A 121,896-nucleotide genomic window follows, 5' to 3' on the forward strand; every position below is an offset into this window, starting at 1 on the left:
ATATTGTTCGGTTTGTTTAAAAATAAAGTCCCTCGGGCAGACGGGTGGCTGTTTGTTAGAGCGCGAGCTCTGAGCAACAGGGCTGCTGTTTCGATTCCCAAATGGGCCAGCAAGCTACGCCCTCCACAAGTAGAATGAAGTCAATGAGCTGCTGCTGAGCTTCCGGGTGGTCAGATGGCTCAGTTGGTTGGAGCTCAGGCTCTCAACCACAAGGTTACTGGTTTGACTCCCGCAAGGGATGGTGGGTTGCACCCCTAGCAACTAACAATGGTGACTGGACCTGGAGCTGAGCTGCGCCCCCCCACAACTAAGATTAAAAGGACAACAACTTGACTTGGATGGAGCTGATGAGTCCTAGGAAAAACACACTACTGTTCATTCCCCAATAAAAAGTCCTGGAAATACACACAGTTTCCCAATAAAGGTCTGTTCTCCTAAAAAAGAATTATAATAAATAAATAAAATAAAGTCCCTCTACTTACCTAACTGGAATAATGAAACTAACCCCCCAACTTCCCTAATACCACCTATAATAGGGACTGAGGAGAAAAGGCCTCTGGTCTAAGAATTTATTAGTCCCAATAAGCCTTCGCATAGATTTTATGAAGCAAAAGGAACAGTGATTGATAAGCATATGGCGCAGTAATGGAGTGGTTCTTATCGCCGGAAGGCCCAAGAAAGATCTAGAATGATCACTAGAGCTGTGTGGGGATAAAGAAAAGGCACTGACACTGCTCTACATATTGACTTGAAATCATATCTTTATTGTGATATACAATGAACTATGGAGCAGCTAAGAAAATGTTTCTTCTCTTTAATATAAAATATGAAATGATGGCACTGGCCTTTAGTCATGTGGGGAAGGACCTCATGTCATTGTTTTGTTTTGAAACAGAGTCAATAGGATATCTATATATAGATATATAAGAATATATCAATATATATATCTAGAAGATATAGATATAGATATAGATGATATAGATATAGAGATAGATAGAGATAGAGATAGAAATATATAGAGAAAGAGGTGGGGGAAACTGCTCACACAATTATGGAGAAAAGCTAGAGACCCCAGAAAGCTAATGATGTAGTTCCAGTCCAAGTTCAAAGGCTTAAGAAACAGCTGATGGTGTAAGTTCCATTCTGAAAGTCAGAAGGCTTGAGTCCCAAGCAGAGTCAAATTTTCAATTTGAATCCAAAGGCTTGAAAAAAATCAATGCCCTAGCTCAACCAGTCAAGCAGGAAAAATTTCCTCTTACTCAGTACTTTTGTTCTATTCAATTCTTTAATCAGTTGAATGAGGCCCACCCACACTAGAAAGGGCAATCTGCTTTATTCAATCTACTGATTCAAATGCTTTCTCACTCATAAACATCTCACATGAACACCCAGAATAATGTTTGACCACCCTGTCTGGGCACCCTATGGCCCAGTCAAGTTGACACATAAAATTAACCATCACAAAAATGTATTTATTTATATTTTTAAAATGTGGATTTTTAGCTTCTCTGGGCGTAATTCAAATTGTATGGCAACACTGGAGACTCCTTCCCATGTAGTAACAAAATATGAAGACAAACAGAGGTTGTCACAATCCACATGTATCTCCCTATGATACTGTGACCCCAAACTCACTTGATTTTCCTGGCTGGCCTTAGCACACATTTGAATTTGAGATCCCCAAGTTTAAGCTGTATTGTTTATAAAAGTCTATGTTGTGTGTCTAAGACGTGTGTGTGTGTGTGTGTGTGTGTGTGTGTGTGTGTGTGTGTTCCTGTAGCTGTTATTTTGACAATGAGAAAAACTAAGAGACATACACACAACTTATATTTATGGACAGACCTCAAAGGAGAACTGAAATTGGCGAGCACATGGTCACTCTAATGAGTTCTAAAAGATTTGAAATACCAAGATCTTTTCTCTCATCCCCTGACTAGACTGAGGTGCAAAGAGTAACAAAAGCCACCCTAGACTGCCTTACTGGAACTAATTATGCAGACACAAGATCATGTTATGTTTGGGGGAAAAATAGATATTGAGAAGGAACAATAAGTCCTAGATCTTTTTCATTGACTGAAATAGAAATGATTCTGAAAATGAGTAAATACCCTAGGAGATTGATTACTATGTACTTTTTTAAAACATTGATTTCTCAGTCTTTAATTTCAAATAAATATTGGCTGTTTCTTAGTGCTGAGAAGCATAAGTAAAAATTAAACACTGAGCCAGAAAGCAGCTTTGAGCCAAAAGGAAAGAAATTCAAACTCCATTTCAAAGTAGTGATCCCAAATACTGAATCAATTCATGAGTGGTTTTCACCTACCTAGGTGCCTGGGTACATCCTACAACTCCTTCCATTATTCACTAGTAACCCTCCAGGGGAATGTATATAACTTCATTTTAAACTCTGATGGTCTCTAAGTTCCCTGAAGGGAAAAAGCATATCATATTTTATTCCCATAACTCTTAAAATGGGATTTTCACAAAATAATAGCTCAATAAATATATATTAAATAAATGGATTTAATTTCCTTCAATATATTCCTCATAGTTGAGTACAACACTTAAGTTAGCAAAAGAGCTGCTGACTAAAGGAAATGAAATTGTGATAGGTAATCTCACACACACACACATACACACACACACACAGAGAGAGTTAAAACACCTTCCCTTGTTGTTATTTAATCAGCATGGTAAATGTAGGAAGAGAGAGTCAATTCTCAAATTTATAAATTTGTTCTCAGTCACATGTTCATAATCCTTTTGTAATACATACTAATTGAATTTTCCAAATATTTATAGATTCATAAATTAACATGTTCCCCCACACACAACTAATATGTTCATCCAATTCATAGGTGAGGGCAATGATACACATGGAATCTCTGATTACTCCATGTGCAGAAAATAGTAAAGAAATTAGAAAATCAGGCACAGAAGATCCACATTGAAAAAATAGGAAATTAAGGATAAAGAGAACAGAGCTAGATTGCAAAGCACTCTAATGATATGTTTTTTGGGGTTGGAATTGTGAGGACTTCAGTAGTTTTGATAAAAAGGTACTAACATGATGAATTGGTTTTCTCAGGAAGAAATAATCTGGCAGCTCTTTCAGACTGTCGCCTTCTGAGGCAGAGAGGAGAGTAACCCAGTGATCCAGGGGGGAAGACATGAGTTTGCATTAGGGTATTGCTGGTGAGAATAGAAAGGCAGTCACACATACAAGAGATGGTTTGAAGGGACATTTGACAAGGGTTCATGCCTGAGAAAGTGAATGAGAGAAAAAAAGGATCGAGTATAATATCAAAGTTTCTACCCTGTGGGGTTGAGATTATGAGAATCCTATTGATATAATAAGACTGATAGAAATAATAAAATTGGTCCTGGATCTGCCAAATCTGAGATGACAATAGGACATAGCTTCTCTCTGCTCCAGTTTCCTCCTCTATAAAGTGGAGAAAATAGCATCTGTTTTTAAGATTTTAATGAAAATCAAATGAGATAATGTACAGCATTTACAACAGTGTCTGATACACAGCAAGTACAATCTAAGTCTTTGTTCAACATATAAATGTATATCTATAAAAACTTTCAGATATAAGAAGAATATTTAAATATGAGGTCTTCTACTTAGATATAGATTTAAGTATCACCAACTTCTATCCTGCCTTAGGCCCTTGGTATTTGGTGATTTTTTTCTCCTGTCCTTCAAATGGCTAGCTTCTAACCATTGATGTCTTAATTCATTTGTTACCCTCACAGGAAACTATATCCATATCTAAATTAGCTCACCGTCCAATCCTCACATCTGTCTGTCCTTTATACCATCCTATTGCTATTCTAAATCTCACCACAAATGGTAGTTGTTGTTTTTACTGTTAGTTTACAGGCTTATTGACTATGCCCACACACTAGGATGTAAGCTCCACAAAGACAAAAACATTATCTGTTTTGTTCACCACTAAATCTCTAACACTTAACATGATGGCTGGTACTCAGTGAGAAGTTGCCTCTGTCAGGATCCAAAGTGTAGGCAGGATTAAGGGACTCAAAGGGACAGAGTTGGGGCAGCCAATTGGCTCAGTTGGTTAGAGCGAGAGCTCTGAACAATGGGGTTGCTGGTTCGATTCCCACATGGGCCAGTGAGCTGCGCCCTCCACAACTACAATGAAGACACCGAGCTGCCTCTGAGCTTCCAGAGGGGCGGCCGGATGGCTCAGTTCGTTAGAGTGTGAGCTCTTAACAAGATTGCTGGTTCAGTTCCCGCATGCGTTGGTGGGCTGCGCCCCCTGCAACTAAGATTAAAACTGCCAGCTGGACTTGGAGCAGGGCTGTGCCCTCCACAACTAGATTGAAGGACAATAACTTGGAGCTGATGGGCCCTGGAGATGCACACCATTCCCCAATATTCCCCAATAAAAAATAATAATAATAATTTTTAAAAAAAAGGACAGTCACACAAACCAGCAACAGAAGGAAGCTGCCGTTAGTTAACTCCAGATGCAAAGGAGCAGGAGGAGGAGATGATGTTACCTGAGCCAGAGGTCTGTGGTGGTAGAGAAAGAGCCAGCCTACAAGAGCCGAAAGAAGAGAAATAATTACCCCAACTCACTTTCCTCCCATCCTTCCATTGTCTAAACCCAACCAAAGCAAGGCAAACAGCCAGGGTGATGCAGCTTATGGAAACCAGTCTCCTATGGCACAAAGCAGGGCAGAGAAGAACCTGAGGGCAGGCAGAGACTAACCAGCACAGTATTCAAAGAATACACCTACTTGTGAAATCCACATAGTGATGATATTTCAAGCCAAAATGGTGGACCAGAACTTTAGCGGAAGTGTATTTAGAAATGAACAGAGAATGCACAAACAAATCTTAAGAAATGTCAAGTTTTAGGGAAAAAGAAAAGAAAAAAGAGTTTGAAAGAAAAAACATGACATTTGCTGAGGGCCAACCCATTTTTTTCTTGCTATTTTTCATGTTCTGGTTCTATAATTTTATTAGTGAACATTTTCAATAACCAACTTTTTTATCCCACATTTTAATTGAGACAAATTTTGCATCTGTTTTGATATTTATGCTGTTCATTTGACTTTATTAGGAGGTAGAGATCTTCCTGTGAGTCCATTGGTTAAAAAATAAATAAATAAATAAATAAATAAATAAATAAATAAATAAAATAAAAAGGGGAAAATTTGTTCATAATCACTGTATGGCTAAGCAAATTACTCTCACTACTTTTAAAGGCAAACTTGGAAAAAGGTGAAGTAATTAAATATCAAAATATACTGCTTTATCAGAGAAATCAGAAAAGCAAGAGAGTGAAAAATCACGAAAAACTTTTAAGTATACAAAAGACGGAGGTCAATTTTCAACCTGAAGATTTTAAAGAGAAACTTCCCTAGTTTGAAATGGAGCAGTACACTGAGTAATTCTAGGGGAATCATACCTATAGAGCACAATTGCTATCTAGAGCATAATCCTTACACAGAGTTAATTAGAAGTCCACAAAGTGTTGGAGATTCACAATCCAAGATAAGCTCTAAATTTCTTAGCAACGAGATCTCATAAGGCCCTTCTCAGCTTTGGTCTACTAATCAGACGTTTAAAAGATCACAGAGATTTGTTGTGGTTGTTGTTGTTGTTGTTAGAGCCACAGAAATACTGCAATTGGTAAATCTCAGATCCTCCCAATAGAACTGACTGAAAAGCTTGACTAGACATCAGGAGGGTTGGTATTTTCAGTTTCTCTTTAAAAAGACCTAATTGCCAGCAGTGCCCTAGTAGCTCCCTTAATGTAAACTATGATAACCTCAACTTTAAAACATTACATTTTTTGCAAAACTATTAAACATAGGCATTTAGATCATTTCATATGAGCTCTTTTTAAAATGTTTCTAGAAATTTTCTAAGATGAGAAAAGAAATCTGGTAATCTTTATTTAACCAAAAGATGGAATTGTCAAGTCTCTGTTTTCCAGGCATAGGGATGTTGAGACTGACTTTAAACAATCATCAAGCCCTTGAAATTTGGTTTGAGAAAAAGTTCACCCATATGGCAGTGTGAGTAGACAGAGTCTTTTAGAACTTAGAAGATTGACTACATAATTAGAAGCATTTTAGCTCCATTTCACCTTTATATACTCGCAATATTGCCCTTATGCTTACAGAAAGTACAGGATTCAGGCATGAATAGTGGGTCAGAGTAAGGTTAACGTATAAATCACCTTTGGAATATGGGGGCGAGACTTTGTTTTGTTTGCCCCATTATCCTCAGGGCCTAGAAAACACCTAGCACATAATAAGTACTTAATAAATAGTTCCTGATTGAAAAATGAATTAATGAATGATCACTTTAAGTTTCTCTAAAACATCCATCTCCAAAATTGGGAAGCACTAAGAGTGAATCATCCTGGGACCTTGAGTGAAGATTTAGCCTGAGGGTAGCTGAATTAGATTATAATGATAAATTTATTTGACCTGAAATTTTACTTTATGATTCAGGAAGTACTGCTTATAAAATCAGCCTATAGTGTGGAAACATCTCAGTCTAAGATTTGACAGAGTATTTCCTATCCTGACTTTTAAGTCTCCTTAAATTATCAAATCACAAACCTGACAAGATGATATCAACAATAACAGGCACCACGTGTACTTAATTTTTGTTCTTAGCATGAATGAAAATTGAGACAACAAATTTCTTCTTTTGTCTAGTTTATATAAGTGACATGATCCATCTTCACACTAAATTCTTTCTCTATTGATTCCAAGAACAGGTAACTTCTTTGATTTCACATTGAGAGAAGGGAATGGAGATAAAGAATCCTTGAAATATTCAGCCCTGAAAAAAAATGAATTTAATCCATTTGTTTTTATTTATCATGGAGGCCTATATTCAGATGAATGAGTCAGGAACTCTATCCTGTCTTTTCCTGTAGAAAGCTTTCAAGGAAAGATTCAGTACCACCAGATTATTTGTAGAAAACAGTTGCGAGTAGATGACTAGTGGAGATTATTTTTTGGTTTGGTTTTCAGGCTACATTCTTCACATTTACTCTATGGTACTAAATACATGATGTCTTGAGGCACAAAGTTACACCACTTGGCCACCAGACAACAATTGATCTGGGAATAAGCAAATTACACTGCCTTCAGAATTCCCTTGGGGAAATGTTTAACTGGCCATCTGCTGAGAAGCCAGAAGCTGTAATTTTAACTGTGAAACTTTTTCAGTTGTCTCACTCCTTCATTTATTCATACAAATAGTATGTATTGGTTGCCTACTGTGTACCCGTATTATGCTAAAATTTGATCCACCTGTGATGTGTGGCTAGCTCCCTCTAAGACAAGGAAATTGCTGCAAACAGCAAGGGGGTTCTGTTCAGGAGCAAGAACTAGATTCAGCTTAATGTTGTTCATAACCTTCTGTGTGCTGGCCATTTCCATATTCACTGTTCCATGTTATACCCCCATTTTAGGAAATGTTAAAATATGATTAGGGTGATCAATTAGTCAGCTTTATAACAGTTAGAGAACAGGCCTCCTCGTCCTCCACATACTAAGTTCTCTCTACCAAACCTCATTCTGCTGCATTTATTGCCCTAGAGCCCGCCTCCCTGCATCAGCACTTTCTCTGCCACATTATTTGCCAGACTTGAAGAAAATGTGAGGCAAATAAACATATATTTTGAGGGTCAAAAAAATTCCAAAAATCTGGAAAGAAAGGTTAAATTTTAAAATAAGAATAAAAAATTTTAAATAAGAATCAGAAAATAAGTATAATAATTTGAGAAATATGGCAAATAAAGGTAGATAAAAATAAACATAAAACTATTTTTTAAGATTTTGACGAGATAAAGGGATCCTTAAGAACTAAACCAAACCTTTAATAGACTGAAAGAGTTAAAAGCTAAAGATGTAAAACTAAATTCTTTCATGTCTAAAGAGGGGTCACAGGTTGAAAACCATAATTAGAATTTCTGGGACAAAGATCTTCGGAGCTTGCACTCAGATTAGAACCTTATACAGAGTATACCAATATTTTTTTCAGACTAGAATATAGCTCTTTGGCTTAGCATGCAATTCCTTTCAAAAGATGGTGTTAACCTTCTTTTCCAACTTGGATCAACCCTCCAATTTTATTTCAGTATGTCTCCAGAGCCCTCTAAAGGCCCATGCATGTCTGGTCACAGTACTTGCTACACTTTGTTATAGTCATTGGTTATTTATATATATTCCCCACAGACAAATGACCACCTTAGAGGACAAAGACTGGATCTTCACAGCTAATATGTGTTGAGTGCATATAGATCCCCATTTTTCAGATAAGAAAACAGGTAAGAAGTAAAAGAGATTAAGTAATATGCTCATGGCTAACAACTAGTAACTAGAATCTAGAATTCAAAACCAGTAAGTCTAGCTCCAAAGCTTTACCATGTAACCACACAGGGCTTTTTCTATAATTCATATTCTTATTCCCAAGCCCTAGCCTGGTTCCTACATGGAGCAGGTGCTGAATAAGTGTTAGACTGATGACTGAGTGAAAGCCCAAAGCAGTTCCTCCTCTACCACTCCCCTACTGCGTTATATCTCAACTTTCATAGCAGGAGATTTACTGCCAAGACTAAAATTAAATTAGATTGCTTTCCTTAACTACACCCTGACTAACTTGTGAAGGGAGACAGCTCAGAAATATATGATGTGGCAAGGGGATAGCAGTCCAGAACTAAGTTCTCCACACATAATCCACCGAGTGGTATGTGAGAGTCGGCTGTCCTTGATAACATATACTTAGATCTAAATATCTCAAGATCTTCATGAAATATTCATGGATTTATGTTTATGAAACCTTCATTGCAATTCATAAATACTAACAATAATATTTTACCAAGAGCAAAAGAAGACTTATAGAATTAAGTGATTTGATTTGGCAAAGATCTGTCAGTAAATCTCTGGCTAAGACTGAAATAGAGACTATAAATCTTACTATGTAGTCTCAAAAGGGAAGAACTTGTTTTCTCCCACTAGCTCACCATCTTGCTGCCTAACTACATTTTTCTTCTTCCTGGTTCCATTTTTCTATTTTTCTTTGATCTCACTCTACCCTCTGCCAAACATAGGGAATATGAAGTAGGAAAAATAAGACAACTCCTATAGGGTCCATAAAGAAGAAAATTCCTAAATTCCTCAGAGAACATCCAACCTTTTCCTTTCTACTACCCTTGTCTTCCCTAAAACTACTTAGTAGTTATAATGGTGTTATTGAAAACTATAGGGTAAATAAAGTAGTCTCTTAATGGGTCCAAAGGCAAATTTTCTCTTAGCACAGCAGAACTATGCTGGGATTCTAACATTCTCTATCTTCTCACCCATCTTACACCAGAAACAATAAGACCAATAAGGTGTAAAGCCAACCTTCTATTGGTGTTTTTCCAATATTAACCAAGTAGTACTTTCCTTTCTTAAAAACCTTCTCACTCGGTAAGAGACTGACAGAATGTAACCAAGTAATGTCAAAAATGAAAATATATATAATTCTGTTATTGATGCAGGAAAAGTGCATGAATCTTTCCAAGTTTTCTTCGCAGTATTAGAGAACTGATTATCATAATAAAATGAAACTTCTGGTCATAAGTCTTCTTTAGTCAACAAATTAACTTAAAATCACAATATTGAGCAGATAATAAAGTACAAATCAACTAGTTTTCAGATCCACCAAAAAGAATCAATGTGATTTAGATAGCCTTAAAATGTTAACACAAAATCAATATTTAACATATTAATATATTTAAATTTTATGCTGAAAATGCATTAAAGATTTAATGAAAGAAAATAAAATCATTTTAAGGTTCCAAACCGAAGTAATACCACAAACAACATATCATTATCACTGTTTTCTGAACTAAAAGTTCTAAAGCACAATAGGAAAAAAATTGCACAATTTTTCTCTGGTATAATAATAATTTAACTTTCCTATGATTGAAAAAATGAACTATAATTAGTTGTCAGTTTTGTGAGTTAATATTGAAAATATTTTACATTTTCTATTAATAATCAAAATACGTGTATTTTTTAAAAATTAATTACACAGAAGTCTACTCATACTTCTTTGTCAAAAGAGTGAATAAGCAAAGAAAACCAGTAAAGATATATAAAAAGTATTTCAATGTGTTTGAAATATAATTGGGCATATAGGAAGATATTCAGTGTGCATTGTAAAAATACATATGAAAATAACAGCTAATATTAGAATATTAAAATCTGTATATTAAAAAAGGAACATTCATGAGAGCGCTGTGCCATTAACTCTACTTCAGTGAGGAGCCCTCAAAGTTACTTTCATAATTAGAGTTGGAAGTAGGAGTTGGAAGTAGTAGAGTAGAAGGAGTTTCATAATTAGAGTAGATTTCTCTAAAACTGGAGCACTGCATTGTAATCTACAATCAATGCTTCACTACAGGTTTGAACATAGGCATTTAAGATCAAGTGAGCTTACTCCCAGTATTTTTTTTTACACAAACTGAATATTTATATGAGAATTATAGATTATTTTTAAGGTCCTTTCCTTTTTTTCTTTTAATCATAAGCTCTTTGGCAGCAATCTGGGCCCCCATCAGCTAGTCAGCTTGAGAACTCATGAAATTAATTTATTCTGTTGCTTTGATTTTTGATTTTATACCATGTTTCCCCAAAAATAAGACCTACCTGGACCATCAGTTCTAATGCTTTTTTTGGAGCAGAAATTAATATAAGGTCTTATTTTAATATAAGACCGGGTCTTATATAATATAACATAATATAATGCAATACAATATAACAATATAATATAATATAAGACTGGGTCTTGAATAGAATAGAAGAGAAGAGAAGAGAAGAATAAAATACAGGGTCTTATATTAATTTTTGCTCCAAAAGACGCATTAGAGCTGATGGTCCAACTAGGTCTTATTTTCGGGGGAAACACAGTGGTAGCCTCCCATTATTTGTGGTTTCATTTTCCGCAGTTTCAGTTACCAACAGCTAACCTCAGCCCTAAAATATTAAATGGAAAATTCTAGAAATAAATAATTCATAAGTTTTAAATTGCATGCCATTCTGAGTCATGTGATGAAATCTCAAGCCATCCAGCTCCATCTTGCCCAGTTCGTGAATCATCCCTTCGTCCAGCATATCCATGCTGTATGTACTCCTAGCAGTTAGTCATTTAGTAGCCAACATAGCCCCCGTGAATAAGGGGGGAACCACTGTTTGATGTTGGCAACTATTACTATTTGCACATCGCACATCTTGCATGTTTTAAAATATTTTTAATGTGCAGCCACAATATCAAATCTTGAGTTTCATCTTTGCTATTTTCTCAATTAAGTGTCATAAGTTTCTCTAAAATACAGGGAAAGACAACTTGAGACAACCTTATTTATGTCAAGTCTTTTCTTAAAGATTTGCAAATAATTCTGCAAGGATTTAGAGTCTATGAAACAGTTTTATTTGGAAAAAAAATCTCTCAAATGACTAAACACCCCTTGCTTTTTTTATCATTTTTGCTTCTGAGTTTTGTTCCAAAAGAAGGGGGAGAACTCCTAAGAGACTGACTATATGGTCTCCAAGGTTCCTACCAGCTCAAAAATTCTGTGGTTCTATGAAAATAAATTGATGAAGATAAAGCCCAAGAAAGATCTTATTGCAAAATCTCTTCCATCTGACTCAAGTCTTAAAACCTAGGGTTTGAAGGAAGGATATTTTAAAGCCAAATAAGAATGTTTGTGCATTATTCATAAACCAATTAACCAGATAAATGAAGAAACATTCCTCCTCAGACTTTCGCAAAATAACTTTGTCTTTTTTGTTGTTTTATTTTTCTTTCTTTTTCCATTTTATTCTTTCTTATAATTTTATTTTTGGGTTGGTTCAAATGTCTTCCCCCTGAAATATTAAAACTCCAGCTTCTTATCACCTTCTTGACACTATTTTAATGTGCTCTTAAATGAATTTCATAATTCATCTGCAATGAGCCATATTATTTCATTTTTGAACAATTAGACCTGACGTCTATATCCTAGGAAAATGAATAGATATTTTACTTGGAATTACTTGATTTTTTTTCTTTTTATTTCTGCTTCCCTAATCTAGATAAAACTTACATTTCTAAAGAAAAGCTACCTATCTACTCATAGAATATTAGCAAACTAGATCAATCTTGGTAAGAAAATTTCACCATGAAGAAAGTAGATGGTCCTAGAATAAGAGATGTATTAGTTCAAAATATCTTTTTGCTACATTCCAGGTTTTAGTTCCCCTAAGGCAGAGATATTTAGTTTAACAACTAAATATCCATATTATATAATACATACAAATTCAATGAGCAAGACAGAAGTTATTCAGATTTATTTGAGTCATAAAATGTTCCTGTATTATGCACTCCACTTCTGCTGAAATAACTTCCAACGACCATACTAACAGCATTCAAACAAGACCTAGTCTCTCTGATTCCCACATTCCCTCTGAATCCCACATTCACTGTTAGCTGCTGCTTGTCTCCTCTTACATTCACCACCACATACTGGAAAAGCTGTCAGTGCCATAGATGTTGTCCCCACTCATCTCTTGCTTGTGCCCAGCCCACTACAGTCTCACTTTTGATCCCACTTCTCCAGTTAAAATACACTTCTTAAGGACCACCACGTTGCTAAAAGCTAATGGAAAACTTTCACTCTCCTGATTTCCCACCCACTTTTCTGCCTTCTTCTCCACCCAACTTGAAACGTCCCATCTCTTCACAAACTAGTTTCACATTATCGGCTCTCTCCCTCACTGGTCCTCTTTGCTTATGTAGTTTTCTTATGCCAACTCCTAAATTTACATTAGGCTTTGTATGTCACTTCTTAGCTCTGGGTACGAACATTCATCTCCTTAATTATCATGGATGATTCATAACAACTGATCAGTTCATTAGCTCCTATGATCATCATCCTTCTATTGTTCCATATCTAGTTGCTCCTAGAGAACACACGACGTCATACTTCATACCTAATTATTCCTTGCCCACAGAGCCAAACAGTTATTAAATGCTACTTATTCTGCCTCTAAAAGTCTCACAAGTTCATTGTGTTCTGTATCTTCTGCCATCCACTCATATAACCCACTATTATCTCTCCCTCAGACAACAGGTCCTTCTAAATTGTCTCCCCATATCCATTCTCCATAGGTTAGTGAAAATAATGTTTCAAAAAATCCAAATTAGGTCAATTGAAAAGCTTTAAATGTTTGCCTATTAGAATTATGAATAAGATTACTAACCTGAACTACACACCCCCCATGATTGGGACAGGACTTACCTGGCCAGCCCTAACTTGTGCCTTTTCCCCTCACTCCACACACTTCAGGCAAACTGAGGATACCTTTCAGCTCCTCAGTTGTGCCATGCTCTTTGTCTATACAGAGTGTTTGTCTTTGCTGTGCCTACCGTCTCCCTGGAGATAGTGAACCCCTTCTCATCCTTCAGACCACAGTCAAACATTAGTTTCTCCATTTCTCCCAACCACCTGTACCTGGTTATGGGTACTTGTTATTCACTCCCACAGCACCACATATTTCTTTTACAAAATACTCAGCACAACCATAGTTATTATTTGTATAATTTTTGTTGAATTTCCATGTGTAGCAGGATACTATTTTAAGATATTAATTGATGTTTTTCCCAGGTATTTTCCATTATGCTTTGGTCCTCCTACATCAGCCTACTAGATCATGAGGCATCTGTTATCTAAAGGGGGGGATTATTATAGTATAAAATAAAGAAACAAGAGTCAAATTCTTGTCTTTAGAGTTTTAAAATCCAAATCTTTTGCAATGCAGTCATCAGTCTTCTGGTTTAACCCACCCACCCTACCACCCTAAAAGACTAACAATTCTAAGGACGGGGAAGAATGGAGCCAAAGGGATTCACTTTATGTTGGCAGGGCCCTAATCTGAGATGTGAGGAGAATGGGAGGACTGCTAGCTGGTTTGAGGAATCTGAGAGCAGTATTCCCAAGTAGATCCAGGAAAGGAGGAAAGCTTCAGAGTACTTCCTGACATATGGCAGGGTGCAGGGGAGAGCAGCTCTTGGACAAGGGAGCATCTAGGCAGAGGGGATAATGCTTCTTGCAGAATGCAGAAATAGATGAGAAAAAGCTGAGACCAGATGGGAGAAAATATATCTCAGTGGATGGTCACATGGACAGGTGATGACCCAAGAACACCAGCCAATTTGCCCTTCCCCAAAGCCTTAACATATCATAAGCACCTAGTACTTAGGGAGGTAAAATACCATAAATAACTGAAACTTATTATTCAGTAGTTGGTGGAATTGATGTTTTACTATTCAGAAATATGTACTATTCAGAAATTGAGTGTTCCAATCTTTAGAGGTAAGAGACTGGAAATGACAGTTGCTTAAATAGCATAATGGTTTTTTTTTTTTCTCCTATAGTACAATTTCTGAGGTCAGCCATCCAAGGCAGGCATGGCAGCTTCCCTCTCATCAAGAACCCAGATCCTACTGAAAAGTGACTTCCATCTATAAGGTTTCTTCATTATCTAATATGGCTACTGAGTTCCAGGCCTAAAATAAAACATGTAGCTTACTTTTCCATGGGGTAGATATTTTTCCATGAGGACAAAGAATGGTATTACAATGAAGTCTGTTGCTTTAGATGACCAGTGGATAAACCCAGGCAAGAAGAGTAACTGGAAACAAGTGGGTTTCTCTTTCCTTATAACCTAATCTTATAAAACCTACGTAAGTAGTTCCATCTGAGTGCAGATTGAAGCTAAACTAGTTAAAGGCTCTGAAATTCAGTGTTTCCATACTACTTCTATCCTCCAGTTTATTTATAAATGTAATAAATAACTTAAGAGGTTTACTATCACTTCTTTAATATAAAAAAGGAAAAATCTGAAGGAGTCTAGTCGGACAACACAGGCAGTGAAAAGATGACACTGTGGGGAGAAGGATCCAATAGCAGAGTAGGTAAACGCTCTGCATGCCTTCTCCCATGGTCACATTAAAATTACAAATAAATTATAAAACAACCAACCTGAACAGGCATCTGAAGTCTAGCTAAACAGAAGTTTAATAAATAAGGATATAAAGAAGAAGCCATGTCGAGACTAGTAGGAGCTGAGATGCGAAAAAGGCCAGTCCACACTTGTCCACACCTGTGTGTGATAGTTAAGAATCAGGAGGGATATCTTGGCTGTGGATGTTCCCCCTGGAGGAGTGAGAGACCCCAGCACCACACCAGTCTCCCCAGCCCAGAGTACTGGTGCCGGGAAGAGAATGCCCCATGACATCTTGTTGTGAAAAACAATGAGGATTCCAACCATCCGAGTGGGATGAAAAGCTGCAGGAAACCCAGACGTCCTCTTAAACAGACCGCACACAGACTCACTTGCTCACAGCCACTTACCTTGGGCTCCAGTGGAGGGACAGTGACACGGGAAGTGTTGGAGACATGGAGGGATGGGGCGGACTGAGGTATGTGCCTTCGGGGGAGAACTGAAGGATAGCCGGCATTTTCCTGTGTGATATCCTCCTCCTGTGCAGCCTGCAGGCAGGCACCATCTTTCCTCTGTTGATCCCACCCCCACAATGGCCAAATCTGAATCTGATTGGTCTGGTGAGCTCTGCTGATCCATCCTGCTGACTCACTGGGACCCTGCCCCACCCAACTCTCCCAATACCGAAGGCACTTTTTCCTTGAGCACCCAACGCCACCTACATTGCACTCTTTCTTGGAAAACTATCAGAGTCTGCAGATCTCAGGTGGGCAGAAACTGGCCTCTGTGTGCTCTGACATTTTTGCTGAGTATATCCAGGTTAGTACTGGAACCAAACCAGAATCTGCATTAACTTGGCAAACAAAACTCTTCCCACTCTAGTGATTCCCTGAGGCTCTGCCTCACCCAACTGGTGTACTGCATGAGGCTTTATTAGTGGCTGAACCTTAAGGGAGCCAGCAGGTGGCAGCAGGCCTCAGGATGTTCTGGCTTTTTGTGGAGCTACCTCAGGCCTGTAACTGGTGACAGCCATCCTTGGTTTGCAGAATGGACTTTCCCACACATGCCTCCAGATTTAGCACAAGTAGTGAACAACCATGGACCTCTTTGTAGCTCCTCCCAGGTAGTTCCAGAACACTCACAGGCAAGGAGTGACCTTCGCCTGCACCAGAGCACATCCCAAGAGGCCTCAGAACCAACATCTTGGAGGATGGTTTCAGACCACAGCACAGCACTGCCGAAATAGCCCCACAAGCTGCACACACATAAAAGGCAATCTCAACAGGCACTAGATCCCCCTGGGGCAAATCCCACTCAGTGGGGTAAACCCCCCGAACAGCAGCCCATAAGCTGTGGATGTGGACAAACACCACAGCCAATCAGCCTGAGAGTCAATCCCACCCACTGAAGTGCCAATAGCAATCAAGGCTCAACTATAACAAGAAGACACAAACAACCCACACAAGGGACACTCCTGGAGCACCCAGAGCAGGTGACCAGGGAAACTATGCCAGGGCTCCACAGGCCACCTGGCCAAGACTGGAAAATGTAACAGATCTACCTAATCCATAGAAATAAACACAGAGAGACAACCAAAATAAGGAAATAAAGTACAGGAGAAAACTCCAGAAAAAGAACTAAATGAAATGGATGCAAGCAACCTACCAGATACACTGTTCAAAACAATGGTTATAAGGATGCTCAAGAAACTCAGTGAGAACTTCAACAAGAGATAGCAAGGATAAAAAAGGACAAATAAAACATAAAAAATAACCAGTCAGAAGTGAAGAATACAGCAACTGAAATGAAGAATGCACTAGAAGGAATCACCAACAGACTAGATGGGACAGACGATCAAATCAGTGATTTAGAAGACAAGTGTGGGGACAGAGCCCCAAAAAGCAGTTTCCAGGCTCTCAGCCTCACATAGAAAGGTGCTGGCTCAGGTAGTAAATGGCCATCGACTGTGATCAAATGGCCATCAGCTGTGGCTAGTTGGCCGTCAGCTGTAACCAGTGAGCCATTAGCCATGAATATAACTGTCGTGGCTAGGCTAGCAAAAAATGGGGGCTAGCAAGCAGCACAGTGAGGGTTGAGAATTGTGTGGCTCCTGTTTCTTGTTTCTACAACCCAGCCACCAGTGAGAGTATAGTGGTATGACTCCCCTAACTATGGCTCCATGGGTGTTCTTTTTTGGCCTAGCCATATCCTGCGTTCTTATGTGGGGAGCGGGAGCTGAGACCCCGCCTGACACCCTGCATGACAACAAGGTAGCATAAAACACCCAATCAGAATAGCAAAAATAAAAAGAATCCAAAAAAATGAGGGTAATTTTAAAGACCCCTGGGACAACATCAAGCATAACAACATTCACATCATGAGCTACCAGAAGGAGGAGAGAGAAAGCAGGGGATTGAGAACCTATTTGAAGAAATAACGACTGAAAACTTCCCTAACCTGGTGAAGGAAATAGATATACAAGTCCAGGAAGTGCAGAGAGTCCCAAACAAGATGAACCCAAACAGACCCATACTAAGACACATTACAATTAAAATAGCAAAGGTTAAAGACAAAGAGAGAATCCAAAAAGCAGCAAGAGAAAGGCAACTAGTAACTTATAAGGGAGCCTCCATAAGATTGTCAGCTGATTTCTCATCAGAAACTTTGCAGGCCAGAAAGAATTGGCACAAAATATTCAACATAATGAAAAGTAAGGACCTACAACCAATGGTACTTTACCCAGCAAGGTTATCATTTAAAATCAAAGGGCAGGTAAAAAGCTTCCCTTTGTATAGGTGGGTACTAGACAAGAAAAAGCTAAAGGAATTCATCACCACCACACCAATATTACATGGCATGTTAGAGGGACTTCTTTAACATGGGAAAAAAATAAACAGCAAAAGCTACATATCTATCAAGAATTACTTTCAATGTAAGTGGATTAAATGCTACAATCAAAAGACACAGGAAGATAAGAGTGGATAACAATGGACTGGATAGATAAGAATGGATAATGAATGGACTTTTACATACTGCCTACAAGAGACTCAATTAAGATTATAAGACACACATAGACCAAAAGTAAAGGGATGGAAATTGATATTTCATGAAAATGGAAACAAACAAAAAATCTGTAGTAGCAATACTTATACCAGACAAAATAGACTTTAAAAGAAAGGCTATAACAACAGACAAAGAAGAACCCAGCAATCCCACTTCTGAGTATTTATCTGAAGAAACCCAAAATGCTACTTTGAAGGGACGTGTGTATCCATATGATCATTGCAGCATTATTTACAGTGGCAAAGTTGAGGAGGCAGCCAGAGTGTCCACTGATGGATAAATGAATAAAGAGTAGGTGGTACATATACAAAATGGAATATTGCTCAGCCAGGGAAGAGAATGGGTTCTTGCCACCTGTGACAGCATAGATGGACCTGGAGGGTATTGTGCTGAGTAAGCATGTCAGACAGAGAAAGACAGATGCAATGTGACTTTGCTTATATGTGGAATCTAAAGAACAAAATAAACCAATAAACAAAACAGAAACAAACTCATTGATACAGAGAACATTGTGATGGCTTCCAGATGGGAGGGGGCTTTTGGGAATGGATAAAAAATGGGGAGGAATTAATAGTACAAATTGGTTGTTACAAAGTAGTTATGGGGATGTAGGGTATAGCATAAGGGACATAGTTAATAATATAATAATAATTATGTATGGTGTCAGATGGGTACTAGATTTATCGGGGTGATAGATGGGAGGGGATTGGGGGGTAGGGTGAAAAAGTTTAGGGGATTAAAAAGTACAAAGTGGTAATTACAAAATAGTCCTGGGATATAAAGTAAAGCATAGTCAATATAGTCAATAATATGGTAATAAGTATGTATAGGTGTCGGGAGGATCACTTCTTAAATTATATAAATGTCTAACCACTATGCTGTACACCTGAAATTAATGTAAAATAATAATAATAATAATAGACACTGTGAAAATTAAATTATTGAATTATTGTTGGGGTCATAGATTTAAAAGATTTGTAAGTATTCACCAAACCATCCACCTTTTTTATCCTACGACACTGAATTTTTGGATCATGTTTAAGGTTATAGACCAAAATTTCTCCATAATGTTGCTAGGAAATACAATAAACAAATATTTCCAGATGAGCCCACAGGCAATTCCAATACCCATGTTTACAAAACTCATCTACATTTTTTAAGAGTGGCTTTTCTTTATGGAAGAACACAATGACACAATGTTAATAAATTCCCAAATCACCACCATTCTAGTTCATATAATGTGTATGTGCAGAGTCCTGAAAAGGCAGCACACACACACTACCCACAAAGCTGTATGGTCCAAAAACCATATGCTCAGTTAGACCATGAAAAGCATTATTGCATGTAGGGCATATCTTTGGCAAAGCCATGGATCACCACCTGGGCCCTGCCTTTTCCAGGAAGCTCCAGCTGGGTGACAGTACGTCATCTTTCCAAGACAATTGATCCCGTTAGGCCATCAGAGAATCGAAAGAGTTTGGGCCTCTTTTGGTTCAGTCAATCCATGTAGTCACCATGCAGACACATGTTGTAAGCAAATGGTGTGAACGGGCCCAGCCTAATATTTCCCCATGGCACGTTTTTTGGTGTCCTTTAAGCGTCCCCATTGCTATAGCGCAGTTTGCAGATTGCTGGTCACTTTGACTTTACCTGTTTCTGATGACACAATGTTCAGGTTCCACAACTATTAAAAGTCCATCCTGCACCTCCTTTGATCTTAGGTAATGTAAACTTACTTCCTTCCTAACCTGAAAAGAGGCTTAATGGAATTTTGAATTTTTCCTGTTACAAAAATTCTTAGGTTTTGTCAAAAGAGATTTGAAATACCACTTGAAATCATGTACTCACATCCCTCACTACCACTTCCAAATAACTGAATTACATAAATAAAACATTACACAGAAAGTGCTTTGCTACAATTTATGGGTGGTAAATTTAACAAGAGCTGGCTCATTGTAGGGAAATTCAACTTATCTTTTCTGGATCCTTTTATTCTATACATGGAAAGAAATTCATGTCAGTTAAAAAAATCTATTACTGCTTCTCATAACTGAATCCATTGTTTTTCACCATGATCCATCAGGTAAAAAACAAGAATAATAGATTGCTTTGACAGAACCTTGAACATAAACATCTCCAAGAATCAAGCATAGAAAGTTAAATGGGTTTCAGGTGGTATTAAAAAAAACAACGATCATCTTTATACATTTGAAAAATCGGATCTTACTAAAAATGTGTTATTATTATCTGCTACAAAAAGATAAATTATATAGAAGTTGAACTTTCACGATTAGACTCGATGACTTTTAACTAAATAATTGAAGTCCTATACATAGTCAACTGATTACAAACATTAGTGTTTACCTATTTTACAAATATTTTCTGTGCATAAAGTAATCAAGGGACTCTATAATCATTAGTTCTACATGACCCATTTTAGTTTCAGAAAAGTTTGAGTGAATGTGCATACACCTATTTTACACACACACACACACACACACACACACACCTACCACATCTCAGGTGATTTTTCTCCTTACCTGACACCTATCCAGCATCTAATCTTTTCTAATTTTATTTAGATAATCCAACCTCCCAAATTGCCTCCAGGAAAGATGACTACATTGCCAAGTACAGTGGCAGAACTCACCCTAAGTCAATCAGCACGTAATATTCACGTTAAGTCTATTATTGGCACAGAGCTGGGCATATGACCCCAATTTGTCCAAACAGAAAATAGAATGATTTTTATGCAAGATGAAAATGCAGAGAGCTCGGCTTCCCATTTTCTCTTATCAGATGAAGAGGAGAGAACAGGGAGCTCCAGTTGCTAATGACAGTCTGTGACCCCGAGAATGAGGACAACGCTGGTGGCAGAGGCTCCGGTCAAAAGGATTTGAATCTTAGTTGACATTATTGAACTACTAATGGCATTGTGCCTGGAGCCCTTCCTACCTCCTGCCTGCCAGTTAGAGAATTTACAAATTGACTTAGTGTTTAATCCACTTTGAATGAGGTTCTGTAGCTGCTTATATATGTTCTTCTTTCCCTTTAAAAAGAAATGACAGAATATACTCAAAATATTCTGCTTTCTCTTGGCTAGTTTCATTCATATTGCTTTACATCAGAAGATCATTGAATATGTATTTGATTTTGAAACTACCTTTGAGAACTCTCCCTAATCATCTAATGAGGCACAAAATTTGATACATCCACTGCTTAAAAAGACGGTAATATTCTTACAAACGCTAATGCAAATTTAAAATGAGTAAAAACCCTCTTGACCAAAAGTACAGTTTCACAATCAAGGTCAAACATTATTCCCAGCCTCAAGACCTGAAACAGCTTGACCTGTTTTGTAGTCAATTTTAAACTCTGGCCTATAATGCCAAAGGTACATTATTTTTTTAATTATTCAGAATTATTTGTAGGCCATAGCAATCCTACTGCTCCCTTCTCATTTTCCTAAACTATTTTGATACTTACTTCTCAGATCTTGCTGGGTATTAGATGTTTCTTGCATATGTCCACAGATAATAACTCATCAGCTTTGCAATCTGATTCTTAACATTAAGAGATTAAAACTAATGTAGATGATTCTCGGATGACACATACTGAGGTAGAGAAAAATTCCATCATTTCCTTCCACAAAATGAGAGAAATTTTAATTCTTTTTCTCAACAGCTGCTTCATATTTTTATGCATAGGAAAAAAATATGTGCAATTACTCCAAGTACAATCAAGTCATTTAACATGGCTTTACTATCATTGTAGTTGCAGGATATTTTAAAAGAGAAAAAAGAATCTCAAAGCACAGGTCCTGCTGTGCAGCAAAGCAATCAAATTCCTTCATAATAACAGCCTGATGGGATTCAGCGATCTGAGGAATAATGAATAACCACTTTAATCAGTAAACAGGAAAGTGCTATAACAGTCACTGAGTAAAAATTGACTATCATTTGTTGATCCTCTTGATGAGCATTTCAAACAATAAATAGAATTGTAAGTATCTTTTAAAAAGAAAAATAACTTTGGTTAGTGCGGTTGATTTTGCCAGGCAATGAGAAAATGATAGACCATCTTAGATTGTCCTGCAGTGTAGCCGTATCAGTAAAATGCACACATAATTTTTCTAAAATTACCTGGCCAAACTGACCCTATCACTTGAATATGTCAAGATGAAGTCATTTTGCAGTTGGTTAATAAGGTTGTATTTCTGGACTGATTACTGAACTTCATTCTATTTCATTAATTAATTTTCTTCTTCACTGTTCATCTTATGAATACGCAACTGAATATGAAGAGTCTGTTTCAAAATAGTCTTCAAGTTTACAATGCAGTCTCTCAAATGTTGGCCTTTCCTTAGGCTCTGCATTCCAGCATTCCAGCATGATGTTATAGAATTGCAGTGGGCAATTAGATGGTTGAGGGAGTCTGTAGTTTTGACCCAACTTCTGGATTACCTGAGCACCAGTCATACCTAAAAATATAGAATGAAATCAACAAAAAACAAGTTGAAAAAAACAGAGTATTAAATCCAGAGACACTTACACTATAGGAAATTGATTTTCTTGGTGAAGTTATGAGGTCTTCCATCCCCTTCCCAGGCTGCAGAGATTAAACTAAATCCTGCATCAAGTAATGTCTATAAGACTGAAATTCAAGAGCAAAGGAGGAGGCAATAAACCACCTCATTAATGCAAATCATCATCATCAAATTTTATTTCTTATGCTCCCAAAGGCACATGGTGTGGTCAGCCTCATAACTCTGCCCTCTAAGTCTGGGCAAAGCAGTTAAAGTCACACCTAAGTAAGTGACCTGCAGCAGAAAAGCCCACTTCAGAATTAATTACTCACCACTATAAGGCATTTTGCCATAAGTAATGATTTCATAAAGAAGGATTCCAAATGACCACACATCGGACTTAATGCTGAATTTTTTAGTACGAATAGCTTCAGGCGCAGTCCACTTCACTGGCAGCTTTATCTCGTGTTTAGATTCATAGATGTCTTCATTATCTACCTGCTAAAGCATTAAGAAATCAAACCAATTTAAAGTGATATATATATATATATACACACACACATATATGTATTTTTTTGCCACCCTCATTCATCTGTTACGTGCTTCACATTAAAATTTAGAGGAAAAAGATTCAAGGTGAGCTCAGTTCAATGGATAGTTACAGTAGCAAATTCCAAATATACAAGACTGACATACAAGACTGAAAAATCTATGAGAAGTCATTAATAAAACATTATTTGAGAGCCTACTATGTGCTAAAAATAGCACTGTTAGTGAATTCTACTGCATATGGAAAAATTCATGTGCGATCATACTGGCTTTTGATGTGGTCTTTAGTACATTAAAAAAAAAATAATAAAATGAAAGCAAAGCCCTGTCTGTTTTCTGATTTCCTGCTGGTATTGAAGAGCCACTGACTTTGATAATTATCATGTAACCACTTTCTAATACTGAAAAGTAGGATCCAAATGATATTAATATATCAATCACTGGAGTTCTAATTAATCTACAGAAAGAAAAGATGATGAATTCATGAAATTCAAAACAGAATCATTTATTTGTTCTGTTTCATGCCCCACACCTACAATTTTGGGATATAATGTAGAAGTTAAATTTAGAAAAACAACAATGAATATTATGTCTCCTATATCAGTGTCTGTTGACATAATATCATGAAACAGGAGGTGGGACAGGAAGGGGCAGGAATTAAAACTTCCATGATTGCTGAAGAATTCTGGCAGCATGCATGTTAGCCTGGCATAAAGTGAGCAAATGCTGGTAGGGTAAATGTGTACAAAGTGTGGCTACTTTTTGTAAAAGAAATAGAGGCAGACAGAGGCTACTGGTACTGAAAAGTAGATCATTAATTCAACCACAAACTTAATTTCGTACTTTTCCATCTGGTTGGTCATCATTTTCTCAGTTTCTTTCTCCTTAGTGAAGAAACAGAAATGGGAGGTAGTTTGTCTGTAAGGCCTTGGGCTATTGAAGTGTTCTATGGGCCACAGAACTTGGAGAAACATTGTTTTGAAGAATAACAGTAAATCTATTAGTCTACTGGTGTGTTAGGATTTTGACCCATTACAAAAACTAATTAAAACAAACAAATTCACCTTAAAAACTCTTGCAAGTCCAAAATCTGCCACTTTGTAGATATTATGTTCACCAACAAGGACATTTCTGGCAGCCAGATCTCTATGTATATAGTTCTGGGACTCCAAATAGGCCATTCCAGAGGCAACTTGTGCCGCCATGTCTACCTGCTGAGTCAGATGGATTTTTGATCCAGCGTCATCTAGGCAACAAGAAAAAATAAGAGATTTACTTTGGGGAATATTTCAACTATTGAAGTGAATTCTGAGAATCTTGATAAATGAGCTATCAGTGGGATTAAGTGCCACAGCACTGATCTGTTAAGCAAAAAAATGTAACCATACAAATGATTTCACTTCCTGTGAAGGGTCAACGAGGCAATGATTTTCAGAGTCCAAACATTTCAATGCCCTTCCCTGAATAAGCATTACACAGAGAAAGAAGCAACAGTATCACATGATCCAAACACAGCTATCGCCATCTGAAAGAGTTGGGCATCGCCTTTGTCCATAACACACATCACCAAGTTCAGCTCTTCATGAAAATTGTTACTTGCTCAAGTCTGGATTTCTTTCAAACATTTACAAATTTCTTTTAGTCTTTGATCTTAAAAACAATGCTAATTTGCATGGCTGAGCCAATGAAAGTTCTCATTATTTCATTATACTGTTCTTCAAAACTAGCTTACCAACAAAAATGAAGAGTCAACCAGTAGTTATAAAATGTGTATATAATATTTGTACTCCATTAAGCTTGATACATTTTTTTATTTCCCGTTCTTAGCCTATTATTCTTAGAATAGGTTGTTCATCTCTGCAGGCATGGACATACTTTTAATAAACATAGTTTCTCCTACTGCTCATCCTGTATAACTAAATATAGGAAATTCACATAGTAGGGTCAGTGTGATCATTAGGAGAGAGGTTAGTTATTTTGTGATGACTTGTGAAATGGAGTCAGCCATCCCTGGATAGTGTTTAGCTACCACATTCTCAGTCGTTGTCTTCAGATTTCTGAAGAATTAAAAAGGTTTCATATAAATTCAAACTATGATTATTCCTGACTAAGCCAAATATTACAAAAAGTGTTTTGGACTCATGGTCAAGAGTCTTAGGCACAACTTTTGCCTTGAGAGGCAACTATACAGTACGGAGGTTAGGAAGACTGGTTTGAAACTAGAGTGCCAGAATTTGGATCAGGGCTCTCTCTGCCTCAAATTTCTTTCCTGACTTTGGGCAAGCTTCTAAACACTCCTATGCCATAGTTTCCGCATGTCTATACCAATAATTGTAATTATGGTATTAATTGTTAAAATGAGAATTAAAATGAGTTAATACATGTAAAGCACTTAGGACAGTGCCTAGCACCTAGAAAGAACTCAGTAAACCCTACCTGTTATTGTTATTATTGCTGCTGCCTAATCAGAATTAAACAGTTTAGGACTTGTTAAGCTAGAGATGCCTGTGGATTACCCAAATGGAAATGTCTAACAGAAAAAAAGTATATGGGTCTGGAGCTCCGGAGAGAGGATGCAGCTAGAGGTATTGATTTAATAGTGATAGTTTATGAGTGGGAGTTAAACATTAAAAGTGTCTGGGGTTGCTAGAAAGTGATAGAATCATGAAAAACCCCTACATTTAGGGAGGGCAAAGGAAGATAAACCTGTAAGAAAACTGATAAAGATGAGAGGAGAATCAGAAAAGAACATCATTATAGCTAAAGGTTTTGAGAAAGAGAAAGTCACCACCATTGTCAAACTCCACAAAAAAGTCCACCAAGATAAGGGCTAAATGGCATCTGTTAAATATAATAAGTAGGTACTCATTGGTCGCGTTGGTGGCAGGAAGAGCAGTTTCACTGGAGATGGAATATAAGGGGCTGGAGGCTAGACAGGAGCTGAAAACATGGAGACAGTAAGAGGAGATGTCAATTCCCAAAACTCTAGTGAAGAAGGGAAGACCAAAAAAAGGGGGGCTCAGGGGGGTGTGGTAGAGGAAAATGTAAGTCAAGGGAAGCAATTATGAAATTTATGATAGTGAAGTTTTGTCACTGACAACATACTCAGGAGGTTTTTGGAGTGCTGGTCATGTTCTCAAGTCTTGCTTTATACAGTGGCTGCACAGCTGTTCACTTGCTCATTTCATAATTAATAATAAATTACACTATATGATATATGTACTTTCTACAAATATGCTAGCTTTTTAAATTTTAAAAAAATTGAAATAAATAGAGTCAAGGACATTTTTGAAATGGTAAGGACCTAAGCACAGTGTATGTGTGTGTATATGAATATATATTTATGATTTTAATGCAAGCAGCATATTTAAATAGGATGTGAGGTGAAACTAACTAAATGCTCACTGATCCATTTGTCCTTTTATTCCTGGGCACACACAGAAAACTATATTCTCCATTTTCCTTTGCATTTAAATTGGACCATGTCACTAGTTCTGTGGACTGCAGTGTGTGCAGAGATAATCATCGTTTACAGGCCTGATTCTTAAAATCTCCCATGTCTTTGTAGCTAGGAGAGATGAATTTTGAAATGGCAGAGACGTGATGAAGGGAGCCTAAATTTCTGTGTCCTAATTTAAAGCCACCCAGAAGAGGTGGCTGGTGTATATCAACAATGCCTATTTTTATTATGTCACTGAGATTTTTGAATTGTATGTTATAGCAGATAACGTTAATTATTCCATCTAAAATGACAAACTATAAGCAAAAAGACAAACTCTAACTTAGTATGCAGCGTAAGGGTAAATCATTGTAGCACTGAGCTCTGATGGACAAAATAGCCAAGCTTTTTGATATCAAAGTCACTCGATAAAAAAATAAACATTAAAAAGTTTAAGAAAAGCTGGTGGTTAGTCCTAGGCTACGTGGTAGGCAGCCTCAAAAATAGCATCCAATATTGTGTGCTTCCTGGTATTCACACCATTGTGAAATCCCCTTCTATTAAGCATGGTCTGAACCAAGTAACTCATTTTTAATACATACTCTATGACAAAAGTGATGGATGTCACTTCCAAGAGAAGTTACAAAAGACTGTGACTTCATCTTGCTGGAAGTTTTATCTCCTTTGTTCTCTCGCTTGCTCACTCTGCCATGATAAAGCCAACTGCCATGTTGTAGAGGTCCATGTAACAAGGAACTTAAGGCTGCTTCCAGCCAACACCAGCAAGGAAATGAGTTCTTCAGTCCAACAGCCCCAGAGGAACCAACTTCATGCCAATAATCACATGCATAAAACTGAAAGTAAATCAACCTCCTGTAGAAGACTTCAGGTTACTGGAGCAGCTGGCAATGCCTTCACCGCAGACTTGTGAGAAACCCTGAGCGGGAAGGCCCAGCTCAACTCCACCTGTGGATTCCTGACCACAGAAACTGTGAGAAAATAAATGTTTGCTGCTTTAAGCCACCAAGTTTTGGAGTAAATTGTTGTGCATGCAGTAATAGATAATAAATACAGGTTGGTGTTAGGAAAATAACATCAGTCTTATGCATTTCATTAAAAGCTTGGACTATGAAGCCAGACTTCCTGGGTCTGAATTTTAACTCAAGCACCTTGGATAAGTTACTTATCCTCTCCATCCCCTAGTTTCTTCAACTATAAGCTAGGGGTGATAATAATAATAATTCATGAGGTTGTTAGAATAATGAACTACATTAATATTTGTAGAGGACTTAGAAAAATGCCTGGCACATAGGAAGTGCTATCTAGTACTTTTTACAGAAAAAAATTAAAATGTGTATGCTCCTCTCTCACCACTATCCCATGTGGTGGAATTCTAGTAAATCACCTCACTTAATAACTCATAACAATTATATGAAGTAACTATTATTTGCCCCATTTCACGGGGGTTCCTGCTACTCTGAGGAACAGGTAATATGTTGTAGAGTGGAGATTGAAATCCAGGTATGTTTTAGGTCGAAATCATATTCTCTCAAGAACTATTCTATACTGCCTGCCGAAAACACCTTACACATCACTCCTGAGCACCCTAATGTCAGGAACAATGAGGAGACTTCCATTCACACAAATGGCAACTCGTTATGGAGTTGTATTCAGTTAAAGGGTATCCCAATGGAAACATCCCTGTCCACATCAGTCCACTTAAGTGAACTGTCAATGAGAATGACGAACAATGAGAATGATGCTAGAACTTGATTTATATATTTTTTAAAGGAAATATCCTGACATGTGTCAGATGCTCTATAGGTATTTATTGGAAAGACAACAAGCCCAACTAAACTGAAAAAAAAAAAAAAAGCAGATATTTATCCTCTTTAAAGTTCAGTAAGAATTACCTGTATCAATTACCCTCAACGCTAACATTTTTTGACAAGCTTCTCCCATTTTGGAGAACTGTATTGCAAAAAAATATTCAGCCAAGCTTAGAGATTACAAAGAAGGTTCTATAGGAAAATATGTATGTTATTTCAACTATCAAATACAATATCTAATCCTATTACAGTGGATATAAAAAGGTTTTCACTGACAGGCACAATAGAGAAGGAAATTGACTAATAACACATTTCTTACCCTGAAAGAGTGCAGTAGCTTAGGAACTGCTTAAGTTGACCTCAGAGCACACTTCTAATAAAATAGCCAGATGTCAAAACTGATATAAAGGTTGTTCACAGACCTGTGACAATTTACATCTGCAGCAAGAAAATATTTTCAATTATGTCCCATTACTCAAGAGTCTTTCAGCTTAATATTTATCATGATAGGCTGTTTAAGAGTGGCAGATTCATTATAAGATCACTTCGTTGAATTTAAACCGTCTTGATTGGGAAGGGATTGTCTATAGTGAGCATATTTTCATTACTCCTCCTTGCTGCTAAGTATCCTGGAAAATGGTAGCTTTGGTAAATTGACCTTCATGTCCCTACCTAGAAGATGACAGGATTCGTGCTTGACCCTGAGTAAAACATATCAACAAGCCACAGAAATCCTCAGAAGAGTTTGCAGTGTAATAAGGGATCTTTTCAAGCTGATACCAAAAGCCTCAAAACAAGCTTGACTCCAAGTCCCAATCTTACTAGGTTCAGGAGAGCCCCGACTTAATCTCTCTTTTAATTTATTCATTCAGTCAGTCAATGCATAATTAGTTCACACCTCCTATGTGCCAGACACTCTTCTAGCACTAAAACAAAGAAAAATCTCTGCCCTCGTGGAGTTGTACTTTACAAGATACTAAAAATAAGCTATATAAATGTCGTGCATTATAAGATGATCAACAGATAAAAGAGAAAACAAAAACCAGAAAAGAAGAATATGAAGAGTCAGAGGGAGATTAAATTTTAGAATTTAGAGGGTGATCAGCAAAAGACTCACCATGATGAGGATGTCTGAAGATATTTCCAGAAGACTTTCAGGAAGTGAGGAAGCACACTATGTGGGTAAGTAATGGGAAACAATTCAGATCTAAAAATCAGCAAGTGTGAAGCACCTGAAGCCAAGCACATCTGGAAGATATGAAGAGCAGAAAAAAAGAAGAAGAAGAAGAAAAAAAGCAGTGTAGTTGACACAGAATGAACAGGGGACAGTTGTAAGAGATGTGGTCAATGGAGAGGCAGATCCTGGGGACTTTATGGGTCCCCAGAGAGAAGAACAAATAGGAGTCATTAAAAGTTTTGAGCTAAGGAGGGACAAGATCTGATTCACATTTTAACAGGATCTCTCTAGCTACTATATTAAGAAGAGACTGAAGGAGACAAGCACTAAAAGAGGGAGACCAATTAGGAGGCTATTGCAGAATCCAGGTGAGAGTTGATTGACAGCTTGGACCAGAATGGGAGGGTTGAGAAGCAGAAAATTCCAGGATATATTTGGAAAGCAAGATAATGGGATTTGCTGGCGGCTTAAAGATAGGATGTGAGAAGTAGAAATGACTCCAAGATATTAGGCCTGATTGTTGATATTGTCAAAGAAATAAGGACCACAAGAGGAGCAGATTACTGGAAATAATACTAGAAGACCAGTTTGGGTCATGTTGTTTTAAAATGTCTAATAGACATATGTAGTAGAAATTAGGGCTGTTCTCAAACATTTATTTTTGTCTCCTTTCAAGCACTTTAGAGAATTGTGCTCCCCTACTCCTTTTGACTTGATTAGGCTGGATGAAAAGGGCACAAAAGTCACCTCTGTCACTTGTGGTCAGAAAATTTAAGAGTCAGAATAAGGTTAGTTACATCTCGTGCCCCTGCCAAGGTGATCAAAAGAGCTGAGCCACCAGTCAATCTATTTTTGTACGTGTACCATGAGCAATATAAATACTTGAGTTAAGTCTCTGGGACTTCAAGGCTGTTCCTTACTGCAGCATACCTACATTATCCAAACTGGCATAACATTTAAGTAAAGAAGTTAAAAAGGTGGTTGGATATATGATTCTGAAGTAATAGAAGGATATAAATTGGGGGAGTTGTTGATACATAAGTGTTAGTGAACAACGCAACTGGTTGAGATTAGCAAGGGAACTAGCGATGTTGCAAAGGAGTCCTGGAAAATTGCAAGATACTGAGAGGTCTGGGAAATGAGGGAAATCACATAAATTGAGAACCAGCGAGAAAGATAGGAGGAAAAGCCATGGAGTGAAGTGTCCTGGAAGCTAAATGAAGGAACTGTTACCAGAAGGAGATAGTGTCCATCAAATAAAATACTGCTGATAGGTCTGAGAATTAAAAATTGACTATTGACTTTAAAACTGTGAATGCTATAAGTGACCTTGACAAAGTACTTTTATTAGAGATGACCTAAGATGGCTCCTGTACTTTTGTCCCTGGGAATAAGGACCCAGGGGTCAATGGTTAAGGTTGTTATTTCTATGATGGATAACATATTCTGCTGCTGTTAGATTTCATATCTTTTTGGAAGGGAGCTAGGTATATTTTTGTGGGTTTTCTGTTTTTAAAAGCATTTGACAGGCTTTATGTTCTTGGTTCTTCTAATCTAGTTGTACAACTTAATATCACCAGTTTCACAAGTTACCCTGAAATAAGAGAATACTCTTATCTTTCTGATATTTTTGTTATATTATTCTCACCTACCTTTACCTCCATACACTATAACACTCCCACTCTGACATTTCAAGAAAAGATAGAAAAATCTCTTTTTTAAGTATGAATTACAGTTGACCTTTGGATAGCATGGGTTTGAACTGCACAAGTCCACTTATATATGGATTTTTTTTTTCAATAAATACCTGTACTGTTTCTGATCTGCAGTTGGGGGTCAGTCCACAGATACAGAGGGCCAACTAGATGCACTGATCTATGCCATTTTATATAGGTACTTGGGCATCCGTGGATTTTCATATCTGCAGGGGGTCCTAGAACAAATCCCCCACTGATACCAAGGGACAACAGCAATAGTTAAGTTGGGGGGGGGGGTCAAAAGTTATATGCACATTTTCAACAGCCCGGGGGGTGAGCACCCCTCACCCCATACTGTTCAAGGCTCAACAACTGTATTTTCTCAGTACTTGATCTCAACTACTTTTAACATTTCATTTTAATGCTTATTACATCATTGCTTATGAAATTATTTATTAATAAACACCAAAATTTTACAATGCACTTAAGTCTTATCTGACTAGAGTAAGCAGATGTAGAAATAAAGCAATAGTACATTTCTGCTTTTTAGTCTGAAAATCCTAATATTGCCTAACAGTGGAAGTATTTTAAACACCAACAAGTACAATGTTGTCAAACACTGGCAAAGAAAAAAATGATGGTACCTCTCCCTCTCTTTTCCCAAAAGTATTTTATGTCCCCTAATTCTCAGCCATAGAAAATATTGGTCCATGACTGAAATTATTCAATTAGTTATTGTAGGAAACAAAGCATCACGCAAAACATTTATTCTTCAATCTTCCACATTACGTTTAAGTACTCCAATATGTCCATTGTGAACAATTTGTTCTTCCACTACATAAATATTTTTCCTCCCTTTGAGTACACAGTATATATCCTATAAAAGAGTAGTTAAGCAATTTAATGTTAAAACATTCATTCTCAGAGATATACACATAGTAAATATCCTTTGGGTTATAGAAAGCTTGCTAAATTGACATTTATAGGACTTACTAAACTAAATGACTCTTTTTTCCTCCCTTTTATTAAGTCTTTAGCTTACTTTGGAGATATTCTTGCAGACTTCCATGTCTCATCAACTCTGTAATAATATAAATTGGATCTTCTAAAGTGCAAACAGCATAAAGCTGGATGAGCTTTGGATGTCTTAGGTTCTTCATTATCTGTGCCTCCCTCAGGAAGTCATTTGGATCCATTGAACCTGAAACAAGAAGAGGGGGAAATCACTTCATGTTATTGAGACATTCCTATCCTCGCAGCAGCCTGGTGGGAATCACCAAGATTGCTTCCTGCCTCTCAGTAAAGTGAGAACATCAATGTTGCAAATCTTCAGATTTATCAAAGAGGAGAATCAGTTCAGGCAGGGCAACCTAATAACTGATGTGCTGGTGCATCACGGTGTGCACTTTATGTGTTATGACCTGTAGGTGAAGAAAGGTTGATTCAGGTTCACATGAAAAATGAAGAAAAAAGGAAAGACTGACAGTCTAATTGAAAAAACAAGGCAGGCATCTTAAGAACACAAAGAGAAGACATTCTATTAACATGAATGCTGGAAGACACTGAATGTTTAATTACTGCAGCCAGAGCTTTGTGGTCCAGGATCCAGGGAAGACTGACAGCTGCCCTGTCCTTAGTACCCATTGTGGTAACAGCTGGATAACAATCCTTAAGTAATGACATTCGGCCATATTTATGTCCTTAATTCTGTAGGGACATACAGTATAAACTAAGGAGAAAATAATCAAAACTTAGTGTTTTTCCCACCAGTCTTTTGTGTCTAACTTGAAATTGATTTTCAACATTTTTCTCCTGTATTAATACTTCTGCAGTCAGAGTCTTAATAGATTGACCAAATGATAAGGGAGACAGTACTGGGACCTATTCTGAAAACTCATCGACAATTAAATTGTATTTAAATGGCTCATCTCAGACTCACCATGCAAAGTGGTTAACAGCAAATCAAATCTAAGAGGAGGAAGGATATCTGGAGTTTACATTTCATCGGTAATTTTTAAATCTTTCATTTCTTTTAGGGTATGATGTTTTAGAGATATTATTGTAATTTCACATTTCAGTATTCACTATGAATAGTGCAAATATTTCCATTGATGCCCAAAGAGAGTGTTCCATTTCATTCATCATGTTCTCTCATGTTGAAGACTTCACAATTGATATTTGAACCCAGGCGTGGTCAACCTTTGACATTCTAAGGTAACATTCTGACTTATTTACTAATGTGAAGAAGAGTTATATGTTACCTGCAGATCATTTCACATAAAACATTTAGGCAGCCTATCCTTCTGTATACGCTTTACAGTCTAGAAGTCTAGAACCTAGGCTCAATCAAACTCCAGATTCTGAACAAACCCTGGCTCACTGCGTGATCTTTAGCAAGTTACCAAACATCTCTGTACTTCAGTTTCTCCATCTGCAAAGTGTGGCTAATAACTTACTGACATCATAAAATCATTATCAGGATAATAACAATGCCTGACACATATGTATTCAATGACTGTTGACCATTATTTGTATTATTATTAATATTCATACTCTGGACTAAGCCAAATAGATCGACTGTATGTATTTTTTCACAGGCTGAAGAGGGGAATAGGTGATGACTTGAAGAGAGAAGATAAAGGGAAATGTCCTAGTCTCTTTTTCATCACTTTTTGCTGAGCTCCCTCAATTTCATCTCTACGATTGGTTTGCTCCACATAATCAAATAGGATTGAAATCTTGAATCATAATCGCAAAATAGATCTGAATACAAATGAGGCACCCAAACCATAATAAAGGATTTTGTACTTGGTTGGTACAACTAGTTTGGCATATGGTCAAATATGGATATATTGGGATCCTCCCAACTCCCCACCCCCCAAAAAAAATAATCTGACTCATAAAACTTCAGTGATGGCAGAAATTATAACCACCATTCAGACAATTTATATTCTCTGTTGATACTTTGGGTGGGCATCAGATTCATGAAATGCAGGACACTCAAATCACTGCCAAATCAGACTATGCACAATAGCTGGAACCACAATACGTTCGGAGCCTCTGCAAGTGAAGGCTTGCTACGCTGGTTACAGCTGACCAGCTGCACAGCAGAGGAGACCCAATCTCAACTCAGCTTGTAATGCAACATTAAATATTAATTTTTGTCTGTCAAAGCTACTGTGGGAGTTGATTTCAGGCTCATCTTTATTGCATGGTAGTCTGCTAAGCAATAAATAGCTGCTAAGATTGATTAATGGCCCCAGTGAAGTGAAGACATTTAACCAATCACCAAAGCTGTTTGCTGCTATCACACTGTAAATCAATAATAACCATTTCTGTTGGAGAGAAAACTATCATGGCATTTCTTTTTTTAATATAAGAAATCTGATTTTTTTTTTGTTCTCTTTTGACCTCCAGAAGGCCTTCCTTAGAGAGCAATGTTAGGATAGATAGCTAGCTGCTTCTTTTTGGAAAAGAATAATTAGGTTGAACAATAAAGTTGAGTCTCAATTGTCAACAAGATTAGGATTGAAAATCACATACACATAGTGACTGTGAAAATCTCAGGTGTTGGAATAGATTGTCCTCACCTGAAGTATTCACATGGCATCTGGGCACTTAAAAGTGCTGCTCCCTTGTTTCATGTGGCAGGTGTAAATGCCCTGGGCTCCTGCTCTAGCAAATTTGCACATCAGTGGGCATCTGTCAGGAACTTATTAACGTTTCTAAAGAATGCACTATTTACATTTTATGTACATTGAATCCTTATAAAACCCTATGAAGTAGGAATTAATATAGTTCCCATTTCCAGGTGAAGAGATTCAAAAGGTGAAAAAAGTCAAAGAGGGCAGGGCCAAGTTTGGACTCAGGTTTACCTTATACCAAACTTTATGCTCTTAACTATTATACGAAAAAGGTCCCAAACTTTGTCAGTTCATGGCATACTCACTGTCTCAATAACTTTTTTCACAATGCCCCTAAGCTAAAATGAATACCCAACAATTCTACTGATTACTTGGCTAAATCCAAACAACTGAAGCAGTACTTGTGTCCTAATGACTTAATACCCCTTTTTGAAAAGTACTACAGATCAATTGAAAGAAAATAATAATTGTTTATTTCATTCTTCATCACAATTACTTACTAAAGAGATATACGCATTAACTGGGCATTGTACAATTTCTCAAGTCTTGGAAGCAGATAGAACACTGCTACCCAGAATTCCTGTTACACACTGATTTTTAGATGGAACTTGTACTTGATCACAGTAACCACCAAAAACCCAACTTCACAAAGATACGATGTCAATAACATGATCTAATGCTGAAACTTCCAATTCCCTTACTGTATAGCAGTTTGTGCAGTGTTTGGGGTGTTTACCTCAAAACTTCAAAATAACTGAGACAAAATAACTGGATTCACTGTGGTGCCCCAATGTGCCTTGGCATACAGTTTGGGAACCATGGTGTTACACTAGCCTGCAAGTCAGCAGTACCCAGGTGTTCAAGTGCTGCTACTAGGTGGCTTTATAAACCTCTAAGAATTCTGGACGCGGTCAATAATGGAGCCCCTCCTTCCCTAGAGAACTATATTCTAGTCTCTGATTATTATTCTTACCTATGTTATTAGAAATAGATACGAAGCTATTCCAGTAACATTACACTTTCATAGAATGTCACTTCCTTGGGGTGTGATGCTACAGTAGCAGACGTGAGTTCAAATTCCAGCTCTGCCTCTTACTGATTTTGTATTAGTAATAATAATGGTTAGTATAATAATTGTTTTTATTTGTCACGTACAATGATCCTGATGTAATGGAAAGCATTTCCACTAATGACCTAATTTAATTTTCATAACAACCTTGCTAGGTTGGCTTTAGTATGAACTCTATTTTGCAAGTGATAAAAGTGAGGCATAGCATGATTTGCCTCAAGATTATATGAGTAGTAAGTCTTAGGAAAGTTACTTAATCTCTCTAAATTTTCCTATCCTGCCTTTAAAATTGAGGAAATAATGTCTGGCAGAATAAATATCGATTTTAGTATACTTTCAATTTTCAGTACAGAGAAAGGAAGATGAAAAAAAAAAAGTTCCTACATTTTCAAATATGAGGTCTTTTAGGTGGACCATTTTACCTTCTGATCACAGACAATTAATATATAATAAAATTGTTGTCCCCTTAATAACTCCAAGGTTCCACTGACTTTTTTTAAAATGTTTTCCGTACGTGAGTATTTTTTAGCCAAATCTAGGGGAGAAAGGGAGAGAAGGACACTGGAGGATTGAATATTTATTCCAGAGAAGAAATTCCGTATTGAAATGTTGCTTTGGGGATACCTTAAGACTTAGCTAATCCAGGAAACATGCTCTTGCCTTTATATTCCAAAGCCTTGGCTACAGGTTATGGTTACGTGGGTCAGACAGAGTGATGACATTTGCTTGGTTCCCACATTGGCTGTCCTGTGACCTCTTGGACATGTACAGTTGGACGCTGAGCTGATGAAAATTAACATATGCCATTTAACTTTTGACAGTCTCATTTTTGTACCTGGTTTTAACGTTTTCACTGCTACTGAAGTGGTATTGTTCCAGAGGCCTTCCCACACGTCGCCAAACTGACCGGATCCTAATCGCTTCAGGAGCTGTACAGAGTGGCGGTCTATCTCCCACTGGTCCACAGTTTTGTAAGACAAATCAAAAGGGGCTGGTACTTGTCTCTGTTGCACCGAATAATTAAAATACATGTGAGAAAAAAGATTTCACAATGTTTCACTAAAAATATAGTCTACATACCTTTAAAAAGGTATTGTTTACAAAAACCAAAAGATTGTATATTTTATTCTAATTACTTTCAAATGGAAAGTTGTGGCAAAATCTGTATCATTACCTCTTCAAGCTGATCTCTCCCCCAAATCCTGCTAACCGAGGTACCTTGTTGTCCATCTGGCCCACCCCACACCCAGTGCCTTCCTTGTACAAACAGGTTTGACGTGATTTCTTTCTGCCTCTTTGCCTAGCCAAATCCTCCCAATTTCAAGGCCAAATTGAAGTTCCCACCTCACCCACAATTACTTCCCAAACTCTCTGGCCTACAGCATTTACCATTATGCATCATATATTTTTGCATAATTAATCTTTTCATATTTTTTGAAATTCATTTATTTGTTCATTCATTCATTTGCTTGTCCATTCAATAAATAAATATTTTTCAAGCACCAACTAGGTTCCATTCTGTAAACAACACAGGCAAGGCCTCTGCTCTCCTAGAGCTCATAGTCTAGTTTACGATTTACCGTTGGATATTTATCTTATCTCCTCCACCAAGTCATCAGCATCTTGAGTGCATATAAGGCTGCTTTTGCTTTTTTTTAATTTATTAGTTTCAGGTGTAGAAAACAACATAGTGATTAGACATTCACATACGTCACAAAGTGAGAACCCAATAAGTCTATTACCCATCTGACACTGTACATAGTTATTACACTATTGTTGACTATATCCCCTATGCCGTACTTTATATCCCTGTGACAATTTTTTTATTATAGTTGACATTCAATATTATTTTATATTAGTTTCAGATGTACAGTGTCATGGTTAGATATTTATATAATTTATGAAGTGATTTCCTCCCCATAAGTCTAGTACCCATCTGACACTATACATAGTTTTTACAATATTATTGACTATATTCCCCACACTGTACTTTACATCCCCGTGACTACTTTGTAACTACCAATTTGTACTTCTTAATCCCTTCACCTTTCTCACCCAACCCTCCAACCCCCCTCCCATGTAGTAACCATCAGTTTGTTCTCTGTATCTATGAGTTTGTTTCTGTTTTGTTTGTTCATTTATTTTGTTCTTTGCTTCTTTGTAAATCCTTTTCCTCACCAGAATTCAACAATACTTGTTAAACACAGTATGTATTTTGTAAGCTGTATCTTTGTATATAAGCTTTGAATATAAACTATTATCTTTGAAGCTATTTTTTAGAATGAGCTTAGATACTCTTGTGGGGTCATTCCTGCACCATCTAAGATGTATATACTTATACCAAAATTGCCTAGTAATTTGGCAGGATTTAACTCAATAAAGTCTGCACATACTGGACAAAATTCTTCAGCTTCTACTTGTCCATATATTTCTGATCAGGCATCACCATGACACTTTCACCAATCATCCAGCCACAGGGCGGGCTGTCCCACTGACAGTATATGAAACCTGAGCTCTGTCTGAGGAGGAGCTGAGGGCTTGCCCCACTACAGTATATAACTACTACATAATTTTAAGTACATTTAGGTAAAACATGCAAATAAATAATGACAGATGTGCATAAATTATATGAATGATATCTCCTCCCACCAAATAGGCCAGGCCAAAAAATCAAACTGTTAGAAAATTTGTTAAAGGATACCTATATGCAGAGAACTAAACCTGGAAATTTTGTATTAATATTCTTTAATACAGATCTAAGAAAGAATTATATTCTGGCACTTATTTTTCCTCCAGCCATATCATTAAGTCCTCCAATGGCAGGATACCAGATTAATTTCTTAGTGCAAAGGATGAATATTTTCTGTCTTTAGGGATTGCCTTAGGTCAGGAATTGGCAAATATTTTTCTGAAAAGAATGAGGTAGTAAGTATTTTAGGCTTTGTGGGCAATACAGTCTCTGTTGCAACTACTAAACTCTGCTATTAAAGTGAAAAAGCAAAGCCAATTTGTAAATAAATGAGTATGTCTATTTTCCAAAAACTTACTTATAAAAATAAGTGTTAGACAACATTGGCTCATGGGCCTATACATGCTTTAGGTAATCAAATGACTTTTTCTTTTTCTTTCTGAACTGACATATCACATGAAAAATACTCTGATATCTGAAGGAAGAAAACTTAACTTTAAAAATAAATGAACACAGCTTGAAAACATTTCACCTTTAAGCATGGTTTTCCCAGCTTGACACATAGGCCATCACTTGTCTTGGTGTAGTGGCTCACAAACTCATTCAGTGTTGAAAAGATTCTTCTCCGAACAAGGAAAAAGCCCCCTTCATCCAGTCTTCTGATTCTGTAGTGTTTCACAACCCTTTCATCTAAAACTGGAACACAAGATAAATCCTGTTAAACTTCTTGCAAAACCAAGCAGATTTACTTATTTTGTGGTGATACTTTCAGCGCATGGAATAATATGTGCATTTATATGCATTCAACATTGTTTCAGAAAAGACTGCAGAACAACAGCAGAGTAAAAAAGAAAGTGTTGGGAAATCATATTTGAAAGAAAATATAAGATAAAAATAAAGGAGTGAGGTTAGCACTAAAAAAAAAAAAAAAAAAAAAAAAAAAACCTATGCTTTGAAGCCTACTATACTTGACTAACACAAGCCATAAAATTGACTCTATCATTCTATCAATGCAAAGAAGGAAACATTATCAGTTTTAGAAATCACAGTGTTCATCAGATGAAATCACAAAAGTTGTTTAGAAACAGTTCAACTCCCGTTACAGAGACCAAGGAGAATTTTCTCCCATGAAATCCTATAATGTTGACACTGAAATAGAATAAACAGTGTCCTCAGTACTATCCTACAATAATATAAGAAATTCTTCAAGGCCATTCATTATACTGTCTCTCAATGCAGGCTGATAACAGAATGTTCCAGCACAGTTCAATAAAAACAACTCCACAGGGCCTAACATGATGCAGTCCATATATACAATTTTCCAGCAGTTTTGCTTAACCCAAGGGTAAGTCCTATGGCATCTACAGGAACAGACTGCCTGCGCTTTTGTAAGTTGCCTGACTTGTAGTGGATATTTTGTTTCTTTTGCCTCACACTAACCATTGTCCCTTCTTCTGGTAATGGCACCTCAATATGAAGAATCATGCTTCTCTAAGAGCACGTGGCCCAGAAGGACTTAGTACCAACCCTGAGCCAAGGAAGGCACAATCAAAGCCAAGAAGACTGAATTCCAGGACTTCTTAGAGAGCTCTAGAAAGACAGGAAGAATTTTGTTGTTACTGCTGTTGTTTTGTTTTTGTTTGTGTTTAACTGCTGGAAGTTTGGAGCTAACCCGCCTACCCCCTCCTCCCCACCCCACAAAATTCTTGCCCCTAGGCAAAGAGAGAGATTGAGAAGAATGACTGCTCCTTAGAATAGCAGAGTCTTGATAAGAAAAGTGAAGCTTAAACCATGGAGCCAGCCAAGCCTTACTTGTCAGCTACAAGAGTCAATTAATGTTTTGGTTTTGTTTGGGGTTTTTTTTTACTTAAACTAGTTTGAACCAGCTATTCTGTATTTGTATTCAAAATATTGACTGAAGCACTTCATAGCTACTCCTTCACTGCAAAATTATGGGTAAGTACTGAGCAGAATTTACCAGGAGTACAGATATTCTGAATTCCTTGCTAAACATAGAAATGTATGCTTCAATAATCAGTAGAGCCAGAGCAATGCTTCATGAAAGTAAGAAGACTGAAAAGAAGACATCTCAGTCCCATACTACAGGTTTACTAAGGGCACGCCAATGGCAACGACAATATTTTCTCAAAAAATAACTGACACACACCAGAATAACTATAAAGAAAAAAGACAATATCAAGTATTGGCAAGAAAGTGGAGTACCTGGAATTCTCTCTTTCTACATGGTTGATGAAAGTATAATTTTTACAACCACTTTGGAAACCGTTTGTCATGATCTACTAAAGTTAACCATAATCAGACCTATAACATAGGCAGTAATTCCACTCCAAAGGGGAATTCAACAAAAATGCACAATATATTCACCAAAACACACGTAAAAAATGGTTTTAGTGGCATTGTTTGAAAGAACTTAAACCGAGAGACGTCATCAAAATGGCAGCATTAGGTGAGCCTCTGTAAAGCTCCCCTGGAATTTACAACTAATCGAACAACAATAACTCCACAAAGGACTCCCTGCCACAGCAGACAGGCAAGACGAAGAGGCTCACTACTGAATTCACTTAAAGGTGGGCGAATCACGTGAGCAGGGGAGGAGGGAAGGGAGAAGTGTGGAGACGGAGCCACGGGGGGAGCCATACAGGCGCAGGACGCAGACCTAGCTCAGTGCTCCGAGCTCGCTGCATCCCGGAACTACCGCAGCTGCGGGAGAGGGAAGAACTCGGACTGCTAGGGCTCCGTTTATGGCCCACAGGGCTGAGGGGACAGCATATAACATGGCTGAACCCAACGCTCATGGCAGAGACCTCGGAGCAAAGACTGAGGGAAGAAGCCTGAAAACAGTGGTTTAAGTCTTCACTGCCGAGCAGAGAACGGAAGCCTTAGGCACTGAGATTAGCCGACCCCTCCCTACCCTCCCAGAGCTCGCCCTGCCCCCACCTGCCTGGTGCTAGAAGCAGAACAATAGCAGTGTCAGATGAAAAGAACAGAATATTTGCTGTTCTGAGAACTGTGGACCGCAGACACAGATTCTCAGCCTAACTAGTTCCGGCAAAGGGGAGGGAGCTGTGGAAGCAAGACCGGCTGTGGTGGTGGTCGCCGCCATTGCTCTGGGCCACCTCTCACAACTCACCCTGTCCCTGTCCTCACCTATCTGGGCGGATCCCTGCAGGAGTAAACAGAACTGCTGAAACATACAGGCTCTGAATCTGGTGCAGGAAGAGCTGTGGAACTTAAAAAGCTCTCCGCATACCCACACAGACACTGCACCCCGTGACCCAGGTGAACTATTAACAGAGGAGAAGCCCGTCTTCCAGGGAATCCCCCCATTGTGTGAGAAGCTGGAATAGTGCAGAGAAAACATAGCACTACCGTGTGAGAGAGAAAATAAAGGCTGCAGTCGGAGAGAAAATAAAACATTCTACCAACAAGTACTGGAAAACAAAAGAAAGACCTCTTCCTATCAACCTGTTGCAGAAGCCACTCCTGTAGATGTCTAGGAAGAGAAATAATAAATCAGTAATTGCCATGAATACCAAGGAAACAAGACAGCTCAGAAAGAAAGTGAAAAGTCTCCAGAAAAGGAACTTAAAAATATGGAAATATGTGACTTAAATGACAGAGAATTCAAGATTGCCGTTCTGAAAAAACTCAATGAGATGCAAGAAAATACAGAAAGGCAGTTTAAACAGAAAGAAACACAACCAAAGAACAACATGAGCATTTTATGAAAGAGATTGAAATTTAAAAAAAGAACAAAATAGAATTTCTGGAGATTAAGAACTCAATAGAAGAAATTAAGAATGAAATAACCAGCTTAGGTAGTAGAGTTGATGTGATGGAGGAAAGAATCAGTGACATCGAAGATAAAAACCTGGAAATTACACAGATGGAAGAAGAAAGAGACTTGAGACTTAAAAGAAATGAAAGAACTCTACAAGAACTTTCTGACTCCATCAGAAAGAGCAATATAAGAATAATGGGCATACCAGAAGGAGAAGAAAGAGAGAAGGGAACAGAGAATATATTCAAACAAATTGTTGATGAGAACTTCCCAAACTTGTGGACAGAACTGGATCCTCGAATCCAAGAAGCAACTAGAACACCTAATTACCTCAATCCCAACAGGCCTTCTCCAAGGCACATTGTATTGAAGCTGTCTAAAATCAACGACAAAGAAAGAATCCTCAAGGCAGCCAGGGAAAAGAAGACAGTAACCTACAAAGGAAAGCCCATTAGATTATCATCAGATTTTTCAGCAGAAACTCTACAAGCTAGGAGGGAGTGGAACCAAATATTCAAATTATTGAAGGAGAGAAATTATGAGCCAAGAATAATATATCCAGCAAAGATATCCTTTAGATATGAAGGAGGAATAAAGACCTTTCCAGACATACAGAAGCTGAGGGAATTTTCTAATACACGATCTGCACTACAAGAAATACTAAAGGAGGCTATTCGACCAGCATCAACAGGGACAATTTGTGGCAACCGAAAAATAAAAAGGGGGAGAGTAAAGGCCTGAACCGGAATATGGGAATGGAGAAAGTAAGCGTGCTGAAGAAAATGGAATATTCTAAATATCAAACTTTCTTTTATGTAAACTTAAGGGTAACCACTCAAAAAAAAAAATCCAGAACTGAAATATATACTGTAATAAAAGAAGAAACAGAGGGAAACATCATAGAATACCACCACACAGAAATAATAGACAACAACAAAAAGGCAAAGAAAGAATGGAGACACAGCCTTACCAGAAAACTAAAGATAGAATGACAGGAAATCTTCACATATCAATAATCACCCTAAATGTAAATGGACTGAACTCAACAATAAAAAGGCACAGAGTAGCAGATTGGATCAAAAAACTAAAGCCAACCATACGCTGTCTCCAAGAGACACATCTCAGCTACAAGGACAAGCATAGACTCAAAGTAAAAGGGTGGAAATTGATACTCCAAGCAAATGGTACCCAGAGAAAATCAGGTGTAGCCATAATGATATCAGATGACACAGACTTCAGGGTACAAAAGATAACAAGAGACAAAGATGGACATTTCATAATGGTAAAGGGGACTATACAACAAGAAGACATGATAGTCATCAATGTTTATGCCCCCAATCAGGGAGCACCAAAATATACCAAGCAACTACTAACAGAACTAAAGGGAGAAATTGACCAAAACACAATTATACTAGGGGACTTAAATACATCATTGACAGCTATGGATAGATCATCCAAACAGAAAATAAATAACGAAATAGCAGCCCTAAATGACACGTTAGATGAAATGGACATAATTGACATATATAGAGCACTTCATCCTAAAATATCAGACTATACATTTTTTTTTCCTAGTGTACATGGAACATTCTCAAGGATAGACCATATATTGGGACATAAAATCAGCCTCAGTAAATTTAAGAATATTGAAATCATACCAAGCATATTCTCTGATCACAAGGCTTTGAAATTGGATATCAACTGCAAAAAGAAAGCAGGAAAAAACACAAATACATAGAGATTAAACAACATACTTTTAAAGAACGACTGGGTCAAAGAAGAAATTAGAGGAGAGATCAAAAGATACATAGAAACAAATGACAATGAAAATACATCCTACCAAAATTTTTGGAATGCAGCGAAAGCAGTTTTAAGAGGGAAATTTATATAATTACAGGCCTATCTCAAGAAACAAGAAAAATCCCAAATAAATAACCTCATGTTACACCTTAAAGAACTAGAAAAAGAAGAACAAGTGAAACCCAAGGTCAGCAGAAGAAAGGAAATAACAAAAATCAGAGCAGAACTATATGAAATAGAGAACAAAAAGACAATAGAAAAAATTAATGTGACAAAGAGCTGGTTCTTTGAAAAGATTAACAAAACTGACAAACCCTTGGCTAGACTCACAAGGATAAAACGAGAGAAGACACTAATTAACAAAATCAGAAATGAAAAAGGGGAAGTTATGACGGACACCACAGAAATACAAAGGATCATCCAAGAATACTCTGAAGGACTATATGCCACCAAATTCAATAACCTAGAAGAAATGGACAAGTTCTTAGAAACATATAGCCTTCCAAGGCTGAATCATAAAGAACTGGAAAATCTAAAAGGACCAATCACCAGTAACGAAATTGAATCAGTCATCCAAAACCTTCCCAAAAGCAAAAGCCCGGGACCAGATGGCTTCACTAGTGAATTCTACCAAACCTTCAAAGAGGATCTAATAACAATCCTGCTCAAACTCTTCCAAAAAAATTGAAGAAGAGAGTACTCCCTAACTCATTTTATGAGGCCAACATTACCCTGATACCAAAACCTGGTAAGGACAACACAAAAAAAGAAAAGTACAGACCAATATCTCTGATGAATACAGATGCAAAAATCCTAAACAAAATTCTAGCAAATCGAATACAACAATGCATTAAAAAGATCATTCATCACAACCAAGTGGGGTTCATCCCCGGGGCACAAGGATTGTTCAACATCTGCAAATCCATCAATGTGATACATCACATAAACAAAATAAAGGACAAAAATCATATGATTATATCAATTGATGCAGAAAAAGCACTTGACAAGATACAACATCCATTTATGATTAAAACACTTAAAAAAATAGGTATAGAAGGAAAATACCTTAACATAATAAAGGCCATATATGACAAGCCCTCAGCTAATCTCATAATTAATGGTGAAAAACTGAAGCCCTTTGCTCTACGTTCAGGAACACGACAGGGCTGTCCACTATCACCTCTGTTTTTCAACATAGTGTTGGAAGTCCTTGCCAGAGCAATCAGGCAAGAGAAAGAAATAAAAGGCATCCAAATTGGGAATGAAAAAGTTAAATTATCACTCTTTGCAGATGACATGATGCTATATATAGAAAACCCTAAAGACTCCACCAAAAAGCTATTAGAAACAATCAACGAATACAGTAAAGTTGCTGGTTACAAAATCAACGTACAAAAGTCCATTGCATTCCTATATACTAACAATGAAATCTCAGAAAAAGAAATACAAAAAACAATTCCTTTTGCAATTGCAGCAAAAAGAATAAAATACCTAGGAATAAACTTAACCAAGGATGTGAAGGACCTATATGCTGAAAACTATAAGACATTTTTGAAAGAAATTGAAGAAGACACAAAGAAATGGAAAGACATTCCGTAGTCATGGATTGGAAGAATCTACATAGTTAAAATGGCCATATTACCCAAAGCAATATACAGATTTAATGCAATCCCCATCAAAATCCCAATGGCATTTTTTAAAGAAATAGAACAAAAAAATCATCAGATTTGTTTGGAACCACAAAAGACCCTGAATAGCCAAAGCAATCTTAAGAAAAAATAACAAGACTGGAGGTATCACACTCCTTGACTTTAGCTTGTACTACAGGGCTACAATAATCAAAACAGCATGGTATTGGCAGAAAAACAGACACATACACCAAAGGAATAGAATTGAGAACCCAGAAATAAAACCACATAAATATGGACAGATAATTTTTGTCAAAGAAGCAAAAAACATACAATGAAGGAAAGACAGCCTCTTCAATAAATGTTGCTGGGAGAATTGGATAGCCACATGCAAAAGAATGAAACTGGACTGCTGTCTGTCACCATGTACCAAAATTAATTCAAAATGGATCAAAGACTTAAGCATAAGACCTGACACAATAAACTGCATAGAAGAAAACATAGGTACTAAACTTATGGATCTTGGGTTCAAAGAGCATTTTATGAATTTGACTCCAAAGGCAATGGAAGTAAAAGCTAAAATAAACAAATGGCACTATATGAAACTTAAAAGCTTCTGCACAGCAAAAGAAACCATCGACAAAATAAAGAAGCAACCAACTGAATGGGAGAAGATTTTTGCAAACAGTGCCTCTGATAAGGGGCTAATATCCAAAATATACAAGGAACTCATGAAACTCAACAACAAAAAAACAAACAACCCAATTGAAAAATGGGCAGAGGACCTGAAGAGACATTTCTCCAAAGAGGACATACAAATGACAAATAGACATATGAAAAAATGTTCAACATCACTAATCATCAGAGAAATGCAAATAAAAACCGCAATGAGATAGCACCTCACCCCAATCAGAATGGCTATCATCAATAAGACAAATAGTAACAAGTGTTGGAGAGACTGGAGAAAAAGGAACCCTCATACACTGTTGGTGGGAATACAGACTGGTGCAGTTGTTATGGAAGGCAGTGTGGAGGTTCCTCAAAAATTATGAATAGAATTACCGTATGACCCAGCAATCCCTCTCCTGGGTATCTACCCAGAAAATCTGAAAACATTTATACATAAAGACAAATGTGCTCCAATGTTCATTGCAGCTTTATTTACGGTGGCCAAGACATGGAAACAACCAAAATGTCCTTCGATAGATGAATGGATAAAGAAGTTGTGGTATATATACACAATGGAATACTATTTGACGGTAAGAAAAGATGATATAGGAACATTTGTGACAACATGGATGGATCTTGAGAGTATAATGCTAAGCGAAATAAGTCAGACAGAAAAAGCAGAGAACCATATGATTTCACTGATATGTGGTATATAAACCAAAAACAACAAAAGAACAAGACAAACAAATGAGAAACAAAAACTCATAGACGCAGACAATAGTTTATTGGTTACCAGAGGGTAAGGGGGGTGCGGGGTGGGAGATAAGAGTAAGGGGGATCAAATATATGGTGATGGAAGGAGAACTGACTCTGGGTGGTGAACACACAATGGGATTTATAGATGATGTAATACAGAATTGTACACCTGAAATCTATGTAATTTTACTAACAATTGTCACCCCAATAAATTAAAAAAAAAAAAAGAATTTAAACCTGGAAAAAATTTTTATGTCCATCAGTTGTATAATGGACTAATAAATTGTTATAGATTTATTAGTCCAGTACAATACTATAAATATTTATAAATAAACAAACTATACACACAATAACATGAATGAATCTCGTGAATACATTATTTAAAGACATATAAACAAGAAAAACTATTGATATTAAGAGTCAGACTGGGGTGTTGGTAACATTCTATTTCTTGACTGGATGCTGGTTACAGGGGTATGTTCACTTTATGAGTGTATAACAAACTAAACTCTTATAAATTATGCACTTTTATTATATGTGTCATAAATCAGCTGTTGTTTTTTTAAATATGGGGGGAGGGGAAGTTTATTTGTTCTAGTTCATTGACAAATGGAAGATCAAGTGTCCAAAGTGCTACATCATGGTGCATGCTGAATTATTTCAGTGTGGCAAGTCATTAAGGTAAATGTTATATGTTTATATAATGAAATGGTACTCAGCCTTAAAAAAGAAGGAAATTCTGTCATTTGCAACAAATAACATGAATGAAAAAGGAGGGCATTGCACTAAGTGAAATAAGCCAGACAGAGAAAGACAACTACTATAAGGTATCATTTATATGTAGATTATTTAAAAAAAAAAAAAAAACAACATTGAACTTCTACAAACAGTGAGTAGAAAAGTCATTGCCAGGGGCTGGGGAGTGGGGAGAATAGGGAATGGTTGGTAAAAGGGTACAAGCTATCAGCAGCTATAAGATGAATAAGGTCTGTGGAACCAACATATAAGATGTACAGTTGATAATATTGTATTTTATAACTGAAATTTCCTAAAAGATTTGAACTTAAATAGTCTCATCAAAACAAAAAGATAAATATAATGGATATGATGGATATGTTACTTAACTCAATAGGGGAAATTCATAATGTATACATATATTAAATCATGTTGTACACTTTAAATGTCTTACAATTGTATTTGTCAATTATACCTCAAAAAAACAGGAAAAAAATCATGATTTCCGCATACAGGACAATGCTTTCAGTTCTTTATATTAAAATACATTTAGCTCCTCCAAAAGCCACGTAAGTTTCTTAAGTTACAATTTTTTAAGAATCTGGAATACATCCTTGTACTCCCTGATTTGTCGAGTTACCATTCCCATTGACTATGAATTTGGGGCAAGGTTAATTGCCTTGTACAATCATCACTATGTAGAGGGGTTTTATTAAGATATAGAGGTAAGTTCAGAACAGATTCTTGTATATGGGTTAAAAGGCTAATAAAAAAATCAAAGAGAGCTATAAATAATATTAGCCCCAATTCATTTCTCCACAAAGTAATAAAAATATTGGAAGTAGAATGTAGCTAAATACAAGTGTAAAGTACACCTGCAGTTTATATAAATTATTGGCCTGAAAATTCAATCCTCGCCATTTATCAAAAAGAAAAGTGGGTAAATTATAACTGAAATGTCTAGCAAGCCAATAGGTCTATAATTGAAAATGATTAAAAGCAATTTTTAAAATTCCCCCTTTTGAAACAAGATGGACTGTATCTGGTTCTAAATTGAAGTGGACTACATGGGAATTAAACATAAATTTAAAAATTCCTTTTTAGTGCACCACTAAATACCTAATAAGTTTCAAGGTAGAGACTAAAGTCAATAGATGACGGAAGGGTTAAAATATTCCTTGTGATTTTTCTTAATAAGGGATGCAAATCACAATGATTAATATTGATTATAAAGAAAGACTAAATAAATGTTTGCCAACTATTTGTAGATAAAGGTTTAAACTCTCAATTTTAAAAATCAATACTTTGCAATACATTTAGAGTTGTCAAGCACAATAAAAGTAATTTTGTTTAATTGGAAAGGCTATAGATGGCGAAATGGGTGACCCAGGTTACAATTTAACTAGTATATGACCAAAACATGTGAATTTCACTGGGCCTTGGTTTCTTCATTATTAAAATAAAAGAGCAGACTTTAAGAAATCTCCAAATTTCCAAATGTTTCCACCTTAGTGTTCAAACATTTCTAATGGCTGTTGTTTGCTCTCTCTGAGTTCTCATTTCTATTTTAGTCCTTTTCACAAAACTTAATTCTCACCTCAGAGCCTTCAACACCACTTGAATGCTTTTCCTTAAATCTTCTAGTAGCCAATCCCTTCCTTCAGGTCTCAATTTAAATCCTCACTTCCCCACCCACCCTATGAAATATACCTCTCCCTAGCTCCTTTGTATCACATCACCCTATTTAATGGTATTTATGTATTTATAATACCTTGTGATAGTATATTTATCTCAGCAGAGGTAGCTTTGTGAAAGGCAGGGGCTATGCTGCCTTAATCCAATACCTACTCAGACCTTGGCACAGAGTAACAACTAACTTAACCATCTGCTCCCGTGTTTCCCCGAAAATAAGACCCAGCCGGACCATCAGCTCTAATGCACCTTTTGGAGCAAAAATTAATATAAGACAAGGTCTTATCTTACTATAATGTAAGACTTGGTCTTTAATATAACAATATAAAATAAAATAATATAATAATATAATATAATATATTACTGGGTCTTATATAATACAATAAGACCCAGTCTTATATTACTTTTTGCTCCAAATGATGCATTAGAGCTGATTGTCCGGCTAGGTCTTACTTTCAGGGAAACACAGTAGATGAATGAATAATGTTTCCCCGAAAATAAGACCCAGCCGGACAATCAGCTCTAATGCAACTTTTGGAGCAAAAATTAATATAAGACCCAGTCTTATCTTACAATAATGTAAGACTCGATCTTTACTACAACATTATAATATAATATAATATAATATAATATAATATAATATAATATAATATAATATAATATAATATAATATAATATAATATAATATAATATAATATAATATAATACTGGGTCTTATTATATCATATAAGACCCGGTTTTATATTACTTTTTGCTCCAAATGACGCATTAGAGCTGATTGTCCGGCTGGGTCTTATTTTCAGGGAAACACAGTAGATGAATGAATGATGTCATTAAGTCTTGGATTTGAAGTGCAATATAAGCTTCTGAAATGTCTGCTGCAAAATCAAATAGGTAATTCTACAAATACTTTCAAGACAAGACTTCCCTGGAATTTTATTTTTAAAGGGAGGAAAGCAAACTTAGCCCCAGGATATAAATACTATTCGAGTAGTCGTTCATATTTATATCTAATTTCTTGATTGTTTTGCTCTATAACACAGAAATAACTACTCCATCTCTTACTGACATCAAGGATATTTATATGTGGTTCATTCAAGGTTTCAATCTCAACAAGACTGAAAGGTATACATAATTTAAAAATTAGACCACAGACGCTACATCAGGGAAATTCAATACATTATAGTCAGGATGAAGGTACTTTTAATATCGTATTCCTGAGTAATCAAATCTAAAATATATGAAAATATATGATTGCTTTCTAAAGGTGGTTTTAATTTTTTAGTAGTGAGTCCACACATTTTCATTGACATTTCTAATAAAGATTGAATTCAGGAGGTCTCAGAACTAGGGAGAAATAAATTTTCTATTTCTTTTCTGGTTCACTATAATCTTTCTAAACCTATTCCAAATTCTATAGACTGTAAATGAATGATAATGCTTGTGTCATTCTTATTGTGAATTATTATGAGTTCAAATTAGTTAAGCAGTTTAGTAGTTCAACGGCAAAAAAATATATATAAGGCTAACTATAAAATATAATAAAATCATCCATCAAAAAACTTAGCAGTACCATGATTGAATGAACTGAGTTAAAAGGCCAGGTATCCTGAGTTTACATCTTGACTCTCGTTTATACTGCTTGACCTAGGGGACAATGTTTCACCTGTCAACTGATTAATCTACCAGAACATGTCCAAGAATTAGGATATATTGCAGAGATATAGGTAAGCATGTATGAGGAGTACAACAAAGGTTGGTTCAACTATTTCTTCCCATAAACTTCTATAACAACCTCAACACAAGTTTCCTAATTATTTGGACACCGCTATATCCAGAGTAACTGATTTGGGGCGAATTTATGTGATATCAATGGAGTCTTATGATTTCAGTCCTATTTGTCAGGCCTAAATGCTTTTTTTAGTTGTTGATGGCAGATATAGAAACCCAGCTTTCTCCTAACGGAGAGATCTTATTTTACATTGTCTTTCCTGGTAGGAAAGGGTTTGTCTGCCACTGTACAGACGAATGCTATCAGATCTCATCAAAAACCAATTTCAAAGAGTTCTGTCTCCACTCTACCACACTACTAACATATTATTCAGAACGTTAAGTTGTTGTTGTGAAATCCAAGCTATTCCAAAATTATGTTTTTAAAAGACAGAACTTCCAGAAATTAACTTTTTAATGCAATATAAACATAGAGTTTGTGCCTGCCTGTGCCTGGGACACACAAAGACAACCCATGATGCTCTGTGAAAAATATCAGTGTAACAAGGATTTTGGCATTTTAGAGATAAACAAATGGTTGATTGAACAGGTTTTCATTTTTCATCTGGTCTTTTGGCATCATTTGGGCACAGCCTTATTTCTACTGACTGATAATAATCTATTCCCGTACTGAGTAAAACAATATGACTCAGATGATTGAACAAAGGATTGAAAATCAAGAACTCACTTCCCTAATCTTATTCTGCCAGTGATTTGTTCTTTGACCTTAGGCAAGGAATTCCATTTCAGTTTCCTTATCTAGAGAATGAGAATAATGATCTTATCTATATACCCCCACAGGGATAGTTTGAGTGTCATTATTCACAAAGGATGATAGATACATCTAAATGTGCAATGTGTAAATACTATATTAGAATATCAGTATTATCAAATAACGCTGTCAACAAAAGAGAGCTACTTCCAAAGTAAAAATCTCCACTCTTTGAACAGTAATGGCTACATAACATAGCGGTAACCAAATGTATAAAGTAAAGAACTGGCTTTTTTAATGCTCTGTGAAAGAACTCCTGCACTTGTAAATTTGTTTATTTTGTTTCTCTGTGGAAGGTTTGTTTGTACTTTTTAAAACTGTTACAAAGATAATCATGATAACTCCTCTCATACCATTGCCTCAGAAATCATGTTAAGATGGGTCTACACCAATAAGTAAATAACACTTAATTGAGGTATTATATTTATCCCCCATCAAACCAGAATTCAAGACACACACATTTTACACTGCATTTTGTTCTGAAGCAAATGGTAGGATTCCGATATGAGTAGTTTTAAAAGAAGAAAGTACATCTATCTTAAAATGTTAAAGTGTGTCAGGTAGAAGAGTTGTTCTCTCCTTTTCTGGGGAAAAAAAATAATCCACTGAAACAGAAATGAATAAACAGAACTCTTTTTATGCATACAACTCAAATATGGGGTCCCTAAGGGCAACTGCCTGCCTTCCAGGCATACTCAACGTGCTCTGGATACCAGTCAGGAAGTCTGACTATTAAACTGGCAGGCCAAGTTAAGTGAAGACCCATTAAGAGAATGTTTACAGTAGGTGAGTCAAAAAACTTACTAAAAAAGCTCTTTGAGGAAACATCTGATAGTTCTCTTGTCCTGAGGTCTTCAGGATTGTTACTGATCCAGGATACCAACCGAGATAGCTTTATAGTAAAAGACTGACTAATCAAACCCTTACACACAAAAAGCAACTATCTCTTTCACATTATATAGCACAGAAATCATGAGCCTTAACCATATATCTGTCCAAATAATACTGATATTTTTCAGAAAAATGTTGGTCTTATTCTCAAGATCCTCATGGTCTAACTTCTTACAAAAATAGACCAACTCCTATCAAAGCTAATTCTTAAATTTTCAGAACAGAATTTCAATTTTATTGTTTATGCATATGATATCTTAAGATGAGTAGCTCTTTAATTAACAATACTTAATTATAACATTCAATATTTTATCAGATAATTTAATTGAAAGCATTTATCACAGTTTCACATGAAAATAGCATTTGTACTATCTGATATTACATAGAAAGTCTCTGGGAAACAACTTGACTCTTCATTCCTCTCAGGAATCTTACTTCTCACTCAATATTATATCTGCAATAAATCACCAGGAATTTACATACTTGGCTTATATTATCTCGGTTTCCTACAGAAAATCCTTCACTGAGTGAAGATTTAATGTGATATGAAGGCCAATACTTCTACTCTTCAAAACTTACCCTAAGGAAATAGTCCAAATGTTTACATACATTTATTTGGTTATATGCCTGCTTTGTTCCAGAAAGATTCAAAGGCTTGCATAAGTTATCAATATAAAAAAAATTTAATATGTGGATGAAGGAAACAGTACAAAAAGGAAAGGAGAAGACGATGACTCTCAGAGCCATGCTGGTACGCTTTATGCACGATATTCTTTAGATTCCAATCCATGTTTGCTAAATGAGGGCCGAAGATTCGGCTGTCTGCATTTCTGGCAGCTCACAGCCATGAGGGAAAGATATCAGATACCAAACTCCCTGAAGAAAAATAGTAATAAACTGTTACCAAAAAAAAAAAAAAAAAAAAACAAAAAACCCCCCCCACACACACACACATACACACAACTATTGCTGTTACTGAAATGAGAAACAAATTTCTCACATAGGTCCTCCTAAAGAAAACACAGAAAATGCAATGAGCAGTATCATCAACATTTTTAATAGTAACCACACCAACACATTGCAAAGGGCTGGTCCTTATAATGTCCATTAATGTGGGCTCCTTTCCAACATAAAAGTCAATGAAAGCATTTGTATGGGAAACTAAACATAGTTCATCATCCAAAATAGGAAAAGCAATATGTATGAGGATGTTCACTGCAGCATTTTCATAGCATTAAATGACTGTTAAGTTGTAGTAAATCTGAAAATTGAGAGTTAAAAACATAATCATAAAAATAATGTAGTAACAAGAAAAAACATATATGTTAAGTGATATAAGTGGAATTCCCAGCTAAACTGACTGCTAAACTGATAAGTATCTCCCATTAGAGGCTTAGCAAGATCTATTGCTCTGTTCTTTTTCATTGATTTTATCTTTTTTATGTTTACTTTTATACTGTTCCAGTAATGTAACCTAACCAGAAACATTTTGCAAAAGTAAATAAACACAATCACAAATGAAACAATAAATAATCAAGTGAAATGACACATCTACTAAACGTAAGAATTTCTAATGAAATGACCTGCCCAAGAATGGAACAGGCTGGTTCTCTTGGGTTTCTCTTCCTCAGAGGTATGGCACTAGTCTTAGGAGCTTCAAACTTGAAAAAATTCTTCAGAAAGAGCACTATTAGGCTAAGCAATCTTTGCAAGTCCTACTATTTTGTCAATGAAAAGACAGAGAAAAGATAATATAATGTGTAAATGATCCGTAATTTTAAAGACAATTTTGTCTAAACCTCTCTCTCTCTCTCTGTCTCTCTCTCTATCTCTTTAATTCAAGTGTATTGGGGTGACAACAGTTAGTAAAGTTACATAGGTTTCAAGTATACAATTCTATAATACATCATCTATAGCTCACATTGTGTGTTCACCATCCAGTCGGTTCTCTCTGGGTGGTAAATTCCTCTTTTACTGAGGAGAAAAACAAAGCCTAGGGGTCTGAAATAAAGTGCTAGTTGTTTGCAGGGGGCATCCATGTCTAGCCATCTAGGCTAGGAATAGTAGAAACATTTAACCACTTATTTCCTTTTCTTAAAGAAAGTAATTCTTTACTAATTTCTCAGTAGAATGTCTTAGATCTCAAAGCTTACGAAATGCCATTTTTCCCCTCCCTCTCAAAAATCCCGAAACCCACATGAAGCCCTCTCTAAATTCCTCTTTTCCTTCCCCCGACCCAGTTTCAGTAATTAGCAGACAAGTTAAACAGAGCGAACAAGAAAATCATTGAGAAATGTAATGAATGATCATTAAAATACTGTGAAATCAATTTTTCTTGTGAAAAATACAATGGACTTTTCGTGCATTAGCTAATTTATTTTCATAGCTAAATATTGTCTCCTTCCATTTCTTCACTGTTTTTACATATGCAAGACAATATTGGTAATTTGCTCATTATTCATTTGCATTTCCAAAAGCAGATATCTCTCATTCTTGGAAATGTCTTCATATTGAATTGAGGACCCATGATATAAGATATGTTCCTGCTTTTTATTTCAGAAAAGTACTAGATGAAGCTTACGTAAGGCAGGCTCTGTCTGTTTAGAATCAGTTTGGTTTGTCATGGCTCAGTGCAAACATAGTTCAGGTCATGTTCAGGTAAACATTTCAATAAAGACAGACCATCTCCTAATCACAGCCTGCACTTGAAAGGCTAGCCAACCATCTTCCTAGTGTCTCTTACTAGTTCAGGGGTGAACTAGGTGAGCAACCAAATACTCAGCCTGATCCATCACTACTCCCAGAAAAATAATTCAAAGCACATGTTTTAATGCAAGGTAGACCAACGCCTGTATCTTTCTCTGCTAAAGGTAATGCTCTTTATGCAATAATAATAAAAACAATTGGATTTTTGTTGAGCACCTACCTTAAGGAAGCACTGTGCTAAGTGCTTTTTTTTATGTAATATTTTCTTTAATCTTCGTAACTATGCTGTGGAATATGGGTATTATTTTCATCATTTTACAGAGGAGAAACTAAAATAGATAGAGAGAGTAAGTCATTTGCCCCTGGATACAAAGCAGGTAAATATTAGTGCTATGATTCAAAACCAGGCAATGAGATACTGAATCCCACATTCTGAGTCCCTATTCCAAATGGCTCCCTCTATTGCCAAACAGCCAGTATTTTTAGGCAGCTCTCACAAGGCACTGACTGATTACAGCTGTGGAAGCAAGTAAATGTATTGCTACCATTTAATAATAAGATGATGATAACACGGCAGATAAGGTTTTATTTCCGCAACTGACACCTTTTAAAGGGAAACCATAGGTTTAGTGTGCCCTCCTTGAAACATTTGAATCCTTCTAATACTATGACTCTACTTTTCTTACTGTTTCTCGGGTTCTCCACCTCCATCTGCTTCTTCCATATCGGTTCTGACCTGGGACATCATATAACCTCTTACAACCTGTTCTTGGTAGTGTGCAGACATTCAGCTTCCGATGACTGTAACGAATATGTGATGACTCCCCAGTATCTCTCTGCAATGTGGCCCTCACTCTTGCCTTCGACATCCCTGCAGGCACCTCAAATGGACCAAGTCAAAATTTTAATTCACATTCTCTATTCCCCAAGTTTCCTCCCCAGCTTTTATCTGTCTCAGTGAATGGCACGTCCATCTTGATTCCCAGACAGTAAAGCTAGAGATTTGGGGGTCACTCTCAATTACTCTCTCTTCCTGACATCTCATCTCTGAGCATTATGTCCTACACTATGTAGTCTCTATTCTCCCCCTTGTGGAGGGCCACCTTAGTTTCTCTCTCCTGGATTATTGCACTAAGCTCATATGCTGCTTTTCCTGTCTCTAGCATCATGTCCACCTTCCAGAGCCATCAGAATAGTCTCTTAAAATGTAAATCTAAACTTGCTATTTTCCTTTTTAAAGTTCTTCAAGTGTTTGCCGTTGGCTAGAGTTCAGATGCCTTAACAGAATTCTTTGCGGCATCCTACCCTCAAGACTTACACGCAAGACTTATCTGTAGTTTCCTGACTGCATCATGCTTTTCCTGTTTCTGAGATTTGCACAAAGTATTAACTTCAACTAGAATGCCATTCTGTTTATGTATTACTTGCAGATTCAATTTTCAAGGGCCAGCTCCAGTACCTCTCCTCCATTAAACCTCCTGGCCTAAGCAAGCAGAGCAGCTCACGGGGGCCTTTGTATTCCACTGTACAACTTCTACTATTGAATTCATTCCATAGTATTGTTCCTATATATTTACACTGTACCTCTCCTACTGGATTTTGAGCCCTTTGATTGCATTTATTTATATGAGACATAAGGTCAATAAATCATTTCCTCTTGGCCTCGGCCATGGCTTCCAATAGATGGAACATCCTTCCCCATCCCACTGACTTAGGACGTGGCTATGTGACTTGCTTTGAAGTGGGATTGAACATAACATTTGGCACATCCTAGCAGAGCTTTAAATAGTTTGATCTTCCCCCAGGCCTTATCTTCTGCTGTCCAACATGAGAGTGCCATACCCCGGACAGTGGCTGCTCCTTTGGCTTGAGTCCTAGAATGGAAGATTCATGGAGATAAAACGATGCCTGCTATCCCAGACAGATCCCAGCAGAGCACAACCAACTCACAGCCCTCAGGTAACATAAGTATACCACTGAGGTTTAGGGGCAAAAACTGACTAATAGAGGACATTTTAAAGAAAGCAGCATGACTTCTGAATAATATTTGAAAGGTGTCAAAGGATCCAATTTTGAAGCTAGCTATGCTCACACCTAATTGCATTACCTTGAACAAGTAACTTAATCTTATCTGGCCTCCAATTCACACAATTATAAAATGAGTGTTTTGACGAGATGATCTGAAAATCCTTTCCAGTTCAAATTCTCTAATTCTACTATTCTAGCAAGGAGCTTTACAGAAATAAATATAGTCATCCTAACATTCGAATGTAGTAGAGAAAAATTCTGATTTCTACTTTGTGAAAGAGAAAACTAAGACACAAACATTTAACTGAAAGCTGCAAATTCTGGAGACTCATCACTATGACAAAGGAACATCCAGAGAAACAAACATGGTGGGTTATAAGTGGAGTAAAGTGCTTGACACTTGGGATTCTGTTCTGTTCATTGGGCATTCTTTCTATCCCTGAGAGCAGCTTCATTAATGTACCTAATCCTTGTTTTTTGAGACCTAAATGACCAAAACAAGCAAAACAAAATGCTGAAGCTACAACAGAAATTTCAGAGAAAAGACCAAACCAGTTTCTTCTTTCTTCCATCACACACAGCAATTACCATAGTTTCATAAAGTCCCTTCGTTATGCCATGACCCCAAGCTAGGATCATAGGACAAGCTCTCTAAAGGCTCATTACTGCTCAGGTTTTAATACTAATGACAATCACTTATTTTGTTTCCAGCAGTGTTCTAAGTCAAGCAAGTCCTTGAATAATGTGGTTTCATTAAATGTCGTTTCATCATAACATTGATGAGATGCTGTAGCAATTTAACTCTTGTTTATATCAAGTACTCTGTGGTAAAATTGTTTTCATTACATGTCGTTTTGCTTGAAGTCGCAGAGCCTACCCATGATAAGTGAGGACTCCCTATACTTTTTGTGTATTCATTCATCTAATCCAAACACCACCACCAAGAGGTAGACACTATTTTTAATGATCATTTCGTGGAAGGAGAAACTGAGGCACGTGGAGGCTAAGTGCTTCATCCAAAGCCACACTGCTAGTAAAAGGAAGAACCCAGACCCCAGCAACCAGGCTTGGGAGTTCACTATTGTAAACTGCAGTACCACTAATGGGAGAATCCAACTGAAGCTCTGAAGACCTCGTCTTCCCAAACTAGATAATCTTAGCATAAAATTCTACTTCTAGATTTCTTTCAAATTCCAATGTAAGAAAGCAGCTCTCGTTTCTACTTTAACTCATCATTATTCTGTATAGAAAAACAAAGTGTTTTCCTTGATTTCAATTATTTGCTTACTCTTGTGAAAACTAAAGTAATACAATACATAGATATGTCTCCTATATGAGTGTGTCTTTTCTAATTAGTGGACATCAATCCTCCACTGCCACTTAGAATGTGCATTTCATGAGGATAGAAACAGTCTTGTTTGCCAAGGTACCCCAGCCCTCTCAATGCTAACTGTACATGGTAGGTATTAAATAAGTATGTGAGAATGAATGAATGAATGAATGAATGAAGTTCTTTAAGGCCTGGGTCATCATTTTGTTCATGATTATACACATAAAAGATATAAAGAAAATGATGCTTACTAAAATTGCATGAAAACAAGAATATAATTTTTGCTTTTTTCGTTCTTTTATGCTTTTGCCTCCTCTATATTTTACTTCAAGCAAAACACTTTTAAAAGTATCTGCAGGTGATAAGGAGATAACTCTGCAGAGAGAGGGAATTTAAAGAAGTCCCTACCTTGCTGAAACAAATATGAAAATAAATTTAGTCCCTGCCACGCATAGGCTTTTAAGACAACAGAATATTTTCTCAGATTGTAGTTCCTGTGCCAAGTGTCTAATAACTTAATGCAAAGCACGTTTCTGAAGTGTATTAGAAATGACTTCATGATTGATGCGATGCTGAAAAATAGTTATAAAGTAGCTAATATGCATATATCGGTTTAAATACATAGTTTAAAATTAGAGCTACTAATTTATTAAATTGAAATGTATTTATTTCATTCACTTTTTATATCATGAATACATTTTGTGTAACAAACAGCACATAGAAACTAGATACTTAAATCATTAATAATATTTAAATCCTGGTCAATTTTTTGACATTAATAAAGTTACTGCTGAGTGTGTTTTCATTTATAGCACAACTTTCTAGAGCTATTTTAAAATCATAAATTTGTTTTCAACTAAAATCAGATATTCGTCCTCTTCCTATAAATTAATAAATTGATCATGAAACCAAAACAAAGACCTGCATTGTTTCCATAATGGCATGTTGTTTCCTGAGGAACCACAAGAGGGAGCACATGTTTGATTGAAGCCCTCCAGTGACCAGCAGTTGTAAAGAGGGGAGCGGAAAGTTAAAACCAGCATGGTGTTTTGGTTTTAAAATAAAGGTACACAGATAGTATTCAGCGCTGCAGACAATGTCTTTGTTTATATAAATACCATATGAAATACTGGTTAGCTTAATTTTACAGTATTTTTTTAAATAACACATTTTTGCCACTTAGAGTAACAAAAAGAAATTGTTTAGATAATTTATTTGATTTAAGAATCAGGCAGCCTTGAGATGCAAACATTTATTTACTTATTATTTCCCTGAAGTATAAACTGGACTAAATTGCTCAAGGCCAGTGGAAAGGATGAGGAATTGGAAGGCCTATGGGCCACTGACTTTTCATTTCCAGGGCCAAGATGTTTTAATTTTCTGTTCAATCCAAAACTTGGCACCAAGCCGTCTCAAATGTTCTTCTTTCTTCCTTTGTCTCCCTCTGTCTTCCACCGCTCAACTCTTATTTTAATCCTTTCCGTTTTTCCCAGTTTGAAATTGTTAAACTTATATGTTATCTGAATCCAAGACACAGAAAAACATGGGTTCAAATCTCAGCTCTGTCAGTGTATTGCTATCCAAAAATATACCCCATATTAAATTTATTATATTTATAGTATGTACAACGCAGTATTTTCTTGGTTATTCAAATATATTGGTGGTAATAGATAAACAATTTACAGATCTCCATTTTATTTGTTAAAGCGTTCCAACATGCATCACAGAAAAATAAATCCTCATTTTTAATCTAAGGAGCATCATTCGCTTTTTTGAAGTAAGAAATGTTCTTAAGAGTAGACATTATCTGAACAGAAAAATAAATTTTGTGCACACTATTTTCCATTTACTTTTATTCAATACTAAGTATGGTATTAACCGTTGTCTCATTTCCCTGTAATGATTCTCTTATTAATCTCTTCCAGAAAATAGCTGTTTTCTTTCTGAGTTTTTAAAGCACTTTGCATATATGTGCTTTACATGCACTATAAGCAATTGCTTATCATAGTGTAAACTAGTTAGTTGTCCGTACAATTATGCCACAACAAATAAAAGCTCTGTGATGAATGGGTGAATGAGTGAATAAGTGAAGAGTGAATAAATGAATGGTTAAAAAATAGTTCAAAATATTCCTTCCAACATTTTTGAAAATCATCTTTCTATATAAAGAGAAGGAGAAGCGAGGGGGGGGGAAATCAGTAGCATACTATTAAAACAATTTAACCTTCAGTAAACAAATATTTATTTAAAAAAAAAATTCTGCATGCCAGATACTGTGCTAAGTTCTGAGTACCTTGCTCAAAGAAAGTAAAAACGAAGGTTAGGAAGACAGGAGGTACAAGGCATGATCATGTAATAGCTGGTGTTCAACTTGCAGGAAGCACAGTTTGACTTAAGGGAGAAGGAAAGATTAAGCTGGAAAATGAGTTTCAGCAGGACTATGAAGGGCTGAAATGTCAAGATAGATAAGAATATATGTGGTTTGCAAAGGAAAGTTATTAAAGAACTTTGACTCTTCTAGATAAGAGACTAATGAGATACAATAACCAAATGCAATGCACAATCCTTTATTATATCAAAAAGCAAATAAATAAAGAGTTAGCAAGGACATTTGGAGAGATTTGAGTAGGTACTCTATGTAGATAGTATTATTGTATCGGTGTGAGATTTCTTGGATGTAATAATGGCATGTGGTAATGTCGGAGAGTGTCCTTATTCCTGGGACTTACATACTAATCCTAAATTTTTAAGGTGAAGTGATATATGTGCAACTCTAACATATACGTATATGTATGTCTATATAGAGAGGTACATACAGACATATAAATGATGGAGAGAGAAAGTAAATGTCACAAAGTGTTAACAATTGGTGAATTTAGGTGAGGGTACAAAGTTATCTTTTCAATTTTAACAATAAAGTTAGGGGAGAAAAGAAGAAAGATACTCAAAATGTTTATATTGAGTTTGAGTATTTAATCATGTGGAGAAGAATTCTGAGACTACCTCACTTTTCATTCTTTTGTAATTTTTTTTTCCTGGATGCTCACAGACTTTTCCATTTATCCTTGATATTAAAGTATTTTGAAAAGATACCTTAGGTCTGCATCTTATTTTTTCCTACAAAACCATGTATGATCAAGCAGTTTGGGAAACTCTGGGTTGAAAAGCTGAATTTCTTTGCTCTGGGACTTCTGAGACTTTAATGTGCTTTGTCAAATCAGGGTAGAGAGAATGTAATATGAGGTCTTCAAATGCATTTAACTCCTGAAATCTCTGTTCTATGAAACACTTTGGCTTATCCAAAAATTTATGTTATAGAACATAAGTCAGGAAATTTTGTTATACAGTATCTAGAATCTCATGACTTCTTTTTCTTTCATTATATTCATCATTAAATGAAAAGAAACTTGGCATCTAGGAAGAAACATATGCACTGTCCTCTCCATCCACTTTGATGAGTGTCCATTTTCCTCTCTTAGCACACACACCACAGGGCTGCTGACACACCAAACCTCTAAACACACTGCCAGTGTCTAGCCAATGTTCAGCCTCCACCCCTGGCTTTGCTGGAGGAAGATGGGGGTCACCTCCTACACCCCTGGCATGCCTGCTTACAGTAAGGAAAATAAATTCTGTCCTTTGTAATTGCTATGGACTGAATGCTTGTTTCTCCCTTAAATTTGTTTGTTGAAGCCCTAATCCCCAATGTGATAGAATTAGAAGGTGGGCCTTTGGGAGGTTATTAGGTTTATGTGAGGTCATGAGGGTGGAATCCTCGTAATGAGATTAGTGCCGTTGTCTAAGAGAGGAAGAGACCAGAGTGACACTTCAGTTTCTCTCTATCTCTCTCTCTCTCTTTCTCTCCCCTCCCCCGCGCCCCCCCCCCAAAAAAAAAAAACACAAGGCAGCCATCTGCAAACCAGGAAGAAAGCCTTCATCAGACATCGGGTCTGTTGGCACCTTGATCTTGGACTTCCCAGCCTCCAGAACTGTGAGAAATACATGTTTGCTCTTTGAAGCCATCCAGCCTTTGGTATTTTGTCATAGCAACCCAAACTGACAAGGACAGTGATGCTAAATTGTTTGTTTAACCAGAAGAATGTGTGAAAAACACAATCACAAGTTCTTATTTACTTCTTTCTATACGGTTAACTTCACCCAGTTTGCAACACACTATCATCACCTGTCATCTTCTACCCTTACAACATTTACTGCGCTGCAAGCTGCTGTCCCACATGGATACAGAAAAGGAATGGGTTACACATGGATGCCCAGGGAGGCTCAAACCACTGAGCCAGTGCCACACAGGAGACAGCGGCTGCCTGGCTTCCTGGTAGCTGCATACTCTGCCTCACTGAGACAGCGGCACGCTCCGGTCACAGGTCCAAGCACCCGCCCACCTTCTTCCTGACTAGCTCCGATCTCATATGAAAGTCAAAGTCAGCTCCAGCCACTTACTTAGTCCTATTCAGTTCACCTACATTTGCTCTGAAAGTAGGGGAATATTTACCCAGAGTCTAAAAAATACTCTGGTTCTCTATCTCTATGTATGTTCTTGAATAGAAAGTAGGGAGATGCTAACTCAAATAAGTGTTACTTAGCACTATCTTCATCTAGAAGGACAACATGGGATAAAAGTAAATAAAGATCAATTTAATTCAGCAGCCAATAAAAAGAAAAAGAAAAAAATAACAGAATGGAATATGTCATAAATTCCAAAAAGGTAGCAATTTCACCAACCTCCACATGACTTATCAACTTCCCACTTATTTGTTTAATATCTGGAATTGATTATTATAAAGTTACATTCAAAGGGCAATAATATGCATCATTTATTTGTTGTGCTGTCCTCCAAATAGCACAAAATACTCATACAGAAAAAAAAAATTAATAAACTAAACAAGGTAAGCAAAACCAGGAAAGAAAATTTAGATGAGTCAATTTGTGGTGTTCACAGACAAGTGAGAAAACAAACAAACAAACAAAAATCAGAATACAACCCCCTAAAGAGTACTATGGCTTCTAGAAATGCTAGTCATGGATTTTCAATAAGATAGTAGATTTCTCCATGAGCCAGTGACTAAAGGAAAAGGTTTTTTTTGCCTGTGGATCTGTGTGAATACAGACACAAACACAGAAATAGGTACTATATAATAAAAGGTTAATTTAACTTTATGGGATATTTAAAATGTATGAAATATAACTTATCAGTAGTTATGTTAAGAAAAGGCAGTATATACCGTAACTCATGAAAAAAGCCACTTGCAATGATATTCGCAATTCATAGGCAATGATATTTGCAATTAAGCTGAACACAACTAAATTATGACTTTAATTAAAAGGCATTTTGTAAGATGGCACCAACATGTTTAAAATTTAATACATTTTATATGAGATACTGGAGTTATTAACATAAAAATTTCTTTCTGCAGCATGTGCATTTTTTTAAAAGCAAAATATTTTTAACCAACATAAAAATGCTTCCAGATTCCACAGAAGTTCATTGTCTAATAAATTCAAGGAGCAGTTTTTTTCAGCCATTCAATACTTGCCCCCACTTGGGGTATACAATCGTGTTTAAACTCATGATTAATAGTAATAGAGCTACTGACACACTCTTGTGGCCACTATGTCCACATTCATTTTAAATGAAGAATGAATGGATGGCTTGGGGACTGATAATGAGACATACATCCTTTTGCCATTGGGCCAGTATCAGATTAGAATGAGTCAACAGATCTCAAAAAACTGGAGGGCAATAATGGTATCTCAGTCATCGGTGGAGAGTGAGTTTGGGTCTGGACCCTGTGCCAAGAAGACAGATAGAGGGCCACACTGCGAGTGGTGCCCTTCTCCAATGTTGTCTACTCTACAAAAGTTTTATTACCTGGACGCAACTAACCTGTCAAGGTGAGAAATTCTCTTTCTAAAACAAGTTTGAAACACAGAAAATCAGAGAACTGCATGGTCCAGACTTCAGAGGTTTAAGAAAGTGATGATGGCCTTGCTTATCTTTGCTCCTGCTGGAATACAGGGTAAAGAGATGAGTGTTTGAGCATCTATTTTCTTTAAAACTATACTGGAAACTATGGAGATAGAGAAGAAGCATGAAACAGAAGCAATAAAAGTATGTTTCTTCTGCTGAAGGAGTATATAATCTAGTTTGAGAAGTACAATTTACCTATGGTGAGAGAGTTACTCATAAATATAAATGAATCTTTGAATAGGTAAGTTCACCATGAAGGATACACACAAGGTCTACATGAACAGTCACACATCTTCCCTAAATAAGCTGCTGTTGTTCTTATTACTTTTTTCATTGCTTTCAGAAGTAATTCATAAGACATGCAGAAATGTTTATCAAGTTATAAAGTCCATGATATTGCTCAGGTTAATTGTCCAGGTTATTCAGAAGTTGCTTCAGATAATTCTGGCCATTTTCAAATATCAAAGCTGCTCTTAATAAACACATAATTGCCCCAGCTAAGGTCCTTTAACATAAAGTGATATCTTTTCTATAAAGACAGTCCTACCATTTGTGTACTACTTTGAGCAATGGCAATCTATTACTTTAAAGGATAAACATTTATTTGGTTTGAAAAATTCTAGTATGTTTATTTAAAAATTAAATTATGCTACTACAGAGGCATATCTTATTTTCTCAAGAAGGGACTTCATAGCAATCACAAAGTATTATTATAAAAGTCCTGCATATTCTATGGGACCTACATGTTCACTGTAATGGTCATTTATCATAGTAAATACTCTGCTCAAAATCAACAGAAACAAGTCAAAAACAAATTTCTCATTCCTTCTCCACACTGCTATGAAAGGTCACACCAGATCACTTTCTGCCTAAGACTTTCCTCTATAGATAAAATAAGGTCCAAATTCCTCCGTGTGATACGCAAGGCCCTGAACAGTCTAACTCTCACTTTCCTTTCCAGGCTCATTTTCTGCTATTCCTCCCCTCTTTCACCCCTGCTACACGCACGCACGCACACCCCTGCGCTACCCTCCACTCTAGAAAACACCAGACATAGTCACAGCTCGGTGCACTTATCTTAACAGAAATAATCGTTCCCACACTGCTACCTCGTAACACAAATTGGTACAGAACCCAGGTGCTCTCTGCTCTGTGAAACTTTCCTGACTTCCTCTCAGAGACCTGGCCTCTGCCCTCTCCTGTCTCACAGCAAGACAGCTGTATTATAATCCTCCTGCCAACTGAGGTCAGGGACTGGGCCTGGCTGACTTGGCTGCTCTTCACCTAGCAAAGGCCGGGTGCATAGTAGGCACCTTGAACATTTGTTGAAGAAAGAAACAAAGGCATAAATAAATGGTGTCGACTCCTAGGTGTATCACCCTGAATATTGCTGATGAGCATTTTTGCCTCATGTCCTCAATGCACTGATTTTTCAACTATCTTCAATGTATTATCACTTTCTCTTGAGAGAATTTCACTGAGGATGAATCCAGAATTCCCTCTACTACTCTGGAGGTTTTTAAATGCAGAGGTGTCTAAAGTAAACTGATAATCTGCAATGCAGAATCTCTTCTGAAAAATTCAACTGCAGCTCAGTTCCAGTCCTGAGTACTTTTTCCTTAAAGTGTACTTTAAACAACAGTGCAAATGCTTATAGGACACCAAACAATTAATATTAATGGTAACAACAATAATAATTTCCTTTAAAGTAATTGATTGAAGTCAAGAAATAGCTAAACCAGTTGACATGCTGTGGGGACAGAGCCCCAAAAAGCAGTTTCCAGGCTCTCGGCCTCACATAGAAAGGTGCTGGCTCAGGTAGTAAATGGCCATCGACTGTGATCAAATGGCCAGCAGCTGTGGCTAGTTGGCCGTCAGCTGTAACCAGTGAGCCATTAGCCATGCATATAACTGCCGTGGCTACGCTAGCAGAAAAATGGGGGGCTAGCAAGAAGATGGGAGCTGAGTCTGCAAGCGGCACAGTGAGGGTTGAGAATTGTGTTGCTCCTGGTTCCTGTGTCTCCAACCCAACCGCCAGCGAGAGTATAGTGGTGTGACTCCCCTACCTATGGCTCCGTGGGCGTTCCTTTTTGGCCTCACCATGTCCTGCGTTCTTATGTGGGGAGCTGTGGGGACAGAGCCCCAAAAAGCAGTTTCCAGGCTCTCGGCCTCACATAGAAAGGTGCTGGCTCAGGTAGTAAATGGCCATCGACTGTGATCAAATGGCCAGCAGCTGTGGCTAGTTGGCCGTCAGCTGTAACCAGTGAGCCATTAGCCATGAATATAACTGCCGTGGCTAGGCTAGGAGAAGAGGCTAGCAGAGAGGAAAAAAGAGGAAGAAGGGGGAGCTAGCAAGAAGATGGTGGCTGAGTCTGCAAGCGGCGCAGTGAGGGTTGAGAATTGTGTTGCTCCTGGTTCCTGTGTCTCCAACCCAGCCGCCAGTGAGAATATAGTGGTGTGACTCCCCTACTTATGGCTCCATGGGTGTTCCTTTTTGGCCTCACCATGTCCTGCGTTCTTATGTGGGGAGCGGGACCAGAGACCCCGCAGGACGCCCCGCACGACACTTGGCGTAGTCGGCAGGATCCCCTGCACTACACATGGCGCAGCGAGCAGGGTATGGTGCCGGCCAAAGCTCTCCGAAGGGCAGTGGAGCAGTTTGTGCGTGAGTCTGAGGAAGACCAGGAGGAGCAGCTGCCTGAGAGCTGGACCCCGTGGAGGGGTGGGAAGACGTGGACGGTTCCCCAACCAGCAGAGGCCGGAGAAAGCGAAGGTTGTTGCGGCCCCGTGGGCTGGGAAGTGCTTGCTGAGGCAGCCCGGATGCAGGACTTGTAGTTCCAGGAGGAAAGGCTTGCTGAGTCCTCCGTGGGAGCTGAGGGTGAGGTCAAGGTCATCCCTCACCCCCAGGACAGCCCTGGTAATGACTATGGACTATGGGGAATTGCCTTCCATCCCTAATTTAATGGACAGCTTGACTGTTTGGGAACATACCACCATGTAGTGGAACTGGGGGATGTTTGCTTTTTGTGTCTTGACCGGCCACCATTGAGAATATGTAAGCACCTTGACTGTGAGCCGCTGTTGTTCCAGCACGGTACCCTGAGAGGCCCTGGCTGTGTCCAGGAAGCCGGGCTGTGCCCAGAGAGAGTGACGGTGCCCTGAGAGGCCCTGGCTGTGTCCAGGAAGCCGGGCTGTGCCCAGAAAGAGTGGCGGTGCCCTGAGAGGCCCTGGCTGTGTCCAGGAAGCCGGGCTGTGCCGAGAGAGAGTGGCGGTGCCCTGAGAGGCCCTCGTGTGCCCGGGTAGACTAGTGGTACCCTAAGAAGTCCAGGAAGTCTGGCTGTGCCCAGGAGTACTGGTGGTGCCCTGAGAAACCCTGGCTGTGTCCGGGGAGACTAGTGGTACCCTAAGAAGTCCAGGAAGTCTGGCTGTGCCCAGGAGTACTGGTGGTGCCCTGAGAAACCCTGGCTGTGTCCGGGGAGACTAGTGGTACCCTAAGAAGTCCAGGAAGTCTGGCTGTGCCCAGGAGTACTGGTGGTGCCCTGAGAAACCCTGGCTGTGCCCGGGGAGACTAGTGGGACCCTAAGAAGTCCAGGAAATCTGGCTGTGCCCAGAAGTACTGGTGGTGCCCTGAGAAACCCTGGCTGTGACCAGAGAGCTTGGCTGTGTCCAGGAAATAGCATTCACCTCCGGGTTCCTCGCACAGGGCCCCTCGCAGAAGACGCTTGTCGCGTAGATTGTGAGGCGAGAGCCTGTAGGGGTGGAGTGTGGGGACAGAGCCCCAAAAAGCAGTTTCCAGGCTCTCGGCCTCACATAGAAAGGTGCTGGCTCAGGTAGTAAATGGCCATCGACTGTGATCAAATGGCCAGCAGCTGTGGCTAGTTGGCCGTCAGCTGTAACCAGTGAGCCATTAGCCATGAATATAACTGCCATGGCTAGGCTAGGAGAAGAGGCTAGCAGAGAGGAAAAAAGAGGAAGAAGGGGGAGCTAGCAAGAAGATGGTGGCTGAGTCTGCAAGCGGCGCAGTGAGGGTTGAGAATTGTGTTGCTCCTGGTTCCTGTGTCTCCAACCCAGGCGCCAGTGAGAATATAGTGGTGTGACTCCCCTACTTATGGCTCCATGGGTGTTCCTTTTTGGCCTCACCATGTCCTGCGTTCTTATGTGGGGAGCGGGACCAGAGACCCCGCAGGACGCCCCGCACGACAGGAGCGGGACCAGAGACCCTGCAGGTCGACCCCGCACGACACATGCAGTCATAATTTTATATTTTTCATCAGAAAAACAATTCACTACCAATGACAAATTACAGTAGGGTCACTAAATCTACTGTCATGCATCTAATGAAGACAGATTCTGTGGCTGCCACATACAGTATGTAATATCCAAAAGCGCTGCTGTAATTCACAGCTAATTAGTGTCTTGTGTTATGAGAGGGTCACGGCCCTAACTTTCTTTCCAGATCTACTCAGACCTCACAAGAGCCGACAGCCACGCAAAGATCACAACAAGCCAATTAGCACCCACCCAAACTTTGGTCTGCTGCTTCTGGAGCTCCTCCTCCCAGTCTCAATAAATCATGCTCCCTCATGGAGCTTGTTTCTGACAGCTGCAAGCCATTGCCGCCCAAGGAATAAAGACAATACTTCTAAGGAAAAGTCATGTGGGAAAGACAGAGATAGAAAGGGATGTTATTTGCCTTCCTTTAGCAGCACAGCAGTCAGCAAAATGGAAGCTCATCAATTCTGACTGATTAAGGAGACAGCCGCACTAAGAAATAAAGCCATGAGGGGTATATCTGAAGTTCCTTAATGGTAATCAACTGTCAGCAATTGGGTTGTTTGTTTGTTTGTTTGTTTTAATGTAGATATACTGAAAACCTTTTTCTTTCCATTTTTCTCCTGGACAGCCCTCCTTCTGGCTAATAAGAAAAATTTCCTTTCAGTGGAACTTAATGGTCTGCATTTACTTTGTCCCCCAGTGAACACACAGCAATCAGATAATTTGTTTGAATGACTCTAAATTGTTTGACTTCATTGAAAAAGGATCTATAATGGTATGCTGGTCTCCAAGTAGGGCCTACAAAGCTTACTAAATCCATAAGTAAGTGCTAGAGTATTCTCTCAGCACATAACAGCCAATATCCTTGTAAATTTCTTCTAAGCCTGTAAACCTGTTTTGTTCCATAATATTCTACTTAGAGAGTTTTCAGAATAGTCACGGTAGCCTGGGCATTATTCAAACATATGACTCAGGTAATTCTACTTTTAGTTTGTTTTCCTCATGGAAATATTACTGTTCTATATTTTAATGCTAATCTAAAACATTGAACCTCACTTTTGGCTAAATAATGACTAATTTGATATGTAACTAGGTAGGGGTGGAGCTAAAACCACACAATTCTGGAATACCATATTGATTTGGTGCCAGAATAGGCAGGAACTGAAGGATAAACCTTTTGAAAAACATGTCTCAACACCACTGCCCTTCATTCACTTCAGTTCCAATCCATGTGTCCTGATATCTCAGACCATCAGGTGTAAGGAAGAAAAATGGGTACTACCATGTTTCCCTGAAAATACGACCTAGCCAGATCATCAGCTCTAATGTGTCTTTGGAGCAATAATTAATATAAGATCGTTATATTATATTATATTATATTATATTATACCTGGTATTATATTACATTATGTTATATTATATTATATTTTACCCGGTATTATATTATACCCTGTATTATACCCAGAATTATATTATGTTATATTACATTACATTATATTACATTATGTTATAACTATATTATATCATATAAGACCCGGTCTTATATTATATTATATAAGACCCGGTCTTATATTATATTAAAATAAGACTGGGTCTTATATTAATTTTTGTTCCAAAAGATGCATTAAAGCTGATAGTCTGGCTAGGTCTTATTTTCAGGGACACACGGTAAACACACACAGTCTGGCCTGAGTTCAGGTCAGGTCAAATTTCCCAGTACATGTGGGCTCAGGGCCTGTTTTAGTATTGTGCCATGCAGACTGTCCTCACTTCCAGCTCAGTGAGCAGGCAGATACAATAAGGTGCATGAACATCGTGTTTAATAAACATTTACTGCAGGACAACAGGAATAAAGGAAGGCAAACTCTCTTCTCCCAAAAGGTTTACCTCTAGTTGCAGGAAAAAAAATATGTGCTTAAAAAGGGACAATAACAAATGATTAGACAATACAGAGATCAGAGAAGGGCGGGAAGAAAGTCTAACATGAGAGACTGGAGTAGAGTCTTTAAGAAAGGACATTCTGCAGCATTGGATCCTACACCGAGAAGCATAGAGTCATGCATGCTCCTGTCCCTCTTAAAGATAATACTCAAGTCCCCTGTGCTTCTTCTCTAGAGTAGTGTAAAGTAAATATGTACTTGACTCTTAGCTGGAAAACTACACTTGACAAAACATTACATGTCATGGAGTTAATTAAATGTATTTGCATTCGGCATTTCAACTCATTTTCTATTTACCAGGCAAAGACAAATGAAATGCAAAAAAGAACATGTATTATGGCAAGATCAAGTTTGACAACAGTGTAGCTTTTGCTTCTTATTTATTATTGCCCATCAAGGATAGGATCCTTGATAATGCAAGTGAGAAAACACAGCCCATATGTTATTTTTATTTCTAGGGTGCATGTATTTGAAACTTTTATAGACTTCTAGTCATAAATAGAAATTTCTTCCTAATTTTTATATTACTCTGGAGTAGCTCAGTAGACACAATTTTGGTACTATTGTCAAGATAAGAAATAAGACAAATTTAAAATTAACAGGTTCATATTCATACAGTAGGTTCATGACTACGGACTCTCAAATCTGTACTTAAATCACACAAAACAATACCCATACCTGAAAGGGCGAACTCTCCTTTCTGGCTTTCACTTTCTCTGATTAGAAAGGCACCCGTCTGATTTTCTGAATATAATAGTTGTTTTTCTGCATCTGCTCTCTTGATTGTGCCAAAGAACCACCTAAAAAGAGAGAGATGTAAACTTTAATTAACCAATCAACATTCAGTTTTTAAGGAGCAGGAAGTTTGGCAAGAAAACATTCTAACATCAAAAATGTTTTATATTCTCTGGTGAAATCATTACAGATATAAATAGTAGCATTTGATACTAAAGATAATTTTTCAGGATGTCTGTAACTTCCACGAGAAGTCTTAAAAAAAAATCACAGAACAGAAATGTGGCTGCTGCCATCTCCACATCCCTTCTCACACTTGTATTCTGTCTGAGAAGTCCTATGTCCTTCTTCTGCCAAATCCAAAGCCTCTAGGGTGGGTCCACCACATAAAGCTGCTGCAGTTCATGCTCTAAAATTACTCATCATAACCATCTAAATGTCCACGGCCTCACCTAACACCTCCTAGGTCTTAAGAGGCAAACATTGCAAACAAAGGATTCATATATTTCACATTAAAGTGTGAACAATTAAAAATATATTTCTCTGGATATTAATTCCCTTCTTCCCCACCTCCATCACTGCCCAACCCCACCATAATATGGATGATTTTTCATGCTTAGAGGTAACTTATTAATATAAAGGCAACTTGCACCAGTGGAAAGATTATGTGAAAAAGATACTTCCGCCAGGGAAGTATCTTCTTAGTGCCACCTCTACTTATCTTTACCCTCTTATTCTTTCAGATAATAAATAAACATTCCAGAAACATAAGAATCAAATAGTGAACACACAGGTTTGTGAATGGGATTAACCAACCCCAACAAATGATTATGAATTTTAATGTCAGAGTCAGTCTAAGATGTATATCAAGTAAGTAGGCACCAATGGGATAAGAGGAAGATGAGAAAGCCCACTTTTCACTAATGACACCTCACTATCCAGTCATAAAGTTGATCTTTATCATTAAAGATTTTAGGTAAAACATTGGTCTTTTCAAGTATCATCTTTAAAAATGTAAACTCTTCAAGAAAGGAAATGCTGGCTCGAGAGAAGAAATACAAGCTGGGTTAGGAATTGCAGGCTGGGAGAGGAAATCCACGCCATGAATAAAATGGTTCCAATTGGTTTGTCAGGTCATGTGCATTGGGGAATATGAGTAACACAGTTGTTAGGAGGAGGGAGAAGGAGTTGAAAAGAAAAAGAGACATAAAATATAAATACCACCTACTAACAAATGCAAGGTGTTTGTTTACCATTTCCCCAATCATCTAACTGCAGTTACATATTAACTGTTATCAGTCAGGATATACCAGGTTATGTTGGAGTAATGAATAACTGCAAAAATATCAGTGATTTAAGACAATTAAGATTTGTTTTTTGCTCAGCCCCATGTCCATTGAAGATCATCTGTGGTTCTGTTCTATCTCCATCTCTATGTCTACCAGAGAATTTCCCTCTCCATGCTTCCATGATTGCCAAGGCAGGACTGAAAACTATGGCAAATCCCTGGAGCTTCTATTTAAAGCCTCTACTCAGGAATGAACCCATTGGCAAGTAAGTCATGTGGTTAAGTGCAAAGACAGTAGAGAGTACAATCCCACTATTTCCTAGAAGTCAGAGAACTAGAAATATTTGGGAGATTACACTAATGACTACCACATTGGTTAATATCAAGGGCCAAACTTATGTCCATAGACTACTGTTTATTCAACTGAAATTATGAAAGGCATGGAAACATTCTGAAGTAACCATGTAATGAACTTATAGAAAAATAGAAATGCAAGTTTTCTACCACAGCAAAATATGTCAATAGAATATTGGAGCATAATAAAATATTTAGACAGACTCAAACGTGAATTAGTGATGAAAGGATAAATTATTCAATAAATGATGCTGGTACTATTAATAGTCTATAGAAAAATATGAATTGATGCTATCTACAGCATACACAATAATTCTACACAAACACCTAATGAAAAATGCAAACTTTAAAACATTCTGAGGATATTGGAAAAGTTTCCTTAGACAAGACAAAAAGAAAATACATACAAACCACAATTACACCACAATTAAAAACTTCTGCAACAATCATATTGCCATGAAATAAAATTAAAATACAAGCCACAGACCTGGAGAAAATATCTGCAAAGTATATAGCCAAGAATAGGATTAGTATTCAGATTGTATAGAGACCTGTAATCAATAAGAAAAAGACAACACAGTAGAAAAATTGGCATAAGACATAATTAGACAGTTCACAGAAAAGGAAAACCCAATAACTAATAAAAAATAAAGAAAAGCACTGTTTCTATCTGTGCGGGTAATTAGGAATATTAGGTATATTAAATATAAAAACAAGAAAATACAATTTCACACTTTTCAGTCTGGACAAAATTAAACCTCACATTCTCAAAATTAAAAACTCTCATTAAAGTATTGGGGAAAATGTGAAACAAGAACCTGAATACAATACCAATGGCAATATAATTTGGCATAACTTCTTCAGAGAGCGATTTCTCAATATCTTGTAAGGTGAATCTTTGTATACCACTAATTTCACTTTTAGGCTGTATGCTAAAGAAGATGTGCTACAAGAACAATCACTGAAGAATTTTAGCATTGAAAAATTGAAAATAACCTAAATATCCATCATAGGATAACAGATAAAGAAACTTATTTATGAATACAAAATGGAATACTATGCATCAGTTAAAAACAAATTGTTGAAGGGCAAAATGTAGTTGAATGACATATACCATTATAATAAATTTATATCAAGTTTAAGCAAAGCCATAAAAACACCATATATTTCTATGGATGCATGAATGCTTGGTGAAAGCTAAGTGAAATACTCAGGCAGTTTTTTAGACTCCATTTCCAGAAACAGCAAGATTTCTTCACACAAATATTTCAAACAAAGAAGCAACAGAGATCAAATATATTGACAAATCCCATGCATTTTCCTGATTCCAAGTGCATTGAGTTTGCATCAAGATTAAAATGTTTGATGAAAATGTAAATATGTAAAACTTTACCAGAATTACCATTTATCTAGCAGATTAAATTCATAGAAGTATGATTATATCTCCTATATCTCATTAATCTCAAGAAAAAATATTCCATTATATAAGTTTTATGCACATACATTTGTATTTTGGATAATCAACTCTATAAATGATATATTTTCTCTGCCCAATTTTTTGTATAAGCAAGCAGTTTTTGTAAATCAAATGATTAAAGATATAGTAATTTTACTACATTTGTCAAGAAAACCTCTACGGTAATTTTTTAAAAATCCTTTCTGACTCACCAATTCTGAATTCTTATATAATAGATTGATACAATGAATTTACAAGGCAAATCACACCACTACTGAATGCACAGTAACAATAAAATGTATGTAAATATGACTAGATGCATTAGCTCGGTAAATACCTGGAATTTAAGTTGGCTGAACTCCCATCAGGAAGTGAAGACTCCTAATAAAAAATTGTTTTCTGGATGTAGTGGCCTTCTAATGCCGTCCTTATACTCAAAGATGACATGACTGCCATAGATTGCAATCACAAGAGACTAATCCCTCCTCTGTGGTTTGAGCCACTGGCAGAACTGTCATTCTTCTCAGTTCTGCCTTTTAGAGCCCCTGCTGTCCCCATTCAGGAAGGGCGTGCTCATCCCAGATCTGGTGTACCACCACAGCCGTTTTCAACGCTCTTTAACCTGTAGTTCTCGTGTGCAGTAAACAGTGAGTGCCCAGAAGGGATCAGGGTATCCTGGCAGGTAGAAAGCATCAGGGAGAGTCATGTCCATCTCTGATCCTTGAAGTGTGGTCCCTAGACCAGGAGCATTAGCATCACATGGATACTTGTTAGAAATTAAAAGTCAGAGGCTTCACTCCATACCTACAGAGTCAGAAATTCGGGGGTTGGGGCCCTGCAATCTGGGTTTTCATAAATTCCCAGGTGAATCTGATGCACACTAAAGTTTGAGAACTACTGATGTACAGAAATAGTCAAGAAATCAGAAATCAAGTATGCAAGACAGCTGAGAATAATTAGGTTTGGCACTTACATGCGAAAAATTATCCAGTATGATGACACCATACACACATACATTGTATTGATACTTAATGAAAATAATCTTTATTGCTATGTCATACCTGCCATGAAAGATCTCGGCTAAGAATAACCAAAAAGGAGAGGAGGTTCATAATAACCTATAACTTTGGAAAAATAAATGCTTCAATTAGATTAAAACAGAGCAAGGTGTATGTGACTGAAGTCTAAGATTTGATTTATTTTGCAAACATTCATTAAGTATCTACTGTGTATAAATTCTGTGGCACTGAAATAGAAAGATCTACAAGACACACTGTTGGATGAAAAAGGGTAAATTACAGAGTAATAGGAACATTATAATTTTATTTATATTTTAAAAACCAACAAACTAAAAATTATATGTGCTTATTTCTCTGCAGGTTAGTGAGACATGATGGAATGATGACAAAGGACTTTCACTTTTTACTCTGCATTCTTCTCTATAATCTATATATTTACAATAAGATGTAGTTTGGTATCATGTTATAATTTATTTAAATATAAACAAATTATTAGAAGCCAGTCAGGAATATGCTACAAAAATCTACATACTATGAAGACCTAGACTAGAAACTTTGGCAGTTAGAATTGACAGATACAAGAAAAATCTCAAGGGAGTATGGGAGAGGTGATTATGGATGAGCAGTGAAACAGATGGAATATCAAACAGGACACCAGGGTATCAAATCTGGATGATTGAAGAACAATATAAGCAGCAACACAATAGAAGGCAGAGTATAATAATGGTTAAGGGCAACCTACAGCATCTTATTGGCAAAGTGATTTAACCACCCTGTGCATATATTTCCTCATTCGTTAGTAGGAATAATAATAATTATCCTGTAGGTTTTTTTGAGATGAGGAAAAATAAAATATGTGATATGCTTGATGCCTGGCCACATTTAGGCTCAATAAATAGCACCTGTTTTAAAAGAACTAACTTAAGAAAGAAATGATATATTTGGTTTTCAACATGTTGGATTTGAGGTCATGATGGAATATGACTGAAAGTGTTCACATGATCTATTTTCTCTGTGTTAGTATTGAAAGTTTCCTCACAAGTGACTTTTCTGTCCTGCCGCCCATTGCTGCCACCAGGTGGCAGTAGGCCATTTTACTAATCTGAAAAGGCTAGTATAGAGTGATTCTCTGGAAGTTCTTTAGTGTACAAAAAACGACAAAATGAGTCTTAAAAAAAAAAAAAACAACAACAAGCAGAATTTATGCAGTGCTACTGAATATCAACATTTAAATAATATAGATACCAATCAAAGTCAGAGCAATCAACATAATTTCAGGCCCTCCTGAAATTGTCCTCCATCTGGACACTAGCCATTTCTGCAACATTACCTTCACTACATCAACTCTCTGCTCCAGTAAAACTCATACTCTTACCACTATTTCTAGTGGCATTACTTAAACTTGCCTACCCAGAATTCCCTCTGGTTTGGCATGTAGCATACAAAAACTAGGGCTGCATTTTTTTTTTTTTTTAATTATTTCCTGTGTTCACTTGAAGCTGCAGACTTCCCCAGCACAAATACAGTCTGATAAGGCCATCATGCCTTTTGGAACAGTTAAATAATTGTTGATGAAACAATTAATACATTGTACCTCGAAGTGGGCATTTCATATAGTCTTTTGGTTTCTATTGAATGTTGAACGTTAGATAATGCCTGCGTTTTCTGGTAATCTTTTAGTTGTGCTTGCCACACAGCTTGGAGTGTAAAGTGCTTAAGGGAAAAGTCTTATCTGCTCTTGTCCAGTTGCAGCACAGATTCCAATGTCAATTGGCCTCAGACCACAGATTCCAATCTGGCCACTCTCTTCTCCCAAAGAGAACACTTGGCTATGAATGTAAAGATCATAAATGAAGCTGACTTTTTTCTGTCCTCCAAAAAACAACCATATCAGGGCTTCACACATGTAAACAATGTGTGATAAAGTGACACTATCACATTCAGTATCTGAGGTAGAACTCGCAGTCACGTAGAAACCAGGAAGCTCCTTGCTTGTGTCATTTGATAAAGTGTTTTTTTGTTGCTGTTGTGTACCTTTATAGCCATCATAAAGGGAAATTTTGAAGGAACTTCCTTAGAGAGGAAGTAAGATGAACTACAATGATGCGTATTTGTGAAAGAATCTGATTATATCCTGGGGAATTACCTTACTTCATAAAATACCGCAAATGTGCATTCTGCTTTTTTTATATGAATAAGCTTTTGAGTACTAGTATGTCTTTTTAATAGTTATATGGGACATTAATTTCAGAGGTGACAGCCCACTTACTTTCCTACTCCCCCCAAAATAGTTTTCTCTTTTTGTGAATTATTTCCTTTCTCACCCCTAGAAGGAAAAAAATAAAAGCAATTTTTAAATTCACTTAATTCTAAAGAATTTTAATTCCCAGTGTCATGAATGATACTATCTCACCCCACTTTATTTAGGCACTGAGTAGTCTTTAAAAATGTACAAAATAACTTGTTCTTTGGGAATTACCTTCATGGAAAAGCAAGTCCAAACACTGAGTCTAGTCAGCTAGTAGTCCATGTCTACACCCTGTTCCAGATGGGTTAATAATATCATACTTTGGACTACGCAGCCCACTCTGCATTTCCTGGATCCAGGTTTTTCTTATAAAAATAATAAAAGGGAGCATCTATCATTTGTTTATTTGTGTGTTTGTTGTTCTTTGCCTCTACCAGAGGTGATATTAAAAATACTTTGTGAATGACACAGCAGCACATGCATCCACCATCGAATAAGCATCAGCAAAACATGGTACTTTGTTGAAACAAAACATGTTTCAGCTGTGGTACCGATCACTTTAACACTAAATGATGCCCTATGTCATCACTTCATTAAATCCTTTATCCCAAGTAAAAAAAAAAAAGCAAATATCTTAAAGGTATCTTTCTTTTTTTTTTTTTTAACATCTTAAAGGTATCTTAACCTTCTTATTACCCTACAGGGTAATATTGATATAGTTGTCCATGTGCTTTCTATGCTGAAATATGTCAGTAACATTTATTTCATGTCATGTCCAGCATGACAAGAGCTGTGAGAAGTGAGAAGGGCTTCGCAGGGCTAAGAAAAGACTGTAGTCAAGAATAGGGTGCAAGCAGGCCAAGGGACTCAAGCCTCAAGGACTGAGCCCCGAATCGGGCAAACGCATAGCTTTTATTGGTTAATGTCTAAGGAGGTAAAAGATTGTTAATCTCAAGATCTGTGTGTTTCGTAGCCTGCTGGCTGTCTTTCCGAAAGTTCCCATTGTGTTCCAGCTTTTACTTTGCCTTCACACATGCACAACTCCAAGGAATCCATTGAAGGGGAGGGACCAATATGATTCCATCGAGTCTCAGTTTGCTGAGGCCCTCCCTTGTGAAATTCTGAGAAGAGCACAGGGGAACAAACGGTCTGGCAGCTGTAAGGCAACAATTTCATACTAACTATAAGGAGAAAAGATGAAACACCCAAAGAGCAAAAGAAGGGTATATTTCTTTTCCTTTAAGAATCTTAGAGTACCAAGGGAGGAATAAAAGACCATTTTAACTGAGTAATAAGTCAAAAGAGAGTGATAAAACAAAAAGAGCATTTAACTGGCAAGGGTGTGCAGTCAGAGAAATGAACAACCAGCAGGGCGTCAGAGATGGAAAAACCTCTGAAAATACATTTTGTAAAATACAAAATGTAAAGAAAATACATTTTGAATATGGATTTGGGAATGATGAGAAATACAAAGAAATCAAGAACAAGGGCAGTGAAGAACCACAAGTGTCCATGAGCAGATTGTTTTGGTGGGCAACAGTGTGGAGGGGTGTCCATTAGATGGAGAAGCAAGGAAATATAGTACTTCGATGTTTATAGGTAATTCTGTGTGGAAACTACTAACTCCATGGAAGAAGCAGATCTTTGGCAAAATTTGAAAAGTGCTTCAGCAGGATGTTAAGAAGTTCCATTTAAGATTCAACTAAGTAGAGAGTTTTAAGTTCTGGACTCATCAGCAAAAATCACAGGAAAATTTGACGTGTTCTTTAAAAATTGTTTAATGAACACATTTTAGAGGTGAAGGTGTGGAGAGTGAAAGCAAGAAAGAATTTTTCTGTAGGAGGATAACAGAATTTTGGAGCTGGAAAGAAATTTTTATAACGGTCCCTGAGTAAATCTCTGAAACTTTTTGTAAATGTGTTTTAACGAATATATGCATTTTTCTGGGAAAAGGATCTGGTGTTTCATTAAACTCTCAATAATGCCTGTGACAGAAACTACTCATCTCCTTCAATAAGGCTGAGTATTTGTACCAGGTTCATACAACAGCTGGTGACAAAAGTTGTAACCACAGCTTACCACCATAAAATTCACTCATTCGTTTTTCATTCATCAGTTACTTATTGAGGACCTACTACATACCAGGCAGAGTTCTCATTGGCAGAAGTACAGCAGTGAATGTCCTACCTTTGTGGAGTTCACATAATAATGGGGAAAGACAGACAATAAGCGAAATAAATGAATAATTATACACTGTTCGAAGGTGGTAAGTGCAAAAGAGAAAAAAAATGAAGCAAAGTAAGGTAGGAGAGAGTGCATTTTTAAAATCACTCTTAGCAGGCAATAACATGTGGCAGGCAGAATTCCAGAGGGTTTTCCTATATGCTCCTAAAGTCAAACTAATCAGGAGAATAAATAGAGCTGTGGAGAAAAATTGGATAGAAGCTTTGAGAGGAGTACATGAGTGAGAATCATAATCCATGCTAGGATTGAAGCCAATATCCAGATTTCTCAACTGCTTGGCCAAGATCTATTAGCATTTTTTTCTAATTAAAAAATAAACAATGTCCATCAACTTCACTGGTTTTTATCACGGATGTTTATGAAAATGCAAAACAACAGAAGCTACATAGCATCCTCCAAGGTAGGGAATATGGCTCTTTAGCCAAAGAAAAGTGAGCAATCTGTTTAACAGGAAGAATACTGTTTTATGAAAAATAACTATACATACAATAGAAATACTATTTCTGATTATAATAGAATAATTTAGGTAGGATTTCTTCCTAGGTATCTCTGAAAGCCATGTAAAAATCAAAATGTTTAAATGAAATTGCTGTTCACATTTGGCAAACACAGTGAAGAACAAAATCTCTGTTGTCTAATCTTAATCCATACGTGAGCAGAGACACACACCTATATGTGTATGTGTTGGGCTCTGTGTGTGTGAAGATACCATTACATATGTGCACTAGTGTCCCTGCCTTTATAGGGGTTTGAATGAAGCGGAGTCTCCAGGCAGACAGGGGGTGAGACAGAGTCTACTATAGGTCAGAATAGACACATCCATTCTCTTTGTCTTTTCTATTTTTTTTTTTTAAATAACTTGACCCTGTGCACCCAGCTACCCACTAAATATTGCTATCATTAATAATGACTAGTAATCACTCCAGCATTAATAACTGCAAGTTGTTTATAACCCACATAAATGCCACCCACTGGACTTGGAAATGGTCGAAGCTGAACGCTTCTACAAAGCAGCTCATTCTTGTCAAAAGACAAGGCAGAAGCAGTGCCAGAAAATACACCTTTTGTTTTCAGTGTCAACAAGCTATTTGTCAGGAAACAAAAGGAAGGCTCTGCCAGCTCTGGTGAATTTTTCTGAAACCTGAAAGCTAGTTTTCTGCTTGTTTTTGCTTAGGATTAGAGGAAAAGGCAGTTGCGTGAGTATACTGCAGTCTCACTACTTGGAACTGCTATGGGGAAAGGTTGTCTGAGAGTAGGGAAAGTGTTCCTCTCCCCTTCTCCCCACCCTGGCCACCCCCACCCCCACACAACTTCCTCCAGGGCCTCTGTTCTCAAACTCCAGTTTGCCTAAACCTGCCCAAGTAGAGTGTGTACCAGGAAATACTCCCAGGTCTGAGGTGGAGCTGCAGAAGCTGCAGGTTCCCAAGTGCAGCACAGAAATCTGAAGCAGGGAACCTAGCAGCCTGTTTTGAAAAGCACAGCCCTCTTTTTTAAGGGGAGGAACTTTCTCTCACCTCTGCTATCACCTGTCCCAAACCTTTGTTCTCCCCGGTCCACTCTGTCCACACTGGACCCCGCTCTTTTATTTTCAAACCATCCAAAACCTTATCCAGTCAGTCCAAATTTTGTGCAAAATTCATGAAGAGCAAAGATTTAGTGTAGAAAACAAGTTCAAACCCATATCAGAAAAGTGTGCTTACAGAAATTTAATATACTTTCCCCAAAGAGGGAATTGCCCAAACCATCTGTTCCCTCAGGTCCAGGGCTCCCTGCCAGGCTGCCAGGGCTCCTCTTTCTCTCTTTTGCCTCCTAACCAGCTTTTTACAACAAAATCTCCCCTGCTTTTGTATGCAAGCCAGTTTGGTTCTCTACCCTACCCTCACTCCCAACGGTTCTTGGCCTCCTTCTGTGTACTCCGACAGAAGTGAAATTGTTCTGCTCAATAAAGGTCCTTCCACTCCAGGTTTTGATTCATAACGGCAAAAACAGCCAGAGCTTTGAAAATAGAATTTTCTTTAGCACATCAAAGCCTTAGGCAGAGTAGCTCTCATACGTTGTCCATAGCAGAGAGTAGCAACAGAATTATGCGTACATTTGCTATCAAGTACAAGTCCACTTGGAGGATAAGGGTGAAGAGGCAGAGTTTCTTCCAGTTATATTTATGCTTTAAATAATGTAGTTTTATTAAAACTTTAATCTCTTGTACTAGGTTAAAATCTTTGTTCTCTCAAAGTGTCTTCATAAGAGGATAGACTCTAATGATACACAATGCAAATAGTATTTGTAAATAATGTGTAAACTATTTGCATACATGTATGTGTTCTAAGAAACTGAAATATACCCTGCCTGATGGCCACCTTACTAACTAGCAAATTACAATTAAATAAGGTTTCATTTCATAGTTTTGGTGATACAAAAACTTTTCCGGGTACCAAGACACTTTGCTAACTTTCACCTGGGATTCACTGAAGAAAGAACTCAGAAAAATATACAGAGTATAGTAAACTCTGACCTGTCAGTTGTGACCCCCACAAAAGATTTTTAAGTCTCATAGATTTTAGAAGTCCTGGTGTTGGAATGAGCGCACAGGACAGGAACACTCTAGAGCCTTGAAACTGAGACTACAAGTGGACCTGAGGAGCAGGTTTTTGCAAGCGTGAGTGTTGGTAGATTTACTACAGGAGCGCTTCCCTCCCGCTTATCTCCTACTTGTCCCTGGATTGCAATTCAGAGGTCTTGTGCTAGGAAACCCTTGTCCAAACCAGGTAAGTTGGAACACCACGTTACTTTCCTTCACACCTCTTTCCTCAGTTTCCTTTTTTTGGTACTTTTTGATTAATCCTATTTCCCCACTATACTTGTAAACTCAAGAGAACAAACCCTATCTTTTAGCTCATCACAGCAATTCTCAAAGCCTAGCACAGCACCTGGTATTAACTATGCTCTCAGTAAATACTTTTGAATGAATACATGAATGAATGAATAAATTATTATTTGGAGATGTAAGAGTCTTACAGTTAAAAGTTAAAGCCAACCAAATAACTTCAAAAGACAGGAAAAGAACATAGAGAGAATTGTCTGAAAGTTTGGAACAGAGAGCAAAAGAATGTCAGATTTTATCAGTCATGAATATCCTCACAGCCAATCAGATGATCGGTCTTATGAGGAAGGTGGCAATAATAGCAATCACATAAGAGTAACATTTGGATTCCACTTTATAATTCACAGTTCCTTACCTACAGTATGGCACTTATTCTCATGGCAAATTGTGGGGTAGTCAAGCAGGTGCTTCAATATCCCCATTGTGTAGAGGAAGAAATTAGAGTTGAGAGAAATTGCATGACTTGCTCAAGTCATGGAGATAATAAGCAGCGCCAATGTGTTGGCAGATGTGCAAAGTAGTTCCATGTGACTTCTCTAAGATTGTGTAGAATATTGAGTAGGAAATATGGACTTGTTCTCAAATCATAATTCCACTCCATGGAGTAGGTCAGAAATATAAAGAAACCATTGCATAAGGAGGAAACCCAGGTTGAAAATATTATAAATAGGTGTCAAAATTTTCCACCTTAATTCATGGAAAACTGCCCCACAATGTGATCTTAATAAAAAGTAGGATGTTTGGGGGCACATGCCTTTCATTGTGAGTAGATAAGCTCTCTTTGATGGTATCTCTCAGAGGGAATGCTAAACAGTGTAAACCATTGGTTTGAACCAGTGTAACAAGTCATGTATTTTCATTTCCGATTTTTAAATTTCTCTTCAACTTCACTGATATTCTAGAAAGAAAAAAAAATCATATGAGGAGATTTACCCATTATTCTCTTTGATATTCTGCCTGAAAAAATAATATGTACAGTACAAAGGATTGATCACTTTGAATACTTATGACTTATTAAGAGCCAAACTTCAGGTTCTAAAAATGTTCCCACAGAATATATTCTTATAAAGTTAAATAATAATTCCTGTTTGTTGTTTAGAGGTAGGCTTGGTTGCATAAGAATCAAATTTTGAAATGGAAACCCAAATAAGATTTAAATAAATATTTAAATAGGTAAAACTATCCTAAAATTATAGATGACAATAAAAATAATGAATTATAAAGCTGATAGGAGCTTTTTTAAACTATTAGAAAAAAATTAATCGCACATTTCAAAAGTAAAAAAATGTTATCAGTTAGTGTTTCTATAGAAAATGGTATTACAAAATCACTGTCATATCAAGAATCAAAGAAAATGAAGTCAAAAATGTAGTGGAACAATTTATAGAAAAGGCAGCTCATTAATATTTTACTACTATTATAATGTTTATTATTTGTCAGCTTCCTTAAATAATTTGCCGTGTTTATCTTCTGTTCCAGATAAATATTCCCCTTCTTAGTAAATTTTGTCCACACAGTTTTTTATTTGTTTTCTTAAAAAGAACCTCCCCCCCCCCCAAAAAAAAGAGAACCTCCCCCTCCGAACTATATTATCTGTAGGCCAAGAAACATAGATCCACCCTTCTTCAGATGTATTTTATTGGACTGGAATGCTCAATGACAAGATACAATTTGCCCATCTCCTTGAGTCTTCATACATGCACTCCTACTAGACATTTTTAAAGTTTGCATTATAGAAATTTTCTAACATATCCCAAAGTGGAGAGAATAGTATAATGACCCACTTTTATCCAACAACCGGCTTCAATAATTATCAATATTTTTCTAACCTTATTTCTTGTGGCATATACTTAATTAATCTGAATACAAATGGTTTCCAAAAATTTGTTTGGACAATTGGAGTGAACAAAAACAACTACTAAAATTTCAATGGTTTCATGGTAGTTTTTAAAAAGTGACATTTTATGATCGATTAACTTTTAAAATCACATTATTCTTGTTCTTTAGAAACAAAAAGGATGGATTTTTAAATGTTTTAAAAACTGAAAAACGTCTAAAATGAAAAATGTTGAAATAAATCAACATTTATGGAGGTCTGCTATGAGATGTAGGAATTATAATAAAAAAAAGACAAGACTGTGCTTGCTCACAAGTTTACATCATAATTGGAAAAACACATGTATACCGGTAGAAAAAGAAAAAAAAAAGTCAAAAAGTATCAGCTACCTAAACAAACTATACATTATTTTGATGTCGGGTAATTGGAGAAATATACTTTAAAAGAAATGGGTTATGAGGAAATGCTTCTTAATTGACATGTATAGTCAATATGTCAATGGTGCAGACAAAATTTCACATATAATGACTGAGAAGGCAAAGACTATGAAAAAAGACCTATCAGTATAATTGCCTGAAATATGTAGCTATACTTCCACCTTCAAATTAAAGCGCTATTTTTAGGAGTTTGGTTTGACAAGTAAAGAATAAGGATTTTATGCCCCGTGATATCTCTGTGCTGCCTACAATCTCCCTGCCCACTGTATGTAATTAATTGAAATTAAATTTACAGCGATGATTATGTCACTTTAAATACATCTTACCCAAACTAACACAAGGTAAAATAGAAAATCTTAATGACTTACAATTGTTAAAGAAATTGTATTTATAATTTAAAACTTTCTCACAAAGAAATCTCCATGTCCCCAGGGCTTCAGGGGTGAATTCTACCAAAATTTAAGGAAGAAACAATATCAGTCTTACAAACTCTTTCAAAAAATACAAGAATAAAGAATATTTTACAATTTATTTAATGAGGTCAAATTACCCTGATTATAACCAAAGATATTTCAAGAAATAAAAACTACAAATACATATCTCTCATGAGCATGGATGCAAAAATCCTGAAAATATATTAGTATATCAAATCCAAGAAACTATAAAGTAAAAAATATACCACAACAAAGTGGGGTTTATCCCAGGAAGAAAGCTGACTTCTATTTAAAAATTAATGTAATTGACCACATTAATGGACTAAAATTAAAAACTATGTAATTAGCCCAATAAAGGCAGAAAAAACTTTTGAAAAATTCAACATCTTGGTGATTAAAAGCAAAAACACTTAGCAAATTTGAATAGAAGAAAATTTCCTCAATCTGAAAAAGGACAACAAAGGAAAACCTTCCCCTAACATCATACTCAAAGGTGAAATAAGAACAGAACAAAGATACAAGCAGTATACACCTTGAAGGAGACAGTTTCCAGTTAGATTCCAGGCAACTTAACTAACGACTAAAACAAAAAGCCAATAATTCTCAGAATGTGACAGAATCTAAAGTAGTTACAACAACGTCCTGTATTCAACTAAAAATTAGCAACATTGCTAAGAAACAGAAAAGTGTGATCCATACTTGGGGGGGAAAAAAATGCAGTCAATAGAAACTACATCCAGGTAGGCCCAGATGTTGTTTTCGAAAACAGACTAAAGACTTGAACAGACAGACACTTCACATTCACAACAGGAGATATTAACTTAGCCAACAAATAGGAAAAGGTGTTCAACAGCATTCGTCATTAAGGAAATGCAAATTAAAACCACAGTGAGATATTTTATACCTTGTAGAATGGCTAAATTAAAGAATGAGAATAACAAACATTAGCAAAATATCAAGGAGTTCTTATCTTACTCATATCTTGTTGTAAGAGTGTAAAAAGTACAAGCCCTTTGGAGAACTATTTGGCAATATTTGATAAAGTTAAACACACATTTACCCTACAACACAGCAATTCCACTGGTGGGTGTTGACTTAAAAAATGAAAACATATGTCCTCAAATAGACTTGCACAAAAATGTTCTTAGCAGCTTTACTTGTCATTGGCAATGCTGGGAAACAACCCTAATGTCCATCAACAGGCGAATGAAAAAATCAACGTGGTATACTCATATAATGAACGAGTACTCAGCACTAAAATTCAAACAACATGCTTGAGTCCCAAAACCATTATGATGAGCAAAAGAAGACACAAAAAAGTAAATTGTTTCTTATTGCATTTGTATGAAGTGCCAGAATAAACAAAACCAGGCTCTGGCAATAGAAATCACAAGCGTTTATCCAGGGGCAGAGGAAAGAGGGGTGTCTGAAAAGGATTATGAGGGAACTTTCTGAGGTGGTGGGAATGTTCTACATCTTAACTGTTGTATTGTTTATATGGGTGTCTGCATTTGTCAAACTTCATTGAAATGTAAGCGTAAGATCTGTGCATTTTCCTGCATATCAACTGGACTTCATACAACTTTTAAAAAATTATACTATGTCATTTTTATAACCCAAATATTTCCTTAGTCAGACTTGAAAATACCTGAATTACATTTGCGGAAAAGATTCAATTGAAAAGTTTGACCTCAGAAATCCCCCTTTCATAAAGATAGTGCCTGTGCTGCCATGGGCACCTCAGAATGTTCCTCCCCCACTCCTCCCCATATTAGACAGCCCTGTGTGAATGTAACTGCCCTCGTTCCAGCTTCCTTAGGATCCTATTCTCAGCGAAGAGGTGGGTATGGAAATGTGAGTCACTTAAGGATATTAATATCTGCTTCTCTGGTAAGATACCTATCTTTTTTAAAAAGATCTTCTGGAGAGAGCTTTAACTCAAAGGACAGCAAATATTTCAGACTCCATGGATAGGAGAAACTGGAATTAGTGAGACCCCAGAGCATCTTTCAAATGATACCACATCAACTGCCACTGCTTCTTTGTTTACAAAAGTATAGACATATTCACAATTTTCAGAGGAAAAGCTGAGGTGCACAGCCCAGACTCAAAAAAGTAAATATCTAATCTGCAATATATTATGCAACATTATACTTTGGTCACCTCTTTTTTCTGAGAAAGGAAATATTAAGACTGGAAAGTAAACAAAAATGTATTGTTTGCTTTCACTTGTATTAGAAAAATGACTATAAACTTCATCTTAAAATACATATAGAATCTACACTATATTTAACTATTAAAAATTATTTCAAATTGCAGTTATAATATGATACTCCTACCTGTACTGGTGAAGTCATTGTGAATTTATGCCTGAATCATAAACATATTTTTAAAGTAAGGAAGTCCTTTCTAGAAATAATAAAGCTTAAAGCCACACCCTTATATTTTCGACTTTTAAAAGATCAAACTTACTAGAAAACCCAAACACCACACGTATCTGTTTATGCCCTTCTTTGTTATAATCTATTCCTCAACAATGTCCTTACTATTACAAATCTTGTGAGTCATCTACCATCGATACCATAATCCAGGATGGTAAACACTCTTAGAAAAACAAACTACAGTTCTCTGTCTCTGCTTGACTCCAAAGTCTGCCCTTCACCCACAGTAAATGAGTGTGTTTCACATGTTGCATGACCTCTGGCCTCAATTTCCTCCTCGGTATTTCTATTGGATGGCCCTCATTCTGGTATTCTACCAATAACTCTGTAAGACACAGAGAACAGGGATTCTGTCTTTCCACACTCTTCCTTGCTTTATGACAGTACCTACAGAAGAGGCATTCTTTATAATGCTAGAGCCATCAAAAATATGTTTTAAAGACTCCAGCTATATAGACTATGACTAATTCATCCAAGTACTCATTTACATAGTTTTTAACTTGGGAATCAAGAATACTGCTTTCAGTTGACATGAGTACAGCAAGTAACTCCCTAATAAAAATGTACTGATGTAAAAATAAACAAGGAGAAAATCTTCAGGGTATAGGGCTAGGCAAAGAGATGTTAAACTTTTCACCGAAAGTGTGATTCATAATAGGAAAACATGATAAATTGAACCTCAGCAAAAATAAAAACTTTTGCTTTGTGAAAGATCCTGTTAAGAGGATAAAAAGACAATCTATAGACCGGGAAAATATGTAAAGTATTTGCAAACCACGTATCTGTCAAAGGTCTAGTATCTCAAACATATAAAAAAAACTCTCAAAACTCAACAGTAGAAAAATATCTATTAAGAAAATGGGCAAAAGACGTAGAGACATTTCACAGAAGAAGATATATGGAGGGTAAATAAACACATGAAAAAAATGTTCAACATCATTAGCCACTAGGGAAATGCTTATTAAAATCACAAGATATCATTACCACTCATCAGAAAGGCTAAAATAAAAAATGTCAATGCTGGAATTAAATGCTGGAATAAATAAGCTAATGCTGGAATACACATATATTACTGGTGGGATTATAAAATGGTGCAGCCACTCTAAATAACATTTTGACAGATTTTTATAAAACTAAAAATGAAACTATCATATGCTCAGAAATTGCATTCTTGGGCATTCATCCCAGAGAAATGAAAACTTACATTTACATAAACCCTGTATAAGAATATTTATAGAAGCTTTATTTGTAATAGCCAAAAACATGGAAATAACAGATGCCTTTCAATTGGTGAATGGTTAAACAGTGTACATCCATATCATGGAATACCACTCAGCAATAAAAAGAAACAAACTGCATTGACACATGCAACAACTTGAATGAATTGCCAGGGAATTACACAAAGTGAGGGGAAAGCGTGGATAGTAATAGATGCCCTTCAATTGGTGAATGGTCAAACAGTGTACATACATCCATACTATGGAATATTACTCAGCAATGAAAAGGAACAAACTATATTGACACATGCAACAACCTGAATGAATTGCCAGGGAATTACACAAAGTGGGGAAAAAGGGAGCCAATCTCAAAATGGATGATTCCATTTATATAACACTCTTGCAACAAAATTAAAGAAACAGAGATTAGTAGTTGTCCAGGGTCAGTGCCAGGAGCTGGAGGAGCCGGGGGGGAGGGAGGTGAGAAGCAGGGCAGTGGTTAACTATAAAAAAATAAGAAGAGGGAGACTTGCGGTGCTAGAACTTTCTGTATCTTGACTGTATCAATACCATATCCTGGTTCTGAATTGCAGTGGAGTATAGCACAACCCCTAGTTTTCCACTAAAACTAAAATGTTTGAATTAGTGAGACAATGAACAAGACATACTAATTAGTAAGGAAATTCTAAGTAACTGAAGAAGAGATGAGTCTAGAGTAATTCTTGAGTGATACCATGTTTCCCCGAAAATAAGACCTCACAGGACAATCAGTTCTAATGTGTCTTTTGGAGCAAAAATTAATATAAGACCCGGTCTTATTTCACTATAATATAAGACCAGGTAGAATAGAATAGAATAGAATAGAATAGAATAGAATAGAATAGAATAGAATAGAATAGAATAGAATAGAATAGAATAGAATAGAATAGAACCAGGTCTTATATTAATTTTTGCTCCAAAAGACGCATTAGAGCTGATTGTCCAGCTATGTCTTATTTTCGGGGAAACGGTAGTGACCAGAAATTTGACGTTGCTGTTGTTGTTGCTGTTGTCTGTACATCCATGGCCAAAGTATAACAGGGACAAATAGAAGGGCCAAAGTAGATCAAACATCAGCTGCATAAGAACTTGGTAGATGATAGATGATAATAGATGATAGATATAGATAGACAGATAGACAGACAGACAGACAGACAGACAGATAGACAGGCAGACTATTAGGTTTGTTTTTACTGATGAAAAAGTGTTAGAAATGTGGCTCAGGCATCCTTCAAGGAGTCAAGTTCTTTAGGATTCAAGTTAGAGAGAGCTGTCAGCTCTTCCCACATGAGTAATCAAGAACACAAAGGTTCTGAGAGATCAAAAGGTGAGTAATTAAAGAGATGATTCTCACCAATGATTTACCAGAAAAAAAGAAACACAGAATAAAAGTGAATGATGCCATTAATTGAGACCTGGAAAAATGGAGTCAGACATGCCAAAAAGGGGCAAGAAATGAAGATCTGGAGTAGAGAAGAGATGATAAGGACATCATAATAAATTTCAAAAAGTATTGGCTGCTGGTCATCATGTTTGCTTTATGAAGAACAATGTGCTCCCATGGGGATAGGATCAGGCCTTAAAGAGTTGACCATGGACCATCCTAAACTGTTAGATGTATTGAAGATAATAATAACTATTTCACATGGTAATTGCAGGGACTAATTAGAGAACATATTTAAATCATCAAGCAGTATTCAAACCCTCCTACTCTTTAAGATAACTTCCTTCCATCATATAATAAAACAAAACAGACCCAAATAAAGACCCTCAACAGAAAAGAGACAAGGAGACAGAATTTTTGAAGTGCCAAATGGGATGATAAATAATATTTATAATCCCTAATATCATATAAGCAAATGAATATAAATCAGCCTAAAAATCCCAACAGGTCATAGAATTTAAGATTGGTTTAAAAAACCAAATTTAACTGTATATTTATTTCTTGGGGCACCAAAGATAGAAAGAAACAGAAATTATAAAAGTAGAATATTAAATATGTATCTATGACTTTTTAATCTAGAAAAAAAATTAAAAGTAGAGTTTAGAGTTTTTTAAAAAACATCAAAATAAAGAAGATCATTATAATTGATAGCAGTCATAATTAAAAATTAAAATGGTAATATATATAAAATGGGAAAATCAAAATAACATAAAGCAAGAACTATTTGAAATTAAAACTGAAAACAGGAGATATGTCTGTTATAGGTCTAACAGATACAATTTAAAAATGCTAATGGCTTAAAAAAAGAATATGATTTAAAAGAATATAATAAAAGACACTAGTAGAAAACTTCAAAATGAAATAAGAACTTTGAGGTTTCTTTAAATGCTTATGTACAGGAATGAGGCAGGATAGTTAGTGAATGCTGGTTAAAAGGGAATTTTCAGAGATAGGTTCAGGGCTCAAAGGAGAAGCCAGACAATATCTACAGGAAAGGAAAACTGGAAATCCTTATAATATCCATAAAAAGTGTCCAAGGCAGGGACTGTGCAGTGTCATGTCATGAGAAGATGGTCGACTAAGGCACAAAGCCATGCTAGCCACAAGTTGCTTGAATAAAATTTAATTGTACAGATGTTATGAATGAACAGAATCCACAAATAGTACCACCTGGGGAACGTCTTTGGCTGAGTTACTATGTTCATTGGAAGTAAGTTAACAATATCATAGAGTGGCCAGGCATACCACACCAAAAGAAATCGCATTTTATGGGACACCTGAGAGAGATCACGCTCTCGCCCTCTGCCACTCCTCCACCTTTGGACTTAAGAGAAATTCTCTGAGAGTGGCTAAACTGTGGAGTGGCTGGCTTATTATCATCTTGCATTATGTCTGTACTACGATGAGACAGGGAAAACCAACTCCGTACCACACAAATCTAAATTATACCTTTTTACGAAGGGTCTGTCGCTCATAAATAAAACTGATTATGGTAGGCTACCAAAAAATTCAGTAAATTTAAGAGTAAGAATTTACACAATGCTTTTTGAGACCGTCAGAAAATAAGACCTGGAATTAATAAAGTTAGCTTAAAGAAAACAACAAAAATACAAAATAATTGGGGAAAAAAAACTTTTCCTAAGAAAACTTAGGTTAAAAGGACATTAAGAATGTAATATTGTATTTTGATTTCTAGAATGATGTCAAATGGAAGAATCCCCAGAGAACAAGAATGGTGACTAACATATCTGGACTTGCATTACAGCCCTAACTTAACTGCTTCTCAGTCTGTTTGTCTACATTTGAGCAAAGAATTGAAGGAAGGTAAAGAGCAAGCCCAACAGACATCCAGTGGAAGAATATTCTAGTCATACGGGAGAGGAAGTACAGAGTCCCTGAGGAAAGACCATGCCTACTGTGCCCCGGGACATGAAGGAGACCAGTACAACTAGAGCAGAATGTGTGAAACAGAACAGAAAGTTCCATCTAAACTTCCAGCTCCATGAGAGCAGAAACTGTATCTTTCATCTCTACTTCCAATAATTATCATGAGGCTTAACATTGTAGGTATCACTATATAAATTGTGCATTGCCTAAATAAATAATCAAAAACTATATTGATAAGTGAATTATGGAATGTTATGAGTTGAATTATGTCCCCCTAAATTTCATATGTTGAAGTCCCAACTGTCTGTATCTCAGAATGAGACCTTATTTGCAAATAGGATCATTTCAGATATGATTAGTTAAGAGAGCGTACTGCACTAGAATAGGCCCTTAATCCAATATGACTAATGTGCTTATAAAAATCAGAAATTTGGAGACTCAGACACACACACCAGGAGAATGCCATGTAAACATGAAGGCAGATCCGGGTGGTGCATCTACAAGCCAAACCAAAGATCGCCCCAAACTACCAGAAGCTAAAAGAGAGACATAGAAGATAGATTCTCTCTCATAACTCTCGGAATGGAGCAATCTGCCAAGATATTGATCTCAGACTTCTAGCCTTGAGAACTGTCGGAAAATAAATTTCTGTTGTTTAAATTTCTGTGGTATTTTGTCACAGCGGCCCTAGCAAATTAATACACTGAATGAGTGTTTTCTTTTGATAGAGCCTATACACAATGTTAAAGGGGGAAAAAACCCAATTTTTAAATGGTCAAAAGACAGAAAATTCATTACAGGAAAATATAATTAGTAAAGAAACAATTTGTTAGTATAGAAAAAAAATAAAGAAAAACAATTATTTCCTTTCAGAAAAGTGATGGTAGTCAGTAGTGACAATGGTTTTGTGAGAATATAACCATTCTATACAGTATCAGTGGAATTCTTTTGAAAAACATTTGGCAATAAGCATTAAGAGCATTAAAACTATTTATTATCTTTGGCTCAGTAATTCAGATTCTGGGAATCTATCCTAAAGAAATCATACAAAATATGGAAAAATCTTTATGTAGGAAGATATTTATTGCTATGCTATTCAAAACACTATAAAAATAAAAAGTGAGGGGGAAAATTTAAGTGCTAACTATTAAGAGAAAGGTTAAATAAATTATGGTGTCTTCACTGACAAGAATATTATGGAAATTAGAAAAATTAACATAAAGACGATAGGATCATAAAGTGCATAGAAGTAAAAAAACAAAATATATACTGATTAGTTTCATACAGAAGATATATGCATACGAAAACCAAAATGATATTTTTATATTTGTACATTTGTTGCACATATGTATCACTGGGAAACGTTTTAAATAATATGCAAGAATATCAACATGATTAAGTGCCAAAAATACATAAGAAAACTTCAGAGAAGGGAAAAAATCACATCTAGCTGTAGTGGTTGAGAAGAGATGTAATGTAGCAAGTGGATTTTAACTGGACCCTTAATGAGTTTCTGTTTGTCTGTTTGTCTTGTTCTTTTGTTGCTTTCAGTTTTATATCCCACATACGTGTGAGTGAAATCATGTGGGTCTCGACTTTTTCTGTCTGATTTATTTCGCTTAGCATGATAATCTCAAGATCCATCCATGTTGTCACAAATAGCAGTATTTCAGTTTAGTGGTTACCAGAGAGTAAAGGGGAAAAGGGAGATAAAGGAGGCAAAAGAGGGTGAAATATATGGTGACGGAAGGAGAACTGACTCTGGGTGGTGAATATACAATGCAATACATAGATGTTGCATTATAGAATTGTACACTTGAAACCTACGTCATTTTATTACCCAATGTTTCCCCAATAAACTTAATAAAGATAAAAAAGATTTATCATAAAGCTATAAATAAATAAATAAATAAATAAATAAATAAATAAATAAATAAACTGGACCCTTAATTTGAGGTCAGAAACAAGAAAAGCATATTCAGAACAATGCCTTTAATTGATGCTTTGACCTCCACATCGGCCCAATTTGGAGAAGTAAGGAATCCACTCAGTGGATCTATAAACATCTAAGCTAATCAGAATTAGGATCCATACAGTCCCATAGAGTCATGTGACTTCTATCTCCATCATCAAAATAACATTAAGAGCCACTGGTAGTAGATGCAGTTTAGGTTTCTTTCTATTTGATCTTTGGAAGATGAAACTGCCACAAAAATACATCATGATTATCTTTAACCAATTTATGTATGAATTCTGACACAATGGATTGGAAATAAAATTCATTTTAAGAAATGTCATGATGATGCACATGAAAAATGTCCCAAAATCTGATATAAATTCTTAAAAGATGTTCACTGTGGCTTCTGATAGATTGTTTAGTACAAGATGTCAATCTAACAAAGTAGTAAATAGAATACTCTAAAATCTACCAATATTTCCATTCTTTCCAGACAGTGATTTATCATTATTGCATTTAAACAGAGCTTCGCTATAATTCTGAAATTATAACTAAATTGAGTTACAACAAGATATATATGAGAGAAGTTAACAGGAAAATTCCAAAAATATGTTTACTTCCTTAGGGAAGGAGAATAGAAAGAATGTTGGGGGAGGGAGAATTAAAAAGAATGCCTTATTGAATTCTATAGTGTATGGGTTCAGGGACCAGGTCTCACTCCTCAGACTTGCCCACAATGAGTCTGAGGAGTGAGACACAGCAGACAATAAATTTCTTTTGGAGAAAATCAACAGAGGTAAAAATCATAAAATTAAAGACTTTTAATAATCGATAATATTATGTAAAAATTATAAACTTTATATTGCAAAAATACCATAATCAAAGTCAAAAGGCAAGCTACAAACTGAAAAAAACATTATTTGTAATATTCATGAACAAAAAAAGGGTTGCTATTCTTACAGTGTTCTCTTACAAATGAGTAAGAAAAGATCCAAGAAAAAACCGGGGGCAAAACTGGACTGCCAATTCACAAAGGGAAAATTTAAAATGACCAATTAATAAACTAAATGTGTTCAATTCTACTAATTTTTACAAATTAGCATGATGATACTATTTTTCACCTAATAGAAATGCAAAGGTAGAAAGGAAAAATAATCCTAAGTCCTGGTTCAGGTATATGGTGATGGAGTGAAGGTTTACATATTATACTATACAATAGATTTCATTTTTCTATTTAAAAAAATCCATACAAACACATATATACATATATAAATAATTCCTCCATGATATAAATAATTCCTATACTATATATGTACATATATATGCAATTTATATATATGTACATATATAGTGTAGGAATTATATATATATATATATATATATACACACAGAGAGAGAGAGAGAGAGAGAGAGAGAAAGAGAGAGAGAGAGACAGAGAGAGAGAGAGAAGACATATGGAACAAGAGGAAAATTTCTAAAATAAGATGTCATTAAAAATATGGACAGTTACTATCTCTGGATGTTCAGATGAGAGGGAATTTTTCTTCACATTTTTCAGTATCGTCTGAAACATTTTGTAGTGAGCATTTATTAGTTCTCATAATGAGAAAAAGTAAACCATGTCCATTTTGAAAAAATAAAATGCTAACATAACCAAAATCAATAAGAGGAGGCAGTCTGCTCCTCCCAGAACCACACCTCCAATCCACCGCGAACCCTGGGGTGGTACTTCTCTCAACCCTGCCGACCTAGACCATGGAACCAGACACCAACGCCACAAAATTTCCAAGGAAGGAGTAATATCTACAGAACAAGTATAGCAGAAATCTCAAGATTCATGTAGTAGGCATAATAAAGTTGTTTAATAATGCAGCATTCAGAAAGAAATCTTTAATAAGCATGAGATGTATTGATGAATGTGCCTAACCTACTAAGCATTAGTACACCTCATGTTTAAAGCACTTTATATTGTTAATGTTGGTTAATATTAGAAGTCCTGTTCATTACAACTAAAATGTCAAGTAGCATTACAGCAAACATATTCATTTGTATTTCATCTCTGTGTTTAATTTCTTAGGGGAAGGAGAAACATATTTGAGATACAGAGGGTAATTTTACATGATGACAACATACAATTGACTCATTTTTTGTGTGTTTAGAGCTATTTTTAGGTAGAAGAAAAAAACAAATGCAATGTCAAGGATTTTGAAATGCTTAAGACTGACATCTAGATACCTGCTTATTAATAACACAGACTTTTGTCGGTGTTATTACAAGTACAAGAGACTGTTTTGTTCAACTCCAGATTTTCCCTTCTTGCACTCAGCATCCTTGGGCAAGAAAGACTGTGTTCTCAAGACCACACAATAGAACATAGATAGCCACTTATTAATGAGAATCGGTTTGAAATGACAGACACAGATGAAACATCAGCACAAGCTGATTAAAAGGCCACTCTTCACTTCCACAGCCTAAGTGAAAATAATAGTCTTTCCCATACTACCAATAGACCTGAAACTGGCTATACTCCAACATTCTTAGGATAAATGTACATATTCATACATGGACCAAGAAGGACATTTTCCCCCTTAATACCAAAATAAACCTTTTAGGGGTAATTTGGCCACACCCTGTAGATGACTGTGAGGACAGAGCCAGGAGTGCAGTTTCCAGGCTCTCGGCCTCACGTGGAAAGGTGCTGGCTCAGGTAGTAAATGGGCATCAACTGTGATTGGATGACCATCAGCTGTGGTTAGTTGGCTGTCAGTTGTAACCAGTGAGCCACTGGCCACTAATATAACTGCTGTGGCTACACTAGCAGCAAAATGGGGGCTAGCAAGGAGATGGTGGCTGAGCTGGCAAGCATGGATTGCAGTTAGCAAGTGGGGTTGGTTGGCTGGTAGAAAAGGGGACAGCAGGTTGCAGATCGTGTGGCTCCTACTTCCTGTCTCTCCAACCCCGCCGCCAGCAAGACTATAGTGGTATGATTCCCCTATCCATGGCTCCGTGGGTGTTCCTTTTTGGCCTCACCATACCCTGCGTTCTTATGTGGGGAGCGGGAGCAGAGACCCCACAGGCACGACAATGACGGTTCAGGGATGAGCAAGGTATTATATCTCTGAGACCACCTGCAAAGTTCTTCAGCTTTTTAATTCTATTCAAGCAAGTTATTTTTCTCCATATTTCTTACACATTTATTGAGCAATAATAATTCAAATTCCAGGCTCTACACAAAATTTTACAAAATCATTTTAAGCTAGACCTACATTTCCCCTGCCCCCCAAAAAATTCTGTGGCAGAAGTAGTAGAAGCCAAGAGCAAGAAGTGAGGAATGAAGTCAGAGAGATAATAGTAGAGCTGAGATCTTGGTGAGAAGACTTGGGAGTTAACTCTAAGTGAGAGAAGAAGCTGATGGAGAATTTTGAGCAGAGAAGTAATTTTAATTTTTTGGCATTTCAATCGAGTCATTCTGCCTGGTGAATTGAACATAGACTATATTTAGGGCAACCGTCAAATCAGAGAGACCAATTAGGAAACTATCACACTAAACCAGATTGAAAGATCAAGATGGGTTGGACCAGATGGTGGCAGGGACTGGTGAGAAATGGTTAATTTGTGGATATCTGTGGAAGGTGAAGACAAAATGATGTGCTGATTGACAGAAAGTGAGGTATGGAAGAAAAATGGGAGTCAGAGTGATTCCAAGATATTTGGCCTGAGTAAATGGAAGCAGAGTTGCTATTAACAGAGCTGGGAAAGATTTTGCAAGACAGGTGTGGGAGGAATGTAGGAGCTCGGTTTTGGAAGTGTTTTAAGTATCCAGAATTTAGAAACTTCCATTTGGATATAGTGACATGAAGCATATCATTGACCATACGTGAATATATATGTCTCACATTGAACAAGAGGATCAAGACAGTGAAGGCAGATAGAAAAGCAGAGCAAGGTTGAGGACTGGGCATCCCAACATTTAGTGGTGAGGGAGAAGAGAAGGAACCAGCAAAAATTATCTCAACCTGTGGAATAGGAGGAAAACAGGTGAATGGCTGTCCTGGAGATCGATTAAAGGGAGTATATTAAAGATGGTGGAATTATCAAGTGTGTTAAATAGTGTTGATAACTAAAATGAAGACTAAGAACTGACCAATGGATTTTGTACTGTGGAGTTTCCTTCGTGACCTTTGATAAAAGCAGCTTCCTGGAATCGTAAGAGTAAATGTCTAATTGCAGTTGGTTCAACAGAGAATCCATCAACAAAATCCAGATTGTGGAAAATTCTGCAGGCAAAGGAAATAAATTTCAAGGAAATAAACACAGAGGAAGGATCCATGTTAAAAAAGCTTAAAAGAGACAAATCAACCATTTGTAATGTACGGACTTTATTTAGATTCACAAACAAATCACAAAGTAATTCCACAAAAATTTGGATTCAAACAAGCAAAGCACTGAGAAAGGTTTATAAGACCATGGGAAGTTTCACGCTGACTGGATATTTGATAATATTAGGGCTCTTTTATTTCTTAGGAGTGATCATAATAATTGTTTATTTGTTTGATAAAAATATTTTGCCTTTTAAAGATACTTTAAAAAGAATTTACAGATAGAATTATGTAATGTCTAGGTTTTGCTTCAAAATAACCTAGTGGTGGGGTGAAGGTAGGGATAGGAAGAAGGAGGATAAGGATGAAATGAAATTGCCATGTGTTGGTAATTAATTATTGAAGCTAAGTGATGGTACATGGGGGGACTGAGTTCTATACTTTCGTAAATGTTTGAAATTTTCCATAGTAAAAAAAAAATAAAAAGGAGAGAAAGAGAGAGTGAGAGAGAAAGAAGAATAAAACAGGATCCCAGTACAGGTAACTTTTTCAATAGAAAAGGAGATTAATATGCAATAGGCAGAGGGGAAGATGAGTTGTTTTAAGAGTTAAGAATGTTGATTTTATTTGTTTTCTGTTACATGGCTTTCCAAGAAGAAATTAGTTCTGAAAATAATTTAAGTATTTATAAGTAGAATTTAAATTATAATGATGAACTTAAGAGAGATCAAGAATTTTTATAAGAAATCAATATCCATATGTTCAAGTTCAGTTCAACCCACAGAATGCTTAAGAAACAGGCACATTCTAAACTTAATTTTTTTCCAATATGAACATAACCATTACTCACTCTTACCCATCCATCAAAAACATATTTTCAGAAACCTTCTACCAAATAACGTTAATTGAAAACTCTCTTTCAAAATTATATTCTGTTAACATATGTGATTAGCAAAGCGTTGTGCATGATAGTTAATAAATTTGGATTAAACGTAACAAATGCCTGAATCAAAAAGGAAGAAGCAAAGAAAACTGTCATGTAATTCATGTAGCTACTCCTTAAAAATCAAACTTTCCAACTCATTGACCTCTTAATAGAATTATAAAATGCTTTCCGTAATTCTCCACTGTACTATTTTTTTTCAATATTGATGGCTAAGCTAACAGGTACAAAGTTTCTGTGTTGCAACAACTACCCAGGAACAAGTAGTGAGCAGGTGAATATCTGTTTCTATGGTTTCTATTTACAGTGGAGAAGAACATTCACAGTGACTGACACTTTCCTTTAAGCATTGCCTTCTCCCTTATTCCTCTCTTTATTCTCCTTCATCTTGTCTTCGTTCCATCTATTTCCTTTCTCTTCATTTGGCTCTCTTTCAATGGTCATTACCTCTAAGTTCCATTAAAGATGATTTAATTTCAGTTTTCCATTCTAGGGAAAGTATCTGAACAGAAAAAGATCATACAGTAAATCTGTCTGCTCTTTTTTAGTAAGTTTGTCTGACCAAATACTTTGTTTCTGAAAATAGATCAACAATTTAAGAGGAAATGACAAAGTTTCCTTCTTTGCTTGGACAAAGCCTCTTTCCACACAAATCCTTGAGTAATAGGGATCATTTGCTCCTCTCTGTCAGCAGGCGCTGAGATCCACTAGATAAGGCAAACTCCAGGAATGCAGTGAAACTTGCCAATTACTTGGATTGCCCTCAGCAAATATACTGACTTTCTGCTGAATCGAACTAAACCATTTATTACTTATACTCTGATTTCTTTACAATGGCACAAAATTATAGCAACCAAAAGTTGCTAAATATATCCAATGGATAAAAACATAGGTTTGAAAAACAAGTTAGGATCATTTTTCTCATAATACTCCCTGTACAAAACTAAACAACTAAGTGCTTTCAGTGATCTCTGTCAGTTGCAACAATGCAGTCAGAATGCTAAAACAAAAAGCTTTTTGAAATATTTATCTTCCCAGAAGTGTTGAGCAAAGATTCCTGAGAGATGTCCTTCCTTTGCATTTGTAGACTAGCTTCTGTTAAGCTACTTTCAAAGTCAAATAAACTGAAAGTATGCATTTGACAAGAAAAAAAAATATTTTGTCCATTGAATAAATGACATAACTTTATAAACATCAGGCTACTTAAGTCCAAATGTCAATGTACAGATTAAGTGAGTGAATTAAGTGGGCTCCCTCCTAGAAAAAGTCAACAACGTAACCGTAACCGTGCAGAAGCTTATGTAAACCTTCTTTGATATATGTTCAGCTATTTTTTTAACTGCTCAAAAAGTGATTTCAAATCTACATGTAAACATGCCATCAGAATAAAAGTTGTTTTTATTTTTACTAACATAGTGTTTCTTTGATTTTAAATCAGCAAATAATGAATCCTTCAGGTTTGCCCTAGTAAAGAATGTCAGACACACCTGAATGTGTCATTAACTTTCTTCACAGACACTTTCTGAATTCCTGGGGGCCAAGCAAGGCTATTAACTTCCTCTAATCGCCTACAGAAGTCTTTTGTTTGACCACCTTGCCTATATAGTCAATTTCCATTAGCGAATGTAAAACACTTCTTGTATCACTATTAAGTTGTTTTAACCCAATTTGCCCACGGTATAGGAGATCAATTCATTTTTAGGTCCTAAGGTCACTTACTTGGTTTCATTCTGTATAATACGTATGTGTATTTTTGTGTGTCATTTTCTTTTAACATTGTGAAATATAATCAACTCTAAAGTGTAATATATCAGTTAGGTGGTAGAAAGAAGGGAAAATGAGGAAAGAAAAGGGTTTAACTGTCTTTCAGTAACAATACTTAGCATTTTATTTTCTTCACCGTGGACCCAACAGGAAAGCCTAACTTAAAAAGTTGCATCTGGTTATAGTCTCCTTAATATACGCTTGTGTAACACAAACGCAAAAGCTCCAGGGAAATTTTTTAAAATACAGTTAAAATAATATAAGCCAAGAATCATGAACTTTCCTACATGTCCACATTTTTCTGACTTATTTCCATTCTTAGCATAGTATCCTTATCTAGTCTGGCCGGAACTACAAACAAAGCCATGCTATTAACCATCTGCTCATCAATCCCCATTCTTAACCTCTCTAATTTCTAACATATTCTCACGATATTTGTTTTCCTTAAATATTAGTGTTTTTTTTCTTATGATATCTTCTGTTTATTCCTTACATCATTTTATTTTGATGTTTATTTAAAATTCATCAGCCTTTTAAAATCGCATTTTCAACCATTGTGTCTCCTCCTTCCCTTTTGTGTAGTTTTCTCGGCTCCTTGTATGTTGCCTCTCTAATACACATGGGTGTCACACAGGGTAGAAGCTCTTATTAGGGGTACTTTCCTGCCTCACTCTACAGATCAGGAGATAACCAGGATGAATCAGAAGCAGCTGCACGAACACGAACACACTGACTGCAATCCTGGAAACAAAGAGAAAAGGGCAAGGAGGTTGTGTCAAATTCTCCAGCAGAGAATAATGTGTGCCCGGTTGAAATTGACAAGAAATGAAACAAACAAGGGAGAGGGTTCTAACCAGTGTTAGAGATGGGAAAGCAAAGTGGGAGCGAGATAAGGGAGTGGCTATGTAGGTTCAATCTGTCATGTTTGGCTTAAAATTAAGTTTTTCAACCAAACTCAGAAGACAGTTTTTAAAATGTTTTCTTTTAATTAGTACACAGATTAAGACATAAATCTTTTTTCCTTTATAAGTTAAGGCTCTAAAGCATAAAACATACCTAAGTTGATAATTATTATGTGTGTATTAAGAAGGCTATAATAACAGACCCCTATAAAACTTAATATACATACTATAGAAGGAATTAAAAAGGAGGATTCAAGAAAAGAGAGAAAAGGACAAAAATAAGCCAGACTTAAGGTAAATTATGGTTATTGTGAAGAAGCATTAATTAACTGGACTCTGAGCTTCCTGGTAGCTAAGAAAAAAAAAAGTGATGTGTAATAAATTTTTATTAACTGCTATAAGGAAGTAAATTAATTTTTCAAGAGAAACAAACTTTGCCTGTGCTAATTTTATAACACAGTTTCTTACACTTTTTTAACATGATTCTTTTTAGAATATCATAAAATCTATAACCCCTTATCCTATAAAATGCATAGATATACACCAAACAAATTTTATGTACAATTTCAGAGGGTTCGTGGACTGTCTCAAGACTATCTCTGGAGCCTCTAGGAGTTCATGGTCTACAGGTTAAGGATCCTTGTCATTAGAATTTGGGGGAGGGGTAGCTTAAAAATCCTAGTGGATAATGAGAACAGATATTGCAAAAGCTGTATCTTTTTATGTCTTTCTTATTTATGTTAAGAAGATGATATTCAGTGAAAATACTTTTGTGAGGAAAGAGTCATGAACTACATATGTTCAGTCACACTATCTATATTTGACCTTTTGACCAGTAGATTTGCTACCCTTTATTTTTCATGACATAAGTGACTTCTAATCATATCTTTAATTGTTCTACAGACATGTAGAATGTACAATTCTCAAATGAGTAAATCAAATAACTCTGTTTATCATTCCCTTACTTTATTTTATACTTTACTAACATACATGCCTAAACATTATTCGGTCTTCCTTATTTGTAGATATTATAAAATAGAATCATAGCATATAAAATTTTCTTTTCATTCAACATTATGCTTCCAAATTTACCCAGACTGTCGCATGCCACTCAATTCATCATTTTTACTATTGCATAATATTTCTATGAATAAATAAACCATAATTTATCCCTCTCTTATTAATGGACATTTAGATTGATTCCAATCTTCTGCTATTAGAAATTGAGTTTCTATCAATACTTTCTAGGGAAAAGGTTTTACTCTGGGGATTGGGCAGGAGAGAAAATTATAGGCCCATTATTAGTAATAGTTTAGGTCATGGGCTAGCTGATTATATGGATGTTCCTTAATCGTCATACTTTAAAACTTACCTTAAAGTTGCAGATATTCTTTTGTATTTATCAAACACATTTGTTTAAAAAAAAATAAAGTTAAAAGAAGCCATTGATAAACTAGAATATTTTATAATATTAAAATGTTCGGAAAATGGACAATTATGCTTTAAAAGATATCAGGAGTTTCACTGCATCAAAATTATCATATGTGAAAGATCAACTGTTTGTATTCTTTGATTTCTACTAGTGACTATGCAACTATTTTGTTTTCTACCATTTTACCAGTACCTACTAAATCAATAGCATAACTTTCCATTTGCATAAACTTTCATAAATTAGGCTTTTGGTAAGAGATAGCACAGAGTTCAAAACAGATTCAGCATTAAAACCAGTATCTGCCCGTTTTCCTATAAACTATCATATAACACAGATACAAGATATTGAGTCAATTTTATACTGTTTTTATCTGAAGCAGCACTATATTCACTGTATTATAGTAGCCTGAAGCTAAGCAAAGAATTATCCTATAACTACTGTATACAGTAGAAGACAATCTGGGCTTATCTAACCCACTCCCAATCTGTCTTCTAGGGAAATGCAAAGACGACCATGTATTTCTTTTTGTATATAAAATATTACTGGAATAGGTAGACCTGAGTGCATTCTTTTTATATGGTAAAATAGTACTATTACACCATAGAAAAGAAGTATTAAAAATGTAAATGCCATGTATATAATTAAGTATTGAAATATTTTTAGGAACCGTTAAAGTGACTCAGTATTTCCATTCAGGTTCGGTATTGATTGAATCCACTGCTTATTATTTACAGTAACTTAGATATAACCAAAAATTTTATCAGCATTTTTTCTTCTGTTTCGGCGCCTTTATTTCTCACCTGAGTGCTAAAAGTAAGGCGTGATTGAATGATAGAACAAGCCCACTAGGGATATTCTGTTCAAATGGACAGATACAATTTTTGTCCGGAATTCCTTAATTTGGGATAATGACTCTGTAGTACTATGTAGAGATTTATGGAGAACAACTGGTGATTCATCTTAAGCATACTAGGCTACTCTACCAAGTGGTATTAATTGATACAATTACCAGCTGTAGAAAGGTTTGCTCATATTTTTATAGCTGTACATATGTGTGTGTATATATATTTCAAATTGACATTGAGTGTTTGAGTTGCTGTGTTTCAACAGATCCACCTAAGTACCTCTCATGTTGCAACACACACTGTTCCAGGAGGTGGGGCTACCATGTTGAATAGGAAAATCAAGGTCCCTGCCCACACAGAGTTCATACTTTTGTGAGAGAGACAGGCAATAAATGGAAACAAAACAAGCTCAAGAATGACCAGGGTTGGAGTGTGCCTCTTTAAATAAAATAGAAAAGATCTCTTTGAGGAAGTCACATTAGGGTTGAGAATCAAATAATAAGAATGAGCCAATCAGGTCCAGGGTGTTGGGAGAAGGGGGAAGCAAGTGTCTAAAGCAGAGAGGAGCCAGAGCATTGGTCCTGAGACAGGCATGCACATGGCATACAAAGAGTTTGGATTGTTCCAGGTACAAGGGAAGCCATAAGGATTTTAAACAAGTGAATAACATCATCTGATTTATATTTTTTAAAAGATTATGTAGTAAGTAAGTTGTGATCATGATGCCTCCTTAATATACTGCTGTGTATCTCTCTTTCACAGACAAACTTCTTTAAAGGCACATGTAGTTTTTGATTCTACTTTAAGACCTCGGACTGAGCTCAATTGTCCTCCATAACCCCAAAACTTTGGAGTAAAGCACCCAAAAGAAAAACTCAGTAATTTTTCCAACAATTTTGGGAAGGTCAAACTGACTGTGTTAAAAATGAACATTCAACCTAATCTCACTTCACCCCAACTTCCAAATGCCAAATATTCAAACCCACCAGAGAATGTTGGAAAGCTACCAATTTTGATACCCTAGAGAGGATGAAAACTTCCGTAAATCCCAACTAAACAGACATAGTCTTAGGACCCTGCACATTCTGCTCAGAGATGGAGGGTTCCACAGCCTCTTTTGATTTTGCTTTCCCTCAGTTCTGACTCTCAGGATGAACCCAAGTCCCATATGTAGAACCTTATCATACAATACTTTTTCTATGGCTCAACCCAGCCTGAAACTCCCCATTCAAAGTCCCAACAGAGTGTGAAGTTCCTCATTATGATTCTCTCTCTTTACTGCATGCAATCATCCATAATTACTTTATGATCCTGCTTTTTAGTTTTGCCAGTAAACTTCCAGCAATCTGTTGGCCTTTACCTCTTCCTCATTACTCTGACCTTGCTTTAGTGTTTGACCCAAAACCTCTTCCTTGATCGTGTATCTTCTTATTTTGAAAAAGACGCTCTTTGTTTTTATTCTACTTTTATGAATTATTCTCATTGTTTCCTTCAGGGCAGCTTCTTCCCTGTATTAGTTAGGCTTTGCTTCATAACAATTACTTAGTTAACTCATAAATCTAAAGGTGAGCAATTTGGGATGGATTCCACTGGTCTTAGCTGGGCTTCATCATGAATCTCTGTTCAGCTGATGAGTCAACTGGGACAAACAGAGCCTTTCTTCCCATGGTCTCTCATCCCCCAGGAAATTTGCTTGGGTTTTTTTGTTTGTTTGTTTTATGGTAGTTGTATAACTTCAAGAGCAGTAACAAAGCTAGCCCCAATGTGCAAGCACTTTTCAATCTCTTTTTTTGGTCACATTTGTCATTGTCCCACTAGCCAAAGCAAGTCACTTGGATAAACTGAGAGTTTGTGTGGGAGGAGATTTCCAAAGAATATAGATGCAAGGTGTGAACAGACCAGGCCATGACTACAAGTGGGAGGAGATTTCCAAAGAATATAGATGCAAGGTGTGAACAGACCAGGCCATGACTACAATCTTTGAGCATACACTGTACTTACCTAAACTATGGGCATTTCTAAAGAATTGATCTTTGGCCCCTTCTCCTATTTCTTAGATTCTCACTCTATGGTTCTTATAATCCTTGTGAAGTCTGCAACACTCTGCAGTTCTTATATTCCTGTGACATGTACAACACCTCTGTGTGAATGCCTTCAAACATCCATCTTTACAAAATAGACTTGTCTCTTTGCCCTGCTTTTTGTATTTCTAAATTTCTCCTGAACATGTTCATTGAGATAACTTACTAGTACTTCAAATTCAACATACCAAAAAACTTGAATATATTTTCTTTCTGTTCCAACCATACCCTCCCCAATAAAAGTTACTTAATGAAATGTATATTTCTTTTAATATTTCACCTGGTCTCAAATCACATATTTTTTTAATCCTCTCTCTTTCTCTTCTCTTACATCTAATTTGTAGTTTTGCCTCTACTATTTACCACATAAAAATGTTCTTGGATTTATTTAAATTTCAGTTTCAATATTTCATCCTAAAAATAATAAGAAAAAACTTGCCCTACAGGGCTATTATAAAGATTAAACTAGCTCACATATACAATTTTGTGTGCTTAGCACATTGAAGGTACTTAAAAATGTTATTTCCCTTCCCCTAAGTCATCTTAATTTTTCATTCATGAGATTGTTCTTATCCCCACTCTTCTTTTTTATTTTTATTTATTTATTTTTAAAAACCACCATAAATTGAAATTAAACCCTTATAACCTCATGCCAAGGACCTTTGGAACAACTTCCCTACTCTTGCCTAGCTTCTTGCTTCTTCAGTCCATTCCCACATCATCACAGTCTTTTCCAAGCTGTGCTTTCCATTTATTTCCTATCAAACAAAATCTAAACTCTTTAACCTGGCACCCATGGTCTTTTCCAAATACTCATCCCAACCTCTTTTTCCAGATTTATTTCTCATTGCTGTCTCCATGAATGCTTCAACTAAGCCATACAACTTACCATTCCCTGAATATACTTTCACTTCCTTCTCTCCATATTTGGCAACTTGTACTGAATTGTCCCATCAATAAGCATTGAGTAAAACTGAATAAGACAGCATTTTAACTACAGGAAATTTACTATTTCCAGAGGAAATAGATAGTCTTAACCCCTGAGATTATAAATTCTCTGGTGCAGAAACACTGTCTTAAATAATTTTTCAGGTATGATACAGGAAACTTAAGTACCCTTTCCTCAAAGGCTTGACTTTTCTCAAAGTCTCAAATGAAAGATAGAAGTTTTACAACGAGCTATTACATGATAAAACACAGGCTCTGGGGGCAGGCTGGAAGCAAGCAAATCTCAGTTCCATCATTTATTAGTTGTGTAGGCTTAAGTAGTTTACTTAAACTCTCTTAGCTTCAGTCTCCTCATCTGTAAATAGAAATAATAAAACAACCTTCATAAGGTTGTAATATATAAGGTAATGCAAGTGAAGTTATTTGTGTGGTAAGTAGCACAAGGGTAAGCCCCCAATAAACATCAGTCATTATTACCTATTGCTCTACTAACAACAAATACAAAATCATGAGAAAAACAATGCATGAATTCTTCCTATGAAGGTTAGAAAAAGCTTCTTGGAAGCTTTTGGGGGGGGTCATGTGAGCTGAACCCTGAAAAAAATGTGTGATTTTCTCCAAACAAGTACTGATCTATTCTCCCTTTGGACATACTCATCCATGTATTTGTTTCTTCATTCATACATTAAACAATTTTTTTTTAAGTACATGCTTCATGATACACAGTTTATGCTACTCTTACATCATTTATCAACATCTGCCTTATGGTAGCTGAGAAAGAGAAAAAGCAGCCGCCGACATCCAGGAGTTGGCCTGGCACTTATGACGAGGCCTCAGTTTTCTCCTGTTGAACATAAACAATCTCACAAAACGTCAACATCAGACAAGGCCACTTTGTGACCATGATGGATCAAGAAAAAAAACAAGATCAGATCACTCTTAATCATGTTTGAACACTACTAAAAACATGGACATTGTCTAATCACAAAAATAACCAAATACCCACCTATCTTGGTTAATACAAGTGACTGCTGTTTCTTTACCAATTATAGCTTTACGCTTGTTACTCTTCCCTTCTTCTCAAAAAGATTTAAGATACCCAGTCATACAATTATCCCCACTTCCTGAAAGCAATTAATCCAGAGCAAAGCCCCCTAAATCATGTAATGCATCCTTTCTGATATGTTCTTACTGAGATGCTCCACCCATTGTCTTCCTTCCCTGCAATGAATAATAAACCTCTACAGTGTGTACCTGGTGGTCTTCGGCTGAAGGGCATTGACATATATTCTTGGTTCACTAGTCTTACCTCCAAGGATTGTAAAATTCTCTAGAGAAGAAGCACTGTCTTATTCATTTTGGTATCTTTCATCATATAAAAACATTGCCTTTAATAAAGCATATATACACAAAATGTTTATTGAATGAATACATGAATCCCATAGATTCTATCTTGTTCAATGACTAGAAATACTGAAAAGATTTTGGAGAAGGTATCTTGAGTCTTACTTCACAGACATGACACAGGCACCCTCCAGCACAGTTCTGGGACTTATGGGAAGATTGTACCTACCTCCTATAATGGGAATCTTGGTATATAGTAATTGATTAATATTCAGAAAAGGCAAAAAGATGTATGTGAGATCAGAATAGCATTGGAGTGACTTTAAATCTATCAAAAATACAAGTTTTTCATAGGAACCAGAGGGGATTATTATTCTAAATCAACCAAAGCATGCTGACAACATGGTATGCAGCATTTGTGTCAATGGAAATATTTATTCTGATATAAGATTCTAAATGCCTTTCAAATTTGATATCTAATACAAAGTTAAAAAGTTCTTAGTAATAGCATTTCTTGAGTTGCAAGTTCTTAATAATAGCAGTTCTTGCATTTTCATTTTACCCTTAAAAAAATACGGAATTGATGAAAAAATATCTCTAATTGAGAAATTTAATCTGAATTTTAAAATTGTACAAAATACGGCATATGAATAAAAAAGAAATAAAAACATTAAAGAATCTGACACTAAATTAATTCAAATTTTAAATAGGGAAATATATAACTGAAAAACTTGGTAGAAAAAAATGACACCATGATAAAAAAAATCTTACACAATAGATAGTCTTTTTATAGCATTTGAAATAGCCAAATAAGCAAGAAGATGGGAAATATAGATCAAATGATCTACATTTGTATCTATATGCATTTAAGCGAAATTCTTGTCACATTAATCTTCAGAGAAACATCCACATAAACTAATACTAACTTTGCAGGCTTCAGGAAAAAAGCAATAAGGAGGTCATTCAAGCCGCTATTCATCTGCACAACTACTTTCCCCAGAAAAACTAGCCCAATCTTTCCAGTGCTAAGAAGTGCTAAGAACCCCCACTAAAAATGGGAGCCAGAGAATGAATGCTGCACAGAAATTAGCAATTAATTAGTAAGAAAATTAGGGAAAAGAACATATAATTATTTTGTTTGGTAATGTTTTATAATGTAATAATGAAAATCTATTAATATTCTTCAGTAAAATAGTCAAACTATCATCATGCACAAACTGAAAAATATTTCATACATAATAATTTGAAATTATGTATGTTGAGCACAAAAACTGAAATTACAAGTCTGACCCCACAACATTAATTTTGCAAACTGAATTTTAGTTTTCTGTCCATTTAAAAGCTTACGCCAGTAATTCCTTTACCTTAATATAACCACGATATAGCTTAATATGTATAAATGTGATTTTTAGAAACCATCTCAATGAGATTCACAATCGGTTCCTGGCTTGATATTCATTCTACATTACAAAGAATATTTGAATCTGTCTGTGACCCTTAAGTATTTTTCCCCAGGGGTGGATTACAGCCACTGATTTCTGGGAGCATAGAAATTATGCTGTTATGACTAGGAGTCTAAACAAAAATTAAGGCATGAAGAATTCACTGAGAAAAGAATGCAAAACGGCCTATGCCTCTAATGAGGAAACTCAGTGGGTAAAAAAGCAACTCTAAGAGGAACAGTTGAAGAAAAGAGGTTGCTCTGTCAGATGCTCTTTAAAATACCTGAGATTTGTAAATAAGCAATCATTCATTTAATTGTTCATTTACCCAACCAATATTGATGAGTGTTTATTATGTATAGGAACCACACTAAGCTCTGGGGCCCAAGACAGTGACTCCCCTTCCCACCTCCCACATGCAGAGCTTATAGTCTTGCAGAAAATAAATAAGCAATGACAAAGGAGGTTAAAGTCTGAATATAATATAACATAACATAACATAACATAACATAACATAACATAACATAATATAATATAATATAATATAATATAATCAGGAAAGGCTGCCTGGCAGATAGGAACAAACAAGGTGAGGCCTGAAGAATGAGTGAGAGTTGGTCAGGAAAAGAAGATAAAGAGTTGGTTTGCGGGCCAATCCAGTGAATAGCCAAACCCATGTGAAGCCCAAGACCACAGGTGAGGGAAAGTATGGAAGAAAGACTGAAAGATGCTCAACATGTGAGCTGAGGCTGGACTGGGTGTGTACAAAGTATGATCCATTTGGACAGATATAAAGGAGGAACTGCCCAACTAAATAATAAGCAACATTTATTAAGCCCTCACTATGTGTCAAGTTCTCTATGGTGCATGCTTTCTGTACAAATAATCTCATTTATGTCACATAAAGATCCTATGGAATAGTTGTCATTTTTATTCCTATTTTACAGATAAGAAACGAAGGCAAAGGAGTCAAATAATTTGCTCAAGCTTAGCTGTCTTGACAAAGCCGGATTTAAATCCAGATCAGCTGGACCCATAACTTGTGTCCATAAACACATCCAGGCTAGATCAAAAATGGGACCAGCATTATATTTCAATTAAAACTCTACCACTAATATTTGGACCTAGTTAAAATATCTACCAGAAGAACACAAAGATTGCTCTGACTTTTATTTACCATATAGATTCTCAATGTGATCTTGGCACTTGGAAAATCCAAAGGGAATTTTCTGAACTTACAACCAGACAGATTTTATTGAGGCAAAGTCTTGTTTATTTTTTTCTTGGTAGCCTCAAGACATAGTAGACAGGATATAGTAGTTGCTTAACAAAAGTTAGTGTTGCTGTATTGTATAGAAGGTTGTGTCTACTTTTATGTATCAGTTTGATGAGAAGCTTTACTTTTATTCATCAAAAGTAACACCATGCTATATCTACAGAGACAAACCAAACTTTTAAATAAATTCACTTAAACAAAAACAAACCAATTTGAAAAAAATAAACAAATTTTTTTTTTTTTTCAAAGAATAAGTTAGACCAAGTTGGAATTTAAGTTCTAATCTTTAGGACTGAAGCACAGTAGTTTATGAGTTATTTCACTCACACAAAATTTTTTCTATCATTAGTAATTTGTTGAAAACCTGAAAAGAAACAATAATCAATACTTTTACTAGGAGAGAGTGTTTCTGAATGGCATATTGCAATTGAAACTTTACAGTATTATTGATTTTGTCAATTTTCCTAGAAAAAATTAAAAATGACTCCTGACTAATTTTAATGACTCTGTGCTATATCACTTCTTTGCTTCTCAAAGGTATTTTGAGATCCATGTAATCAAGTTCTACTGCTGTTAATCAACTATTTTAAACTGCTATTAATTGCACTTACACTTTGACTGTGATTTGAATGCAGTTCAACTGGTTCCTTTTTTCCTCATTTTTATGACTTTGCCATTATTCTTATAAAATTTATTTTAATTTAGCAGCTAATTATCATTTTCTTAAAAATAGTGACAAATTTATATAAAACTTCATTGTATAGAAAAGTAAGATAAACAGTTACATTAATATAAACAGTACAATACAGTTAAATTAACATGAAAAATCATATAATATTATACCTGAGATATAATTTATTATAAATTAATTATTTTAGCAACATATTTGTCATGTTGTTATTTTCTATCAAAGGATAGGAAGAGAAGAATGCATCATAATTCTATAGGCAATGCAGTCATTTAATAATAGACTTTTCTAATTAATCTTTGGCTTATAAATATGCTTTTGTTGATTTAAATTGTTTGTCCTAAATTTCGTATCTTAGATTTATCCAAATATTTAATTTGTTAAATAGCCATATATATGTACTCTAATAATGTATTTTACTTATATATGCAAAGCTCTTTTATCTTAGTTTTTAAAACTATGGCATTTAAGTATACTTTGTCCTGGAAGGGAGAAATTGAAAAATGCATTATTTTTATTTTCCACATATATGCATTTAATAGTGATTTAAACTATACAAAGTGATATATCAGAATAACTTGTGAATATTCTAATTGATTTTTAAAGCACATTGTTTCTCTACCTTTAACTAACTTAAGATTCAAAAACTGGCTTCCTATCCCAGCTGAGAAAGAAATCTACTGATACCTAGGTTGAAAATAACTAGGAAACTGTGTACAACTGGTATTGGATAATTATTAAATTCAGCAATATACAAATCACCAAATAGTGAAGCTGCAATTCTATTTTAAAATGGTGGTGTAAGAGAATTTTCTTTCTGAGACTATACCACTTTATTTCTTCATGCCACTTTCTTCAAGCCAGACAATGGCAAGGACCTTAAATTAGATAAAATCTTGACAGAACTATAGTCTGACACATTAAAAAGTAAAATTAGGAAAATATGCCTTAAACTAGATGGAGAGAAATTCCATTACATTTATACTTCATAAAATTTGAAAACTTTTATTCCATAAGCATAAACTACCAAGAAAATTACAAATTATAAATTATTCTTTCTTTTTCAATGCGGCCCATGAAATGGTTATAGGAGAGGAATTGGAAATAATCAACGTTTACGTGGCAATAAGAGGAGAAAAACTTTTCCACAAAATACTTTTGATCCTAGTCCAATTTAGAATAAAGGTGTGTGGACATCACTGAAAGCACACTTAAACAATTAGGCAAAGAACTTTTTAAACTCTTTGTGTATAAATGATGTTAGGAGTAAATTATACAATTATAGATCATTTTCCTTTTTATCAATATATTGCATTACTTGAACTTTTTTACAACAAAAACAATGGAATTTAAAGCCATTGTTCTAGGCTCCAAGATTTATATGTGATTTCCATACCATTATTTTCTAGCTGAACTTTGTCTCTAAAAACACTGTGAATAAAAAATTAAAAAAGTGTTCTGAGTAATTAGACCATAAGAGTAAGGATTTGAGGGATTCCATGTTGAAGAATGGAAGAAAAATACTCCTCTATAAATCTAAGAATTCAAATTGAAAATAAAATAAATACAACATTCTTTGTAGAGAGAAAGTAAATCATTAAGAACAGGTTTTTTCAATTTCTAGTAAGGAGATTGAATCAAAAATCTCCCAACAAATAAAAGCCTATGACCAGATAGATTCACCGCTGAATTTTACCAAACATTTAAAGAAGAATTGATACCAAACCTTCTCAAACTCTTCCAAAATATCAAAGAGGAGGAAATACTTCCAAAATCATTTCATGAGCCCAGCATTCTCCTAATACCCAAACCAGAAAAAGACATTACTACGAAAAAAAACTAACATGTCAAGGTAATATCCCTGATGAATATAGATGCAAAAATTCTCAAAAAAGTGTTAGCAAACCAAAATAAGCAGCACATTAAGAAAATCATACACCAGACATGATCAAGTGGGATTTATCCCTGGGATGCCACACTGGTTCAACATTTGCAAATCAATCAATGTGATATACCACATTAACAAAACGAAAGACAAGAATCACATGATCATCTCAGTAGATGCAGAAAAAGCATTTGACAAAATACAATATCCATTCATAATAAAAACTCTTAACAAATTAGGTATAGAGGGAACATGTCTCAATATAATAAAGGCCATATATGACAAACCCACTGCTAACAGAATTGTCAATGATGAAAGGTTGAAACCTTTCCCTCTAAGATCAAGAACACAAGGGTGCCCACTCTCACCACTCTTATTCAACATAGTACTAGAAGTGTAGTTAAAGCAATCAGACAAGAAAAAAAATAATAGAAGGTGTCAAAATTAGAAAGGAAAAAGTAAAAACTGAATCTATTTGCAGATGACATGATTTTATATAGAGAACATCCTAAAGACACAATCAAAAACCTGTTAGACCTAATCAATGAACTCAGTAAAGCTGCAGAATACAAAATTAACATACAAAAATCAGTAGTGTTTTTATACACTAACAATGAATTTTTTCAAAAAGAAAGAAATCAATCCCATTTACAATAGCATCAAAAACAATAAATTTAATTAAGAAGGTAAAAGACCTCTACTCTGAAAACTACAAGGCATTGATAATAAAAATCGAAGAAGATGCAAATAAATGAAATGTCATTTCGTGTCCAATGGCATTATTTTTTTAACAAAGCAGAAAAAGCACTCCTAAAATTTATATGGAACCACAAATAGTCAAAGAAATCCTGAGAATGAAGAACACTTCCTGATTTCATGCTATACTATAAAGATGTAATCATCAAAACAGTATAATACTGGCAGAAAAATAGACAAAAACAGACAAATAGACCAATGAAACAGAATCGAGGGCTCAGAAATAAACCCAAGAGTATACAGTCAACTAATACATGACAAGAAGACAATAGAGAAAAGACAATCTTTTCAATAAATGGTGCTGGGATAACTGGATATTCACATTAAAAGAATGAAACTGAACCCATATCTTATACTCATTCTCACAAGAATTAAGTCAAAATGAATTAAAGACTGAAATGTGAGACCTGAAACCATGAAACTCTTAGAAGAAAACATAAGAATAAAGTTCTTTGACATGAGTCTTGGTAATATCTTTTGGAAATCACACCTAAAGCACAAGCAACAAAATTAAAAATAAACAAGTGGGACTATGTCAAACTATTAGGTTGGTACAAAAGTAATTGCAGTTTTTGCAACTATTTTTAACCTTTAAGCCGCAATTACTTTTGGATCAACCTAATAAAAAGCTTCTGTGCAGCAAGAAAAACCATCAACAAAGTAAAAAGACAACCTATGGAATGAGAAAAAGAATTTGCAAACCATATATCTGATAAGGGGTTAATATCCAAAATCTATAAAGAACTCATACTACTCAACAGCAAAAAAAAAAAAAATAATAATATAGCACAATTTTTAAAAATGGACAAAGGACTTAAATAGACATTTCTCCAAAGAAGATTTATGAGAGGCTAACAGGTATATGAAAAGATGCTCAACATCACTAGTCATTAGGGAAATATAAATTGAAACCACAGTGAGATATCACCTTATGCCAATTAGAAAGGCCATCATCGAAACAGCAAGAAATAACAAATGTTAGCATGGATGTAGAGAAAAGAGAACCCTTCTGCACTGTTGGTGGGATTATAAATTAGTACAGCCCTTATGGAAAACAGTACAGAGGATCCTCAAAGAATTAAAAATAGACCTCCTATATGATCCAGCAATCCAACCTTCTGGGAATATATCGAAAGGAAACAAAAGCACTAACTTGAAAAGATATCTGTATCCCCATGATCATCATTGTTTATATTAATAATAGCCAGGACATGTAAACAACCTAAGTATTCATTGATGGATGAATGAATAAACGAGTTGTGGTACATATATACAACAGAATATTATTCAGCCCTTAAAAAGAGGAAATCTTACCATTTATGACATGGATGGATCTTAAGGGCATTATGCTAAGTGAAATAAGTCAGACAGAGAAAAGTAAATACTTTATGATCTCACTTATATGTGAAATGGAATCTTAAAAAAAAAAAATCCCAAGCTCATAGAAAAAGAGATCAGACTTGTTACTAGAGATGGAAAAAGTACAAATTTCCAGTTACAAAATAAATAAGCACTGGGGATGAAATGTATAACATGATGTAGAGCTAACAGTACTGTACAAGTATGATACATAGGAAAGTTGTTAAGAGAGTAAATACTATGAGTTCTCATCACAAGGAGAAATCGTTTTCCTTTATTTTCTTTGTATTGTACTATATGAGAAGATGGATATTAACTGAACCTATTCTGGTAATCATTTCACAATATATGTGAATCAAACCATCATATGGTATGCCTTAAACATATACAGTGATGTATGTCAATTATTTCTCAATAAAACTGGAAAAAGGCAAAGCAATTATATGTGGAATAATAATCAATTATTACATTGGTTTATCTTTTAATAATAGTCTAGTTCTTTTTTTAGCATCTCTACTTCCTAGTATTAAAAGCAAATAAATAAACAAACCAAACACTAACACTTTCAACTGTTTGCCCTGGCACTAATAACTCCAGAAGTATTATTGTTTTCTTATTAATGAAGGTTAAGAATAAAGATATAAACAGATGAATATTAATATTCATTGCATTAAACTAGCCTAATTAGGAATTAGATGACTCAACTTTCATTGTTCTCCCATTGCTTCTCATCTCACACATATGAATATAAACAATAATCTTTACTTAATGCCATATACTGAGCTCATTATAAAATAAACTACATTAACTTTCACAGTATTCATAAGGGAAAAAATGAAGTATAAGTTTGAAAAACTCAGTAAAGAAAGATACTAAAAAAAGATGCTTGTGTACAATTTCCAGGTATTAAGACATGCTGTAGACCACTTGGACACCCTCACTCAGAAGACTGTTGAGTTAAAATCACTGGTACTGAAATGGAGTGGAATTCTAGAGACCACAGCTATCTGCACTAACAGTATTGTAGCAGTTTAGCTATTTGGTGGCAAGAACCCTCATTGGTAACCTGGGTTCACAGGTGTACACTTAAATTGAAACAAGTGGCCCGTGCTGACCAGGAGACACAGAAGCAGTGTCTGATCAGCATCAAGTTTTTATTCCAGTGGATGTGAAGACCCAAGGGAAGCCCACTATAGAGATCTAGGACAGTAATGACACGTGGGAACACTGCTGAGAACCAATCCCAAGAAGAAAGTTCATTAAGTTATGTGCAGAAAGAGAAAAGTATTCTTGGCTGCAGATCGCCCCTGAGAATCAAAAAATAACCAAAATATTTTAGTTGCTTTATTTTCTGTTTGTTAAAGAGAACCTAAATAAGTAAGGATACTGTGCTTGAGCCACAGAACATTATCATTTTTGAATGGCTTGCCTTGCTTCAGTACCTGCTTTCTTCAAGTATGTCAAGTATGAATGTAGCTGAACCACTACATATGAAACGTGAGAGCTGATGTTCCCAGATAATCAGGGAATCTAGAGGTTTAGGCAACTCCAGAGACCTTACAGATGAGGAAAGAGAGGCCCAAAGCTGTAAAATAAATTAAATATATTTAAAAGTAGTATAGATTATGAGTTCAAGGCACTAGTGTTATTATAGTATTTATTATAATAGGATATGTGTGCTACACTGAATGTAAAACATACATAATGCTATACGTCACATGGAAATCATAATGAAAACATACATGTTCATAAGTAAGCACTCAATAAATAAGCAAAGGTATTTCCTATAGATTGTTACAGAAAATAAACACAGGTTCACACAGGTGATTTTTCTCATTTGAGAACTTATCGATCTACTTGTCAAAAGTCTTAATTTTAATTTAGTTCTAATTAGGCATAAAATAAGACCCTTCTTAACATTTATAGGTTCTTAGTGTTGGAAAGAAGCACCAAACACCCTTTCATATTTGGATTTGAGTTTGGAAAGCAGCACCAAGGCTCCATGGCTGTTCCTTCTCATTTTATTCCCTGGGCCAGTAAGGGATACTGCAGCTCACATAAAAAGAAGAAACACATGAGAAAATCAGTGAACCCCAATGGTTCCTCTACTAAGGATCCATCCTATAAAATGATTCCTGAGAGACATTGCCAGTCTTTGCTTTCATTGGACACAGGCAAGAGAGTTCAGTCCCCACTTACTTTTCAACCCACCAGATCCCAAGTATCCACTGTCAAGACCATGCTTTATCTAATTTATATTCAACAACCACGAATATAACCTTTCCCTCCCCCACTCACCACACCACTACTGTCTGGCACTTGCATAGATAGACGGATGAACAGACAGAAGAGCAGATGGACTGATGAGCGGAATAAGTACATAAAGAAGTGAATAAGTACATAAAATTTTCCTCTTTGGTTCCACTATAATTCATAGGATTTATTCAAATATCTGGGCAAAGCCTTTATTTCCTCCTCTGGGGAAAGACTTATTTTTCTTGTTGAAATGTACTAAATATTTGTAGCTGGTGAGTTTCTAATCATAATAAAAACCAAAAGATACCATAATTTGGGTAGCATAACTCTATATCTGGGATTCAAAGAAAAATGTCTAGTTATGAAAATGTAGTGAGAAATTAGCATCTTCTAAATGTTACTTTCTATGTTTGTTAGACCTGTGTGTGACTAACAGAATGAGATCCGAGATTAGAGTTAGAGCTGGAGTTGATGCTTTAAATGTTCAGAGTGAGAGAGAAACTTTAGATCTAAAAGTGTGGTTTAAGGGAGATCTATGATATACCTGCATATGAAATGCAGTTCTGTTGTTACAGTGAGGCATGACTTATTTTACAGCCAAAGAAAAGGCGGAGTATTAAAGGCAGCATTTGTTGATGTTAATGAAAACACACCCAGGGCCTGTGGGTACACATACTGAAAGAGAAATCATTTCAACAACAGCCACTTGCCTGGCTCACTCTCACTTAGCAGGGGAGGTGTGTTTCAATTAGAAGGTTCTTGCCAGCACTTCCTCATACTTTCTAGGCAGCTCTTTGGAAATTAGGGGGTTATAGGTAGGTAGGAAGGAAAACTCATTACGTGCCCTCAAAGAGTTGAGAAATAAAGTGTGGGTTTGTACTACTCACGGCTCTGCCTGTAGGCTCTTGTCCTCGGCCACATAGTTAGAAGGAATATAGCCCTGCAGCTGCTGGCCGGAGCCAACTCTTTTCTCCAAGTGCCTGGCAAACCACCAGCCTTCGTGGGAGGAGTCCAGGATTTGGAGCTTGTCACCCACACAGAAGCTCAAGTCCTCTGCAGTCCGAGCCTGGTAATCAAATAGGGCCACAAAGTAGTGGCCATGGCTTCTCCTGGGCTCGTGATCAGGGGAGCAGTAGGCCCCTGGGTTCTCAATCACCTCCGGCTTGTCTGCCTCCCGGAACAAGCAGGGGACACAGGGCTGCAAGTATGCCCAGAGCCTCCGGAAAACATTGCCCATGCTGCCCTGTTGAAGAGGGCTTCTCCCTCTCCCCTTTGTCTCTGCAGATCCACTTTCTCTTCCTCCACCAGGCAACTTTGAAATCAGCAACCAATTCACCACCAGGCTTTGAAGAGTGAGCAAAGCCCCGTTTCACAACAGTCCAGCAGACCTGGCTGCTTGCAGAGACTCACCGGCTTGCTTTCTGTGGCTGTAGCTGCTGTCCCAGAGCAAAACCGAGTGGGAATTGGGCAGCAGCTCTGTGGCAAGATGCCTTTTCTTCTTGTCTGCTTAGGAATCCCACAACAAAAACATAATTAAGAGGGCTTTATTTAGACAAACGCCTGAGAACAGAGAAGAGTCACCTTACTTTTTGTCCCAAGGAAAAGTTAACAAGAGAAAGATGGAAAGTCCAGGTAAGATCTCTGCTTCTTTCCTTTACCAGGAGCTCTCTCCCAGCCTCAGGTCTGTCTCTATGGTTTGACCAGCCCTGGCCCCCACTGCTCTTTCCTTTTTGCTAATGAATATCCAATCAGTGGAGGCTATTGCCTTTACTGATATTCTGAGCTATGATCAGGCTGTAATAATTTCACCTTACTTCCTGGTTTCTTTTTGTCTGTGATCTAAGTGACATTCCAGTCCTCTTTACCTCTCCCTTCTCCCGCACTCAGGAGAGAACAGCGCCCTCATCAGGGAGCCAGACTCTTAAAGCATGGGCCAAAATCCCTACTCCTGGACAAACAGGCCAGCCCAGGGAGCTTTTTGTCCTGCTACGTTCCCAGCGCAGAAATTAAGGGCAGAGGTACCCCCACAGCACCCCTTAAAAATGAGGATTGTTTTTCCACCACTAGGGGAAATCAAAAAGGCAAATTAAAGTGTTTAGGTATTTGTTGCTGGACAAAGGGAAATTTGGGAAAGAACCATTGAGTCCCTACCTTTTTTCATCACCGTGAATAGATTTTAACAGCTTCAACATCTATTTACAATCTGGAAAGTCTGAAAGCAGCTGACTGAAACGCTGAGAA

At 36.4% G+C, this 121,896-nt stretch overlaps 1 protein-coding gene across 2 annotated transcripts; it reads right to left on the reverse strand.

Moving 5' to 3' along the window:
* Positions 1 to 20,054: 20,054 nt before the first annotated feature.
* On the reverse strand, positions 20,055 to 121,488 carry FRK (fyn related Src family tyrosine kinase). Of its 2 annotated transcripts, none has more exons than XM_033093734.1 (8): positions 120,543 to 121,483; positions 72,176 to 72,297; positions 39,250 to 39,413; positions 36,864 to 37,032; positions 32,358 to 32,516; positions 24,238 to 24,419; positions 22,957 to 23,125; positions 20,055 to 22,579 (listed from the first exon to the last, which is right to left on the reverse strand). In XM_033093734.1, exons 1-8 carry the CDS (start codon positions 120,890 to 120,892, stop codon positions 22,377 to 22,379), a joined length of 1,518 nt encoding a protein of 505 aa, XP_032949625.1. In that variant the 5' UTR covers positions 120,893 to 121,483; the 3' UTR covers positions 20,055 to 22,376. The 2 variants fall into 2 exon arrangements, with proteins under 2 accessions (XP_032949625.1, XP_032949632.1); XM_033093741.1 differs by having other exon boundaries at positions 21,487 to 22,579; positions 22,957 to 23,122; positions 120,543 to 121,488.
* Positions 121,489 to 121,896: the final 408 nt, after the last annotated feature.

The sequence above is a fragment of the Rhinolophus ferrumequinum genome, chromosome 3 (genome assembly GCF_004115265.2).
Source record: "Rhinolophus ferrumequinum isolate MPI-CBG mRhiFer1 chromosome 3, mRhiFer1_v1.p, whole genome shotgun sequence".
NCBI classification, from domain to species: Eukaryota; Metazoa; Chordata; class Mammalia; order Chiroptera; family Rhinolophidae; genus Rhinolophus; species Rhinolophus ferrumequinum.

What these genes read in the sequence shown, in the direction of transcription:
- FRK (XM_033093734.1), bottom strand. Translation starts at nt 120,892, where the DNA reads ATGGGCAATGTTTTCCGGAGGCTCTGGGCATACTTGCAGCCCTGTGTC. An exon ending in AAGAGCCTACAGGCAGAGCC is followed by an intron (nt 72,298 to 120,542) that starts GTGAGTAGTACA and finishes CTCTCTTTTTAG; the next exon opens with GTGGTTCTTTGGCACAATCA. An exon ending in TCTGCAAGAATATCTCCAAA is followed by an intron (nt 24,420 to 32,357) that starts GTAAGCTAAAGA and finishes CTTGTTGCCTAG; the next exon opens with ATGACGCTGGATCAAAAATC.